The 144,179-nt window shown below is 40.1% G+C and overlaps 5 protein-coding genes across 8 annotated transcripts in view; 1 reads left to right on the top strand and 4 right to left on the bottom strand.

Moving 5' to 3' along the window:
- Positions 1-38,456: 38,456 nt before the first annotated feature.
- rce1a (Ras converting CAAX endopeptidase 1a) lies at positions 38,457-49,833 on the bottom strand. Its single transcript, XM_034130863.1, has 8 exons — positions 49,386-49,833; positions 47,196-47,298; positions 46,983-47,066; positions 46,033-46,111; positions 44,844-45,011; positions 42,950-43,021; positions 42,056-42,118; positions 38,457-40,578 (listed from the first exon to the last, which is right to left on the bottom strand). The coding sequence occupies exons 1-8, from the start codon at positions 49,553-49,555 to the stop codon at positions 40,349-40,351; spliced, it is 969 nt and encodes a 322-aa protein (XP_033986754.1). The 5' UTR covers positions 49,556-49,833; the 3' UTR covers positions 38,457-40,348.
- A 14,206-nt stretch (positions 49,834-64,039) lies between these two features.
- On the top strand, positions 64,040-99,809 carry peli3 (pellino E3 ubiquitin protein ligase family member 3). 2 transcript variants are annotated; one of them, XM_034130862.1, is made up of 7 exons: positions 64,040-64,255; positions 79,885-80,082; positions 83,885-84,014; positions 86,714-86,815; positions 94,115-94,339; positions 97,792-97,980; positions 99,014-99,809. In XM_034130862.1, the coding sequence occupies exons 2-7, from the start codon at positions 79,910-79,912 to the stop codon at positions 99,611-99,613; spliced, it is 1,419 nt and encodes a 472-aa protein (XP_033986753.1). In that variant the 5' UTR covers positions 64,040-64,255; positions 79,885-79,909; the 3' UTR covers positions 99,614-99,809. The 2 variants fall into 2 exon arrangements, with proteins under 2 accessions (XP_033986753.1, XP_033986752.1); XM_034130861.1 differs by having other exon boundaries at positions 79,882-80,082.
- A 7,487-nt stretch (positions 99,810-107,296) lies between these two features.
- rab1ba (zRAB1B, member RAS oncogene family a) lies at positions 107,297-119,179 on the bottom strand. Its single transcript, XM_034130846.1, has 6 exons — positions 118,870-119,179; positions 113,544-113,616; positions 113,338-113,433; positions 111,472-111,567; positions 110,802-110,933; positions 107,297-110,122 (listed from the first exon to the last, which is right to left on the bottom strand). Exons 1-6 carry the CDS (start codon positions 118,881-118,883, stop codon positions 109,928-109,930), a joined length of 606 nt encoding a protein of 201 aa, XP_033986737.1. The 5' UTR covers positions 118,884-119,179; the 3' UTR covers positions 107,297-109,927.
- A 664-nt stretch (positions 119,180-119,843) lies between these two features.
- si:ch73-40a2.1 (tyrosine-protein kinase receptor TYRO3) lies at positions 119,844-141,876 on the bottom strand. 3 transcript variants are annotated; one of them, XR_004555915.1, is made up of 10 exons: positions 141,692-141,876; positions 140,348-140,409; positions 139,062-139,674; positions 138,190-138,345; positions 134,514-134,846; positions 127,951-128,146; positions 126,968-127,059; positions 126,208-126,328; positions 125,169-125,249; positions 124,990-125,082 (listed from the first exon to the last, which is right to left on the bottom strand). XR_004555915.1 is itself a non-coding variant. In XM_034130907.1 (9 exons), the coding sequence occupies exons 2-9, from the start codon at positions 126,299-126,301 to the stop codon at positions 120,297-120,299; spliced, it is 1,131 nt and encodes a 376-aa protein (XP_033986798.1). In that variant the 5' UTR covers positions 126,302-126,328; positions 126,968-127,059; the 3' UTR covers positions 119,844-120,296. The 3 variants fall into 3 exon arrangements, 1 of the variants encoding a protein (XP_033986798.1); XR_004555916.1 differs by having other exon boundaries at positions 139,062-139,634; positions 141,692-141,804; XM_034130907.1 differs by lacking the exons at positions 127,951-128,146; positions 134,514-134,846; positions 138,190-138,345; ... (1 more) ...; positions 140,348-140,409; positions 141,692-141,876 and adding exons at positions 119,844-120,630; positions 122,336-122,472; positions 122,810-122,969; positions 123,398-123,507; positions 124,536-124,657.
- Positions 141,877-143,576: 1,700 nt separating this feature from the next.
- ehbp1l1a (EH domain binding protein 1-like 1a) overlaps positions 143,577-144,179 on the bottom strand; it is a 50,537-nt gene continuing 49,934 nt past the window's right edge. The window contains exon 26 of the mRNA XM_034130833.1: positions 143,577-144,179. This exon is cut by the window's right edge and continues 1,442 nt beyond it. The gene's annotated coding sequence lies outside the window, so the exon portion shown is untranslated.

Raw genomic sequence — 144,179 nt, 5'->3', positions numbered from 1 at the left:
TATTTGTCAGTGTATATAATATATTTTATATATAAAATAATACATATTATTTGTATAGCGTTTTAAGATACTCAACACTTTAAAGAGTCAAAATTCACAAGACATAATTAAAACAACCCACTTTAAATGCATAAAACACAACATTATTGACAATAAAGCAATTATGAAGAGGGGAGTTTTGATATGTGATTTGAGATGGAGCAGTCATTTATTTTGGTGAGTTAGTTCCACATTATATATTTAAGCAATAGCTCACGACAGGCCGTGGTATATGCTCATTATATCACAGCTAAGGGGCGTGGTTCATTTCGCAGGCTGCTTGGTCCAGCCTACGTCGGCCGCATCCTTCGTCGACCGCATAGGCTGGGTCCTCCGAAGGATGCAGCCCCTGGGTGTTTCTCAATGTTGTTGGAGTTGAACACTTATCTGGTGGCTGATAGCCCCCTCTCCGCGCCGTTCGTTGAATGAGGCTGGTCTCTATTAAATCAGAAAGGAATTGAAAACACCGGAATCAAAAGTTATAACAATTATCTGAGTTTACTGGTAGGAAATAGAACAAGTATACAAGTTATACAGAGTACTCCGGACTTCAGGCTTGTGATGCGATGCGGATAAAGGTGTCAGGACCAAACCAACTCATCAAACAAAAATAAATTTACTTCAGGTTTGTGATGCGATGCGGACACAGATATCAGGACCAACCAACTCACCAAACCAAAAATCATTTTTACATACATAAAACATCAGTATTCATATCCTTATTTTGGGGCGGAGATGTGTTGACTTCTCCCCTCCCCTTTTATTTCAAAGCAAATGAGAGAGTCTGTGAGGAGGAGCTGTGTGAGCTGGTCACATCCCCCAAATGTTTTTACTGGTTGGATTTACTCCTGGTCGGGTTCAATACAGCGAATCAGAGTTCCGACCAGAACGTGAGATCCTAAGTTTCACAAGGTCAAAAGTCAACCCTTATCTCCCCCAATCTTAACTCCATTCCTTTTCCATGAGAGTTTTTCACATAAACTATCCTTTTTCAGACATTTTAACATTTCTCCACATATTTAAGGAGGTCTTTAACGACTTTAAAAACAACATCTGTGTGTGAAGGGGACAGTGTGTGTGTATGACACAGGATCTCTGGGTCAGTGAGTTTAAAAGTGAGAATAACATTCCTATTATAAAGTGATTACCCAAACCCGTTGTGATTACCTAAAACAGTTCAAACAATACATGTTCACTAAAATACAATTCAAAATAATACATGTTTACTTCAATACAGTGTAGAATCATATCTTTTTACTTCAATCCCTCTTTTGATCTCACCTCACGAGATCAACATATAGCATTAGAAACATTACCACTGTCATTCTTTTCTACTGTGTCCCAACATTTATATAAACCCATCAGAAGCTGGGATGTAGAGCACTTTAAACTTTTAGGAACAGTCCACAACAACAACTTCTTATGACAGTGGAGGGAGAATAAAATATGTCTAAAAAAGTTCGTCCTTGTCAGCTGAGTCATCGTACGCTTCCCCCTCCGACGCATAGGCCAACAAGGGCATCTGGTACGAAGGGGAAGGGGCAGCTTTTCCCTCAATGGTGGAACTGATGAGTCTAACACACAATGAGCGGATACAAGGCACACAACAACAACCACATGTCACTAAAATGGCAATAAAAGTAGCCACAGAAATTAGAAAAGACATTATTAAACTTTTCCCTCTTTTGGTAACACATAGTTCTGTGGGGTAAAAATTACAAATCCCTTAAATTATGGGATATAAAAATAAAGTTGAAAGTTCCTCCAAAAAATGGATTGTTCAGACAAAGTTCCACACCGGCTATATCAACCTGTTTCAGCGGGAAATGGAGTTCCCTGTGCCGTCTTGGTTTGCCATGTCTTCGTCCCCCCAGCCCGCTGACGGCGGCTTCTGGGGTGCCTGCTAGAGAGATGTGGCCTGATTGTCCTCCCCCGGCCCGCTGATGGCGGCCTCCGGGTCGATGCTGGAGAGATGTCCCGATCCTCCTCCTCCGGCCCGCTGATGGCGGCTTCCGGGTCGACTGCTGGAGAGATGTCCTCCCGATCCTCCTCCTCTGGTCCGCTGATGGCGCCTCCTGGGTCGACTGCCTTGACGAGAGCCAGATCTGTCCTGATGTCGTCTAGGGTCCTCACGACGAGGGCCAAATCTGTCCTGATGTCGTCTAGGGTCCTCGCAGCTGTTTTTCCCGACCGCACACTGGCTCCAGTGGTACCAGTTGTCTCCCTTTCCATCTAGGCGGACGGCATGGGAGGTCCCCTTCAACCAGACGTAATCTGCTGTGTTGGCCTTGTGTTTCTCGGGTCCCCCTTTGGCGTCAGCAACCTGTGTGGAGAAGTCTCATACCAAGCCCTTAAGTTGCTGGAAATATGGTTTTGAAATCATCTCTTCTACTTCTTTAGTGTTTATTGGCGGCACCAACTAGACTGGAGTGTGGACAAGAGACTATGCACAAAATAATAAACAAAAAATAAAATAAAAAATAAAAGATAAAAAAAAAAAAAAAAAATATATAACAAAAATAAAACAAAAAAGAACAAAAAATAACCAAAGCTAGATTATTTTAAATGTATCAATTTCTCTTAAAAGCAACAAACAAAACAAAACAAAAAATAGCCAAAGCTAGTATTTTAAATTGATAAATTTCTCCTAAAAACGTAATAATCTCACATACATATTATCTGATGTATATCCTATCCTTCTTCCATGATTGACCTCGTCTATATTATCTGACTTATGTTGATACGTGTTCGTTCGTATTTATTTAATATACTGGGCAATTATTGCTTTACTCTTAATGTCCTGTGTCAAATTTTTCAGAATATTGTAGCACTCCCTGTTCGCCACCAGAGGACAGCAGCTGACCATGAATGAAGTTGTCCCCGCTCACTGGTGCAACAACTTTGTCTCCACTGGGAGTGCGGGTCGGAAAAGGACCTGCTATGTCAGCACTAAAACTGATTAGTGGTTAATGTTCAGGATGAACTTTCTTGAACCCATCCACCTCTGCAAATTGAAGACATGTTGACCGTGTGTGTTGTAAGTGCAATCACAGCTTTGGTATGAGGATTTTATTGTTGAGACAATATTTTCTCATCCAAACTAGGCCCACATGGCCTAAACTGCCGTGTAATTCGAGCACAACCTGAGGAGCTTCTTCAGGAGGTACATGAATGCTTCCACCCTTTTTCCATATACTAGGAAATATGTCAGTCAGGTGGTTAACTCGTCTCCTGCTTTGAGCAAGCGCATCAACTTCTCTATTTCCCTGATAGTCGAAATAGATCTTATCTGTATGGCTACGAACATGATTCCACTCTAGGTACATGCCGCCCTTAACTCTGCAATAAGACTCCATTGATGGGCATGTGTCAGCGCTTCACCTTTCACATTGGTAAACTGCCTTTGTTCCCAATAATCAAGCTCTTCTTTACCTGCTTTGTAACAATAATCACTATCAGTAACAAAACGGATATGTGTTATTTTACGGTTTTTAGCAAAAAGAAGTCCCTCAACAATGGCATTTGCCTCAGCAGTTTGTGCTGTTCCTGGAATTACACCCTTTTGCTTGCAAAGTACTTCACCTGAATTAGTTTTCATTATACAGGCCCAAGTGGCTGCTTGGTCACCTTTTCGCAGACTCCCATCTGTAAACAGAGTTATTTTGGGAGCAGCGGTTTTCTGTAAGGGTTTCATTGTTTCCCTTTGTAATAAAAGGATAACTTTTTGAATCTCCCTCTTTTCTTAACAACTGGAGCTATGGCTATTTGAATTCTGACTTGGTTAAGAGATGATTTGTTTATTGGTGAGAGGAACACTCTTCCCCTTGTGATGGGGTGGGGGTGGGTAGTTTGGGAGAGTTCCTTACAATCTCCAGATCTTCCTCTCTGTGTTGAGGCCATAAAACCTTTTAATGGGCTCTGTGGTCTGTTCAGATTTAGATTTTCTTCCTCTCCAGAGGTCATGCCTGTCTTTGACCCTGTGTGCTGCTGTGAGTCTGCAGCACCTCAGGAGCAGAGAAAGGGGGAGATCTCTGCCCCTTGTGTCAATTATGCTTTTATTTAAATTATTACACAGATTTGACGTAAAAAAATCACACAGAGTTTTTCATATATTCATACGTACAGTCAGGCAAATTTTTATTGTGCGATGTATATTTCAACAGATAGCGTGACTTCCTGAAGCAAGCTTCTACAACCTCCTCACGGTGATTGCGGCTTCAGGCAAGGAGTCAAAACTCAGTCAACAAAATCTCTTTATCGTCACGTTTAATGAGCCTGATTATCCCCACAGCAGTTTTTGTGATGAGATTCGGTCGTTCCAAATAATTAGTTGGAGGTCGCATCTCTCTCCTCCTCTATCACCCACCATATAACAATTACAGACATTTTATACATTTAAAGCACCACGAAAGGTAACCGCATTAATCAATCTTATCATGATCTGCGGGGAATTTAACCCATCTGTTTTTTACACCTTTTGCAGCCTTTAATAGAAGCACTGCAAGCAAACCGTATTAATCAATGTTATTTTGACTTACGGGGAATTTAACCCATACATCTTTTACAGCGTTGCAGCGTTCGTACTTAGTGAGTGAAGGGCCGGGACTGACCTACCCGCCTCTCTCAAACACTATTTTTGCTCTAGGTCCAGGACTGAATACCCTTCTCTAAGCACTTCCCCAATATCCCCAACTTGGAATATGTATTGTATTTCCCACCGTGACTAAGAACACTGAGAACGCTGCTGACAACTCTAAATCTTTTAGTATAATCAATCACAGATTTTTGATAGTCAAAACAGGTGTCTGCTCACCTTTTGTATATTGCCATGGTCTTAGTTGTCACCAGTATCTCTGTGTCCTCCCCCTGGACTAGATTCCGTCCCCTGGCTATCGGTGTCCCTTTCTAGAGATCAGCACTCATCACGTCGGGGTCACCACTTGTTGGAGTTGAACACTTATCTGGTGGCTGATAGCCCCCTCTCCGCGCCGTTCGTTGAATGAGGCTGGTCTCTATTAAATCAGAAAGGAATTGAAAACACCGGAATCAAAAGTTATAACAATTATCTGAGTTTACTGGTAGGAAATAGAACAAGTATACAAGTTATACAGAGTACTCCGGACTTCAGGTTTGTGATGCGATGCGGATAAAGGTGTCAGGACCAAACCAACTCATCAAACAAAAATAAATTGACTTCAGGTTTGTGATGCGATGCGGACACAGATATCAGGACCAACCAACTCACCAAACCAAAAAGCATTTTTACATACATAAAACATCAGTATTCATATCCTTATTTTGGGGCGGAGATGTGTTAACTTCTCCCCTCCCCTTTTATTCCAAAGCGAATGAGAGAGTCTGTGAGGAGGAGCTGTGTGAGCTGGTCACATCCCCCAAATGTTTTTACTGGTTGGATTTACTCCTGGTCGGGTTCAATACAGCGAATCAGAGTTCCGACCAGAACGTGAGATCCTAAGTTTCACAAGGTCAAAAGTCAACCCTTATCTCCCCCAATCTTAACTCCATTCCTTTTCCATGAGAGTTTTTCACATAAACTATCCTTTTTCAGACATTTTAACATTTCTCCACATATTTAAGGAGGTCTTTAACGACTTTAAAAACAACATCTGTGTGTGGAGGTGAAGGGGACAGTGTGTGTGTATGACACAGGATCTCTGGGTCAGTGAGTTTAAAAGTGAGAATAACATTCCTATTATAAAGTGATTACCCAAACCCGTTGTGATTACCTAAAACAGTTCAAACAATACATGTTCACTAAAATACAATTCAAAATAATACATGTTTACTTCAATACAGTGTAGAATCATATCTTTTTACTTCAATGTCGAGGACGCTTCCTTGGTAGGACATGTCTTCCGAGTCACGTCCCTGGTGCAGCCAGGCGATTGGTTTACAACCATCGACCTGAGGGACGCTTACTTTCATGTTGAGATTGCTCCGAAACACAGAAAGTATTTGCGTTTTGCCTGGGGAAAGCTATAGGTGGGCGCTGGTCTCTAACAGAGACACGGCACAGCGACCTCCTAGAGCTGCGGGCAGTAGTGTTGGTCCTCCAGCATTTCAAACCCTTAATTCAGGGGAGACATGGTCAGGAGCGACAACGGCACCACAGTGGCATATATCAACAGGCAGGGCGGAGTCCGCTCCGCCGCTTTGTTGACCACAGCGGAGAAATTGTGGTTATGGGCTGCAGAGGTGGTGTTATCCCTGGTGTCTGCGGTCTACGGAGGCCTACTCCCACCTGTCGAGTACGGCTGTGCTGAGGTGGTTTTCCCCCGGAGAAGTTGCGAAGAGACGGAGCGGCTCCACCGGCTGCTGCCTGCTTTCCACCTGTCAGGTGTCTACGATCTGCGGAGGCCTGCTCCCAACTGTAGAGTACAGCTGTGCTGAGGAGGATTTTTACCCCGGAGACATCGCGGAGAGACGGAGTGGCTCCACGCTTCGGGCTGGGGCCTGCTTCCACCGGGCGTGTGCTGCTGTGCGGAGGAAGATTTTACCACGGCTGGGGCCTGCTTTCCACCTGTCCTGGTTCTGCTGTTGCGGAGGCCTGCTCCCACCTGTCGTGTGCTGCGGTGTCGTGTGCTGCTTTGCTGAGGAGACCTTTTACCCCGGGGATACCACGGAGAGACCGGAGCGCTTCCACACTGCTGCTTTCGCCTGTCCTTTGCTGCTGTGAGGAGGAGGATTTTTGCCCCAGGAACATCGCGGATACTGTGTGCTGGTCTGGGAAAATGGCCCCTATCGTGATTCTGCTATGCCTGTTAGCTATTTTGGACAATGAGAAGTTCTCTCGTCATCCTGAGAAGTCGACTGGGTTCAGGTCTGTTCTACCGCCCGCAGTGGACATCCCCTGTAAAGGTTCGGATGTGTTACACAAACAATTACTGGTTGCCTTGTCACAGACATTCAGTTCGACAAATGTTTGTCTTTCTCACTTGCCTGCTATGATGGTTCTTCAGGACTGCTTCTTGAGCTCTAATCTCACTTTCGCGGAGTTTGCTGGTGACTTTAAAGCAGATGACAATGTATGTGTGTCGGTTAAGAGGAAAAGGTGCTTGTTTTTTTGCTATTATTACTATCATGGAATGTACAACTAAACCCTGGACCGCCCAGTAGCAGTAGTAGTCAGATAGCTACTCCTGCTGATTTTATTTCTAGATCTGGGTTGGGATTCATTCACTTAAATGTGCGCAATCTGTTACCTAACTTAGATTTTGTCCGCATTTGGGCGAGCTCGACTGATGCTGATATCATTGTCTTATCAGAAACGTGGCTAGATAAATCTATTTTGGCCTCTGACATCTACTTAAATGGTTATAGTGTATATCGTACCGACCGTCCTAAAAAAGGTGGTGGCGTTGCCATTTATGTGAAAAATAAGTTTTGTGTAACCAAGATGGTTTCCAAATCTATTAGTAAACAACTAGAAATGTTAGCCTTAAATATTGAAGTAGCAAAGGGTCAACAGCTCATGGTGGTGGGCTGCTACAGACCCCCCTCAGCTGTCAAGGACTCTTTATCTTCATTGGCAAAACTTTTATCTCAACTTGACTACAAGGAAATAGTGCTGCTTGGTGATTTTAATTGGGACTGGTTAACTTCTGTGTCAGAGGATTTTAAAAACCTTTGTATCTCTCTGAATGTTACTCAGATTATAGACAGTCCTACTCGCCCTAACATTAAGTCCCCAAATAAATCCTCCTTAATTGATCTCATTTTAACTAATGTTCCCCATAAATACTTATCTGTGGGAGTATTTGCAAATGATCTGAGTGATCACTGTGTTGTAGCCACAATTAGGGACACAAAAGTCCAAAAGGTTAAACTTCGCATTATCAGTAAGAGAGACAAAAAACATTTTGTGGAGCAGGGTTTTGTACATGATCTGTTTGATTTTGATTGGGGTAAAATCGATCTGTGTGCTGATGTAGAAACTGCATGGTCTTATTTTTATCTTGGTTTTATGGAAATTATAGATAGACATGCACCCCTGCGTAAATTTAGAGTGAAGGGACGAGACAACCCTTGGTTTTCTGCTGACTTATCTAGTCTCCTAAATGAGAGAAACAAGGCCTGGGCAAAGGCTAGGAAATCAGGCTCAGAGGTAGAATGGCTACGCTTTAGGCAGCTAAGAAATAGCTTCACATCACAAATAAAAAGTGCTAAGTCTAAGTATTATCTGTCAGTTACCACAAAGAACCTGAATAATCCTGGAAAATGTTGGAAAGCGATAAAATCGATATCCACCGGTGATATCCGTAATGAGCTACCTCCGTGCATTACCACAGCATCTGGCACTATATCGGACAGGGCCACTATGTTAAATTGTTTTAATGAGCATTTTGTGTCCTGTGGCTCTCTGTTTGATTCTGTGACTAACTCTGCTTCTGTGAACACCACAGTCTGTGACTCAGAAAAACGTGTTTTGGAAAACCCTTTTAGTTTTACTCCTTTTACTGTTGATGTTGTTCGTGAAGCTTTAACCAAGTTAGATCCTAAGAAACCGGCTGGCCCGGACAACGTAGAACCTTTCTTTTTAAAGATAGCTGCAGATTTTATTGCTCCACCTCTCACTACTCTTTTTAACCTCTCCCTCAGCACAAACACAATTCCAAAATTGTGGAAGTCAGCGTATGTCCTGCCTCTACTAAAAGGTAGGGAGGCCACTTTATTAAATAATTATAGGCCCATCTCTAAATTATCAGTTCTGGCTAAGGTTCTTGAACGCCTAGTGAGTGAACAGGTAAAGGTGTTTTTATGTGCAAATGACATCCTGTCTAAACATCAGTCAGGCTTCAGAAAGCAACATAGCACCATCACTGCCACAATGAAAGTGGTGAATGATGTGGCGAGTATTTTAGATAATAAGCAGAGTTGTGCAGCTCTGTTTATTGACCTTTCCAAAGCGTTTGATACCGTCGATCATCGCATCTTAAAGCAGAGGCTACTCAGTATTGGCATATCCAGCCATGCAGTGGGGTGGTTTGTGAACTACCTCTCTGAAAGGTCCCAATGTGTTCATTTTGATGGGCTGTCTTCTGAGTGGTTAAACATTACTAATGGTGTTCCTCAAGGTTCTGTTTTAGGTCCACTTTTATTCTCCATCTACATCAATAGTTTAGGTGAAAATGTCGATGGAGCAACCTTACATTTTTATGCGGACGATACCGTTATGTACTGTGCAGGTCCCTCCATTAAGGAGGCTGTTGTTGAATTGCAAGCTGCTTTTAACATTATTCAGACTCAGCTCTCTGAACTAAAGCTTCTTTTAAATGTTGATAAAACCAAGGTAATGCTCTTTTCAAAAGCTAAAAAGACACCAGAGCCTGTTTTAGATATTGTAACTACGCAAGGAATAAAACTTGAAGTGGTTGCCTGTTACAAATACCTTGGTATCTGGCTTGATGACTGTCTCTCTTTTAAACGTCATGTCAATAACCTGCTTAAAAAACTGAGGGTTAGGCTAGGTTTCTTCTACAGGAACAAGTCCTGTTTCTCGCTCGAGGCCAGAAAAAGGCTAGTCTCTGTGACCTTTTTACCTGTACTGGACTATGGTGATTTGATTTATATGAATGCACCTGCCAATTGCCTGGTCAAGTTAGATGCTGCGTATCACAGTGCACTGAGATTTGTGACAAACTGTAAAGCATTAACCCATCACTGTACCCTGTATGCAAGGGCTGGTTTGCCTTCGCTAACTGTACGGAGGCTCAGTCACTGGTACATTTTTATATATAAAGCCATGTTAGGGAAACTTCCATCCTACATCTGCTCCCTGATCTCACGGCGAATTGTAAGTGGCTACTGCCTGAGATCGCATGCTGTGGTTTTATTAAATGTGCCAACTGCTAGGACTGTCTTAGGGAAGATAGCATTTAGATGCGCAGCTCCACTGTCCTGGAATAGTCTGCAATTGAAATGGAAACTGAGCAATCTGGTGCCACTAAATGTTTTTAAAGCTCGGTTGGATGCTACTCAATCGGAAGCTGTTGGTACCTGTTCATGTGGATAGTTATGTAAATTGTAATCCCTGTAATGATACTGTATGATGTCCTTTTGTTGTTCTGTTTATGTTTTTAATGTTTCATGTGGAACCTACTTGAGCAGGTCTCCCTTGAAAAAGAGATCAATGATCTCAATGGGATACAAACCTGGATAAATAAAGGTTTGAAATTAAATGAAATCTCTGAGAGCCCTCCACATTCCGGGTCTGGAGAACAGGGGGGCCGACCTCATGCCGAGGGGCGGACCCCTGCCAGGCGAGTGGGCGCTTCACCCGGAGGTGGTGAAGCGGATCTGGGCCCGGTTCGGGACAGCAGAGGTGGATCTGTTCGCCAGCCGGCGCAACACCCACTGCGCACTGTGGTTCTCCATGGCTCTGAGCGACGACCCGCCTTTGGGGGTAGACGCGTTTGCACCAGAGTCCTGCACGGGTCTGATTTTCAAGACCCGCACCCACGACGTGCAATACCGAACCCGCCCCGCTACCCGCACATATTGCCAATTAGTTCAGCAACCCGACCCGACCCGTCGGCACAAGATCCGCAACCCGACCCGAACCCGCATATATATGAGCAGTGAAAACGTGCAAATATTAACACACGCAGTTGCATATTTGTCTCAAAAAGCGTGGGATGTTGGTTATTTTCTCCATCTAGGATGACACCAAATGCCTCCCAGACGTTGGATTTCGCTCTTGAGGAAGAGTTATTGACAATGCTGTATTCTCCGCTAGAGAGCTTCACCTCAGCCATACCCGAACTAGGGATGCATATCGTTGACTTTTTTACGATACCGATACCGATACCGATACCACTGAACGATACCGATACTCAACCGATACATATCGTGATACTTTTATGTTGCATAAGGGAAACATTTTATCATCCCGCAATTACTCCCATGAAGCGCTTTATTATATAGTTAACATGTCAAATGAATATTAAATTCAATTGTGGGACTTGGACCTTTTAGTACTGAACAAACAATGAAAAACACGTTATCTATGAAGAAAACTGATTCTGCAATATCATTTATAACAACCATCAGGCGGGAATAGTACATCTTGTCAATGGAAAAATAAAATAGCACCAGTATAATCAATATTTAACCTGAGATTCAACTGACCAGAGAACACATAAAGGATCATGAGATCTCGGCATTGCACATAAAACAAATAGCATCCTTAAAATCAACATTTGCCTGATGAAAGAAAACAAATCCCATCACAGTTCAGTTTTGTGCATTCATCTTCAAGAAGATGAGCATATCTGCTCTCTCTGGATCCAAACGGGCCCTTTCACAGCGTAGGATATCACCTGCTAAACTGAACACTCTCTCGCTTGGCACGCTGCTTCCCTGAACACAAAGGTACTTGGTTGCCATACGAGACAGCATTGGTTGGAGATTGGATGTGTTGCCACCTTTCCTAGAAATAAACTTCTTGCAGTGGTTACAGACCCCACCATTCAGACTGGCAGTGGTTACAGACCCCACCATTCAGACTGGCAGTGGTTACAGACCTCACCATTCAGACTGGCAGTCATATGCAGCCACACTTTAGATTTTCAAAAGTGACTTGGTTGCGGAGTTTCTCTGCGAAATTGACATCGTAATTCCGACGGTTTGGGCACAAGTTTAAGGATATTATGCCTCACTTAAAAATAATTAAAAAAAGTTAATACATTTTTTTTTAAAAAAGTATCGAAAACCGGATCTGATTTCGGTACGGTATACCGTAGCCACCAGTAACCGGTATTTCGGTAATACCGGGAACCGGTATGCACCCCTAACCCGAACAGGTACCCGACCCGATGCAGGACTCTGGTTTGCACACGAGCCATGGCCAAAGAAGCTGCTTTACGCCTTTCCACCGTTGCGTCTCATTCTCCCACTCCTGGGGAGAGTGAGGCGAGAACGTCTGTCAGTCATCCTGGTAGCACCGGATCGCGTGGGGGCGCCGTGGTACTCAGAGATGACACAGATGAAGGTGGGCCAGCCCTGGGCGCTCCCCCAAGTTGGGGGGCGATCTTTCAGGAGGCAGGTGCAATCGGGGCGTTACCCACTCTGGACCACCCTCTCCAGGCTTGGCTCCTGAGAGGGATATAGGCAGGATGGATTGTCTGATAGTGTTATTCAGTCTATCCAGGCAGCTAGAGCGGGATCCACCACAGCCTGTTACAGGCCAAAGTGGCTGGGATTCCTGCGATGGTGTGAGGAGCGAAAAATAGAGCCCCTATCTTGTGAATTGGGATCTATTTCGTACTTAGTTGTTGGTGGACAGATCATTCCACAGTGAAAGTATATGCAGCAGCCATCTCGTCCTGCCATGAGGGATTTAGCGGCAGGTCAGTTTTTTGCTCAGCCGCTAATGTCGCGGTTTTTGCGGGGGGTCTGGAGGCTGCACCCAGTGGTGCGCGCCTCCGCCCCGCAGTGGGACCTGCCGCTGGTGCTCGAGGCTCTGGTCACAGGACCATTTGAGCCTCTGGAGCTCTCTTCCCTGAAAGCACTGTCATGGAAGACAGCATTGCTACTTGCCTTAACGTCAGCCAAAAGAGTGTCTGAGTTAACCGCTTTATCGGTGCACCCGAGTTGTTTAATAATCCGGGGTGACCAGAGCGGGGCGACACTCAGACCGAACCCCTCCTTTGTGCCCAAGAGCCTAAGGAGTGCGTTCAGGTCGAGGGCTATTCAGTTGGGGGGTTTTGGTCTTCCCCCCCATAGTGGGGCGAGGGAGGCTAAATTACACCTCCTCTGCCCGGTGCGTGCGCTGGCATATTATGTGGAGCGCACGGCTGCCCTTAGACACACAGAACAGCTGTTTGTGTGTTTCGGGAGTGGGGTAACTGGAAAAGCTCTCTCCAAGAAACGCCTGGCAAACTGGCTCTGCGAGTGCATTGCACATGCCTACGGACAGGTGGGGAGAACCTTCCCCATGGGGGTCCGTGCACACTCTACACGAGCCATGGCTGTGTCAACAGCCTTATTTAACGGCGTGAGTGTGGAGGACATATGCATGGCGGCATCTTGGTCAACGCCAAGCCCCTTCATTAAGTTTTATCTCTTGGACATGTCTGGCTCCTTTTCATCGTCTGTGCTTGCTGGGGCAACACAGGACTGGTGAGGAGGGAGACGGGGGCTGTGGGTCAGTGGGCATCTGACCCCCTCCCCGGACGTAATGTGCTTACGTTCCCCGGGCCCCCGGTCCCGGGGGACGTGACGCGCACATGGGCCCATAGGGGCTGTGTTACGACTGCTGTTTCTGTCTGCTCGTTAACCTGTCTGAGATTGTTTGCAGCTGTGTGTAATATGTAAATGAGCTGTGTGGTTGCCCCAATGTCGTTGGCTGTCATCTCCTGGTCCTCCTCCGAAGACACTGATTGGAGCACACCGGGCCCGACGCTCTCCAATCCCTGTGCGATCCCAGAGCACACCTTCCGGAGATGACTACAAAGCCTGGGGACAATTATCACTCGGGAGGCTCTGCTGCGATCAGACGCCTCACACATTTTGCTCGTGTGTCGTGGACACTTCAGTCTTGAGCTATATACTGTGTTTGACTATTGTGATCCGTGTTTAGTGTTGTGTGTTTAGCGTGTTTATATGTGTGCTTAGAGTAGCGTGTTGATTTATGTGTTTAGAGTAGCGTGTGTTTAGTTTATCTTGTTAGCTGCGTTTTCCTGCAGCCTCCTTCCAATAGAGTTAATTGGAAGAGATCTCAGGTGTGTTAATTATTATCCTTTTCAAGAGTCCTCCTTCTGTTACTAGCAGTAGAACTGCGCCCTTTTGGCTTCTTTGTTTGGTTTAGGCTACTTTTGATCTCATTTTGTTGTGCACCTTTGTTGTTGCTCATTAAATCCTATTATAATTACTTACCAAATCCATCTGGTGTGTGTTACCTTACTCATCCCTAGTGGGTTCGTAACAGGCTGGAGGACTCTTTTTTTCCCTCTGCTTTAACCTGTTCCACTCTGAGCCTGTTTTTCAGGTCTCAGGCTCGAAAATGACATTCCCAGAACAAATGACCATATCTTCCCTTCTAAAAGGGTTAAATTAATAATCTTTGGTCTCAAAGTAATGATAAACCTGTGAGTTGGATGTAGAAGTGTCAGAATCAATATAAATGTTTTTTATTTTAAAGAAAATTCAGATTTTACATAGTAAAAAACTGTAAATTATAGTGTCCGTCCAAAAGTTATTTTTTATAGATAGTGAAAACTACCCTTGGATGATGGGTTAGTAGACTAAAAGCTTTAGGAATCCAAAATACAACATATAATAAGTACCCTGTATCAAGATTGATGCAAAACAAGTGAAATTTGACCTTTTTAGAGAGATTTAGCCAAAAACCCCCACTTCTGGAGTCATTTGGGTGGATTTTACCTATCTCTGGCCCCCCTTACTCGATTGGGATCGTTGACACACCTTTCTGACCGTTAGAGCCAATAGAATCGAAGGGGGAGGCCCACATACACACTCGTTGTAAAGAGAAAAGGTGCGGGCTACGCGTCTAGAACTGAAACTGGATTTGCAGATTTTCTCCTTCTGGAGTTTGGAAACTAAAAATCCGTTTTATTGCTTATGGATTATCAGAAATAATTTCAAAGAAGGCACAGATACATAGGATGAACCTATGGATTAACTGCAGTATCGTTTTTTATCGTTTGAATGCCATTGAAGACCAGTTTTGACCAAGGTAAGCCATATTAGCGTTTTTAGCTACTTAGCTCCACATGTTGTGATGTACGCTTTCGTTTATAGCGTCGCGAATGTTTATCACTGAGTATTGAGGAGGGCACCAATAGATTCAGTGTCTCCAGGACACCAAAAACGAGTGGTTGGTTTTGCATCTAGGATAAGTAATAAGGGAGTTGTGAGTGAGTTTAAGTGCCTTTGTAGGTTACGTTTTTTCGTCGAGGCTAATTCAGAGGCTGAGTGCTAGCATTGTGGGTTTTTTTTGAAAAAAAAAATTAAAAAGATCAGTTAGCTGAGTTTCTTCCCGTTACATGGATATAACACATTCCTAGTTTTATTCAATATTAAGATTCCTTAGACGTTGTTTCCTGCAAATGACGCGTTTATCCGCCCGGTACCGGGCGGAAGGTGCGTAACAGGTTAAGACAGGAGGAGGGAATCCTCCACGTTATGGCACACCTCCGCGGGGTAAGCGCGTCAGGGTGTGCTCGGCCAGCCGCAGCCTCTTTCTCTCCACGGATACGACCGAGGGAGAGGTGTGTGAGGCACAGCGGCTGCTAACCAGAAAGCCGGTCCGAAACAGGGAGATGGAGCGGTGTTGTTGCGGGACGACAGTGCGTGTATACATCGTGCTCCGCCCCTGTACCCATAGAGTCCAGTAGAGGGCGGAGCCTGTGAGAGATATAACGTTGGGTTACGTATGGTAACCCTTGTTATATAAGCACAGGTGAGCCCTCTACCTGTGGAGGCACTGTCTGTCCTATGCTGCTTGCTGAAGAGAAGTAAAGGATGGCAGTGAGGAGGCGAGGCCGCCTTTTATGCGGTGAGATGCGCGCGCATTCAGGTAGGTCCGCCCAGGGGCCGGCTACGTCTAGGAAAGTCTCAGTGAAGGAATGCTTGCATGAATAGGATACATGGGAGTACCCATAGAGTCCAGTAGAGGGCTCACCTGTGCTTATATAACAATGGTTACCATACGTAACCCGACATTATCACATGTTTTCATCTGAAAGTGAAGATTGCTTGTTCTTTAGATAGCATAAGTTTCATGTGCCATACAAAATACTTCTACTCCCAAATAGGGTGACCAGGTCCCAACAAACCAAATGTGGGACAAGGAGTATGTTTGTGTGGGACAATGTGGGACAATGTGGGACACCCTCTCAACACCCCCCCCCCCCGTTGAAAATGTACTAGCGGTGATTATTTGCGGTACCGAGGTGGGCCGGTCGAGAGTCCCGGGCTGATTTGTAGTCCCAGTCCGCCGCTGCCCACGGGTAAATGTCTTCCCAGTCTTTGTTGTATGTGCATCTTCTTCTTTTCTTAGCTGTAATTTCAGTTTCCTCCATTTTCCATAACCTGCTGCGTCGCCTGCGTTATTGACTTTTATTGTTGTTGTTTGGCGGGGCCGCGGCGGTGTGTGTGTGAGTGAGTTACTCTCATTGGTTAACACCCGCCGTGTCTTACAGTTTGATTGACAGCAAACACAGCTCCGTGATGATAGCCTTCCCTGCTTTCTCAACAGCCATTGGATACATCTGATTTTAGAAAAGCGTTTTAGCCAATCAAAATGAAATATGCGGGACATCGTCTCAATTTGCGGGACGCACCAAAAGTCGTGAAAATGCTGTGCAGTCCCGCGCAAAGCGGGACATCTGGTCACCCTACTCCCAAAAGACAAACTGAATCACATCCATGAACAGCACACAATTTATTTGTTGACAAGTTTTTCAAACAGGTCACGGAATCTTTTTTTCAATGCTTCATTCGCCTGTTGAGAGGCCTTGAACCTCTCTTCTTCCCTGGCAGCCTCCGCCTTAATAAAATCAAGGAGTGGATTTTCCTTCTGTTTCTTTCTGGGGGGTGGAGTGGCAGAGGTTGATGGCTCAACGTCATCTAGGCTGCTTGAGCCAGGCTGGGCCTCCTCCTCCTCCCATGCCTGGATAGCTGCAGCCGCAGAGGTTGATCCATCAGAGGCCACAGGTGCCGGGTTCTCCCCATCACATGAGTCTAAGAGGATAGGAGGCTCAATAGATGGCCTCCCCCCGATAGCCTCATGCATGGCTGAAAACCACGGCCATGTGGCTGCTGTGGCCTCTCCCTGGTCCGTCCCCGTCCCAATGGCTGGGGTCCTGAGCTCCTAAAATAAATTAAGTGTTAACCTGTTAAGCCCGAGAGACCCCGGTACCGGGGCCCTCCCGCAACATCTTGCAGGAAACAGTGTCTGAGGGCATCTTAATATGTAATAAACTATGAATGTTTTATATCCATGTAACGGGAAGAAACTCATCTAACTGATCATTTTTATTTATTTAAAAAAAAAAAAAAAACACAATGCTAACGCTGAGCCTCTGAATTAGCAACGAGCGAAAAATGCTAACAGATTACTGCACCGAAAACTCACTCATAAAACCTTATTATTTATCCTTTCTGCACATCCAACCCATCGATCTGATCGTGAGATGACACAGAATCGATGGGTACATACATTATCACTCTATGATAAGAACTTGCGACTTTATAAACAAAAACAGACATCAAAACATGTGGCGCTAGGTAGCTAAAAATGCTAACATGGCTTACCTGTGTCGTTGTCTGGTCAAAAGTGGTCTTCAATGGCATTAAAACGATAAAAACGCTGCTGAAGTTAATTCATAGGTTAATCCAATGTGTCTGTGTCCCTTTGAAATGATTTATGATAATCCATAAGCAATAAACCTGCTTTTCCGTTTCCAGATGTCAGAGCTAGAGATAGGTTCGCTCTGATGCAAAACTGCATGCGCAAAGCCCCCACCTTTTCTTTACCATGTGTGTGTTTGGAGAAATTCCCCTTCGATTCTATTGGCTCTAACGGTCAGAAAGAGATGTCAATCACCAAAATCGACCAATGGGATCCAGAGAAACGGTAAAACCCCCATTTCCACCCAAATCACCTCAGAGGTGGAGTTTATTTGCTAAACCTCTCTAAAAAGGTCAAATGTCACTTGTTTTGCATCAATCTTGATACAGGGTACTTATATGTTGTACTTTGGATTCCTAAAGCTTTTAGTCTACCTTACCATCATCCAAGGGTAGTTTTCACTATAAGTAAAAAATTATTTTTGGACGGACACTATAATTTACAGTTTTTTACTATGTAAAATCTGAATTTTCTTTAAAATAAAAAACATCTTTAAAGGAATATTATCATGCAGCACAACTACGTCCTCTCATTTACTGGTGCAACTCCGATTATATAGCCCGCTGGAAAGACATTGAAATACTTACATATGAGTCCCCAATTCAACCACTCATAGGGCAAAGAGAAATGCCTCCCCATATTAAAGAAAAGGGAGACCTAGACCCAATAACAACATTTACACTAGAAAAATGGTATTCTATTATTAAACAATTGAAATTGGGAAGGGAACTTGGACTATTAGACTGGATAGCCTATGACAAAGGATTCAAACCAGGAAGCTATGACTGTAGATTCAAGCAATGGACAGAAAAGGGTTTAATTATCCAGAAGGGAGAAATGAGAAGCGTTCAAGACCTGAAAAACCTCTTTGACCTAGAGAACAAAGACTTATTCAGATATATGCAAATGAGGGACTACTATACAAAAAGGTTAAGAAAAATGAAGATGACATACAATCTATTGTAAAGATTATTGCACAAGCTTACCATGATGATGTTCCCAAAGTTGTGTCAACCCTGTATTCGTGCTTGATGGAAGCCAAAAAAGATTCAACACTCTATGTAAAAACTAAATGGGAAAAAGAACTAAACGAAAGGATCTCAGATGAGATGTGGTATGATATGTGGAAAATGCACCAAACCACTACACAGTCACACGGATGGAGAGAATTTCTGTGGAAAAACCAAATTCGTTTCTTTTACACACCCAAAATCACTTGTAAACAAACAAACAAACACTCAACAATCATGCTGGAGACTTTGTAACCATCAGGAACCTCACCATACACATGTGTTTTGGAGCTGCAGTAAAATTCAACCTTTCTGGGAGTGTGTACACACTGTTATATGCAAGGTATTAGGCTATAGAATCCCTCAAACCTGTTTGATATTATACCTGGGACATATGGAAGGATCTGTACATGTCGGAGATCAATACCTGATCAAGATCCTCCTAGCTGCTGGAAAGAAGGCTATCACAAAAAACTGGCTAAAGGCGGAAACACCAAGCTACAGACAATGGGTTAATATTATTGGTGATATCCTAATAATGGAGAAAATCACATACAAGTTGAAAGTAATGGAAGACAAATTTCTTAAGGGCTGGGAAAAATGGTTAAGGTACATAACAAATGAGTCATAAAAAAACAAGCAATATTTGATAACTACAGATGTAGCAGCTCATTTAGGACAGTTTGAAACGCGAGGGCCGTGGTCGGCACGGGGTCTGCCCGTGATCTGCTCGCAATCAAGAGACAACCTTCAGTCTCACTTGAGACCGCCCCGTGATAAATACATTTAATTATTGTGAAGCCAGCTGCAATGGATCATTGATCAACCAGGGGGTGCAGTGGGGTTCCACACTGGAGCTCATGTGAAATCAACTTCGATACAGTACGCTGGATGTACAGTATGTCTGGTACTACTGTATAGCGGATCTTTGTTAAGATCCATATGTCACGGATAGGATCATAGTCTGTGCTAAATAAGAGACATGTAATCATTTACAAAACATCCCCATGTTGTTATTTAACAAAATAATGTTGTTTAGTCGAAAAAAACGAACGAGAGGAAATGCAGCCGGCTCTCGATTTTTAATCCTAATTTAATCATCATCTTCACCACGATCATTTATGTTTATGTTCGCGGAATTGACATGAAATCACTGACAAATATGAATATACTGTATTCAACTTCATTAAAACGTGCCTAAACTCAGTAATTCACTAAAAATATTTATATTTTAATGGAGCCTTGTCAGGCAGATTTAGAAAATGTTTTTATTGATTTAAAAAATAGTTGTATTGATTTAAATTGACATGCATCCGCTAAGAAAATAGTCCGTTGTTACCGTTTTTTAAACAGTCAGAATGAAACGGCAGCTCTCAGCTGTGTGTTTACACACCTAATGGCCCATCAGCCACAGCTCTCTCCCCCCCCCCCCCCCCCTGATCTTTCTTCTCCAGCAGTTAAGTTAACTGTAGGTTACAAGCTTACAGTTAGTGAAGTAACACTTTTTTTTTGTGAGTCACGACCTGGCTGTTTCATTCTAACATAACGCTCCAAATATTACTGTTTCCACTCGGACTTCAATACAGCTACACCAGCGCGCACTCCTTTCCTGTAAATTACAGGTCCAGCCAGGCAAAACAGTGCACTTCTCTTTCCCGCACTACTGTGACATACCATGGGGCTGGGTCAGCCACTAACATATTCATATTTCTCTTCTCAAAAAGAGAAATATGAACGTTAGTTTTTAACTGAAATGATCAAATAAAGTCAAAATGTCACAGTGTTTACAAACATTGACCATACCGTTCACCAGCCCCCACCCCCCTATGTTGAGTATACTCTTTGTTTAAAACTAATTGGCCATCGGAATGTGTGTGTCCCAACCCCCCCCTGTGATATCTCTTCTCCAGCAGTCTGTAGGTTTGTGTTCGCATATTTATGCTGTCGCAGTTCCTGTTGTTTCTATCGCGCATTGCCGGTATGAAAGGGTCTGTGCCGGAAATATCAAACATTTAATAAAAGTGAAAAACAATGAACAAGACTTAACAGTTCTGTTTCATATGACTGTTGAGAGCTGTATCCATAAATCTCTTAATTTTGCCCTCAAAGTGCACCAGATTGATGCATTTAACTTCAATATAAAGAAAAACATCTTCTGTTGTAACAACAATAACATTATAAATAGTAACATAGCTGAACATGGTATTGCACATTTAGCTTTGAGTGTTACTGACCTGAGATATTTTCATTACATGAATAAAGGTGACTGAGGCTTTTTAACATAGACTTTTCAGTGTCCCACATTTTGCACAGAACTGTCCCACATTAGGAAATGCAGATTGTCTGAGACAACTTGGCACTAAGAGTACTGATATGTCTACCATTTCTTTTCTGAGTGTAATATCTGCATTTTGTCTTTTGGTTTGATTAGGACACATCCTGGGGATTGTGTTTACAAACATTGACCATACCGTTCACCATCCCCCACCCCCCTACTGTATGTTGATTTTTGACTTTGTTTAGAGCAGTGAATTCTCTTTCAACTTGGCACTAAGAGTACTGATATGTCTACCATTTCTTTTCTGAGTGTAATATCTGCATTTTCTCTTTTGAAAAAATAAGTCTTAGTTTGGCCACTCATTTTTAATCACACACGTCTCCCCATCCCATTCAAATTCAAATTCTTGACTGAAAGAGCAGTGTTGCCTACATGTAAATGGGTGGCATTGCCTACATGCATTTGAAAATAAATAGTACCCCCCTCTGAGTGACTACCTGTTGACTTCACATCTTGTACTGTATCTGCATGCACTCATCAAAACATTTAATTAAAGAATGGTGATATACACAGTATATGCTGTGATGCAGCGGGAGGAGGAAAACACACACTTCAAGTCAGATCATCACCCTTAGCTATTTTAATTACCTCTCAAACTACCTAAACTAGTTATAAATGTTTATGTTTACTGTCGGCCGGGTCACTCATTACTGGATCAGCTGCTGCATGAGACAGACACTGAAAAGTATTATCATCTGAAATTAATCATTTTGTTATTAGTATTAAATACATATAAGTATTTTTACAACTTGTATTTAGAAATACTCTGTAATTATTGATGCATAAATGTGGCATCTGCTATAATGGGGTTAATGCATGATATTACTTAATAATACAATACACTATATGATATATGATATGATAATTACATTTTAATTTGATTCATTTCTTATTTCATAGTTTCTCATCATTATTATGAAAGCACCTATTGTTTTAAATAATGGTCGGAATGTGACCTGTGAGCCTTCTGAATTACCGTGGGATAGCACATTCTAAACTAAAATGTTCAATCAATAAAGTAACATCTTATCTTATCTTATCTTAATAATATCTTCATATTAATAATAATAATAAATCATACAGTATGTGTCCGAAAGGGAGCAGGAGGAAGCAAACACAAAAATATACAAAAAATATACTGCATATTAAAGCAAACGATTGTAAAGGTAAAAGTATGAGCATCAAATCAAATCAAATCAAGTTTTATTTATATAGCACATTTTTAAACGATTTTTGGTCGAGCCAAAGTGCTGTACATATAATAAAAATACCCTACAGTAAAGACACTTTACAGCAAATACAACAGCACAGTTTGTTCAGAATATCAGTATGAGAAAACGACACCCTCTGTCCTTAGACCCTCACATCGTACAAGGAAAAACTTCCAGAGAAAAACCCACATTTCAAAGGGAAAAATGGGAGAAACCTCGGGGAGAGCAACAGAGGAGGGATCCCTCTCCCAGGATGGACAGAAGTGCAATAGATGCCGTGTGTAAATCGAAGAGATAATACATTTTACAGTGTAGGTAGACCGCATGACAAATAAAGAAGTGTAATGTAAACATTTACATTATTATTATGATTATTTAATATATAAAGACTATATATTATTGAATTACAAGATTAGATATACTTTATTTGATCTAAAATATTGATGTGTTCAAATAGAGTGGCGAAGTCACGCCCACTTACTTCCGGGTAATGGGACCTTATTTCGGAAAAATTATGCATTGAAGTCAATGGGGAGAGAAAACTTATCTTTCGATCCCGTTTGAATTGTGCCATGAATTACACATATGATGTTTGTCAATCTTAAAAAATCATTTCCATGTCAAAAAAGTCACAGTTTGTCGTAAAACTGTTGAAATATAAGACTACAAATCCCAGAGTCGCGTAAGTGATGTCACAATTGAGACACTACGATATACGTATAATACCGTATATATACGATCAGCGCCATATAGATAGAATCTATCTATATGGCGCTGGCTAAGATAAGATAACTTTCACAAGATGCCTGTGTGCTTAGTACCAGGTTGTTATTATACCAGCAATGGGTCTTGCTCGTTCTTTCGCTTCCCGTCTGATGAAAGAGCAGTGTGTGGATCAAGTTAGCTACCTAGCTAGTAGCTAGCACGTTAGTTAGCATTACAGCCTTGTCATTTTTATTAGCCTTAACATGAAGTAACATTAAGTAACCCAAAATGTTAAACAGTAAGAGTAGTAGTCATATTTCGTGAACCCTTTGAATAGTACTGTCACCGGTGTGATCATTCTATAATACACCATTTAAGCCCGGGGGAGAAATGCTAACGCTAACGTTAGCATCGGCGATCTTCTCTACTTCATGCTATCTGCACAAATGGTTGACATTAAACATTAAAACGACCAGGCAGTTCAGAGAGAATCAAAGGAAGGCAGGCAGGCAGCTTTGCATGACATTCTTCAGGACGTGTTTCATTGTGGTGATAGTGAGGGTCGTTGTGTTGACAAGACAGTAGTGACGGCCATCTTGGTGACGTGTGTTGTTCACCAGAGATGTAGTTCATTGAGCGTTTCACACAAACAAATGTGTTACTTCACAGTTTTACGACAAATTATTTTTTTTTTTACTTGCAAAATTATCTTTTAAATTGACAAACAACATATGTGTAATTCGTGGCACAATTCAAACGGGATCGAAAGATAATCTTTCTCTCTCCATTGACTTCAATACATAATTTTTCCGAAATAAGGTCCCATGGAGGTCCACCGGAAGGGGAGGGACTTCGCCACTCTATGCTCTTCTAAACAAAACTGAAAGTCCATGAAAAGTTGTCTTTCTGTATTTGTGAATGAAGCGCCATCTCCTGGTTAAATCCTGAAATTGAAAATCTGGCAACGCCCTCTTGGAAAATAGTGGGAGGGCTTAACATTCCCAGATGCTGGTCTTAGGCAGGTCTTAGGCAGGAAGCTGTAAGCTGGAGTCCTATCTGGAGTGCTACATCTGTATGTAGATCGTCTCCGTACAGGCACTGTTCTCTCTGAAATGTAATATTTGTTTGTGTGTAATTTTACCTTGTGAAAAAATCAATAAAAGAAAGTTTAAAAAAAATAAAAATAAAAAACATCTATATTGATTCTGACTTTTCTACATCCAACTCACAGGTTTATCATTACTTTGAGAAAACATATTATTAATTTAACCCTTTTAGAAGGGAAGATATGGTCATTTGTTCTGGGAATGTCATTTTCGAGCCTGAGACCTGAAAAACAGGCTCAGGGGCCTCATTTATAAAGGGATATACGCTCAAAAAATGTCGTACGCCAGGTTCTACGCAATGTTTGCGATTTATAAAATACTAACTTGACGGGAAAATGTGCTGTCCTCCACGCAAACTCTAACCCATGCGTACGCACTAAGCACACAAACGGGAGAGACGAGAAACTGCGACACCGTTGGCAGAAGGAAGAATGGAGAGAAATATGTGGAAATAATACCATAAATAAAATGTTACCTCTCATTTATCAAATATGAAGAATTCATTTTCAAACATTGATTAAAGCCAATCTTTAAATGATTAAACAAACGCCTGTTTGAGACTCCTCAGTGCACACAAAAACATAACTTGGAGAAATAAATAAATACGGATATGCTATTTAAAACCACCTCGAATATGTTGTGTTAATGTTATGAAATGTTTTCTCATAAATGATGCGGTAAGCAGGAGGACAGAATTACGTCTAAACTGACGCCGTTTTGCATTTCTATAGGTTGTAGATACGAGCATGGTTTTATATACTATCACGTTTAATCGTGTTTTATGTCGTTTGCCAAGACTTGATAAGTCGCTCGTAAAACACAGGAGGGATGGAAACTAAGAACACCATATGTGGTAAATTGTACAGCTAATATAACACAATCTATTAGTTGTATTTCGTTTAACTGGTGGATTATGTATATATAGTTGCTGATCGACAGCTGGAACACAAACCACCAAATACAACAAAAATAATTCAGATCCAGTCGTCATGACTCCACTCCGGAGGGATTCCCCGATCATTTCTTACAGTTTCTCATCAAGGGGGTGTCTCCTGTCCCCGGGACAAACACACTGCCTGAGGAAGGTTATGTGTATTTGTTTTGTCATTAACTTTTTTCGGACCACTTATTTATTTATTTTGGTGACGATCCGACCTCCATGCTGCTACTCTGGTTCAAACTGCATCCACCAAACAATATGATTTATCTCGACCTCCCCACAATAACCAAAATCTGACACGGTGTGAGATGTCTTTTTTAGCTGTTCTATCGTAATTTCCTGCGATCTTCTTCATGCAGTCAGTCAAAATGAATGAATGAATGGGCGTTTCTTTGACTATGAAACTATACGCAAATATGGGCGTTACGAGTCGATTGTGATTTATCAAGGGAAACAGGCGTAGGGAGTGCCGTACGCACTTCCCTCGCCGGTACGCAATGTTTTGTGAATCGGAAAATGGCGGAAAATGTATGTACCTATTTTTGTGCTTTGTACTACATAAGCAACCTTCCTACGTCAATCCTACGCAAGGCGTTATAAATGAGGCCCCAGAGCTTAACAGGTTAACAGGCTTTGAAATTATATTACACAAGCATAGGCTATATTGTGTTCAGTGATTAAGCGTACACAAATCATGCATCTAAAGAGCAGAAAACATCTCATGGTGCTAAACAACATTTTTACCACACCTTATACTTCCGTTTTAAATTGTCCCATTTCTTGGACACCTGGGAAGGGCCGACAAGTCCCTGCAGTCCCATTTTCTTAAGTATTTCCCTGAGCAAAGAAATGTATACATCCATAAAAATGATTAGGTGAAAACAGTTACACTTTTAACTTACAACTTCAGAGAACTTACTCCCATGCTTTTTGGGCACTATGCTTTCTCCCTGTGAACAGGTGGTCATGTTCAGACCGCAGCTGTATGAGGTTAAGCGTCTCACCATCGGTCCCAATAAAAATAAAAAAAAGTCCTCCAACTAATACGACTAAATAGGTTGATTGTTCCGACCCATAATACGACCCACAGGAGCGTTTTCAATCAACGGGAGCGTCAGCCTGTCAACCCTGTCTCCTAAAAATTACGTTCCCACAGAACTAAACTGCATTCTCAATTACGTTTAATTAGAAACGTATTTTCTCCCACGTTACGTTTGTTATCAACGTATCTTAAATACGGTTATTTTTTACATATCTTTGCCATTTATTGTCTTGCTTATAATAATGATAATAGTAATTTAACAAATATCATTTTCAAGCACACATTTGAAATCGACAATCGGGCTCGATATATGGTTAAATTAAAATCAGTAGGCGAGGCTGTAATTCGCCAGCTGTTACTCTCATGAGCGAGGCAGAAAATAATAGTTGTATCATGCCAAAAAGCTGCTGTGTCGTTTATTGCACCTCAAACATTAAAACAAATCCAGAGTTACGTTTTTCTGTACTTCCTCTAAGAAGAAAGGACATTAAAAGAAGAGCTCTGTGGCTTCAGGCTTGATCGCCGTTCAAATGACAACGTTGGTTTCCCCAAAAGTGGGCGGGGCCGTAAAGTGACGTAGATTTTACTCTCATCTATTATTCAAAACCATTCTCTTTATTCTAACATAAATTACATGCCAGTGTTTTATCTTTTTATTTGGCGATTTGTTTTTGCATGTTTAACTGGGAATGTTTTCATGTTGAACCGGAAGTACGTCACTTCACTTCGTCTTCTTCGTCCCTTTTACGTTCCAGACAATGCATGGCTCAGCGTAACAGACTGAACAGCGACCCCAGGTGTGTCTACATTGGAATTACATCTTCATTACTGAAGGAAAATACTTTACCTAGTGTTTGTTAACTGGGTTTTTAATGCAGTTGGCATTTCTTAATGGTTACAATCAGAGATGGGGTCGTTACTAAAAAAAAGTAATATATTACATATTACATATTACTTAAAAAGTAATATATTACACTACTTCGTTACTCTCTACATAAAGTAACTCGTTACTTTACTCGTTACTTTACTCGCAGGGCCGGCCCGCCCCTCCCAGATCACGCAGACTGCTAAAGTTTCAAATGTTCTCTTTAGTTCAGTTTCCATTGTCGCATAAGACTGATCCAGATAGCTCTGACCATGGCTGTCCTCTGTCTCCTGCTATCTGTATTTTGCGCAGTATATCTCTGAACGATGCGATGGTGATTCCACTGTGCAAATGGGCAACATTTTCTCTACTATGAAGGATGCTACAAGCCTGTCCATCTCTGCTTTGGTTACCGGTAATTTTTGCTGCTTCGGAGTCGGCGGTGGCGCACTCACAACATCCTCACTCTGGGTTCGGGGGTCCTTAGCTATTAGCTTCACCTTAGCATGTGTTCTTTGAGGTTTGACGTGGTGTTTACAGCAGTGGATAACAGCTTCTGGCCTGGACACAGTTTGCACCTCACCGTCACATTCCTGTCTATTCTTCGGACGAACTCAAAATAATGGGCATACCTCCACCCCTCGAAAGTTATCGCTGACTCAGCCATGTTTATCCTGTTAAGCCCTAGAGCCCCCTGTACAGGGGGCAGTGGGGTGTTTTTTCACGAAACTGTGTCTCAGGGCTCACAAGAAGCGTCTAAATGAGCCCTGAGCGAAAACATGCTAACACACTTACCACAGAACTCAAGGTAAAAATACCCTTATTACTTATCGTAACTGCAAAAACAAGATCTCAAATTAAAGCTGAGATTCCACAGATTCTATAGGTATAAGTATAATCACTAAGCGATCAGAACTCGTGACAGGGGAAGCAAACACAGACGTCACAACACGTGAATTACGGAACATTCACGGGAAATCGTCTCAAATTAGCTGTTATTCTGATCAATAGTCGTGTTCAATGGCATTAAAATGATAAAAAACGCCGCTGAAGGTTAATCCATAGGTTAATCCAATGTGTCTGTGTCACTTTGAAAGGATTACTGATAATCCATCATTGCATTTTTATGTAAAAACCGGAGATTTCATATTATTTGTATTTGTCTAAATCTCTCTAAAGAGGTCAAATGTCACTTGTTTTGCATCAATCTTGATACAGGGTACTTATTATATGTTGTAGTTTGGATTCCTAAAGCTTTTAGTCTACTTTACCATCATCCAAGGGTGGTTTTCACTATAAGTAATGGGTTTTTTGTAGGCGGAGGTAAGAATGTACCTTTTTTTACAATGTTCCATCTGAATTTACTCTGACACAGAAACATCTATATTGATTCTGACACTTCTACATCCAACTCACAGATGTAACCTTGCTTTGAGAAAAAAGATGATTAATTTAACCCTTTTAGAAGTGAAGTTATAGTCATTTGTTCTGGGCATGTCATTTTCGAGCCTGAAACCTGAAAAACAGGCTCAGGGCTTAACTGGATTTATGCAGCACTGCACGTGGAGATGTGGACGCGCAAGTCGCGCAGATTGCGTACATATAAACCTGCGGCGGAAACCCCTCATGTATGTCAGTGTGATTATGACTGATTTTATAAAAGTAACGAAGTAACGCGTGTCGGGGCAATGTTAGTAACTAGTGTGATTACTGAATGAGTTATATCTGAAGCAAATTATGTTTCTGAAGATGTGTAGTTAATTCCACCCTTCAATGTAGCATAAATGTGAACTCTCATTACAGGAACAATACCGGAAACAGACGTAGGAAAGATCCTCAGCTCGGTGATTGGATTGTTTAATGCATGTTGGGATATGCTGTTTATGCAATGTGAAATCCGAAAACATTTTTAAAAAATAAAATAATACTTTATTCCGAGTGTTCTTGCTTTTCTCTTTGGAAGTCATCACATAACTGCATTGTAATACACGGTTCGGCTGCATTAAATATTACACATCTGCCGTAGTTCTTTATTTATAGAGCCCTGATTAGAAGACTTCTGGACAAACTTGAAGAACTGCCGCCGAAACTGAATATGTGACGTGAATCATAAATATATCAGCAATTAAACAACATCTTACATTTATATTCACAAAATACGTCTCCTTGCAGTATCAACATTAATTCGGCTGACTTTTATATTTTATACAATTGGTAGATAGGTTATATTTACACCATAACGGTGCACAGCTGATAGAAAGGGACACCTAGTGGTTAAAAAACGTTATTGAATTTTTTGGTTGAAATTATGTTATATTTGATGAAAAAAATATTAAGAGTACATACTTTCATAGGGCGAAAGTAGAAGGTCAATGACAGAAATATAGAATAGAAAATATCAAGAAGATACTGTAGTGATGTCTACAATAAAACAGTTTAGTGCAGGACGTCCAAAGATATTAATAGGAGGATGTGCAAAACAGACAAACTAATAAGGCTTTATTTAAACATGAAAGAATACTTTAAGTTAAGGTCTTCTTTTGAATAAGAAAAAGACGTTGGGGGTATCCACAGATAAATATTAAGTCTGACAAAGTACAATCACCTTCCCTGAATTTGGCTCAGGTGTAACTAAACTCTGATTTAAGGGTTGTTTATATTTCACATCATTAATCAGAATCTGCAAAGTAACTAAAATAAATGTAGTGGAGTAAAAATAACCTCTGAATTGTAGTAGAACAAAGTAGTACATGCTGCTGTAACAAAAACATTTCCCAACTTGGGATCAATAAAGTATATCTTATCTTATCTTAAGATGATCGATGGCTACTGCCATATTTGCAAAATTGGCCTCTGAACCTTGACAAGTGCATGTTTCAGGCTTATCAATGAACAACAGGAGGGGTCACAGACATAAGACCAGCTGTTAAATAAAGCTCGTCTGACCTTAGCTGTCATGTGGGTATATTAACCTGTTAAGCCCTGAGCCTGTTTTTCAGGTCTCAGGCTCGAAAAAGACATTTCCAGAACAAATGACCATAACTACACTTCTAAAAGGGTTAAATTAATAATATTTTTTCTCAAAGTAATGATAAACCTGTGAGTTGGATGTAGAAAAGTCAGAATCAATATAGATGTTTTTTATTTTAAAGAAAATTCAGATTGAACATAGTAAAAAAACTGTAAATTATTGTGTCCGTCCAAAAATTATTTTTTACTTATAGTGAAAACTACCCTTGGATGATGGTAAGGTAGACTAAAAGCCAAATCCAAGGAATCCAAAGTACAACATATAATAAGTACCCTGTATCGAGATTGATGCAAAACAAGTGACATTTGACCTTTTTAGAGAGGTTTAGCAAAAAGAAATCCACCTCTGGGGTGATTTGGGTGGAAATGGGCGTTTTTTCCGTTTCTCTGGAACCCATTGGTTGATTTTGGTGATTGACATCACTTTCTGACCGTTAGAGCCAATAGAATCGAAGGGGGGTTTTCACATTGTCATGGCCTGGCTCTTGGCCATAACAAAAAGCGTGGGAAGGACAAGAACATATATGAAAAATATATTTATTAACAAAAGTTTAACGTAAACCACAAAAAACTAGCACAAAGGGAAAACAAAAAGGCTAAGCGACGTGGCTGCTCCACGGTCAGGTCCTCTGCGGGAGAGCGAGATCGAGAGTCTGGCCCAGGCCTCTTAATCCTCCGCCAGCCGTCAGGTGTCCTCAATCAGGGCGTCAGGTGTCCTCAATCAGACGGACACAAGCAGAGGAGGAACATTAAAGGGCCCTACACACACACACCACAGGAGACCTTAAAGCAGGGGTCGTCACACACATAGACTCCAACGTTAACACAAAAAGGTGGGGGCTTTGCGCATGTAGTTTTGCATGAGAGTGAAGCTATCTCTCGCTCTGACATCTGGAAACGGAAAAGCAGGGTTTATTGCTTATGGATTATCATAAATCATTTCAAAGGGACACAGACACATTGGATTAACCTATGGATTAACTTCAGCAGCGTTTTTATCGTTTTAATGCCATGGAAGACCAGTTTTGACCAGACAACGACACAGCTAAGCCATGTTAGTGATTTTAGCTACCTAGCGCCACATGTTTTGATGTCTGTTTTTGTTTATAAAGTCGCGAGTTCTTATCATAGAGTGATAATGTATGTACCCATCGATTCTGTGTCATCTCACGATGCGAATCGATGGGTTGGATGTGCAGAAAAGATAAATAATAAGGTTTTATGAGTGAGTTTCTGTGCAGTAATGTGTTAGCATTTTCAGAGGCTCTGAAGATGCTCCCCCGAATTTTTTTTTGATGAATGACCCCTTAAATTATTACTTCTGGTGATGTTAGAGGGGGGGGGGGGGGGAAGGACAAATTGAGGCTTACAAATATGAGAAGACTGATCAATACCTCCATAATCTTCAGTGTGGAAAATATTATTTATCAACCTGAACATCTTCCACTGTACCAGGAATTTGTATTCTCAGAACTGGTCTTTGTTTTTTTCTTTCTTAAAACTGTTCATGTTTTATGAACCAACACCTCCACCAAGTGGCTTTACAGTGAACTGCATGTGGGATATAAAAACTGTAGATATTGTGTTTCTGGTCATTAATAGCATCTTTTCAGTAGCATTAATTATATGCTATTAAATGCTTCATATAATTTACCCCCGTCACAGTCCACGGGCACATCGTGTCTGTCCCCGGCTGTTTGAAGAGCAAGCATGGGAAACAAAAGACAGCATTCACCTGTTTGCATCCAGCTAGCCAAGCCTTTTTGGTGTACCAGCTACGTGAGAAGCCTCGTTGATACGTTTTGTTTTTTTCACGAGCTTGCTGTGATATATACAAATTGGGTTGGTCCGGTCCAAGGTCTTTAAGCAACAATTTATCTCCCAAACTTCTCCTTTCGAAAGAATTGGAGATTAGCTCTTGAACGGAATTGGGCGGGGACCGAGGTCCGGAGACTCCACCTGCACACAAAGCCATCCTCATCAACTACTGCGTCACCCGGATACGAGTCACTGTCCAAACTACTCACAGACTGCACTGGGCGCTGACCAGTGGCGCCCTATGACTATCAGATTTGACGACGCTGATTGGCTGAAATTATGTTTCGGTGGCATAGTTTACAGATAGCAACAGTCAACAATGTGTTGGCTGCTGGCTGCACTGGCTCAGGGCTCCTCTCTTAGCGCCCAGACGAGAGAGGGTAATGATACACGGGCAAGGCCAGGCAGGAAACATGTGATTTATCAGTAACTTTAGACATCGTAACACAATTTTAAACGAGATTTTATTGTAGATTATACATTTTACTGATACCAATTATATAATATTTACCTTGTTCATTCAAAATAAAAATAAAAAATATATTTTTTAAAAAATATATATATATATTATTTATTTTGTAATGTGGGAAGAGGGGGGGCGGCGCCCCTATGGGCCGGCCGCCACTGATTGTAAGTATAACCTTAACAAATGAATTGCACATATTAATTCCCACGTAGCGAGTGAGCACTTACATTTATGTGATGCTTTTCCACTCATTTTCCTCTGTTGAAATCGACCAGCTGTGAAGGTGGGGGCTTTTATACGCGAGTAGTGAAAACACTTCCACGTAGTCTGCTCTCGTGTATCCTCCCTTTCGTCTCCTCCCTCGCCCCTCCTTGTTCACCCCTCCTCGACTCCTCCGTGTGCATTACAGCTATTGGGACGTCCTTCAACATGGCGTGTCTTGATCGATTTCCGGGTCAAGTCCCGGAGGAGGGGAAGAGAGGAGTCGAGGAGGGGTATTGAGATGAACCTAAGGACTGCAGTGGGATGGAACCAGTGATCCTCAACACACTAATCCACTGAGCCACAGCCATCTCACATAATGGGGCATATAAATCAATGAATCATCAGTTAATGTCAAATTTACTTTAGTGGATTAGGGCCACATTAGAAAAAGAAATGTGGGATGTGACAATATGATATACAAAAAAAAAAGACAAAAAAAAGGAATATCAAATTATTTCCCCTTATAATCTTCCGTATAATTGAGATAAAACACAATGTCAAATTAAATACTGCACAGTAGAACTAAATCCTGTGTATTGTAATGCTATATTTATCTAGTCTAATTACAAGGCTGCTTCCTGCCTTTAGTACAAAAATAAATCATTTGTATACGCCCTTTGATTCCAAACCGCATCAGATTGTAATGGTGTTTCATTGAGGCTTGCCACACATCCCACCAAGCTCTGTGAAATTAGTCGGTTTTCTTTGTGCAGATTGGTCCATTTCAGAATAATATATATGATATGTTTTATAATGATTGATCATGAAAGTGTTCTCAAAGCTGGTAAAGTTACAGCTAGTTTGAATGACTTTGTATACTACAGGGTAGCTTGTGAATTTACTCCAGGTGGAACTAAAGTCTGATTTAACACTTGATTATATTTCACATCATTCATCCACATCTGTAAAGTAACTAAAGGTATTAAATACTTGTAGTGGAGTAGAATAGGAGCTAAACATTTAAATGTTCAAGTAAAGTACAAGCACCTCAAAATTGTACTTGAGTCAATATACTTGGTTACTTTACACCATTGCATTTGGCGGTGTCGCTCAGTAGAATTAAAGTTCTTTGTGTTCCATTAGATTGGAGAGAATGCAGAAATCTCTACAGCTTATAGTTCTACTACTTAAAAACTCACATCTTGGGAATAGCACTACAGCTTGCCAAATTGGAATTGGAAAGTACCATGTCAATCGTGGCATATACAAATGGAGCGTGAGATTGGCAGGAGAACCGAGCAGTGGGAGCGGTATTGCAGTCCACCGTTGTGATGAAGAGAGAGCTGAGCCATAAGGCAAAGCTCTCAGTCTACCGTCCATATTTGTTCCTACCCTCACCTGTGGTCATGAAGGGGGGGTCATCACCCAAAGAGAGAGACTGCAGATACAATCAGCTGAAATAGGTTTTCTCTGGAGGATGGCTGGCATCTCCCTTAGGGATGAGGGAGAGATCACTAGCAAAACTTGAAATCTTGCCAAGTATATTTGTCTTATTTCTAATCAGAATATCTTTACACTGGATATAAGACATACTAACTTAAGAAGTAACAATGCAGTGAGATATAGGGTCTTGTTTTAAACAATGCCTCTGAAATATCTTAAGTCAAAGACATCTTATTTTCAGTTGGATCTCAGGTGAAACAAGTGTTCTGTTTTCTGACTAACATCAGAAAACAGAACACTTTTGAGCATTTCTGGCTTATTTTGTAACACATTTCCTGATCTTTGAAAACATAGTTCAAAATAGGTTTCCCCAGCTAATTACCCCATCTTATTTCAAGAAATCTTACCAAGCACATTTCACCTTGTTCAATTGGCAGGTTTTTCTATTACTATTACAAGCGAGAACACATTGTTTTCATAATTTTTTTACCTGTTTTTGGAGCAGCATTTTCCCAGTGCTGAGTAGAACCGCTGCTACTTGGCGTGGAAAGGAGCCAGTTAAGGTGTGGTGGGTAGTAAGGATGCTGCCTAGCTGCCTCCCTAGGAGACCGAGGGACTGAGCCAGGACCAGGTGAAGGGATGACATCTCCACGCTGGCTGGGGAGCACCTTGGAACCCCCCAGTCAGAGGTGTTGATGTGGGGAAAGGGAAGTTTGGGGTCCTCTGAGACCCTTCTCCGGATAAGCGGTAGAAGATGGATGGATGGACAGCGTCAAATATTTCCCAGGATAAAGCCACCACACACTGCTAGCTAAACAAACCACAATGAACTGTAACAGATGAAGATCATACACATGTTCTAACGATAGAAAATTGAACAAGAGTGATTGTATTAGATATTAGATGTTGGCGAATGTATTATCTCCTAAAACTCATTAAAATGTGATAAAAGATATGAATCATTGTGAAATCCAGAAAAACATCACAGCAACATGTGGTCATTCATTTCACAAAGCATCAATAACAGCACGGACACAAAAGCATTTATAAAAGAACATTATTTATTTACAAATAGATATTTCGCAGTGATTCCAAAGTTCATGTAAAAGATTGTCATACTGAAACACGGTTCTGTCGTGACGGACTTGAATTGTACAACGTGTGACACAGTGAGCATAAAATACATGCACACATCTGTACACTCTGTTCCTGTCACCAAAATAGATCTGAGTACAAAAGATAGTGCTCAATATAAACATCTGTTTTCACCAGCGGACTCACTTTTTATTTTTCACAAGTTCTGAAAATGCACTGTTTGAAATATTCCTCCTCTGGGTGTTAAAATAACGGAGCTGCTAAAGCTTAGCAAAAATAGACTGTCTGTCGGAGCGGCTCTCTGCATATTAACACAGGTTCATCTGAAACAGCACACACTGATCCGTGTTGTTGTTGATCGAGGACAGGTTTGAAGAGAAAACATGTATTGTTATTAGAGCAGTAAAGGCAGAACAAGATCTTCCCCTGCTTGTGTCTGAGTTGAAGTCGGGGACAGGAAACTACAGATCAGACAGACAGAACAACAATTCAGAGTGACTGCAAATCATATCCGGAGAGTTTCCGGGCTGTGTGGAGAAAACAACGCATGAGCTTAGATTGGGTTAGAAACCAAATCAAAAAAGGGACAACATGACCTGTTTCTCTTTTAAAGGAAACTAAATATAAATTAGTTAGAATGCCTTTTTTAACAGCAAAGAATGTGCTTTTGAAAATTCTAATATGGCTCTTGACACTAAATAGCTAAAATGTATTAATCTACAATTTGTCATTATGTTCAGCAGTATTGGAGGTACGAGTCTTTTCTTCTGCATGAAGTGATCGTTTGCCTTTAGAAAATAGTGTTGCAAAGAGTAATAACAGTACAGTCATGCCTTAAGTGTGGCATGTGGTCAAAATATTTCTTAGTTCATTAAAAAACACTGTGTGTTGTATTTGAAATATGTTCGAATTTCGTGCCTACTAGTGGCTGCTGCAATAAAAAAATGAAATAAACAGTGACAGACAGTAAGCACATCGCTTCACCCACAGAAATACTGCAGGAATATCCATTCAAACTGAGAATGAAAGGCAGAAAGCAAAACATTACCACTGGCCAAAATCTGAAATCAATTTCACTAGAATCGACTAAATGATCTCAAAGAAAAGGCAGAATTAGAAAAATGCCATAATTAGATCTACAAATAGTGGCTTTACAAAGGTTAGATACATATTTTTGTAAAGTCCAATTGCATTTTACCCACAACCCGACCCTAAATTTGAAAAACACTAATTAAAATATACCTAGATTCATGTGACTTATCGGCATGTATGGTAGAGGATGAGCGCCACATGAGAAAAATAAATTGGGATATGTCAAGTTTTAAAAAAAATGTGAGTTCTGACTTTAATCAGAATCGCAGAATTGCGAGATTTAAGTCTGACTCAAAACGTTTTTTTTACCTTACGTCACATCCCAAAAATGTCTCATTTGGCACTTATCGTCTTCCGTAGACATGCAATGGGGTTCTGGGATTAATATGAAAACCAGACAACCGTAGTTTAGTCCCAAAACCTCTCATCAATGACTGGAGCTCCTCCAGTTGATCAATAAGGGTTGTATAGTCTATTGTTTAAAGCTTCATTGTAAAGCATGGCATGGTATTAGACAACAAATCCATAGTGGAGTAATGAAACACGCGATGGGGGGGGGCAGAAGACACTAACAGGATGTAGCATCACCGCAGGGGTCTCCTCTCCCCATCAGTCTCCTCTATTGGGCTGTAATTGTGTTGGAGCCTAAGTTAAAATAAGTTAAGAGTGGATTGGTTTCGCAGTGAGTAATGGCTGATGTCATGCAGGCTGAGAAACAGGAAGGAGAGCTCCCTTCAGCGAGGTAACAGCGCTCTGTCGCCCTCTGCTGGCCTCTTCAGGTAGGTGAGGTAAAACTCAAGTTATTCAAAAATATTTGATGGCCATGTTCAGTCGAGATAATCCACTGCTTTACTCGCTCAGTCACTTTATCTAGAAACATTCCCCACATATAGGATCTATTGCTGCAGCTCTACTCTTCACAGTATAGCTAATAGTGTTTATGACATTTTAAATTCTGCCAGATCAGAAGCATCTCAAAACATCACCAACAGTGAGCTATAAATAACTTCAAGTGGAGTGAGTCAATCAGTCTGAAATGGTATTCTAGGTTTACAGTTATTTCACAGCTGGTTGGACACTGGCTTGTAGTGCCGATCTCTCTGAAAGGATACATTAAACAAGGTTTTAAAGAAAAAAGCCAGTGATGCACCTTTATATCCCCTCTCAGGAATGGGAATATTACAAGACGTGGCAGAAGAATAGCTAATGTAACTGTTAGAAATCAAATGGTGGTCATAAACAAAAGTCAAATAAGTTTGTCTGTTAGATTAGCTTATTACCCCTAGCTGTTTTTAATGGCATTTAGGGACACACTATTTATATGATTTGGTGATGCAGAGCTGCACAATGCAAACAGAAATTAAACTGAGTTTTGAACAAAAGTTATTTAAAATGTTGGATGTCTTTGATGCTGAACAAAGTGTTCAAATAAAACGTCTTTCCTAAATTACATTTGGAATTTTAAATCCTGTTTTTTTTACATTCATATTTCTAGCTAGCAATATTCTTTCTCACTGCCCATGTAAGGGCATTGCTGTGTTTCTTGGCAACTGGAAAGAGTTACCATGTTCAAAAACATGAAATGGTTACCTTATAATAAACCCGTTGCTGCTCTAATGGACTCAGTTTGAACGCTTTGTGGATGTGTGAACAAAAGAACCTTTCTAGCTTTGTATTGTGAACAAGCAGCATGCAGTGTCTCACATTTAAAGATGTAAGCTCCGATGGGCAAGCCGTCCAGAATAGAAAGAACAATAATCAAATGAAAACAAGACATTCAGGCTAATGGACCTAAAAGTACAGATCCTTTCAAATAAAAAGCAGGGGTTTGACGAGCTTTCAGACGGAAACACACTCTGTGAGGACACAGACACACACCTCTCAGGCTGCACTGAGTACTTCAGAGATGGAAAATCTGTTTGGTAAAATCCTGAAGCTTTGGATTATACTACACAATATGGACTTGGCCAACAAACGTTCTAAAACAAAGGTTGTCTGTTTTTTTTGGATTTGACTGAACAAGAGAAAGTTGAATTTTTGTTGGTTTGTGCGACCAAAAAAAGACCAAGGATGGGAATAAAGTGAATGTACTGCACACCAAAAAGCAGCTAGTTTGCTTTTTTAGTGTCGATAGTCTGCTGGGTAACACATTTTACATTTTCAAAACTTTCTGGCCACACAGATCTAAGAACTAGCATTTAAAGCACAGTTGCATCAGAACATCATCTTTTAAACTGTTTCTGTTCCATTGCATTGTTATTTTGATGCGATAGAACACAACTTTCTAAAGTGTTTTCAAACATGTCCAGACAGAAACGACTTTCTAACAGCATACGGGGAGTTGAACTGCTTTATGATTAATATGGAAAAGGGAAGTCCTTCTGGGTGTTACATCTGCCCCAGAGTTTGACTGACAGGTTTCAGAAGCCAAAAAAAACTGCATTAAAGAGTTGAACTCAACAAGGCAAAAGCAAACTCTACCCAGCATCCCCCACTTGAGGAATGTCTCACCTCCCAGAGGACATAAGTACAACTTACTGGTATTTAAAACCAGTCTTGTGTTTGTGGCTCACACAGAGTATGTTTCGGTCAATATGGACAGTGAATCCATCACCATCACCCCCCCTTCACCAACAGAACAACAACTACCAGCACTGAAACATGCATATAAATAACATTTATAGCAAACACTGACCCATCCAGCCTCTCTACAGCAGCAGAGAGCCGCTGTCTGATTTGTCTGGACAAGTAAGAAATGACACGGTTAAGAACGAGTGTGTAAAATTAAAACAACTAACGGTGATCTCCGACATTCCTGAACTCCAGTGCAGCTACAACAGGCTCTTTAACAATCATTCAGAGAGGAATCCAACCAGGAGAGGATCCAACATGTCTATGAGCCTCTTTGGACCACAATGCAGTGCAGCAAGAACGATTTTGTAAGGGCTGTGACTCGGGAAAAAAAAAATGATATATCCATGTCTCGCTCAAGAGATGCTCAAAGAATTTAAGGATAATTCAGGTTTATCAAACCTTGATAAGAGTTCTGTACGGGCTAAACAAGCCCAATCTTTCAGATTCAACTAAACCCAACTAGTACTGCCCAATTTAAAACCTAAACCTTAGGCACCGAAATGATCCAAACCCGTCTAAAAACCCTAAACCTTTTCAAAACTCAACGGGCAGCAGAACTCTACAACCAAGGTCTTATTTTCATTGTTTTTGCCATCATTTATCTATTTGAACTATGAACAGTCAGATTATCTGATGGGTCAGGAACAAACCAGAAGAATATCTGGATAAATATAATAAAAATGCTTTTTCCCAGCAGTTTAGATGTGCATCCATGCTGAATCCTTAAATAGCATACTGAAAAAGACTCAGCAGCTGAAGCCCTCATGTATTCAGAAATCTACCAGAAGTACAGTAGCTCAAAGGTTAACCAGGAAGTGGATTGATTATGGGTGATCATTTTACGGTTCCCATCCTAATTCCCTCACATTCAATCAAGGTTCATCACTGTCCCAACTGAGATTTTAAAAAGTGAGAACTAGCAAGCCTCTTAAAGCTCAAACAAGTAAATATGGATATGAATATACCTCAACTTTCCCCTTTACATGTTTTACTGTTCCCTTGGAATTTTCTATACACCTGCCCTTCGTTGTTATGTACCTTTGTTTCTAAATCTCTGCATTAACTTGGTCAATTTATAAGTGATGGAAATGGATTGTGAAAATAAGACCACGTTGTAATAAACAAGAATTATCCTTTAAAAAGACGGGCTCAGGCTGATAAGCTAGTCAGCCGTGTGAACCCGGGAATGTGAAGTATACCAAATAGTTATGATAGAAATAGTATGGGGCTCCACCACATAGAAACTGACGGATGCTAACCTGCATGTTGGGACATTTGCACAATTAGCATAAGTTGCATTCATTTGCATGAATTAGCATTATAGCCTATGTGGACAATAGTGAAAAATGGCTTGGATCATTTTCAGGATCAAAAATGGCAGTTTCAACCAGAAATTGTCCCAAAATATCTCAAAATCAGTCCACAGAATACACATATTGGCATTTTCTGGTTAAAACTGCCATTTTGTGCAAATTGCCCAACATATGCAAGTTACCATCCTGCAGTTTCTATGTACTGGAGACCCCTACTATACATTTTAACATAGGAGTTTGGGGTACTCATCATTTCTGGTTTCACTCGGATTCTATGAGCTGGCAAACGGACTACGAGTGGAAGATTAATATTCAAAAAGGAATATTATGATCGTCAGTACGAGAGGATCTGAGGAGGAAGTGTCCTTCAGTGTTAGCGCTACATTAAGATCAGGGACAGAGACTACAGTCACACACATTTCCAGGGTCCCAGCAACATGAACCCCCCCCCTTCTCAGAAGAGCTTCAGCTGACTCATTTAATGAATATGCACCGACATATCAGGAGGCCATAGACCACATATTTCCCGACTCTCCATGGCAACTTAACCCTCAGTCTCACCTGAACTGTAACTTGGCCACAAAGTTGGGGGGGGGGGGGGATCAGGAGAGACAGAGGGAGCTGGGGGAGGAGGTGAGGGTGCACACGGGGGTGGGCAGGCCGTAGTAGGCGGGGTCAGTGAAGGGGAAGAGGAAGAGGAAGAAGAGGAGCACCCCCATCAGGTAGGAGGAGAGGACGGTGAGGCGGTGGGGGTGCTCCATCGCCGTGCTGATGGCGGGGAAACCCATGTAGTTACAGAAGGAGTGGCAGAGCACCGGGCCAATCAGGTGACCTGCAACAGGAAGAGGAAATATCAATGTGGAGATTCACTTCCTGCAGCGGGGAGGGGGATGGGGGGGAAGTAAGTGAACACTTTGGAATAATGTGTTCTAAAATATGGTCTGATCTTCACCTAAGTTACGTTAATCAACAAACACCATCTGTTTTTACTAATAGCACACAAAGTATGGTTTGCTCTTGTCCATACTGAATTTCAAAGAAGATTGGAAAAAGTATGTAAACCCTTAGACTTCAACAAAAGCTAATCAAGTTAGGAGTTAGCAAACATGTTAGCTTTAGCACATTGTGTTTGTCTGTCATTGTGACTTAAATGAAGACCAGATCACATTTTAGGACAAATTCATGCATAAAACCAGGAAATCCCAAATGTCCGGTTCTGCACCAAGTGTCCATACAGGGAATTCAATTCATGAATCAATTCATGTAGAATTAGTTTAAAGGAATACTTCACAATTCATATTTGTATATGAATTACTCCCACCATTCATCCACAGTGAGCAGAGAATATAAAAACACACTGGAAGAATTAAAGTAAATCGAGGCCAACTGCAAAACTCTCACTCATATTTCAAAGTATGATCCAAGTAAAAAAGCCTTAACAGTAGCAAAAACAGTGTCACCCGCATATCATGCCACTATTCCATGTGAGTATCCTCAAATTCAAGGACTCTTCAAGGACCTTCCTGGCCCAAATCCCTCTAGTTCAAGGACCCAACACGGCATCGTTTGATACATGGAGACCTCTCACAGAACAATTATTTTAAAAAGGGAAGGTTCTATCCTTGCAAAGAATGTTTAATTAAAATAACTTTCAATGACCCATGTCTATTTATAAAAACGTTAAGGCTCTATTTTTTTCCATGTCAATATTAAGGTGACAAGAATTCAACTTATTAAACCGAATGTTTAATAAGTTGAATTCTTCTTTCAGTTTATAGATCCTTGTTTCACGTGGAGGCATGCTAGGAATGTGTTTTCTTGATAAATTCAAGGTATCACAGTAGGAGTTATGAATATACAAATGATCAGTATGGAGGTGAAGTAACCTTTTAATTCAGACTAACTGTAACCATAGCTTTGGACTACTACTGGAGACCATTTTTTTTATTTGTATCTATTATTTACATTTCATAATGCAGAGCACTTATTGTCTGCTTATAAAAGTACCATCAACCCAATATACCTAAAAGATATTTTTAAAAACTAATTTGAAACAAATGTTGATCGATACTCAATGCCATTCCTAATGATATATGTCATGTCCCAAAGCGGTCTTCATGCTTTTGCAGAATATTATCTTCCCTTTTATTAACAAGTGACTTGGTAATCCACGGGCCTGGGTGTGAAAAAGTTAAATATGAAGATCTGTATTGCCGTCCAAAAGTGTTATAAAGCCAGTAGGGTATAAATAAAGAAACTTAAGAATATGGAGAATGTTGTTCTTAGGAAAGGATGTGAAGGCTCCTGACCTGTTCTGATGAAGATGAAGGCGGTGTAGGCCCCGAACACGGCTGTGTAGGAGAACTGGAACACTGCAGAGGAACAGAAGCTAGGTCAGCATCAGTCATAGTATCATACACTCTGACAGGACATTACAGCAGAGGTGGAAGAAGTAAGACATAGTACTTAAGTAAAAGGAGAATCACTACAGTGTAAAAGTACAAAAGTATAAGTATCAAAATATACTTAAGTTAATACTTAAGTACTTATTGTACGTAATGTCTTCTTTCAGAATCGTATACATTAAATGACTGGATTATTATTATTCATGCATTAATGTGTTCATCACAGCTGGTAAAGGTACAGCTAATTTAATAACTTGATATACTGCTGCTGGATATCTTAACCTTTAATTATATGTCATAGTTGATATATTACTTTATTTATATATTTTGTCTTGGTTTATAATCTGAATATGTAAAGTAACTAAATAAACGTAGTGGAGTAAAAAGTACAATGTTGGCTTCTAAAATGTAGTGGAGTAGAAGTATAAAGTAGCATAAAATAGAAATACTCAAGAAAGGTACCTCAAAATTGTTCTTAAGTACATTACTTTAGTAAATATATAGATAGACAGATAGATCATTTATTGATCCCAAATTGGGAAATTATTTAGTTACAGCAGCAGTGTGTTCAGGCATTAAAATCTTAACATCTTTAAAGGTGAAAAAAACAGCTGCAAGTATATACACATATCTACAGTTGAAAGAACATGAACCACAAAGAATGCAATATATAAAATATATAGATAAGTTAAGACATTTCTATAAAAGACCCATGTACAGTATTAAAGTAACAGTAACGTAGATGTAAATGTACTAGACAGTAATACAGTCCACCAGTGATTAAACCCTAGAGCCCACCTGCAGAGAGGAAGATCCCGGACAGCGTCCCCTGTCTGAACCTCAGCAGCTCGATCACATGGTGGAAGTGAGCTGAGGAGAGACCGTAAAGATATAGGAAAGCAGCAACATGAGCATCAAATGGTTGGGTTTGTATCAGCCATGAATCTGCTGCGTTCATGTCCTTATTGGATTCAAAACTATACGTCAAAACAAATAAAGACATCACATTCAGCTAAACTCAAGTATTTGTATTCTTTAGATCTCAGTACCCCTGCTTCTATTTGAAAGTATTTTTAACCATCAAAGTAACCGCACCTGTCTGACAGCACCTTAAAGGGAGCACAGCAGTGGAGTTTAGGGCTGTATCCGAATATCCGTTCGTTGGAGTACTATTCAGGTTTCAATTTCGTTATTCGTTTTCTTTTTTTTAATTGATTGAAATCTCCAATATCAACGTAAGAGCTTGTGCCTCTTCGGGGGGTGCTAACAATTAACCATACACTTTATCGATTACTTTCTCCTTCTTTATATGTAGATATGACTTTTTCTCCGTTAATCTCCGTTACGTTGTTTCCATAGCAACAACAACTTCCTGTCAACAGCACTAACTCTCCTTCAAAATAAAAGCATGTCCATAACAAATAGGAAGCCAAGCCAAATTACACTTAAGATGTATACAACTGTAACGAAAGTAACAAACACAATGCAATATCCTTTTCAATTTAAAAGAACACAAATTGGGTTGTATACATTAACAAATAACTATAAAACAACAATACTGTAGAAGAATGTAGAATAACAAAATGAATGCTGTGAATAAACCGAAATAAACGTGTTGAAGCGGTTCGCTGCCGATTACTATATTCGAATATTCGCTGCTGATTACTACCGAATATCCGGAGCCAGAAAAATGGTATTCGGGACAGCCCTAGTGGAGTTTATGCTATTTATTATTCAAGACTGTCCACAGACCTTCTTTAGATGCCCATGATTTTTGCATTTGTTGCAGTAAGTTTTTTAATAAAGTCAAGCTAGTTTCAGTATTTTGATACATTTTCATAAAGTAGTATATCAAAGTAAAAGAAGTCTTGGAATTTCTGGGAAAAAATACATCTGTAGATCTAAACTGTACAGCAAGGATATCCTCCCAATATTTTTGCACATTTGTTTACAAAGCCACCTCTTTTAAACCACTTTTTGTAACGATTCTGAATTGAATTTGAATTTTTTTGTCATATGATACTGTTCATAGTTTTTGGTATATCTATATTTCATGTAAATATTTATCTATATTAAAAATGTTTAATAGCTTTTTTTAATAGTTTTTTATAATAGATTTTTGGTCGTTTTTTCTTAGAATTTGAACTGTCTTTATGTATGCACCAAATACACCAAGTCATATTCCTCTATGTTAACCTACTTGGCAATACACCTGATTCTAATGGAGGAAAATACATGTACATTTCACTTCCAGCCATTCACTCAAGCACAGCTGTTGGAGCCACTTCCTGAGTTTGTATTTATGCATAATTTTTGATTAAATATACAGCATTTACAGCCTTAGATTGTGTGGTGTGTATTCTTTTATGAATTGGAGTGTGTTGCTCCTGCAGCATAAAGGAGGTTCTGCAGCCTAGCGGCAGATTGAAGCGATACAGTATTTAGACCTTGCTTTGTTAGCAGCGTGTGACAAGCTTGGTTCTGTATTTAGTTTTTAGAAAATAAATTCATATAGGAAATGGTTTGTTTGAAAGGGTTCATTTTTGCATTAACTGTTGGAATTAATAAGAATATTTTTTTTTCTCGCCTCTGGACATTCCTTTTCTCTTCACCACAGCGTCAGTTCATCAGTCAGTATCATAATCAGTGCACTTCACTCCCTCCTAGCTTCTCTCAGACTGGCAGGACTCACCCACTCCGAAGAACAGGGGGCAGGTGAAGATGGCGGTGAGGGGCCCGGCGCAGGGCACCAGCATGGGCAGCATGCAGGCCCTGAACACCAGCTCCTCTGTGAGGGGGGCCACCACCTGGTTCCTCAGCCAGCGCATGTCACTGAAACACAGCGACCAGAACCAGGGGTCTGCAGGGGGGGGGGACACAGGGGGGGTTATCACCTCTGAGGAGGACGAGCACTTCATTATAGAACACTGTCATATTGTACACTGAAACAAAGTCCTGTCCTGCACCTAAGGGTTATTTATTTATTTGAAAACTGACAACAATGACAAAGTGCTGTCATTGTTGTCAACCCACACGGTTGTGGGTGACCATGTCATACAACATACCATACGGAAAACATAATAACCTCTCCCCTTCAGGTCAGAATAAAATAAATAACATACAAATAAATGAGTAAATAAGTGAGTACACTAGATAAATAAATATAAAATGCGGTCCTATTCTGGGATATATGGAAAAGTCTTTCTGTATTTCATTCTAATTGTATTCCTTTTTATCATTTGTATTTATTTACTCTATTATTGAAGTCTTGTTTTATTCAGTCCTGCGCTGGTATTAAGTGTTCTTTTGAATCACAAAGCTGTGTTACCTTTTTTTTGTAAATTGTCTTTGTGCTTGGATTGTGAAGCGCTTTGAGTTACCTTTGTGTATGAAAAGTGCTATATAAATAAAGTTTGATTTGATTAGAATGTTTTATTTCTCTTTGCATAGCCATAGAAAGATATTTCTAAATGTTTACAATGTGTAACTGATTTTTCAAGCTCTAAATATAAATGATTATATGTCCTTTATCCACAGAGTGTGGGAAGGTGGTGCTGATTGTTTCCATCTTGCCAATAGAGTTATAAAAGCCATAGGACCGCTCTGAGCCGAGGCCAGGGGTCAGCAACCTTTCAATCAAAAGAGACATTTTGCCCGTTTGTCACCAAGTATAATATGTCTGGAGCCACAAAAAGAAATTTGATAAATAAAACGAGTCTGTTGCATCTGTAAACTTAAAGATTTCTAAAATGTTAAAAAGGTAAAAATGTTGAAAGTCTATTTCAATCTATTTCAATTGTTTTGAAGATAACATTTGTGATATCAAGCGTAAAGGTAATCCAGCATTGATGGAAGTGAAAAGCAAAGGAATCACGTCTCACCTATGGCCACCCGGAACCCATCCATGAAGCTCCAGGGACAGTCCATCGCCAGCTGCATGAGCGGGCCCAGGAACAGCACCTGCAGCCGGACACATGCACACACAGGTCTGATTTAGGAGGGGGAATCTTTTATTTTATTTTACCGGGACCCTATTTCCTGATGATTTTTGTGGAATTTCCCCCAGCGATTATTAGGGTAGGCCTTTATAGAGAGCACCGATCACACTATTGAGAGTGAATATCGGCCGATCGATTGGAGCATCCCTAATTATTAATGTGAGTCTTTTATTTAGCCACACTGATTAAACTTAAACAGGACATGTGCTGCACCCATGGATGAAGGGAAAATGAAACTCACAGAAGCATAAATTACGATTACTATATTGCGTGTATTTAAGAGCCATTTGAAATGTTACCACCTTGGTTTAAGCTAACGTTAATAGCCATATTAGTTCATGCAGCTGTCAATGAGCAAGACCTGACGTGGTTAATTCACGACACCCTTGCCAGCGTAAAAAGTAGGCTATGGCAAATAAAACTATATGACTTTGCTCCATGTTGGACAGCGATCCTCCAGACTATTGTTCTGCACCAGCACGGGCTACTATTAACGTAGCTATTATAAGGTGCTGGTATATATACTCCCGCCCTCCACGGCTTTATCACATGTACTTCACTTGTTTCATTTACAACTTTTGGGGGGGAAAAGCACAGTTAATAATATATATATATATATATATATATATATATATATATATATATATATATATATATATATATATATGTTTTCAGTTGCACCATATTAATAAATAAATATGTATATAAACAAACATGATAGTAAAAATGTGAAACATAAGTCCTAGCAGCCACAGGGACACAGCATCTTACGCTCAGCTTGCTTAGAACTCGAGCAACGTCAAACCACTATCCAGTTGAGATCTGCTTCTTACCATGGTGAGCATCAGAGGGAGAATGATGGCAGGAATGAGGCCTTCGAAGCGGATCCCCATCAGAGAGAGCAGCGCTGGGCCGGTCTGACACACAAACACATTCAGAAGAGTCAAAAGCAGAAGAATTCAATGATAATTCAACAGCTAATGTGCCCGACAGCAACACGACAACACATACAGTATTTCATGGTGATGTTATGGTGGGACACTCACCCTGACTCCTGTGAACTGTCTCCATGTCCACACAAAGAGAGGAGACAGGCCGGAGACGATGAGCACGCTGGTGAAGCGTCTCTTTATCACAACGGGGTGATCCCTGAGAACAGGAACAAGATCACACGTCACATGATCTGATTCAGCACACAGGACGGAGACACAGCTGCTCAGAAGTCCCTCACAGCACTGTAGTACCACCAAATGGTGGTTTTTGTTTACACACTTTGCATTTATATATTGGATTAATCTTCTAAAAGACATTCAAAATATAATTAAAAGTTCAATCCTAAAAATCTAAAATAAACATATATATCATTAAAAACACAACTACCAACGCTGAATGAAGTTCATACATCGTTCATGCCTGCTGTCTATTCATTGTACATTACAAAATGAATGAACTGCAAAATGTTTTTTATGGCTAAAGTATATATAAAAGTTTAACTTGGTATTATTAGCTAGTATTGTGGACTTATTTTGAATATGATTTCTGACAATCACATCCTAGGTTCACTAATATTTCAATGGTTTTAAAGAAAATAAATGATTGTGTATTATACAAAAGAGTTGAGACAACCAGGTGATGATGTGTGGGATAAAGAGGGGTTACTATCTCTGCTTACCAATGTCCTAAGAGAAACTATAATGACATTTGTAATTTAAATTCATATAAATATATATATATATATATATATATATAACCTTTTCACATATCTGTATATGTACATTCACCTGATCAGAGTTTAACTCATGTTATTTTTGATACTTCTATTCATACTGTAACTACGTGTTTATTCTTCTTCCTTTTTTTTGGAATTCTTATTGTGTATATTCCCATGTGTACTAGCTGTGAGTCTGTCTTGTTTCTGCTATGACACCTGCATTTCCCTACAGGGATCCATACAGGTCCATCTTATCTTATCTTAAATGCACCCTATTTACTGTACTCTTTTAGTGTACATACAGTTGTGCTTACTACTTTGACCCTTTAGCTAATGTAGTGTTATTTCAGCAACGTAGCAAAGGTTAACTTGTGGATCTCTGGATAAACATTGAGACATAGTGTGTGCTCTATGGGAAATGACATACACAAAATACACACAGGGCAGAATGTATGAGTAGGGGCCTCGAGCAGTTTGCTTTGGGCCCCCTAACAGGTTTGTTCAGTTATGGTTGAGCCACAATGAGGAATGTTCAGATTATTGCATCCTAAAGTCCACATAGAGGCTGTCAAATACAGTATGAAGACCACATGCTAAGAGAAAACATGAATATCAGATGGAACATAGTGTTGCAAAATCCCCTTGAGCCTTCGGCAGTTTTGAAAGAAGCACTTAGATTGTATGCTTAAGTAAAAGTTATAATACCACAGAGTCCTGCATTAAAAAGTATACTTAAGTAAAAGTACAAAGGTATTAGCAGTAACATGCAACCAAAAGTTCTCCTCATCCAAAGTGGCCATCTTTGAATAATAAATATTATATTACTGGTTTATAATTAGTGATGCATTGTGTTCATTTTGCAGCTGGATAAGGATAATATAACTTTAATAACTTGTTATACTGCCAGGTACTTCCATCAATAATAGTACATCATAATGTATTTAATTTTTGTATTAATAATATGAACCTGAAGTAACTGGTAACTCATCTTTAAAAATAAATTTAGTGGAGTAAAAAGTACAATATTTGTTTCCAAAATGTAGTGGAGTAGAAGTATAAAGTAGCATAAAATTATAATACTCAAGTAAAGTACAAGTATCTCAAAAATGTACTCAAGCACAGTACTTGAATAAAAAAAGAGTGGGGATGCAATAATATTTGATGACAACCATTCTTCATCAACTTTGTTGTTCTTTAATTCATATATTTTTTTCCATATATATCTGTATGTATGTTCATTTTTTTAAATTATTATTATTATTATTATATATTGGGGGAAGTTAAATGATGTGTCATGTTGAAATGTTGAATGTATTGTTTAAAAATCCCTACTAATTTAGTAAAAAAAAAAAAAAAAACATACAAAAAAAAGTACAGTACAGTACTTGAGTATTATGTACTTAGTTACTTTCCCCCACTGGCCTTATGCAACGGTAACTATGACAGAGTGGACAGAGCACGAGCCAACCAGGTAGAAGAGAGTAATTAAACCCTATTAGTTATCCCTCCGCAGTGTGGGGCTCACCTGGGCAGATCACTCCTCCACACGTACAGACTGCCCACATAGGAGCACGCCAGCAGCAGACAGGACAGCACGGACACCCAGCACAGCCCGTCCGGGGGAACGAAGTCCCCGCTGCTGTGTTTCACCTCCTCTGTCAGAAGGTCTGCTGGTAGATCCCCCTCCGCTGCCATAACGACTGCCGGTTGAGACTGGAGCAAACTACTACTCGGCACCGGGCTGGTTGGTGGACCATCTAAGACGATAAAACACCCAACAAGAAGCGCGAACTTATCAATAGTCTCATTTCACAGGGGAGCTAACCATAATACATCCATGGAGCTAACGTCGCTAACCGGACTGATAGCTTCTTCGGCGCGCTCTAACTACGTCATCACATGTCGCTGCTTTTTCTTCTTCTTTGAGGTTAGGGCAGCTAGCGTTCTTTATTGCCGGGGCCTTTCTCATTTCGCTAATTTCCCCTCCTCGACTCCTATCCTCGTGTCTTAGTCCCGCCCACAGGAGATGCGAGCGGAGGAGCCGAGGAGGGGAACCGAGGAGAGAGGAGGGGAAGCAGCAGGCGGTTAGAGAAATTAGAAATCCTCCCCTCTGAGCGGTCATTTTAAGGAGACGTCCATTAATGATGACAGGAGGCACAGTTGATGGACAGAGCTGTGTTCATGATGACTTATATATTTACTTTGAATTCATTCACAGTGCGGTATAATGAGACAATAACAGGCTACAGATGCGGATATACACACACATATATATATATATATAAATATATACAATTTCAGAATCAAACAAGTATGAGAGCATTCACAGCATAATAAAGTAACACTAACAGAGACTGGATATACCCCCCCCCCCCCCCCCCATTCTCTGGTCGCTACAATGAGGAAATGAAATTACGGGCAAGTTTTATTTACAAGTAGCCTATTACAAGTAAGCATAGGACACTAACCAACCAACTGAGACCTGTCTGTCCGCCGCATCTACACACACACACACACACACACACACACACACACACTGTACCACACGCACCTATACAGCTCCTAAAGCATATAATATCAGGCTACAGCCATTGTGTATTTTATTATGTGAAGCACTAAATGGTTTTAGACAAATATCGACTCTTTGTTTGTAGACTAAACTAAAGCATACAAATAAAGAGAGTAATGTAGGCCTGTTATACTGAGTGATATATATTATACACACTGCTCTGCTTTCTGCACGGAACTCACAGAGTTGAGTAAAGTTAGAACGATATTGGCAGATTCGGATTTCACGGATCAATAACTCATGAACAAGACGTTGTTCAAACACAAATTACGTCTCCTAAGTACCGTGGTAAGGTTGAAAACGAACTACAATCACATTTTGATAAAAAAAAGCCAATACATGTCCTCCAAACTGGGCACATTACATTGGTCTCTATCTGCAGCCGGAGAACAAACGAGTGCTCAGGGACCGTCTGCAAAGTGCAACTCCGAAAAAAGAGAATACAATAATATTCAATCACTTCACTATTGTACAGTATATTTCTACCAAACTCACTACACACATCAATAGTCTCCTGGTGGTCATACTACAGCAGAGAGTTTGGAAGAATAATGGTTTTGAATAATTTTGGTGAATATTTATAATGTAAAATCATCAATAAATATGGCATCATCTTCAATAATGTTACTATTATACAGTATATTTCTACCAAACTCACTACACACATCAATAGTGTCCTGTTGGTCATACTACAGCAGAGAGTTTGGAAGAATATGGTTTTGAATAATTTTGGTGAATATTTATAATGTAAAATCATCAATAAATATGGCATCATCTTCAATAATGTTACTATTATACAGTATATTTCTACCAAACTCACTACACACATCAATAGTGTCCTGTTGGTCATACTACAGCAGAGAGTTTGGAAGAATATGGTTTTGAATAATTTTGGTGAATATTTATAATGTAAAATCATCAATAAATATGGCATCATCTTCAATAATGTTACTATTATACAGTATATTTCTACCAAACTCACTACACACATCAATAGTCTCCTGTTGCTCATACTACAGCAGAGAGTTTGGAAGAATAATGGTTTTGAATAATTTTGGTGAATATTTATAATGTAAAATCATCAATAAATATGGCATCATCTTCAATAACTGTAGTAGTGTACAGTATATTTCTACCAAACTCACTACACACATCAATAGTGTCCTGTTGGTCATACTACAGCAGAGAGTTTGGAAGAATAATGGTTTTGAATAATTTTGGTGAATATTTATAATGTAAAATCATCAATAAATATGGCATCATCTTCAATAACTGTAGTAGTGTACAGTATATTTCTACCAAACTCACTACACACATCAATAGTGTCCTGTTGGTCATACTACAGCAGAGAGTTTGGAAGAATATGGTTTTGAATAATTTTGGTGAATATTTATAATGTAAAATCATCAATAAATATGGCATCATCTTCAATAATGTTACTATTATACAGTATATTTCTACCAAACTCACTACACACATCAATAGTGTCCTGTTGGTCATACTACAGCAGAGAGTTTGGAAGAATATGGTTTTGAATAATTTTGGTGAATATTTATAATGTAAAATCATCAATAAATATGGCATCATCTTCAATAATGTTACTATTATACAGTATATTTCTACCAAACTCACTACACACATCAATAGTCTCCTGTTGCTCATACTACAGCAGAGAGTTTGGAAGAATAATGGTTTTGAATAATTTTGGTGAATATTTATAATGTAAAATCATCAATAAATATGGCATCATCTTCAATAACTGTAGTAGTGTACAGTATATTTCTACCAAACTCACTACACACATCAATAGTGTCCTGTTGGTCATACTACAGCAGAGAGTTTGGAAGAATATGGTTTAGAATAATTTTGGTGAATATTTATAATGTAAAATCATCAATAAATATGGCATCATCTTCAATAACTGTAGTAGTGTACAGTATATTTCTACCAAACTCACTACACACATCAATAGTGTCCTGTTGGTCATACTACAGCAGAGAGTTTGGAAGAATATGGTTTAGAATAATTTTGGTGAATATTTATAATGTAAAATCATCAATAAATATGGCATCATCTTCAATAACGTTACTATTATACAGTTTATTAATACGAAACTCACTACACATTAATATTACATTTAGCTGACGTTTTCATCCAAAGCGACTTACAATCGGTATAGTCTCCTGTTTGTTATACTCCACCGATACATTTGTATAAATATTTTTGTGAACAAAACTAAATATTACAGATTTAGCCAAAGTTGAAGTTAAAGTCAACTTTAGTGTCAAATTTTCCACATGTGTTATACAGAAACATTGAAATGCCGTTTCTTACAGTCCCACAGCGTGAACAAAAACAACATATATATATAAACAACTTAAGAAAGTTCTAGCTAAACAAGGGTATAAAAGTAAGTAATACATATAAAAAACACAATCAACAAGAAACATGAGTTGGACATTAGTGCAAGTACTTCTTAGTGCAATAAATTAGGACTAGGATTTAGGACTAGAAATGAAGCCGAATCGTGAAAACATCTTCAGGTGCAGATGATGTACACGATAATATACTTTACTTTTTATTTCCCCTCTAAAGATCAGCTGCCACACCTTAAAAGAAAAAAAATTGGTCCATGGCAAAAGGGTGAAGAGTTTAAACCAATCAAATGAAGTATTTAGAGCAATCAAGCCTCCAGCCAATCACTTGCCTTCAATAAAGCATACATGGATCATGCCGTTTTTCAGTGCTTACAGCAAACTATGAGGATAGACATTTTTTAAAATGTATGCTACTGACACAGAGGACACATTTTGCCTAAATATAACACTTTCAGTACTTAATGCGCTGGGACTTCTTTGAAAACATGCCTCCACTCCTGTTCCAAGGTTATATGTAAGTATTATTTTATTTTATTGTCTTTTCATTGAAGTTACTAACAGTCATTTAAGCTATGCTTATATACCTGTTTAGACAATTACGTTTGAGCTCATCTTGTTAGTATTTGATCAACTGAAATGTTACTGAATTTAAACTACAAACAAATGTTATTTGTTCCTGTTATGTAATATTACACATATTAAAATGACAAATGACTAGTTTTGCAAACCAAAACAAAAACCCAACTTAGTGTTACATATTTGGCCACAGTTTTTTTCTTATATGTACTTCTAAAAAGTTTACTTCAAACTCTTTTTATATTGAAAACAAATATTTAGCTTTGCCTGTCCTCCTTTTCCTAGGTTAGATGCAATTTGAAAATAATGGGAAGAGTTAAAAAAGGAAACAGGGCCCAGAGGAAGGACTTATGGGCAATGGCTGGTGGAATGGAAGCTTTGGTCCGAGCAATGAAGAGTGTTCACATTACCAAAAGAGATACAGGACATTCTTCATATATTTGGTCGGAACTCGCTCTAATCCTTTTTGGTCATGATGATAAGAAAAACCGTCATTGGCTGTGGGTTGTATGGACCAACAATCGAAAAGGATTGAGGGATTTGATCTATAAACGCCAAAAATCATTAGAGAAGAAGGAAGTTCAGGTAATGGAGGAAAATCAAAACGAGAGAGATGTTGGAGGGGCATGTTCTGAAGACTGTCTTACAAAGGACTTACCTCTGAGCATGATTCAGAATAAGGTATCAGATGAGGACACAGAAAATAAAGAAGGAGAAGACAAACAAGAAAGGATGTCTTCTCAGAGTGGACGAGAAGTAGATGACCAGTTATCAGATGAGGACATAGAAATCAATGAGGCAGAAGACAAACAAGAAAGGATGTCTTCTCAGAGTGGACGAGAAGTAGATGACCAGTTATCAGATGAGGACATAGAAATCAATGAGGCAGAAACTGAAGAACAGAATTTGCAAAGAGGAGCACAAGATGACAATAAAAACACAGGCCCCAAAACACATTGGCGGAAGTTGCCAGTAGTATCTAAAAGGTTCAGAATAACAGTAAATCGAAAGAAATGGCAAAAGATTGTTCCATTGACGGGTTCAAACAAACTGAGGCAACCGTGGACCGACGTGTTGTACAAGAGTTTTCGAGATAAAAATCCCTGTTGTACACTTGCCTTCAAGAGTCACCACATAAAAACTCCTAACAGCAGGAAAATTAAAAGTCCGTACTTAAACATCTGTGCAGTTTGTACATTCCCTTCCTGCAGGGCCAAATTCTTCTTTAAAATCCAAAATGAGCCAGTGGGAGACACCCTTGTTAAAATATCTGTGCTGCAAAGAGGGAAAATGGCACACAAAGCAAATGAGAAAAAATTCTGACCAGCAGCAAACAGAAGAAGAGGCAGAATTGCAAGAGCCCTGCATAAAGGAGTGAGTCAAGTATTTTACAGTAAACTTAAAAAAACACCTGTTGCTGAACTGATTTCAGGAAACATAACCCGCAGTCTGAACAAAAATGTTCTCAAAGTGATACGTTCAGAAGGAAGAAGAGGTAAAAGAATCCATGAGGATGTTTTCATGGAGATGTACCTCACACAAATGATCATTAAGGAATGTGACTCAAATTATCGCAGGATGCCTGGGTACATACAGCATTTTCAAGTTGACCCATTTGGAGTACATATGTATTCTGAAACCGGAGTAAACATAGTTGTGCAACACCTGAGAAAGAAGACACCGCTGACCCTATATCTAGATGCTACAGGTAATGTTGCATCCAAAGTTCCAGGTCAGACCAAAAGAGTGCTTTATTACTGCCTCACTCTTCCTGGAGGTGGTCAGCAAGTACCTCCCCTCCCAGTCTGTGAAATGCTGACAAATGAACACTCCATACCACCAATCACATTCTGGCTAATGCAGTTCCTCCGCAAACTGTCACAGTACACTAAAATGAAAGTACATCAGGTAGAAACAGACTACAGCTGGGCCCTGCTCCAAAGTGTTCTCCTTTCTTTTAACAAGGAGAGCATTGTCAGTTACTTGGACAGGGCTTTTGCTATCTGTTCAACGCTGAAGTCATGGAAGGAAATCCGAATGTTGACAGTGCTACACATTTGCTCTGCACACGTGCTGAAAGCTGTAGCACAGTCAATTGGGAGAAGAACTGCAGACAAGGGTTTGAAGGAATTTGCAACATTTGCATTTGCCAGGTTGCAAAATGCTACTTCAATGACCACAGCACTAAAAATCTTCCGCTCGCTGTGCACTGTGTTAATTGGAAAGCACAATTCCAATACTGTCCTGATCCATCTGAAGGCCGTGAAGGACTTCATAAAAGAATGCAGGATTCCCGACATGGAAGAGGGGGACAAGTTAGGAGACAGCCCCTTAACTCAGGAGGAAGATGATGAAGAAAGAAGAAATGCCCACACAATTGTTGGCAGATCTCCCTTCACATATGAGTTTAGGAAGGTCATGGAGGAGGTACAGGGAGAGCTTGAAAAAGAGGAGGTCGAAACCCCACAGGATGAAAATCCATACTTTTGCCCTGGCATTGTTGATGTCCTTTTTGACAACTATCTAGGGATTTTTCCCCTTTGGAGTGGGCTGCTGTTGGGGAATTTGAAAAGATATGCAACTGACACAGAGGAAGACACATTTGGCCAAAGTAAAACAAGGGACACAAACTGCCATGTGGAGAGATGGTTTGGAATAGTCAAACATTCTATTCTAAAAAAGCAGAGACGACTGAGGCCAGCGGCATTCATCAGAACAATGTATGGCTCTCTACAGGGGAGGTACAGAGAACACATAATGGCACATCACTTATCTGAGCAGTTACTCCTCAAAACATTGCTACCAAAAGACATCAGTCAATCTAAGGAAGGTTGGGCAAAGAGAGATGGAGCAAAGCCTCGCACTGCCAGCTCCAAATATTACACCACTCCAGACATTCTTCCAGTTCCAAAAAGAGCAAAGTTAACTCTGAACACTGGCGAAGATATTCAGAGCAGCACAGATGTGAAGAACAGTAGCAATGACCCCACAAGTAAAGGGTCCAAGCCTGCAACAGAGGTATTGTTTTGCTATATTAAAATGTATGCTTTAAACAGAGTAACAAAGTAAGCAATTCTTCGAGCTATAAAAACAATGTTAAGAAAGCATTAAAAACGTTTTAGCATGAGCCAATCTTTCATAGAAAACGTACAAAATGTATAGTGCATTAAAAGTATTTAAAATTGAATTAATGGCAAATGCTGTATGAAGTTATTATGATACCATTGTTCATTTCATTTTAGGTTGATGCCCTTTGGACATGCAAACCAACTGAAGTTGTTGTGGCTGTTGTAAGACATGCTGAAGAGAAGCATCATTTCACCCTGAGGCACAGAGAATTTCAGAGTTTGAGACCTGATGAACTCATCATAGGCGAGGCAAGTATTTATTAAAACTTATGCTGTACCGGTCTGCTCATCTCACATAAGTCATATGTTAATGATTCAATTGTTGACAAAAAGTATGTAATTTGTGCTACACAAAATGATATCCAAGTAAATTGTTAGGCCAGTCTATCTGGAGTGTGACTTTAGATAGACCAGTTTTAGCAAAGGTTTTGCATAATTGATCCATTCTAAAATGATCTGACAATGATGTGATTAAAACCGACTTTGGCCTCTATATTAGCTGGCATTTTGTATGATTATTTCCCCTACAATTTATCCAAAAGGTAATAGAATGTTACATTAGAGGCATCCTCAACCTGAAGGATAATGCTGGCTGTCTATACCTCCTGGATCACTACACCATGGGTGTAATCCTACACGGCACACGAGAGCAGATGGCCAGGCAAGAGCTAAAAAAGGTGAGTAAAACTGATTATTCAAAGTATTTTCATCCCTTTTAGTATTGTAGGCTTGAGAAAGGAGACTGAACTGTGTCTACAGGCAACTTCCAGCAATATTATAATCATGTATGTAGTTTTTGGAGACATTTGTGTTGTTTTTAACCAATACATTTAGAATATAAGCTTCCCTTTTTTTCTTGTTCCTGTTGAGAAAAATAAATAATGAATACTGTGTAAATTCAATTATTGTTTTGCACCTGTATATTATAGAAAATAACACTTATGTTTACATATTCCCTAATTTTTTCAGGTCACATTTGATCTATATGATGGAGCCATTGGATTTGTCAATATAAGAAATGTGCACTGGAAGTTTGTGGTGAGTATACAGCTACTCGTGTAGTAATACTGTAGCTGCTTTTACAGCATGTTTTGCTCAGGGTTTGCACATTTCAAGTTAATCAAATATTACTTTGAAGATGTATGATTACATTTATTCAAATGCATACAACTAAATATACATTGCTATTAAAAAATATTGTAATACATTACTCATATACTGTGACAGAGTTAAGACTAAAATGTGTATCTCATGCAGCCCCATTTTGTAAATGCATCTTTGCCTCAGGATTGGTTTAAAAATGCTTCTTTCATGTTCTTCATCTATATCATAGGGAAACAATATAAAATGTAGTCCAAAATAAGTACTCATTCAACCATTTCTCATTGGTGGTCACTACTGCTCCACTAAAGATTTGAGTCTTCTGACCCCAAATTGTGCAACTTTCTTTCATCTGATCTGACATCTTTAATTATTTCAATACTTTTAAGTCTTAAATATACCCATTTAAAATGGGTAGTTATTATTTTAGTATTACTTTTAATAGCTTTTGTGAATCTATTAGTTAACTGTGGTTTTCATTTTTGAAGAAAAGCTGATACATTATTGTTGCTGCTGACATATTGAAAAAGGTTTGGTTTAATTATACGGTATGCTACTTTTTAAAACAGTACCTCCATGCCCTTTCAAACCACATTTATGTGGTTGATCCTCTGCAAGGGTCAAATGAAGTTGAGGACTCCAGAAAGGCTGGTTACAAATTTGGGTAATATAAAATATATTACAGGAAAATACATTGGTTAAACGCACATTTGGTAAAGGCAAAGAGTAAGCGCACATTTAAAAAATGTTCCGATTGTTCTATAGAGAGTATTTCAAGATGCGCCGGAACAGACTGGGAAAAGAGGACTGGGTTAACATTAAATGGCAGCCAGGAAAGATAACCCACACCTTCCAGAAAGATGCCACCAGTTGTGGAGCCTTTGTCATGCAGGTGATTCAATGCAACATGTTGTGTTCATTAATAATAAAGCATTTTATTTTAAAGGGAAATTCAAAAACACGTCATAACGTCATGTTATTTTACCATCTGTCCAGATGGCCAAGATGACAGTGAAGGAATTTCCGAAAATACCACAGACGTTTCACATCAACTCATCAAAACAATCTCTTCAAAATCTACGAAGAGACATGGCAGAAGAAATTCTCAAAGGATCAGGTATTAGCCAAAAATATGAAATGAATATATGGATCGCTTCCTGTAAATTGAACAGTAATACACCTGTTATTTTTTCAGTTTCAAAGGATGACTTCTGTTCCTTCTGTGGAATTGAGGACCTGCCCACAACTGCTGTTGATGCTGTTTGGGTGAGACTAAATGATGAGTTGTTTTGAAACTCCAGAAGATAATCTGAATAATACATACTATATAGATCATCTGGAGTTAGATTTCAGTAATAACATAAAAGTAATGACATTTTGTATATTTTTATGCATGACAGGTTTCCTTTTGTTTTTCTTATAATTTGTTAAAGTTTTAGCACAGTACAGATAAACCTGAATAACAACAAGTATTTATATAAAAAAAAAAAGTATAATCTCTATAAAATATAAATGAATATGCCTGCTTTACAAATGTCCTACACTTGACATTTTCTTAATATCTTTGTTGTATTTATCCCCATGTAGATTCAGTGTGAAACTTGTGGAAGATGGTTTCACACGCAGTGCCTCGGAATGACTGCTGCACTAATACCAACAAAAGATACCCTGTGGTATTGTGTGTTGTGTATCATCCCTAACTAAAGAGGCTATGTAAGAGTTTGTGTAACTTTTACCAGAGGTACCAGGATTTGGGGAGGTAAGGCTTGTTAGAACTACTACCACAATAGAACTAGTGCGCTTATAAACGGCATGTGGGGGAAAATCCAGCCCAGCCAGTGATTTGAAATCGGCAAAATGAAAGCTGAATTTTGTACAAAACAAACAAAAATCCAGAAAAAAGCTTTGCTAAAGATTTTGGGCAACTGAAGTAATGATTAATAATCACCTGTCCATAGTTTTAAATTATTATAAAACTTAATTAAGATGTTAAATATATTTTCCCTTACAGATTAAATTAGTCACAGATGTTCATGATGTTTTCCATGTCAGACATTACATTGTAGATTTGTTCATTAATATTGTACAGTAAGATAGGTGAAAAGCCTGAAATGTTTTATTTTTCAATTTTAACTTTATTTTACTGTTTCATAGCTAATGAAAAAGTTGTTTAATGTCTTAATGTATATATAACATACTGTATATACAATGTGTAACATATATATGTATATATCAATGTGTGTGATGTCTAGTTTATTGATGATTAAAAGACTGTTCTACTTTTGATGGATCTTGCTTTGATGTAGGTGATACCATGTCTATATTCAGTCTGTAAGTTAATTAATGAAAGAACAATAAAACAGTGTTATGGTTTATGAATAAATAGGAGATCTTCTTTTGAGTTAAATTTCAATCGCTTCTGGTTAAAATTAAGGGGTCTCCTGTTTGACAGTAACTTATACTTACCAATACACTTTATTTTAAAATAACATAACGATCATTAAAATAAGTTTTCAAATACACTTTTGTAGTGTAGCAAGTTAGAGGACCATTAATGTCTGAGGTGAGTTTGGTAGCACTCCACTGTATAATAGTGAAGATATTGAAGATTATATTATATTTATTGAAGATTTTACATTATAAATATTCACCAAAATTATTTAAAACCATATTCTTCCAAATTCTCTGCTGTAGTATGACCACCAGAAGACTATTGATGTGTTTAGTGAGTTTGGTAGAAATATACTGTATAATAGTAACATTATTGAAGATGATGCCATATTTATTGATGATTTTACATTATAAATATTCACCAAAATTATTCAAAACCATATTCTTCCAAACTCTCTGCTGTAGTATGAGCAACAGGAGACTATTGATGTGTTTATTGAGTTTGGTAGAAATATACTGTGTAATAGTACAGTTATTGAAGATGATGCCATATTTATTGAAGATTTTTACAAATATTCACCAAAATTATTCAAAACCATATTCTTCCAAACTCTCTGCTGTAGTATGACCAACAGGACACTATTGATGTGTGTAGTGAGTTTGGTAGAAATATACTGTACACTACTACAGTTATTGAAGATGATGCCATATTTATTGATGATTTTACATTATAAATATTCACCAAAATTATTTAAAACCATATTCTTACAAATTCTCTGCTGTAGTATGACCAACAGGAGACTATTGATGTGTTTAGTGAGTTTGGTAGAAATATACTGTATAATAGTACAGTTATTGAATATTATTGTATTCTCTTTTTTCGGAGTTGCACTTTGCAGACGGTCCCTGAGCACTCGTTTCTTCTCCGGCTGCGGAAAGAGACCAATTTAATGTGTCCAGCTCGGAGGACGGCGCATATTGGCTTTTTTTGATCAACATGTGATTGTAGTTCGTTGTCAACCTTACCACGGTACTTAGGAGACGTAATTTGTGTTTGAACAACGTCTTGTTCATGCGTTATTGATCCGTGAAATCCGAATCTGCCAATATCGTTCTAACTTTACTCAACTACCTCACAGCTGTTCTCACTGTAAACATCGCGTCGAGATGAAAGCAGTGAGATTGTCTGGCTTGACTTCCTTCAATACTCTCAAAATCTTAATAACATTGGAAGGCCCCTTTGTTTTACCTACATTTCAGACTAGGAACAATTTAAAGTATTGCGTTACATCTCCAATTTGATTTTTAATGCGGCCATTTGCAGCCACTTTGTTATTCATTTCCTATTTATTTAAATATGTCTAATATCATTAATATTTTCATTTTATTTTTGTCGGAATGGTTTGAAAAAAATATATATTTATTTATATTTAACCCTAGCACACTAACAAGCAGTAGTCATTAAAAACAGAAATATGGAGCTACTTATGGGAAGGATACACTGATGAACAAAGAAATACAAATGACACGATTTACTTAAACATATTGGAGGCTCACATTTTGGAGCAATAAACCATACTACACATAGTGTAGATAGAGTAATACTGTGCATAAGTTAATTGTTAAAATAACCAGAATGATTTACCAGTAAACCCTGTTTTTATAAACACATGTAGAATTGAAAGCACTTCATTTTGTTATTTTTTTATGATTACAGTGTCCTTATATATGCATACATTAATAACAGCTAACAATGTTTTCAAACAGTGTTCAACCTTTGAAAGGGCAGACCGTTGGTGTGACTTTGTCTAACACCAGATGGCGCCAAAATAATGAATGTGTACATCTCGACACATTCATTGTGACTTGACTTGAGGTACATCATTAAAGAGGACAATTTGAATGTTCTAATGATTCTTTTATGAAATATTTGAAAATCCATCCTGTCAGCTCTGTGGTGTTTTGTTTTGAAGCAAACATTAGCATGGTAACATACTAACAATGCTAACATGCTGATGCTAGCCAGGTATACGTTCTAACATGATAGCATCCCATTTGCTAATTAGCATTTGACAGAAAATAAGTTTACATATGGTTAAGGATTGGACACATTTTGACCAGATGAAATGAGCTGATCTTAAAACTGTTAGAATTCATCCTCTGGGGAGAATGATGTCTTGACAAAATGACTGCTAATTATTCAATAGGGGGGCAGTACTTGTTCAGGTGAAGCCAACATGTGTCAAGGCTGAGCAACTTTTTTCAGAGCACATCTCCTTGTTTACATTTCTATTAGAACTTTGAGACGCTAGGATGGAGTTGAAGTTGAGAGACAACGTCTTTAAATCAACGTACAGTAAAGCGATAATCTGGGATTGCATTAGAGCCAATGCGTCCTGCCTCTGTTGCTCTGTTGACCTGCATTAAACCAAAGACTGCTCAAACGTTATTGGACAATACTACTTGGACCACAAACTGGCTACAAACAGAAAGAAAAAGTATTTTTGTACCACAAATGATATCCCATTTCCAACAGATTTTACATTCATATGACATATGTTTCTAGAGTTTACCAAAGTAGTGGACCCTAGATCGTAGCATGGCTACAAAACATCTGGTCTCCCATTGGTTTAAGGTCCCTGAGTTCAATATTCTGAGGCTTAAACGATATCATTAACATTGATAAGGTGGTAAAGCACAAACCCTAACCTGGCAACCCAAAAGTTGTTCCTGTGGCTTATAAATGCCACGTTTAGCATTGATAGGCCTTATGCAAGTTAGAGCCTACAGACCATTAGTTATATAAAACATGTATAAAGAGTGTTTTATTAGAAAGTGGTCCTTTTTGTCAAGAAAAGTTATCCCATCATCCGGCCAAGTAAATGTTGAGGGTGGATTTGGACTGGAGAATATGCCTTGGAACTCAAAGTGAATTATAAACTGGCTGCCCTGGTAACGTGTGTTCTTGAAGGCACCAGATTTGGAACCCTGAAACTGATAGATGATAAGAGTCAGGCTCATGCCGGTTGCATATGTAATGCCCATTTATAAAAGCAGATGGTACGGTGTCATTTACCTCAGAATTAATGGATATGATGCAGGTTATTAATTCATAATTAATGCAGAGATGATATATGTGGATGTCTGTATTTAAGGCAGCTGTTAACTCTAATTTATTCTGACAAGTTTGGATAAAATGATATTTACTTAAAAAATGAAGCAGTAGAGGTGTCAAATTTGAATGTTTGAGTCTAAAATAACACATTTAATAACAAATGTTCAGATGAGGTGGGAGAAGTACTTAGATCTTATACTTAAGTTAAAGTAGAAGTAAAACATTGTAGGAATAAAAAGTCCTGCATTCAAAATGTTACTCAAGTAAAAGTAGACAAGTATTAGCATCAAAATATACTTAAAGTACCACAAGTTAAAGTAGTCATTGTGCAGATTGCTCCATTTCAGAATAATATATATGATATGTGTTATAATGATTGATCATTAAAGTGTTATCAAAGCTGGTAAAGGTGCTGCTAGTTTTAATGACTTTGTATACTGCAGGGTAGCTTGTGAATTTACTCCAGGTGGAACTAAAGTCTGATTTATATATATAAGATTATATTTCACATCATTCATCCAAATGTGTAAAGTAACTAAAGTATTAAATACATGTAGTGGAGTAAAAGTACACCCTTTATCTCTGAATTGTAGTGGGGTAGAAGTACAAAGTAGCATAATATTAAATTACTCAAGTAAAGTACTAGTAACTCAAAATCATACTTAAGTACACTGTACTTAGCCTAGTTACTTTACACCACTGTACATTTGGATTTGGAACCCCGAATTTACCAGGACCACGTAAAGGCAACACAATATTCGTGTGGCAAGATTTATTTCTCGAGCCATAGAGGAGAGAGAGGGAGAGAGAGAGCGAGGAGGACAGAGAGAGAGAGAGAGATAGAGAGAGGGAGAGAGAGCGAGGGAGGCGTAGGCGTGCCATCCGGCTGCCGTAATATCCGACAGCAGTGAACGCGTCTCAGTGTCGGTGTATCTGAACGATGCTGCCGCTGCTGATCTGCGCTGCTCCTTCTTCCTCTTCTTCTTCTTCACCTTCTTCTTCTTCTTCTCTGCTATTCTCCGTCTTCACACTCCCCAGGCCTTACGGGGACTGACAGAGCCCGCACACACACACCCAGAGGAGGGATTACACACAGACCCGAGTCGGTCCCGGACCTCCATCGGCAAACATCAGCGGGTACGGGCCTGTTTATGAAATTTCGTGCATCACCTGTCTTTATTACAGGAGCTCCATCCTCACAGGGGCAGATGGAAGGAGACGCCAGCTGGCCTGGGGTCTGCTATACTGCTCTTTATAGGGAAATGATGGAGGGTAAAGTCACCTTATGTTGACTTTCTTAATCTGTATTAGGTCAATTAATTGGTAAATGATGTCAAACTTGTGTAATTGATTCGAAAATAGATAGATTTTTCTACCTGATTCTGCTGTTACTAGAGGCGTTTTGATTATTTACATCACTGCAGCTGTGTGTGTGTATGACAGGCAAATGTGCGTAAGGAGGGTGTGTGTGCGTCTATATGTAGCGTGTGTTGTCTGCGGAATCCCCTGTGTACAAGCCCAGCCTTTAAAAACACAATAGCACTTTGTGAGAAAGAGGAGGAAATATTACAGATGTTGCGTGGATCCTGATTTCTCCTTTTCCCATTGCAGCCTGTTATGGCCCAATATGATCAGATTACTACATCATCATGTGTTAATAGAGTAGAAGAAGTCCATCCACAGCATGGCCCTGCAATCCGCTGCAATCCGCACACACAGCAATAATAAAAGAGGCCATGATTGAATAATCTGGAATAGGAATCTAGTTTTCTGTCGCATTAACACTTTAATGCAATATGTCCAGGCTGCTTCTGGATGCTTCTATGATGCTTAAAGGATTTGGTGGGATGGTCAGGGGAAATTAGCTCCAAATGGCTCACGACACCAAAAGTAGTTGATGGTATTCATGAATCAACAATATAATAGTTTGCTGAGTAATGACTCATATGTATAGGGAGAGGGTTGTAGACACATTGGCTTACATAGATCTTTGGATATGATGCTGTTTCTGTGAGAAGAGTTGCATAATGCCCATTTATAAAAGCAGACGGTACGGTGTCATTTGCCTCTGAATTAATGGATATGATGCACGTTATTAATTCATAATTAATGCAGAGATGAGCTATGTGGATGTATGTCTAAAGGCAGCTGTTAACCTGAAGAGATTTATTCTGACAAGTTTGGAGAAAATTATATTTACTTAAAAAAAATAAGCAGTAGAGTTGTCTAATGTTAATGTTTGGGCCTAAAATAACACGTTTAATACACTGAAACTATGACTTTAATTCAATATTATGTCAACAGATTACACTAATATCATGTTGAATCTAATATGTTTGCCTTCAACTAACCTTATACAATTATGATTATGATGCATTTAATTAAAATCAACGTTTCAGTTAATCGGTGTAACACATGTTGGATTTGGACCCCCGAATTTAAGCAGTAGAGTTGTCCAATTTTAATGTTTGAGCCTAAAATAACACTTATTACAAATGCTGGATTGAAGAGCCTTTGTACATTTTGAAAGAATGACAAATCATCCCTTTATAAAGTAGAGTTGTATTATTTCACAATAAACCACACCTATGTTTAATTGTAGCCTAGGGTGGCTAATGTTAGCTGTAGTGACCTTTAGATAGATAGATATTGCTGTTTAACTGAAAGTACCGACACAGCTTGAGGTCCAATAAGCACATTGAATGCATCCTTTCCTTACAAAACATCTGTAATGGATATGTTTGATTTTTTAAATCCTACATTTTTTTATTCCATAGATTGCTAGCTCGCAATCTTCTTTATATCCTCAGCAACAACTATCTATTTTATAGTAAAGGACATAGTGGCAATATTAAGGAGTTTCAGCAATACATAAGGGATAATTTAAAACGTACTTCTGCTGATTTCTCTGACGTGCAGTGCTCTGTCTTTTAACCTCTTTCTCTGCCTTATTCCTCCTTAGCAACGGTCATTATTTTGCTTAGCAGCGGTATTAACAACCTTTGAAATGTCCAAGTTGACCAATCGGAGTCGAGTATTCAACTAAGCTGTGTAATAAATAGTGTTAACAGTAACATCAAAGTAGAAGTAGTTAGTTAGCAATAGTTTATTGTGGTATTACTTTAGTACCATAAAAATCAGTGAAAGTGACAGTGGTGCTAGAACTTGTAGCCGTTAATAACTATAGCTGCTGATAAATAAACGAACACTACTCGTAGTATAAGCAACAGCAGAATAGACCCAGTGTCAATCTTATTAACAGTATCATTGAAAGAAAGCTCTTTTTAGAAGGTCTTGAACAAGAAAAAACTCAAAAAAAGCAATAGGATGCAGTTTGATTAAAAGAAAAACTCGAAGTGGCGCAGCGATGTCATGTCTTTTCTAAAATTGGAGAAAATTAAGTATTCATTAAGAGGCGGAACCTCTATGTTTTACACTAAGTGGCAACCCTTCTTAACCTTCTTCCAATCTCTCGCATTTTTGGCTACTGATTGATGGACACCCCCCCCCCCCTTCCTCTTTATTATGTATTTATGTACATTTTTTGTCTTTGTATTGTTTTAGTATTATTATTTTGATTTTATTATTATTATTGCTATTATTATCTTGTTTAGTTCTGTTAGTCGGTACACTACTCCCTTATATTTTGGCTATCTGGTCTGTTTGAGTTATGAAGGTGGCTTAAATACTGTATGCCTTCAAGTGAAAATTAACCATGTATGGCTTGTTAATTGATGCACAATAGTAGAGACTAAATGGTTACTAGTAACTTTGAACTGTGGTCCCTGTCAATGTACCAAATGTCTTTTATAAAATATATATATAAAAAAAAAAAAAAAAACTCGAGCTACAAGCGTACTGTATGACCGCTGTGAATAACTAGCTTAAGACATGTAGCCTACATACATGTAGCCTACATACAAAATAACTAACTGCCCGGCATGGAAATATATGAATGTTTGTTAGACAAATATATCATAATCACAGTGTCCAAACCCACAAGATCACTTCAAACAAGAAATGTGTGTGTAGGCGTGTCTGTTTGTGTGTGACTGAGAGATTAGCTAACACAGCAGCAGCCCACCTGTGAAGCTCCTACGTAGCCCGAGGGATCACACTGAGAGGAGGTGACCCTGAAAAACAAGAAGGGGAGATTTTAAATTACATAAAAATAGTTTGCTAGTAAACTCTTCTGACATGGTTCATTGAGTTCAGTTTAAACTAGGGCTGTCAAGTTAACGCCACTAATTATTTTAACATGCGATTAACGCATGTGTATTTGTCCTCGGCCCGCCCCGTAGTTTCAGAGCCCAAAGGCTTGACGTTGTTGTTGTTGTTAGTTGGATGGTGGGAGATTCTAGCGAGAGATATGGATCCAAAAAAAGGTGTTTTAAACAGCAAGCCAAGCACACAGCTGATGCTGACAGCCCCGCTCCTGCCGCTCGCTTGCGGCAGACCATGCTTGAAAGTTTGCCTGGGAGACGCCTGGACACGGCGTCTACGAGCAGCAAGCTTTCAAGAGCGATAGCTAAATGGGTGGCGGTGGCTACAGCTTGCAGGACAATTAACATTGTGGAGGACGAGGGACTGTGTGAGATAATTCGGATCGCATCCAACGTGTCGACTGCACATCACAGCGCATTATTTTGACCCTAGGTGGGAACTTCAGTCTCATGCTTTGACTGTTATGAAATAGAGGAGCGGCATTTCGCCGACATCTGTAAACAGGCTTGTCTGTTTGAGCAACTGGCTCAGTGCAGAGAAGTAGACAGGGTTGGGAGAGAGTGTAATGGCGCATTTCCACTACAGCGTGGTTTAAGCGTGCCGTGCCGTGCCGGCCCGTTTTTGGTTGCGTTTCCACTTGGCGTAGTTCCGGCTAGCGGGTACTTTTTCACAGTTTTTCTGGCTCTCCAAAATCGAGGTTCTTTCCGGGCCAACAACCAGGCTGAGTATGCTAAACTAGTGAGAGAATCGCTGGCAACTACAACAAAATGAACATATTTGACCGTGATTTAATTGTAATACACATTTCAAAATGATGCCGAAGTAACAACATACTGATACCGGTTAGTAAAAACCATGAATTAATGCTTTGACAAGTCTGCAGACAGACGGCAGGCGAAGAACCTTTTAAAATGCGTGTTGTCTGAATGGAGATCGGCTAAGCTAACGCAGTATATGCTCCGACCGTCCACACTCACAACAACGGCCTACAGACATAAATAAACCAGCGACTGTACTCACCATGACACAGGCAGTCTGTGGTTTGTACTTGTTTAACTTTTGTCTAGTTTCTGAACAGATATGAGGAGCTGTGAGCTCTGAGGGCTAACAGCTAACGGCTGATGTTGGTTTTGTGTTTCGCATTGAAGATGACGCCACGGCTCCGCCTACACTGCGTTACTATAGTTACTACCCCAGTTCCTAAACTGTAATGGAAACGCAGCATAAAGTGAGCCTGGCCTACCAAGGCCTAACTATACCGTACTAAGCCGCGCGAGGCCCTGCAGTGGAAATGCGCCATAAGAGAGAGAGAGAGGTTCCAGGTTGTTGTATTGAAAATATTCAGGAGAATATTTGTCATTGTTCCAATGATAATAAAGAAACATTTGCATAAAGCATATGCAAATGTGAAATATTCCTCTAAGGTACATTTAGAACATACAAAATGTGCGATTAATTTGCGATGAATCGCGATTAACTATGGACATCATGCGATTAATCGCGATTAAATATTTGAATCGACTGACAGCCCTAGTTTAAACCCATTTTAATCTAAAGCCAATTCTCTGGTGAGGTTCTTCTAATCGTGTTTGTTGAGAGTGAGACGGCTCCATTAAGGATTGTCTAATTCCTCATATCCACAGAGCTCTATGTATATGCAAGTCAAACAGAGGTTTAATCATTCCTATAACTAGATTATAGATATGTCACGATTTCAAACATACCATATGCATTTCTCTGCAGTAAGCATTTATGTAAAATTCCTGTGGAATTAAAAAGAAACAAGTTCAGCTAGTTAAAAAACGGGATCATTTAAGGGTCAGTTGATGTTACGATACTTATACTGCAAGATGAAACCGTCATCAGTTTCCCAAAGGGCTCTACTAATGTTTCCATTGCATCAGAGCCACTTGTTTTTAGATTTGTGATAGACAGCTTGTGGCACCGGAAAGAGGCTGATTAAGGTGATGGTATGCTAGAGCAGTGATTTTCAACCACGGTGCTGTGAGAGATGGTCAGGTGTGGCGTGGGACATTTTAACATTTCACTTAATTGGTACAACAATATGATTTAGTTGCTGCAAATAAAATCCGAAGGTGCCATGGTCCTGAGCAAGCTTAAACGTCATCTCCAAACGAAACATCCGTCACTTACAAACAAAAACATCCTATTTTGTATGCCTGAGTAATCAAACTGAGAAACGGGTCACTGATATGAGAAAAACCACAAAGAGAGATCTCTCAAAGCTAGCTACTTAGCAGCTGAACTCTTAGCCACATTTAGAGACTTGTCATTAAATGATCAATATCAACACATTCTTACTCCCAACTCGTACTATAGTGACGTTATGTCAGGATCCCTTGGCGTCACTATCAAACGCAGTGGGGGCCCCTTTAGCGTCGATTTTCAACTATCAGGGAGTCCCATTGACTTGCATAGAGCTCCCTGAACGTTGGTAATAGATCGCGGAGAAATGCTCTCCGCCAACCCATTCTCACAGCGTTTATCAACCTTTTTCTAACTCAATATCAAGCCACACTTATTGTTTTTACCTCTTTATTTTAATTGTATAATGTCGGACTTTTGTTGCCGTCAGTTATGGGGAGAGTAGGGACTCAGAATACTGAAATCTGTATTGTTTCATTGTTTTTTCCTTCTAATTTTGTATTCTTTTCTAAACCACACACTGTTATTTACTCAACAATAAGACACAAGTATCCTTGTGTTTATTTATTTGTTTGATTGTATAATGTCGGACTTTTGGAGTCAGTCAGGACCGAGGGTCGGAGCAGCTCATTCGAACACAGGAAGCTGTATTTTAAAAATAAGAGTTCATTTTAATATTATGTTTAATAATGTAGTAACTAGACCACTGGGTCATGTTAAGACCATCTTTTCTGTCGGTTTGGTGTCACAAATATCAAAACAATATATGTGTGGATAACAAAATACATCCATCATAAACTAAACTGGAAACAGCAGTATATTTTATTGTGTTAACACTGTAAACCTGAGTGCTTTAACCGCCTAGTGGTTAAAGCACGTTATTGCATTTTTTGTTGTTGAATATGTTATATTTGATGAAAACATAAAAATATTAGAAGGTCAATGATAGAAATATAGAATAGAACATATCAAGAAGATACTGTATGTGATCTCTACAATAAAACAGTTTAGTGCAGGATGTCCAAAGATATTAATAGGAGGATGTGCAAAACAGACAAACTAATTAGGCTTTATTTAAACATTAAAGAATACTTTAAGTTAAGGTCTTCTTTTGAATAAGAAAAAAGCATTCGGGGTATCAACAGATAAATATTAAGCCTGACAAAGTACTTAAAGTCTAATATTTCCCTTTTGGAAATGCATGTGACTATAATAAGAAGATGAATCCACGAGGATGTCAACAATCCTGTGGGAGCCATCAGGGAAGTAGTATGATGAGAGTCAGGCAGGACCGCAGAGACAGGTTCAGCCACGACTCGAACCCAGAACTCAGGACAGAGGATCCAGGACTCAGGACCACAGCAACAGGATCAGCCTCGACTCAGGATCCCGGCGTAGATATAGACACCAAAAAGAAATTTGGGGGAAGCTGGGTTATTGGAAACATGAGAGTACACAGGTACAGACAGACAGAAGGAGGAAGTAAGGTGTCCCCCGACAGTCTAAGCCTATAGCAGCTAAACTAACGTGTCTACGTACATGCACTCCCTTAGGATAGGTTGAGGGAAAGGGGTAGCAAGTAAGAAGTAAGGAACAGAGGTGGAGAGGCACAACGTGTCTATGTACATGCACTCCCTTAGGATAGGGTGAGGGAAAAGAGTAGGAATAAGATGTATGCCCCACATCTATACCATGAGCGCATTGCTCCTAAAAAGTTTTTTGGCACTGACACCAATCAACAGTTGTGCGTCGACTCTGCAGGGATCAAGGCACGTATATGCCTCTCCCTGCTTCCACCGTCTACACACACAACCAAATTACATCTATACCATCAGTGAGGGAAAAGAGTAAGAACTAAAATGTATAGGTGAAGAGGCACAACGTGTCTACGTCAATGCACTCTTATTAGATTATTTGATCAACTATAAGCTTTATCAAAAAGGAAGGTCTTAAGCGTACTCTTAAAAACGGATAGGCTGTCTGCCGCCCGAACACAAACTGGAAGCTGTGTTCATGTCACACATGGAGACATGTCACAGTAGAGACACTACATACTGATATGAACCTGAAAATGAGCAGAATAGGGCCCCTTTAAAGTTTTAACTCAAATAATTGTTGAGTCATCCGTATCATTTAAATTGAGCAAACGGATTGTCCCTCTATAGATATTAGATATCAGCGTAAAACCTGGTGACCTTCAGAGAGGGCTGTGGCTGCTATACGTCTGTCAGCTGTTTGCATCTCTATTTGACTGCTTTCTGAATTGCAGCGAAGAGTGTTTAATGATGAGGGGAGGGAAGAGAGGTGAGAGTCTTAAACATTCCCTTTCTCTATCATCCCCACTCACTTGGTCATGTGACTTCTTGAAATTCAAATAACCCTGATGAGTGCTACAGGTGCGTCCTCTCTGTCTCTTTGCAGGAGCAATAACCCATTCTCCAGCTTTCTTGCTCTTTCTCTCATTTTAAATAAAATAAAAAATGTTATCGCCTTACTGCATCCTAGACAGCAGGACTATTTAGGAGCAGACAGAGCTGCAGGACACACACTCTATCACAGTATAGGAGCAGCCTCACACACACACATTTTCCCATTTCATACAAAACACTCAAGAGTGACTACATTGTGCGTACAATTCAATAATTCAATTCAAATCAACTGGCTAACGTTACGTAGATTCTTGAACTCTCACAATTGAAACTATTTCCCTTTTGTCTATTACTTTATGACCAAATACCTTCAAAACAAATAACAACAGACTTATTGGTGTATGTGCAAATTAGCCAATGTTGGGATTGTACCAAATTTAGCTTACAGTTTTTTGAGCATTTTAGCATGCTGACGTTAGCATTTTGATCAAAGTGCTACTGTGCCTTTATACAGATTTGCAGAGCTGTGAGCAGGACTTTAGAGAGAGTTGTATATTCATGTGTTTATTGGTTTGTTTGTCTCCAGGATTACCAAAAAAGTACTGACCTGATGTCCATTAAACTTTATTGAAGGGAGATACATTTTGGATTTAGCTACATACAGTATTTTTCATGGAGGTCTGCTTCTATGTCATACAGTAAATGTATAGAGACAAGTCCCCTATCGGCACAGCCACATTATCTCCCTCAAATTATGCAATTTCTTTGCATCATTTGTCATAGCTAGGTGGAAAAACACATTTTATCCAGCCAAGTAAGTTCTGATTGGTCGACACCAGCCCTTGAATTTCCAATAATCGAATGATATTGTGGGTTATTCAGAGGTCCGAAACAGAGTTGAATTAGTACCAAATGATAAACCTTAGTTAAACCCTTTAAAGTGTTGAATTAAAGAAAACAACAACCAAAAATTGAATGGAACCAAATCCAAGCAGAAAGAGAAAGTGAAAGAGTTGGAAGGATGGAGGCTGGATTTAGAAGTGGGGGAGGGTAACAGAACCGTTCATAACACTGGCTTTTAGGATTTGTAAAGTATAAAGTGTTACATAATGTGAATCAGACATGCTCTCTGCCTCCGTCATGATTAAAATATGAAAACATACACAACACAACTCTGTATTACTGATGTTTCACATTATTATATGTATACAGTATATACAAAAATACATCTTTCCTTATTGCTACCTTTTACTTATATTTAATCAGACAATAAACCCTCTCTTTATACCATCCAAGAGCACTGTCTCATTTCCAGTAACTAAGAATACATGAAATCTTTATTTAAACAGGTTGAATAGGAGTAATGGTGTGATGAGTTTTGTCATGAGGCCATAATTCACTGCAGAGTTCATTTGTCAGTTGGAGTATATTTAGCTCCCTGTTCATTTGTTACTGGAAGAGACACATTTGACTCTTCCTTTCTTTCTCTTTTTCATCCTTCTTTCTCTCCTACACACTCCAAACACTCTCGCCCTTCCCCTGCAGTGGGTGGTTAGAGAGAGTGAATGCTGGGGGGGAAGGAGAGGGAGGCCAGAAAAAGAAAAGAGGACAACAAATGTTCAAACAAAAACAGTATGGAGGAGGGAGTGTTATGCTGAAATATCAAAACCTATGATAACATAATAATTTACACACTTAGCATGTACTATATACTGTACATATATGGTATACTATAGTACATACATAAATGGTTGTCCCACAAAGAAAATGTGGAATTGACATCCTTATGAATGAATCCTTACGCTAAATAAAAGGTATCGGATAGTTACGGAGTGTACTGTATTTCAGAAGCTAGTAAACTGAAGCTAGCCAATAAGGAAAACTACTAAAGCTATGGTGAAAGTGTTAGCAAACACCTTCCTATATCCACATCCATCAGTTACAGAGTAAAACATCCTGTTTGTGTCCACCTGATGAATGAAAGACCAATACTGACTCTCCTTTTAGCTTTGGTTTGGTCTCCACCACCTACTGAGACACATATCTGTTTCTTTAGCTGCTAAATGCTTCACTTTGTTCAGTACCTAGTCTTTATCTGTCCCTGGGTACTATTTGGTGCTGAGCACGTAGTGTACAGTGGATTTATCAGAGCTTTCTTACTGAAAACGGCTACATGCTGTTGCTACAAAAAACAAGGCTTATGTTTGCTGGCTGTAAACTAAGGAAAAAGCATAACACTGAAGACAAAAGCTCAGTTGATAACCTGTAAGCTACCGACAACGTTATCTTTACTTCACTTGTTCTGTGACAAGGCCCCTAAAAGTTTCAAAAACATACGCTCCACTGTCCTTCTGTTATTACCTCAGACTGTATTATTACTGACTTGAACTAACCACTTTTCTCATTCCTTGAGAAACATTGCTTTAGTCAGTAAGTTAAATTAAGTTAGTTAGCTAGTTAACGTTGTCAGAAAACTGTGCAGTAATTTATGTAATCACTCACATTAATCACGTTTAACATCAGTAAAACCCAGAACTAAATTCTTAGAGTGTTGGTCGACCCCCCTTATGTTAATTAGTTATTTTTGAATTGCTACGTGTGGCATTATAGCTCTCAAGGCCCACTGTTGCTTTGCTAGCGCTGTATTTACTGTGATCAGAACGCTGCTTCGTCCCACCAGCGCTCTGATTACAAACACAAATCACTCCTATAGCCTACAGCTAACAGTCTACAGCCATGGTGGCGCTTTGAGGAAGCTACGTTAGCATGTTAGCATGGTAATGATTGCACTAAACAGCTTATTCTGTTAGGGATGTACTCCCTTTTGCAAGTACTTGGACATAATCCACCACTTTTAACAGTAAATACATAGTGTATGTAACAATGTATCCAATAGATATGTGTATGCTTTAGTCTGAACCAAAACAACGGAACAACAAACTGACAGACATTTAGCCTTTAGCGCCATGCTGTTAGCATAAGTGTGCTATTTATGACCATATTTAAGGAATACATTATTTATTGTTATCTTAAATTACTATATAGCTTTTGGTATAAGACAGAGTGATGTGTCGTGTGTGTGCAGGGTTGTGTTACATTACCCTGTATAGAAGTGAATACACAACCCTGTATAGTCTGGTACTATCTTTGAATGCAGTGATACTGTGTGTTATGTTGCATTTTCTGGCAGTGCGTGGTTTGCAGTGTGCTGTGTTGTTTAACACTGTGTGTGTGTGTGAGTGTGTTCAGCCTCAGCACCATCAGCAGCCGTTCCTACCACAGACCCTCCAGCCACTCTGCTCATATGGACTGCATTCCCTTTATCTATGTCTCTTTATTATTCTCTCCTTCCTTTGTCTTCCTTTGTCAGACAGCTTTTTCTTTGTTTCACCCCTCCCTCCCTCTCTCTCTCTCTCCACCCCCAGGATGTGGCTGTGGGTTGATTAGAAAATGCGTGGCACAGAACAGGCAATCCATCACCCTGCCAAAGCCCGACTCTTCCACGCATGCGCTCCTACCACATACACCGCCTCGCACACCTCTTCCTCATTTCCCTCCTCTCTTCATCATCCACACACATCGTTCAAGCTTTAGTGCGTGTGTATTTCTTTTCTCCAGGATACCAGCAGCATCACAAATCTGCCCCTCCTTTTCATTTCTTTCCTTCACCTCTCCTTGCCCTTCAAACCCACTCCTCCTCCTCCTCCTCCTCCCACCTCACTCATCCTCCTCCTTCTCGTCCACATCCACTCATCCACCCATGGCAGTCATGCCTCTTTTGCTTTTATAGATGTTCCTTATGGTAATTCTGCTCAGTTAGATCATTTACAGTGAAAAGACTGGGGAAATGAAGAGGGGACATATTTGCAGTGAATTCTGATTTAGCTCTCAGAAAATCAGACAGGAGGTTAATCTGCTTTTTTTAAACTGACAAAATAAAATAATATTCAAAACCATCGTCAAACATTGACCGTTGGACTATGACCTATGACCAAAGACATTTTCAGGGCTGTTTGTTCTATACCTGAACACAATATGCTGTGTAACAGCTACTTCATAGTGTTGTTGTTATTTGTCTCAAATCCCCCTCCTGGTTGTTATACTACGAAGCGAGTTCAACAGAGCCAGGGTTTCTTTGACTTAGCTGGATCGATAAAACTAAAACTCCTTATCATAGATAACGGGTACCGCAAACCTGGATTTCAATTGTCTTTGTGAACTTGCGCTAAAATAAAAGGGGCCGCTTGATGCGTCATTTGACTCATTAAGAGCATGAAAGTGATCGATCGCCACCTATTTCCATTTGATAAGGATATTTAAAAAAAATCCTCCCGTTTATTTCTAATTTGACAACTGCCTTATCACCTGAATCTCTGCCTAGAGCACCATTGTGTTTTTTTAACCAATCATCTCTCAGAGGGGCGTGGCCAGCAGCAGCTCATTAGCATTTAAAGCTACAGACACAGAATCAGCACTTTTTTAATAGGCTGAAACAGAGGGGTTTATGGGATGCTGCAATGATCTGTTTGGTATTTCAGCCAGCAACACGTCAGAGACAGGTTTTATATATATCTGAGACCTGTACTATATTGTTGAAAAATAGTATAATAGGGGACCTTTAAGATTTAAACTAGTTGCTGCATAGATATAACCATAGATATTTAAAATTGCATTTAGGTCGGACACTGTATACGTTAGGACATGGGATACATTTTTGGTCAAATGAAAGGAAATGTATTCATTGTTTTTTATCTGTGATTCATACTAATAGACTAATCAATTTCTAATTGCCTTTGTATTAGCTGCAATACAAAGTGTTAAACGGACCTGAAATGATGGTACCGCATTCCATCTGGGGCCCAATCAGAAGGCCAAAACTTCATACAGAAGACTAATATCTTGTTTGGTGTTATGCATAACTGATAGTTTGCCACGTTGTACAGTATGTGCTGCTGTAACTGCACGGCTTTGTTTGGTGGTATACATGTAACGTCACAAGTTAACATTCATAACTCATTCCCTCAGCCAAGAATATTTACCTCTCATAGATTAACTATTAAGTCTATATATCACTTGGTCCGGAGCAGGCTATCTCTGCAGCACAAGTTGCCATGGCAATTAAGACAGGTTAAAAGAGAGCCACCTTCATGTAATGGTTTCCCAATGTTAGTCCATGGAACAAAGTACTTCTGTGCCCAATGGCATCATGTGACTGACATGGAAGTTGTAGTTTAACGGTTTGGTAACAAAACATGTACTTCACCGTTTGACGCCTGGGGGCTCAGCCAATATTGACCTTGTATCCGAACGAGAATTAGCATTAGGAGGAAAAAGTTGAAACAGTGACTCCTGTGTGAGTTTCCCAAATCATCAAATTGCAATGATTTTGGGAAGATGAATATGACTTTTCGATTTTTAGGATATATCATTTATATACATATAGATAAATACATATACATGTTTAAATACATATACAAGTCTTTTTTCAGCGCCCTTGAAGTTCCCTACAATCAATACTGCCACCCAGAGGAAGCCCCTTTTTCAATTTCTTATCTCTTTCTATTTCTCCTCAGGCTTTATTGTTTTCCCTCTCCTCTCATTTGCTTGTGTCCACCCAGCCTCCCATGTGTCCAGCTCTGCTCTCACCGCTCAATATCCAGGGCCACAGAGAGGGCGGGTAATGAAATGGCCACTGGCTGCCTGAATCTGCTTTCTGCCATCCTTCATCTGATTATGAGGAGGTATTCTCCTCCTCGGGGCCCAATCAGAAGGCCAAAATCCAATCACGTCTAATAACGACCACACACTCACTCACTGGCAGAGTGGAGTACATGGGTTTGTTTTGTGTGTATGATGATCTGAAAGGGCTAATACAGACAAATCAAGCAGGAAAGGAAGAGTCCAAACATGGCATCGTATTTTCGATATCGTCATTCCCAGTTTGATTATCTAATCTGCTCAAAGGGAGAACAATGCTTGTAGGGCTTTTCTCATGCTTTTGCAACACTCGCTTTCCACTGTGTAGGTGTTTTCGCCCACTTTTGATTAATAATAGGCTTGAGCATTAAGAACGGGCTTAGAACCTGTGTGTAGAGACAGGGATTTAGCTTTGTTTGACTTGTATAAAGAAATAACATCAAAATATCCACATAGTGACTCATACTGTGTGTGGTGAAATGATCCTACTCTTTAAGGGTAATATTCATATTCCCTACTATCCCTTGCCAGTTTATTAAATGCTTGTCACAGACATTCTTCTGGTGTGTTATGGATTTCCTTTATCAGAACATTCAATTTTGAGTCAAAGATGTTTAAGTGACAAGCCCTTAGTGTGATTTGACAGGACTACTATGAAATGCCACCGTAATAAAACTATAGTAGAAATGAAAGTAAGTTATCACAAACCCCCTCACCTCTCTGTTAATACGACAGTTTGTCAGTTGATGGTTATCTGGTTGTTAAATGTAAGAGCGTGTGAAGGGGACACAGCACTCCTCTCCGTATAACTCTCTAGAAGTCACAAAGTGTAAGTCATCACCACGGATAAAACGGCACAACAGATGCATCATAAAGTAATAACAGGGTTCATAGATGAACGTATCTGCCTTCATCGAAAAAGCTGGATCGCCTGTGCCTATCCAATCATATTAGACGGACCGGCTGTTCTGTTGAGGCCCTGGCTCAGCAAACTGAAAGCACTTCAGTGGCATAAAGAGGATGACAATTACCAGAAGAGCCAACGTCACAAAGACTGAGGCTGTCCCATCCTATAACACACATTCTATCGATTATTCCTGAACTACATTTGTAATATTTTGTTTTTTGCCTTGGGTGCAAAGTGAAAGGTGGAAATGAATGGCTTTGCATTGAACTATATATATCTGCGGCCAATATCAGCATTTGGGTACATGCCCCGACCTCTATGATCTTATAGAGTGGTGAGACAATGCCCTGCTGGAGTGGAACGCCGCCAAGACTAAAGCAAGGGATATTGATTTCAGCAGGAATCCCCCCAGGACAGACCCAGCGGTTCTTCACCACAAGTAGCTGGATGTTGTGCACGGCTATAAATATCTCTTTTTGAAGGAAACTGCACCATCAGCTAAACTCAGTAACCTACAGCTCTTCTACTTGTTATTGTCTGTGAATACATCTTAATCCTGTATGTTGCTTTGTGAGTTGTAATGAATTTAAATGGATACATGACACTGTGAGCCCCACCATTGCTTCCAATTGGCAAATAAAAGTGTTACATCTTTGCTGTTCACATGCTTCTATTAATGTATCTCTCTCAGGTGATAAAGATGCCTAAAAAGTCGAAAATGTGGATGATGCCTAAAGCTCTCTGGTCACATGATCGATGATAATGACCACATACCAAAAATTATTTGAGATATAATCCAGTGTTTTATTACAAGTTATTGCACGGCTTAATCAAATACTCTATTCTGATTGGTCAATTTGGATATTTCAGAGGTTGCTAATACTCGATAAGACACTGCTGCTAAGCAAAACAATGACTGATGCTAAGGAGGATCAAGGGAGAGAAGGAAAGAGGCAAAAAGACGGAGCGTTGGATGTCAGATAAATCCACAGAAGAAGGCAGACAGGAAGTAAAGACTTACTGTTAGTGGAACAGAAACTGTGAACTGATTAGACAGTTACAGAACACCTCGATCAGTGCTGCCCTCATTTTAAGTAACGTTGTTGTTGTTGTTGTTGTTGTTGCAGTTCCAGCCGTTGGTGCGAACAAAGTGTTTCTTCTTAGCAGAAGCAATACAATAATATTTAAGTAGATAAAATCATTTTCAATTAATATTTGGAGTCAAGTCGTTCGTTTATTTAGTATGTGGCCGTGTAATAAGCGGGATAATGGGCAGATTTATCCCTATTCTGACTCTCATCAGCAAATCAAGTGTTCTAACCCTCTCTCTCTCTTTCTCTCTCTTTCTCTCTCTCTCTCTCTCTCTCTCTCTCTCTCTGGACCCCATCCTCCCCCCCCAGCAGCGAGCCCCAGTTGTGGCCGGTGGGCATGGTTTTGGAGGGTAGCTCAGAGGCGCTGTGTCCCCCCCCATCTCTGGAGCTGCGCCCATCCTGCAACAAGAGCCAGCCCTCGCCCCCCCTGGGCTCCAGCTCCACCCCCCACGACGGAGTCTTCCCCGAGGACAAGGAGCCCGTCAAGTACGGCGAGCTCATCGTCTTAGGGTGAGTCCATCGAGAGACATTTCTGCTGATGTACAACGTCTATATGTAGGGTTGGGAGGGTTACTTTATAAATGTAATATCTTACAATTATTACCTTTAAAACGATTTATCAGTAACTTAAAGGTGGGGTAGGTAAGTTTGAAAAACCGGCTCGAGATACACTTTTTGTTATATTCCATGGAATGCTCTGAACATCCCGATAGCAATGAATATCTTAAGTGCTTTGACAAAAAATCCATAAAAAAAAGTCATCTGTGGAAGCCGTAATACTGTAAAAAGTACGACCAATCATTTTAGCCGGCCCGGCTAAAATAACTGGATGGCCTACCTGCCTGTCAGCCTTCCATCTGCGCACAAACTTATCTCGTGCCCTCATTGGTCATGTGCGCATTCGTGTGTGTTGGAGGAGGGGCTCTGTAAGGAAGTGGCAGATTTTCTCCGGTTGTGTATTTTCAAATTCTAGCGATCTCGAGCCGGTTTCTCAAACTTGTCAAAAAAAGTATTGTAAGCATACAGTATGTATGTATTGTATGTAAACAGTATATGTATGTATTTTTTACAGGGGGCGGTTAATGCAGTGGTGTTTTTTAAATCTCAAAAGTGAGATTGCTACGCTATGCTGCTGCAAAGCGGGAGCAACAATTGCTATTTTATTCTCTACTCAATTATTACTAATATTAAACGTGTCGCAGGTCCAAACTGCACCACAGGGGTTACCAGAAATACACCCAGAAAGTGTGAACAGTCCTCCAGATTTTACATGTTCTCTTGTGCAAATAAACCTTTCCCAAAGTGTACAATTATTTGTGCACGGCATTTTCCGAAGATTTATAAAAGTGGTGGGGACAAAATTGTCCATTTCCAAAAGAGGTGGGTGTGGGGGAAACTTCTGTGTAGCAATGCTGGAGGAGTCACAGACTCAAAGGAGACACGGGGAGAGCTGGAGCTTTGATGGCAAACACTGATGGTTTATTTGGAGCTTCGGCCGGAGAATTCACAAAACAAGTCAAAGAGTCAGAGGTTCTGACTTCACGGTAGAGTTGCCACGTCAATTCTGAAGAACTCTACCCCAGACCCATGTATTTAGCTAGTTCAGAGAGAAAATATTTCCCCAACAGTGGGGACATGTTCCGAGCGTCCCCAGTGTAAATGACGCCTATGGAGACAGTTACTAAAAGGAAAAATAGCTTATTTGACTTCACAGAAAGATGCCATCCACAAACTGAGCCACAATGCCAACCTCCATGAAAAACACCAAACAGAGAGGTTCTACATTGCTTGTGAAAAAGAGAAAAGGACATCTTTACCACAGAGACACATATGCTTCCACTCCTCACCTATTGATCCATGCACTGGAGGATGAACACTTGATGGATGATGAGGGGGGGGGGGGGTTAACCTGCCTGTGACATTTTACAACATCCATCCAATCATGGCTTCTCTGCCGTCAGCAGAACTGGAGAGTGGTGTCATTATGAATGCAGCATGATGTGGCTTACTCATGGACGGTAATACTGGATAGTTCACCCAGTCTAAAAATAAATCCAAGGATATCATATTTTAGTATCCACTACATAAATATGGCTCTTCCAGTTTAGACACAGCAATCAGTTGTTGGGAACAAAAAGTAAAAACGAGTTAGTTATCAATCTAACTTAACCATAATGAAAGTAAGCAGAGGTGGAATTACATTTACACAAGTACTGTATAAGTACAATTTTACTTACTCGAGTATTTCTATTTTATTCTACTCTATACTCATCTCTTTCGACTCCACTTCGAGTGATAGAATTACTAACAAAGAATTACTAACAAAGCACTTATATACTAACATATACTATATATATATACATATACTATATATATATACATATACTAAAGCCAGTTGAGTAGCACTTGAAATGTTTTGGCTCTATGAAACCTGATGTACTTATATGATTCTGGTTTCTTCTAGTTTGTATCTTCTTGGTCGAATGCACTTATTGTAAGTCGCTTTGGATAAAAGCGTCAGCTAAATGCAATGTAATGTAATGTAATACTCTACTCCACTACATTTAAAAGGGAAATAATATAACTTTACTCCACTACATTTATTAAACAGCTTTAGCTACTTTTAACAAATGCATCTCTCAACATTAACCTAGTGGACTAACTCTTTAAGTCACAAAAGAGTCAAATTATTTAAATATTTTACAAAAAGTCAATCAGAACTTTGTTTGTAAAAAATATTATCTAGAAATGTCACATATATTAATATGATATACACGCATTAGGCCATTTTACTGCACAATGATTACTTTTTATATTTGTAAGTACATTTTGCTGATAATACTTTTACTTAAAGTGGACCTATCATGCTATATTTAAATGATATATTGTAGGGCCATACCTATATAAGGTATATTTATACGTTTCTGTTTTCAAAATACCAAACAGATCATGCATTTTAGCCATGCCTCATTTCACTCTATGTGCTGTTTGCTGTCTACGGGTCTGATTCTGCTGACCACGCCCCCCTGCAGGAGAGGGGAGACGTGCTCTGATCAGCTGCTGGGCTGTCAGAAGAGGGGGAGAAAAAGAGATCTCCGTCCTCCGTGTTTTATTATATAGAGTCGTTATTCATTTGTTTTAAAGCTCAATAAATAACAAAGAAGACCTTTGACCGGCACTTTTCTAATTTTGTCCGGAAGATTTAAACTTTAACGGACATCTTGACCGGCGAAAGTAACTGAAACTGAAACTCTGCCGCACGGTCCCCTCGTTCCTTGGAAGAGGCGGAGAGGTGGGTGTTTGTCATCTGCTGGTGGACTAACCGGAGAGAATTACAGTGCTTGCCTCGACGCAAGCGCAAGCGTTTGCAGCGGGAGCAAACGCTTGCCTCAGGGAGGGAGAAAAAAAGCCACAGCGGAGAATAAACAGAAAGACCTTTGACCGGCACTTTTCTAATTTTGTCCGGAAGATTTAAACTTTAACGGACATCTAAGTAACTGAAACTGAAACTCTGCCGCACGGTCCCCTCGTTCCTTGGAAGAGATTGCATTGAGCAATCCCTCCCCGTCGAGGCAAGCACTGTAATTCTCTCCGGTTAGTCCACCAGCAGATGACAAACACCCACCTCTCTGCCTCTTCCAAGGAACGAGGGGAACGAGGCAAGCGTTTGCAGCGGGAGCAAACGCTTGCCTCGGGGAGGGAGAAAAAAAGCCACAGCGGAGAATAAACAGAAGGGTAACCATGGTAACTATGGGCGGGAAGTCTTCTTCGCTGCTTTTGTGGCAGACTACAGCGCCACTTACAGGCCTGGCATATGTACTACAGCGTCTCCAGCGCTTTCGAGCGGCAATGGCCGGCCGTGGCCCAACCCCACATTCCCCTGATAGGTGGAGAGTTGGCCCAATAGCTGTAGCGCCACCGTCCTGACGTCAGGACAGTGTTCAAATCTGGATCAGTTTTTATCAGATGGGTATGGAGGAAAATAGAGAGGGTTGTGTTTTCTGACACTTGGTGAGTTCCCTGGAACACCGGGGACACATATTCATGTATAAAAGACGTACAAAAGTGCATTTTGCATGATAGGTCCCCTTTAAGTAAGATTTTGAATGCAGGACTTTTACTTGTAATTAAGTATTTTGACAATAATGTATTGGTACTTTTACTAAAGTAAACATCTGAATACTTCTCCCACCACTGATTCTCTGTCCATGGGATCAATGCGAGGACATAAAAAGGGGATCATTAAATCCTATGTTTTTTGATTAGATAACATCTAGAGGAAAGTACGTAACATTTCTTCTATGTTTCACAGGCACAATGGGTCCCTGGCCAACGGGGACAAGGGCCGCAGAAGAAGTCGCCTGGCCCTCTATAAGAGGCCCAAAGCTAACGGGGTCAAACCTGACGTCATCCACAATGTCTCCACCCCACTGGTGTCCAAGGTGAGGGGTCACAGCTTTATCATTAAAGTTAAGGTGCTCATTCAAACTGAGGAGGAGGTTTCCCTGGGCCAGGATGAAAGAAAACGGATGCTATTTTCAGGGACGGAAGAATTTCTGCTTTTACTAAAGTACCGTAGAGCTGTTTCTTTTTCATTCCTGCTGGATGCCGGCCCTCGATTTTAGTCAAGTGCCTATTCCCTCTGTAATAGCAACATATTAATGTAAAAACATTATTTAGAGCTCCTCTTGGGTCACATGGTAGAAAAAAAGCCTTGATTTGTTCATCCATGGTATGGGATTGTATATGGCACTCAAGGATTGTGAATCAAACTGCATAGTTTACAAATCCATGCGCGCGGAATACTTACATTAGTTGACTTATGGAGTAATTATTCAAATATTTTGGTATTGGTACTTCTACCAAAAGAACTTCTTCTGAGAACTGATCAATTCTGGGACATCAACCAATGTTATTGAACTAAAGCAATAAACATATACATTAATAAATAAATGAATATAACAGCACTTTGACTAAAACGATTGACTCCTAAATCAATAGATGAGAGCAGCGCTACGTCACCCCGCCCTTTTTACGGTGAAAACAAAGAATCTGCACCAAGCAGAAATATTGTTTTTTATCATGCCTCAAAGATGTTGTGTATTACACGTCAAACAACAAAAAGATCCAAAGTTACGACTTTCTTTAATGTAACTTAGACAAAAGGAAGGTAAAAGTAAAGATCCATAAAGAATGGTCTCTCAAGTATTACATGTAGAATGCTGCATTCAAATATGAAACACTGACAAGCCAAGGAAATCCCGGTGTTAGCCTGCTGCCCCCTCCCCAGACTAAGAGGACATTGATTGAATATTGATTGTAATTTCACCATAATGATGCTGACCATTGTATTTGGGCTCCTTGTGGGAAAAAAATGCACTGTTCTATACACTTTTTGATCTGACTGGGAAAACCTCAGAATCTGTATTTACCGGCAGTCCAATGACAGCAAACGTCTCACCCAAAAAGAAACACGGCCATGACGCAGAGGGAAAGTACCCAGATGGGTTGCTCTCATGTATATACTGTACAACATAGAATACAAATGTACTATATAGTAATAATATGGACACTATACACTTAAAAATCACTACACTGCATGATTGGATAAAACTCCCAGTAGGCATATTACAGGGCATAAAACAGCCTCTATTCAGCACCACAGGCCCATTATAGGTTCCCCTAAGAAATGTTATAGTGATACAACAGCAGGTAAAAGGATACAAAGTGCAGTGTGTTCATATCAGATTTACAGAGTACCACAAATAGACAATGGGCTGTCATAAAATATAATAAAGACTCTGTAGCGGGACATCTCAGCACAATGCAGAAGAAAACTATACACCAATAGAAAGAGAACAAAGTGACTGAAAAGCTTTCAAAAGCCCCCCCCCCCACTACATGTAATTCAGCACTAACTGTCTTTGTGGGAGAACATAAAGTCCACTATGCAGCTGACGGTATTCCGGATGGGAGATTATCTGCGCACGGTTTTAAACTTAACAATTTTTTCTACAATGAGACCCCAGGGGGACATAACAAACATGTCTGAAGGATAAATATAAATTTAAAAAATCATAGTGAGGATGGTGAATTAAAGGTGGGGTAGGTAAGTTTGAGAAACCGGCTCGAGATCGCTAGAATTTGAAAATACACAACCGGAGAAAATCTGCCACTTCCTTACAGAGCCCCTCCTCCAACACACACGAACGCGCACATGACCAATGAGGGCACGAGATAAGTTTGTGCACAGATGGAAGGCTGACAGGCAGGTAGGCCATCCAGTTATTTTAGCCGGGCCGGCTAAAATGATTGGTCGTACTTTTTACAGTACCACGGCTTCCACAGATGACTTTTTTTTATGGATTTTTTGTCAAAGCACTTAAGATATTCATTGCTATCGGGATGTTAAGAGCATTCCATGGAATATAACAAAAAGTGTATCTCGAGCTGGTTTCTCAAACTTACCTACCCTACCTTTAACAAGTAGCTAAACACATTCAGTCATGTTCTTCCTCCTATTGTGTGCATTTCAGGTGCTGGCAAATAGGAGGGATAAAATAATAAATGAATATTGGTTTTTGTTTTACTTATCAAGGGAAACATTTAAATATTGTCTCTGCTGAATTATAAAGCCTTGTAATATTAGCTTTGGATGGATTCAATTTACAAATGGTACGTTAGCATTGTCATTGTAAATGTTAGCATGCTGACGTTAGCGCCTCTGTGCTGAACTGTAATTAATTGACATTACATTTAGCTCACGCTTTTATCCAAAGTGCACTAAACCATGGAGATACAAACTAAAGAAAACAGGAATCCTGCAGGTGCATCAACTTTCAATGAGCCAAACCATAACAAGTGCTGCTGCAGAGGCTTCAAATAGGAAAACTTTTCCAGGTAATGTGTGTATAATGTATGTGTATATTGTAAATATGTGTTCTTAATGATCACTTACTGTACATATTGATCTCTCTCCATCATGACAATAAATCAGTTATAAAACGATATGAGTCATTTTAATTAGATCTGGGGCTGTCCCTGGGGAACAGGAAGCGTCCTCTGGGTAGATTCTGCGGGGGGGGGCAGACCTTCAGCTCTCCTTGTCATGTGACCAGGATGATGTGTTTTCCATTGGCAGGCGCTCAGCAACAAAAGCCAGCACAGCATCTCCTACACACTGTCCCGGAGCCACTCTGTCATCGTGGAGTACACACATGACACCAACACAGACATGTTCCAGGTGAGTGACACACACACACACACACACACACACACACACACACACACACACACACACACACACACACACACACACACACACACACACACACACACACACACACACACACACACACACACACACACACACACACACACACACACACACACACACACACACACACACACGTATGGGCTCAGAACAGTCTCATAATACACACATGCATACAGAAGGATTCACACTTGTATTTCCGGATGTGTTTTTCAATGCACACACAAATGTGTTCCGTTTCATATTCATGTAAATAAAATCCAAATACAGAAAAAAGTTTTACATATGTATTTTTGATCCTCACATATTTGTTTTCCGTTTAAAACCTCTGAACCTGCAAACACAAACCGCTTTCTGTGCATGGATCGCTGTGCATTAGTGTGTGGGTTTTTTGAGACTCCCCTGATGGTCACCCGATTCGTACTTGTAATCTTTTCTATCTATAGCCAATCAGATGTCTCCTCAATTCTAAGCCAATCACATGAGTGCGCCCCCACGAGGGTATGGTTTCTTGCGTTCATGACGTAGCGCTTCATGTACGCATTTTGCGCTGTCCGGAGCTGACAGGTCCTTGGAGCCTGCCTGCAGGCGCTAATCTCAGGACACCTCCACTCTCAGTACATTGCCACTTTCCGAACAGGAAATGCACGCAAATACAAGCTTTTATATTATTAAGGTACAGCGCCACTTTCCGTGGGTGCTAGACAGTGAACTGTCAACGGGGGGAGCCTTGCTGCGGGGAAACGGTGGACCTCTGTCGCCTGTCAAAGCAACTTCAGATGGCCAGTCCGCCCCTGCCGGTACCGAAGTGGGCCGATCGGAGTGGCCCAACCGGCCCACTTCGGTACGTCCCGATGGCCAGTCCACCACTGCTTCGGCATACAGTTTAATAGCGCATTTCCACTACAGCGCGGAGCTCGCTTTAAGCGTGCCGTGCCGTGCCCGGCCCGTTTTTGGTTGCGTTTCCACTTGGCGTAGTACCGGCTAGCGGGTACTATTTCACAGTTTTTCTGGCCCCATAAAATCGAGGTTCTTTCCGGGCCAACAACCAGGCTGAGTCGGGCTGAGTATGCTAAACTAGAGAGAGAATCGCTGGCAAGGGGGCTACAACTACAACAAGATGGACATATTTGACCGTGATTTAATTGTAATACACGTTTCAAAATGATGCCGAAGTAACAACATACTGATACCGGTTAGTAAAAACCATGAATGAATGCTTTGTCAAGTCTGCAGACAGACGGCAGGCGAAAAACCTTTTAAAATGCGTGTTTTCTAAATGGAGATCGGCTAAGCTAACGCAGTATATGCTCCGACCGTCCACACTCACAACAACGGCCTATACAGACATAAATAAAGCAGCGACTGTATTCACCATGACACAGACAGTCTGTGGTTTGTACTTGTTTAACTTTTGTCTAGTTTCTGAACAGATATGAGGAGCTGTGAGCTCTGAGTGCTAACAGCTAACGGCTGATGTTGTTTTTCTGTGGTTCTCATTGAAGATGACGTCACGGCTCCGCCTACACTGCGTTACTATAGTTACTGCCCCAGCTACTAAACTGTAATGGAAACGCAGCATAAAGTGAGCCAGACCTAACAAGGCCTAACGAGGCCTAGCCATACCGAGCGAGGCCGAGCGAGGCCGTGTAGTGGAAATGCGCCATAAGTGTTGCACGGCCAGATACGGCTCGAGAAGCTGACTCAGATGAATGAGGCGAGTAAACACAGCTGACAGCCGGCATGAAACTCGAGCGATTATTCACATCGCGTCCGGTGTGAACGCAACATTATTACAAGTACTATATATAAATATAATTACAAAATAAAATCGCCACTCTCAGTACAGCGCCACTTTCCGAACAGGTAATGCACGCAAATAAAATATTTTATATTATTATTATTATTAATAATAATATATAAATAAAAACATGTTGTATTTTAGTTACACCCGCTATTGATTAATGTTGTCAACATTGGACCTTGATACCGTCCACATAGCTATAGTGAAATAATATAATCGAAAACATTAAGCCTCTTTGATTTAATAATCGGAGCTGAAACCTCTCTGCTATCTCATATAACACACACTTCCTTATTTATCTTTGAATAATAATACTGTAAAAATAAAGACGACTATACTACAGTCCTTCGGTTCTGAGATTAGCGCCTGCAGGCTCCATGGACCTGTCAGCTCCGGACAGCGCAAAATGCGTATATGAAGTGCTACGTCATGAACGCAAGAAATCATACCCTCGTGGGGGCGCGCTCATGTGATTGCCTTAGAATGAAGGAGACATCTGATTGGCTATAGATAGAAAACATTACAAGTACGAATCGGGTGACCGTCAGGGGAGTCTCAAAAAACCCACACACGAATGCACAGCGATCCATGCACAGAAAGCGGGTTGTGTTTGCAGGTGCAGGGGATTTAAACGGAAAACAAATATGTGAGGATCAAAAATACATATGTAAAACTTTTTTCTGTATTTAGATTTTATTTACATGAATATGAAACGGAACACATTTGTGTGTGCATTGAAAAACACAAGTGTGGATCCGGAAATACAAGTGTGAATCCTTCTGCGTGCATGTGTGTATTATGAGACTGTTCTGAGCCCACACACACACACACACACACACACACACACACACACACACACACACACACACACACACACACACACACACACACACACACACACACACACACACACACACACACCCCCCCACACACCCCCCACACACACACACACACACACACACACACACACACACACACACACACACACACACACACACACACACACACACACACACACACACACACATTTGGGTATCTAGATGCCTACCAACCCACACACTGTGAAATAAGACTACCAAGTCACATCCCACGTATTAAATACGACATTTGCAATGGTGCGACATATTCTTTTCACAAGCCAATCAGAGCATGGGCTTTTCAGGAGGGCCTTAAAGAGACAGGTGCTAAAACAGAGTGTTTTAGACAGAGGGGGAATTCAGGTGCAGTCAGACAGACAGTATCAGAAATGTAATGTGTTTTTGAACGTTAAAGCATGTACACATGTTCTAGTAGACCCCTTAAATACAAATATGAACCTGAGAAAGAGCATGATGTGTCCCCTTTAATGTAAGTGGACTGTGCTACAGGTGTGGTTTAAGAAGCTCTGTGGACATGTGTAACCAGAGGTGGTGGGTAAAGTAATGTTTAATATAGGGAAAGCTAATTGTGGCCAATTTACACATTTAACTTAGCACTATTGGAAATGTGAAAAAAAGGGAAAGAGCAAAATTAAAACAAATGGTAGTCAGGTGATATCAATCATTTTTTGTATTTCAGTATTGTTTTATTTGATTTTTTTTCTGCTCAGATCAGCCCAGATTTTTATTTTGGTGGCAGGATGTGGCAGATACACAAATTATATTTTCCTTTTGCTTATATTGCCAGATGGGGCATTCGGCCTTGGCGGCGTTCTGCCCTTCTAGCTTCATTTCATTAAAAAAATCAATGTGCTGCTTAACGTAGGAATAGCCAAAACTCCTTAACCTGACATTGAATGCAGCAATAATCTGTGCTGCACTTTTTATATGAAGCAGGTTTAACGGCCCATCCACACGGCGCCGCGCGTTGAAGCTTCAACGCTTCTGCCCATTCACTTTGAATGGGGTGACGTCACGTTTCGCCGAACTGCATTGTGGGAGCGAAGCTTCAACGCACGCCGCCGTGTGGACGGGCCGTAAGGATGATGTTCATCCACAGACATTTGATGAATTCATTTATTTGTATAATTAGCTTTTAGAGAGCATGTAACAGGTGAGCTGTGTTTACCCGTCTGATAGGCTAGCAGTATTATTACCCCAGATCTGATCCTAACACACTGCCATGAGATTAATATCCATATCTCTGTGTTTGAAAAAGAGGGTATAAGGTCTATATTGACCTATTCTTTTATAGCGGCCTTATAATGCATTTTTTCTTAAATTGTATCTTTGTGTTTTATAGGTTTTTGTGGAGTTTCTCTCAAACACACTTTACTTTGTTTAGTTCCATTACATAATGACATCACCATGTAACACTCAAACTACTATATATATATATACCAACTCATTGTACGTGATAGGCTAAGGGTCTGGACATCTATAAGCAGGTTGACCAATCACAACAGAGCCGTCCAGCTAACCAATCAGAGCAGACTGGGCTCTGGTTTCAGACAGAGGGTGAAAAGAGGTGCTGCAGCACAAGCAGTATGAGAAAAATAAAGAGCTTTTTGAACCTTAAAGCATGGAGACATGTCACAGTAGACTGTAGAGACACTACATACTGATATACACCTGAATGAGCATAAAGGGGCACTTTTTAAGGTGTCAGATTGTAATATGAAGTTGTGTAGTACGCTGTCAGTCCTGTAGACTCATACAACAGTAGAGCATTGAGGGCATAAGGAATGAAGAGGAAGCGTGAGAACAGGCAGAAGGAGTCTGAGGAGATAAAACCTGCAGGAGGAGATAAGTCAGACCCGTCACAGTTGTTTCCAAAAACCTTCTCTCTTCATCGAGGAGATCCATACAGACTTCAGCAGACAGAATCAACAGGCTCCACTTCAATCCATACCGTCTCACTTTCACTCTCTTTCTGCTGCGGTTCACCTAGTGTGCTTTGTCCAAGTTTATAGATATATGTAAGATATTGGCCACCAACCCATTATGATTAAGGCGAAGGAAATGCATATTGTGCTCCTCAAAGCATTGAAAAATGACATTTAACCCTTGAATGGTTTCTGTATCCTGGAGTCATTGGACAGGTGGTAAAGCATTAAATGGATGCACGTTATTTCATGAGAAACACTAAAGGGGGAATTGGTCAAGCACTCAGGTCATGTGACTAGATCCCGACAATAAGAAATATACTCATCGTTCATATCAAAATCCAAAATGGCAGCATACGTTGACTAAGACTCTTGCCTACATGGTGGATGTAACAGGGTGTAACATGGGTGTAATATGCATGTATAATGAGTTTAATATGGTGGTGATTTGGGTGATATATTTGGGTAATATAGTTGTGGCATGGGTGTAATATGGTTGTCACATAGGTGAAATATGTGTTCATCATTGGTGTAACATGTAATGTGTAATAATCACATTTTTAAAAGATTGTGAAATTGTGTCATTCTTGACTAGATACATATCAAAATAGCAATTAATAAATACATTACACAAAAATAGAAATTACCTAAAAACCGCCGCTGCGTCTTATTTTCTTTAATCCAGCACGAAGGTCTGTTTGATCCGCATGATACTGTAGCATTGCACTCAGTGTAGCTATTAATGGGATCTTGGGAGGCGGCGACATCGCTGAAGGTGCTTTCAGGCGGCGTGCGGAGGATGCAGCTTTCGGCGTGTATGACTGTTTTTGGGGCCGCTGACCCACACAGCTGCTGAGGGCTGAAAACAATGGGGGCGGGAGCAGCACCCACTCACTGTCTGGAGGCACCTTAAAGGACACAACAAATGCAAATCAGATTGATAAACATCCAATACAGTTTACAGAGCAACTTCCTGCTTCAGATTTAAGCCACTGTACTTACGGTCATTGGGGTTTTCTTGTGCAGCTGTTTTGGCTAAACTGTTGTTTGTCCAACTCAGCTGACCGAACTAATTGCCAGTGCAATGAAACCGAGACGCTTTTCAGTCTAGGTTTAATGAAGTGAAATAAGTTGAGGTTTTAGGTGTACCTGTTAATACCTGTCATACTTTACAACTCATTGGAGGAGTTGAGGGGCCAATTTATTGCATCACAGTCAACTTTTGAATCACTAACCCTTTAAGCCAAAACCACATTTTTAATCCACTTCAACAGAAAGCCAAATGAGTTTAGGTCGGAAACACTGTGACACAATGGCGCATGAAAGAAGCTCAAGTACTGTACTTGAGAAAAAACTGAGGTACTTGTACTTTACTAGTACTTTGCAGTTTTAGGTTAATACAAAATATAAATCAACACATACATTATCATACATTATAGCAGTGACCATCAACTGGTGGCCCGCCAGACATTCTGATCTGGCCCGCACAATGGGGGTGACTGTGGCGTTGGCGGAGTGGTTAGTGCGATCGCCCCCCACTCATGTCACCTGGAGTTACACGGGTTTAAGCCCCACGCTCGTCCAAAAACGTAGTTGTGTCCTTTTGCAACAGCGACCGTTTTATTGCAGATAAGAGATAAGGCAAACAGGTGTAGCCTTATTGAACGATGGCATGATGAATGCGTATTTATCCATCCATTCCTCATTAAAACTGCGGTTTTCCACGTCAACTTTACGCTTGAGGCTCTTTGACGGTGACATTTTTGCGTGCCTGGCAAACAATTTTCTTATATCCTGCAACCGTTTCCCACCAATCAGGACACGGTATTAATAAAAAAGTTGATTCCTTTCCCTGCTTTCAGTTTTATTACCCCGGATACAGGCTTATAAAAAAAAAGATAATTTTTTCAATAAAGTGAACATATTCAATCAATATATAAATATACATATATAATTTATTATGATTTATATATAAATACATATATATATAAAAATCTCTGGCCCCCGAAAGTGTCTCTTGGATTAATTTTGGCCCTTGGACAAATGTAGTGGGTGACCTCTGCATTATAGGCTTACCTACCCAGTAGTGTATGAAGTAATTCAAATAAACCCCATCTTCACCAAGCATATCATTGAAGTGATGAACACATGAATGCAACAATAATTATAATCAAATAATGACAAAATATATCTGGTGTTTAAATGTGCAATTGTACAAAGTACTTTTACTTTTGGTACTTAAATATATTTTGACACTAACACGCTTTTACTTTTACCTAAGTACAAATGTGAATTCAGGACTTTTAATTGCAACAGAGTATGTTTACACTGTAGTATTGCTACTTTTACTTAAAGGGGACTATTTAAATCTGGCCAGTTGGTGTTATTGCTGCCAGATTTGGCACCCCCCCTCACCAAAATCACACTGATTTTAGTAATTCCCCTCGAGTTTACGCAAACAAAAGCACTTCACTCTGAGCCTATCAGGTAACATTTTAAGTAAATCATCTGATTCCAGCTCTTGTGGGTAAAGTGTTTAATGTAGGAAAATCTAATTGTGGCCAATTAAAGAGAGGAACTCCTGAATATAAGTGAAAACAATGACTTTGTGTGAAGTAACCCTTTACTGTCCTGACAATGACCCCTCTCTCTGGCCCCTCAGATCGGCCGGTCCACAGAGAGCATGATCGACTTCGTGGTGACGGACACGGCGGGGAGCAGCAGCGGTCAGGGCGGGGGTGCAGCGGGGGAGGGGGGGGGGGGAGGCCAGTCGGCGCAGAGCACCATCTCCCGCTACGCCTGCCGCATCATGTGTGAGCGTAGCGCCCCCTACACCGCCCGCATCTACGCCGCCGGCTTCGACTCCTCCAAGAACATCTTCCTGGGGGTGAGTGTTCTCCCTACACAGGGACCGGTTACTACGGCAACTAGTGTACAGTGTGAGCGACTTCAGGGACAGGGCTTTGCCTCCCACGGGTGACATCATAGCTGTAAAGATGGGTGTCAGTGCATGTGACCTGGAGAGGAGGGAGCAGAGTGTGTGTTTGTGTGTGGCTCTAATGCAACTGCTTCTTGTCCTAAATATCAGTGAATGCAGCATATGAGCACACGCAGTACACTGTTTGTATGCTACTGTATTTCATTATTTCAAAGACCCAATAATTCAGGTTTTTTTGTGTTTTTTATAACTTCCCTAATCAGTTCGAAATCAGAATCTGATGTATTTATTTTTTAACAGTATGTTTTCACATACAAGTTATTTGTTTAGGTGTTTGACATCAACACAGTAAGGGGAAATGCAATGCATAATAAAAGCATGTACAGAAATTAAGAAACATAAAATAGCAGAACTTCTAAAACACATACACTAGAACATGTACAATATTTCTGATTCAAAACGGGAGCTTTGAAAAAAGCATACAGAGATATAATCCCAAAGATGTGCATTAATGTAACATATATAAACGGTCATGATGTTAATAGGGGGTGTAAGTGTCCATGTCAGTGGGGCCCGGGTCTAATCGGATATGATAATAATGTACTGATATATTATTAGATATTAGATATTGAGATCTGGAAATGATTACAACCTGCTCTATTTTGACTGATATAGCTGTGCTCAGCTCTTACTTTAGAAAGTAATATCATCATAACCAGTTAGCAAATCTATGAAAATACAACGCCATAATGTGAAAAGCCATAATGTTCATAATTTCTGTGATAACAGTTGTGCCATTACGAGTAAGACTTACTGTCAGAACTACAAAGAAAGATCCAAATAGCTTTACCCTAAAATAGAAAGCAGGGCACTGGTGAGTTTCATTAATGCAGCACAGTCATGCTCCATCAAGCCGACTCAGCAGTTTCCCCTCCATCTTGCTGATCTCAGTTCAGTGGAGCTGTCTGGAGCCTGAGGCCGCCTGGGGAAGATTTGTAATTGTTTTCCATCAGAGAGAAGGGTATGCTCGCTGCTAATGCCGTGCTAAGCTTGTTAGTAAAAACATGAAGTACCAGGGTAGGATCCCCTGAAGCCCCCTAACAGAGGTCCATGCTAAATCTATTTAGCTCCTCTACTGTCACATGTCTCCATGCTTTAATGTTCCAAAAGCTCTTTATTGTTCTCATACTGCCTGTGCTGCAGCACCTCTTTTCACCCTCTGTCTGAAACCAGAGCCCAGTCTGCTCTGATTGGTTAGTTGGCCGGCTCTGTTGTGACTGGTCAACTGCTTAGATATGACCCGCCCCTTAGCCTATCACATACAATGTGTTGGAGCACTAGCCAATAGAAGCACGAGTGTTACGTAGTGATGTCACTATGTTGCAGAAGTAAACAAAGGAGTACAATAGAGACGTTTCTGGCGTAGCTTTTGCAGACCATTTACATGCACAAAAACTATAGAACACAGGAGAGGGAAAACCTCCAAAAGCATAAATTGAATGTTACCCCAAGCTTTAAAGGTCTCCTGTCATACAAATGCACTTGTTGATGTCTTTTATACATACATATGTGTCCCCGGTGTGTCAGGAGTGTCAGAAAATACAACCCTTTCTCTTTTCCTCCGTACCCACATCTCTAAAAACGGGGGAACAACGGAGCTGATCCAGATTTGCGTCCGATATGACGTAACATCGAAAATGTGGGCTGGCTTTAGACCGATGGCCCTATCAGAAACGTTGCTATCAGAAACAATGCCTGACGTGTTTTGGAAGTAATACGGTCTTTGTTTACATTAGCAAGCATCGCTAACACTCAGAGCTAACCTGTACTGGAGAGAGTATGTGTAAAGAAGCCATAAAAAGGAACTCACCTTGTGGTAAACCTGAGAGAGAAAAAGCATTTGAGCTCCATACTGTTTCAGAAATAATCCTTGAAGTGGTTTTGAACATGATATGGCGTTTCATCACGGCAGCATTTAGCTGAGTTTCTGCTTCTCTCTGTGCAGCTCTGCTGCATGTGTGCTCCAAAGGGGGCGTGGCCCCGTAGCTACTGACACAGAATAAGCACTTCTCTAACAGGGCTGAAATAGAGGGGTATGAGGCATGGCTAGAATGGGTGATCTGTTTAGTATTTTGAGCAAAACACTTCATAGACATATTTTTTATATATCTGAGACCTATAATATATGCCTAAAAATAGTTTAATAGGAGAGCTTTAATATTTGTTTACTAGCTGACACCTGGCCATCATTTTACAAAAGTGGCCCCCGGTCAAAACAATGCCTGAGCTACAGGCTTATCATGAAAGCAATAATAGCCCTTTCTCATGACAGCATGACATCATTCCATGAAAGATTTATCAGGACCCCCAACAACTAGGCCAGTGAGCGGAGAGATAACGTCAGCAGCCAGCGCTCCACACACACACGTCACCACGCAGGCTGGTGTAACTCCGGCAGCCATCAGGACTACAATCACACCGACATGATAAACAATGATTCTCTTTTTGTTACAACCAGGCTCTGTGGTTCATCTCTGTAGTGTTGATGGATGTGATGCAGATAAAACTGTTGATACTGTAAATAATGTATGAATAAGTATGAGAAGACCTTATCACAATGTCATTGTATTATAGCGGGCATGTTTTCAGGATTAGCCACTAAATATATTTACAAAATTTGATAAATAGTTGCTTTATATTTCTGATAGTCAAAGCTCCTGAGTGCCATGGTGTCTGACATAGTGTCTTCTTTAGTATTATTATGAAAGACAAATCTCATCGCAGTTTGAGTTTCCTGCACTGAAAACTGTAACATTGACTTTAATTAAATATATTATGTCAACAGATTACACATAACTGTATCAGGGTAATTGAAAGCAGTAATATTAAGTTGAATCTAATATGTTTTATTTAAAATACAAAATGTTGCTTTCAACTTAGCTAATACAGTTATCTGAAATTTGTTGACTTTATACATTTTTTAAAGTCAACGTTTCAGTTTTCTCAGTGTGCGTGGGATCTTTTGCCCTTCCCCTAATGTCTCACTATATTTCAGTGAAATCCTTTTTTCCTCCAGAGCAGCCTAAAATAAATGTTTGCAGAGCTGAGTCGCTGCTTTTTATAACTGCCTTGGCCCTTCTTTTTTTTAATGCAGCTACACACGGCAGAAATGTGCTGTATCATTCCATCTGAGCTCATTTGTGTTCATAATACAGCCTTCCTCTCTCCCAGGGTTCATCCTGAGCGTGGGTGCATTAGTCAGTACAGTAGTCATTCTGTACCGAGCTAAATATAGCAGCAGAGAAAAGCAACGCTAGCTGTTCCTCCAGCCGGCCACCTCTGACACCCCCCTCCTCCATCCTTCCTCCGCCTCATATTCCTCTCTTTGACTTGTCTCTCAGGAACGGGCGGCCAAATGGAGGACGTCGGACGGCTTGATGGACGGCCTGACCACCAACGGGGTTCTGGTGATGCACCCGGCGGGGGAGTTTGTGTCTGAGCCGGCTCCGGGCGTCTGGAGGGAAATCTCAGTCTGTGGAAACGTCTTCGCCCTGAGGGAGACTCGCTCAGCGCAGCAGAGGGGGAAACTGGTGAGATGAAGGGCATGATGGGAAAATGATACGTTTGCTTTGATACGGGTTACTGAACGGGTTGATTCATCACCATGGTGTTGCAGAACGTGGCTGATCTTTATACATTTCAGTATTTTTAAAGAAGGAAATAAATGAAATATTGTGTTATTGTAGGATCATGTCCATTTTCATTATTGGGATAAAAAATGTACCGGTACATTTACCTGAGGGTAAGAGCCCATGTCCACATAGCGCCTTCTTCTGAGCGCTGGCGTCTTTTTTAGCTCAGAGCATTCAGAGTTGAAAATAATTCAACTTTCCCGAATAACGCCGGTGACACACTGTGTCAATTGAATGAAAAGCTTATATTTGGCCGTGTTTGTCAGATGAAAACTATCATAACAAAAACCTTAAAGCCCGTTTCTTGGATGTAGGACCGGATGTAGCTCCCGGTGGGTGTGACACTGTGTTATCGTCCACCCCCCTCAACATATGGCTGTCAGACAGAGGGGTGAAGCTCATTCAATCAAAGTGTGAGAGTAAGACTCTGATGTTTGGTGCTTATAGTAAAACAATATATAGTAGCATCAACAGATGATAAGATCCATGCTAGTCAGTCTTACAACAGCGGTGATACGTTGTTGACATATTGTTGTCATAGAAACATTAAAAAAGCGAAAATAAAAGGCACTGTGGACACGAGCCCTTACTCTGGGGTTTTGATTTTCGTACACGCATTTCCTGTCTTGACCTTAAGGGGTGTGAACCAAACAGTTAGCGAACCAGTGGAAGCTGCTGTTCAAATTACATCTCTAAAATGTTTTGGGATTTTCGATTTTTGGCAAACTGTCCCTTTAAACATCTTAACAGCCCAGTGTACAGCCCAGTGAAGAGTTGTTTTAGTGAAACTGGTGGCATGATCAACTTTCTGGGTCATATCCCCTCGACAACGGGTCTAACGAATCCCCATTTCCTCCTTCCAGCCAGTGATAGAAACTGTTCTTCTCTTCTCTTCCTCTGCTACATTGCCATCATCTGTTCTCCTCTTCAGGTGGAAAATGAGTCCAACACCCTCCAGGATGGATCTCTGATTGATCTATGTGGAGCTACCCTGCTGTGGAGGACCCCCGCCGGACTGCGCCACACCCCCACCCTCAAACAGCTGGAGTCCCTTCGCCAGGAGTTGAACGCCGCCCGGCCCCAGTGTCCGGTGGGCTTCAACACGCTGGCCTTCCCGAGTCTGGCCCAGCGCGAGATCGTGGACAAGAAGCAGCCCTGGGTCTACGTCAACTGTGGCCACGTGCACGGCTACCACAACTGGGGCTACCGCAAGGAGAAGGGCCCTGCTGGACCCGGGGGCACCGCACCCGCCAGCACCGGGGAGAGGGAGTGCCCCATGTGCCGGAGAGTGGGCCCCTATGTTCCCCTGTGGCTGGGCTGTGAGGGAGGATTGTACCTGGACGCCGGACCCCCCACTCACGCTTTCTGCCCCTGCGGCCATGTATGCTCAGAAAAGACTGTGGTGGGGTGGAGCCAGATCCCGTTGCCCCACGGCACCCATGCCTTCCATGCTGCCTGCCCCTTCTGTGGTACCTGGTTGACAGGGGAGCAGGGCCACATCAAACTCATCTTCCAGGGCCCTGTCGACTGAAGCCCACCCCTGGGTAGAGGTGTTGAGGAAAGACTGTGTGCTAGAACAAAAATCTGAACACTCAAGTGTGGGATGAAAGAAAAGCACTGATGAAGTACAAAAGGAGTGATGAACTGAAGGTGCCATGCAATAGTAAATTGCCATGGCTTCAAACTGAGTTGTATGAAGATGTGTAAATAAATTGTGTTGAAATGAGCACACGTTTAGTGATCCTTTGTCCTCTTTTTTCAGGCTTTTCACACTGCACTTAGTGTGGGGCTAAGTGAGCCGTTAGCCTAGGGCTAGCTGGCCGTGTTCCAGAGCAGGATTAGCACCAAGTTTAGCCCTGGGCTAATGCTGCGTTCCTTTTACATTGGAAGTCAGAGGTGGGACCTGGGAGTGACGTCACATCGAATTGACTGCATTCCAGTGGCACAAGTCATAAAAAGAAGGCCACTGTAAGCAATACCGGTTGATAACTACGCTTTATTTTGTATTTTGTGAATACAAACATCGTAGCAACATATCCACAGATGGAAGATGAACAATACCTTATGTACAGTTGATTTAATGGGACACAAATAATACAGGAGAGTTAAACGTCTTATATTTTTAAAGGGTTCTCTTATTGTTCATATGCGGAGAGTGGGACTCTGTTTTTGAATGATGTGGCGAGTTATCGCCAAGTTTCCAAGTAGGAAGTCTGACTTCAGGGGCGTTCCAGTTACAAATGTCCAGCTTTGAACTTGGATACTCCCACTTCCCAGTACAACTGGAACGCACCATAAGTGAGCCGATGTTGGCCCTGTTCCAGAGCAGCTTTAGCCTTGTGCTAAGAATTTGAAGTGCCAAAAGCCCATGGAAGTACCTTTAAAATCTCAGACCATAACATTGTACTCACCAAGTGAATTTATGATACCTGGAAGCATGAAGGCATCACTAAAAAGAAAGGGACCGATGAAATGACATTGAAACGTAGAAACCCAACTCTGAGGTTAGCTTAAACAAAGGTAAAAACATTTTATTATCAAAACAGTTTCACCACAGTTTAAAGGTTTATTACAATCAGTTTTGAATCACCATATCACATTTTGTGTTTTCTTAAAGGTGGGGTAGGTAAGTTTGAGAAACCGGCTCGAGATACACTTTTTGTTATATTCCATGGAATGCTCTTAACATCCCGATAGCAATGAATATCTTAAGTGCTTTGACAAAAAATCCATAAAAAAATGTCATCTGTGGAAGCTGTAGTACTGTAAAAAGCACGACCAATCATTTTAGCCGGCCCGGCTAAAATAACTGGATGGCCTACCTGCCTGTCAGCCTTCCATCTGTGCACAAACTTATCTCGTGCCCTCATTGGTCATGTGCGCGTTCGTGTGTGTTGGAGGAGGGGCTCTGTAAGGAAGTGGCAGATTTCTTCCGGGTGTGTATTTTCAAATTCTAGCGATCTCGAGCCGGTTTCTCCAAAATTACCTACCCCACCTTTAAGTCTAACATAAAGAACATTTTGTTTTTTTACAACACAATCTTGCCTTGTTCACACCCATGACTTCTTCTTCAGTTTATTTGTTGCAGCTAGCAGTTTATCTTGGCGTGCTACTACCACCTGTTGGTCAGTGGAACAGTATGGTAGGACTGTGTGTGTGTGCATACCAGACATACAAAATGGGGACCCTTAAAAATACAGCTTAATACTGGGACTAGAGGTCTAAAACTTTTTCGACCAGTCAGACTTTTTTGTAGCAATGTAGCCGTGTTCTAATGTCTTGGCAAGCACGATGTTTTTATAACTACTGAAAGATTTTCCGAAAATTAGAACCAAGTTGTTAAAAATGTAACTAATCCTAACAAAGGCGCAACATTCAGCTAGCAATGCTACATGTTTCCATTAACTGCATGTTAGCATGTAACTGACTGGACAGATGCTACAGTGCTCCCTATGAGATGACCTCAATCCACAGTAGCATCCAGCATGTAGACTCCACAGTGTCTCTGAGCCTTGCTCCCAGTTTGCAGTGCCCCCATTGTGCTAAAAATAACTCAAGGTCACCAAGCTCCCCCTGCCCCCCCCCCCCCCACCAGGGAAAGGAGGGAGAAAGAGAGAGAGAACACAACAGGGCATTAGGAGGGTTGCATATAACCTTCCAGCACCTACTGTACAGAATGATTGGATAAACAGTGACAAACCCTATCATTTGTCCCAATTCAAGAACTGTTCCACAAGCTGCACCATGACATTATCCTCAATTCAACGGTATTTCGGAGTGTTTATGAGCAGATTGCTTGGATCTTATCATGTGAAATCTGCTGAAAAAGGTGTCACTCCAGAGAGCATGCAGCTGAAATCCCACCCAGAGCTGCCGCAGGGTTTTCAGATCAGAGCAAGAGCCAGATTCTGAACAACATCGGACCATATTCAGTGGCAGGCGTGTCTTTAATCGCCCTTCCAACATGTCCGTGTGACAGTGATGTACAACAGCGGAGCGCCTGCACCTGCAGATGATCCGCTCGGTGTGTGTGGTTATTTAAAGGCCCACAGGGAGGGGCAGGGGTACAAATCAAGGGCGCCCGCCATGTGGATGACAGGCATCAGCAGAGATCTACAGTACGGTGGTCCAGGTAATGGATGCTGGGGAGGGACCTGCACTGAACAAACTGAAACGTTTACTTTAATGAATTGTATTATGTCAACAGGTTAGTTAGGTCAGGTTAGTTGAAAGCAATAATCTTAAATGAAACCTAATATTTTGTATTTAAACTTAATAGTGTTGCTTTCAACTAACCTAATACAGTTATGTCATTTGTTGACATAATACATTTCATCAAAGTCAACGTTTCAGTTTTTCAGTGTGTTTCCTGTGGTGCCTTCAGGAGACTTTACTGTGTGTGTACTTTATGTGTAAAACCAGGTTTAGGGAGTAACAGATTACTTGTAATTGATAATGGATTACATAATCAGGATACAAAGAAAAGGTAGATGTATTCCCTTACAGTTACATTTAAAAAATGACAGATTACTGTTACATTTTCCAAAATGGGGATTACTAGCAGGATTAAAACGTTAAAATACATTTTAAAATAAATATGAATAAATTATCGGTATGCTTTTCTTAATTTAATATATATATATATATTTATTTATTTATATTTAAATGCAGTAGGTGGATACCTGATTTATTAAACCAAAAATATGTGTTTGGTTTTAATAAATGTTTTAAACCAATATATTTGTAAACTATCTGATTTAAGATGACACATTTTGGATACAAAATATCCTGTTCTTTTCTAAGATCATATTGTTTTGTTGCTTTACATAATACACTTAAGTTTCTTCTTCTTTTTCCTCGTATATATTTGCATTGCATTTGATTTTAAGGTAATCCAAAAGTAGCATATAGTAATCAGGGTACATTACTTTTATACTGTTATACTTAGATGACGTAACTGATTGCATTTTTTTTAAACTGTAACTTTGAATTGATTACATTTGTATAGAGCTCTCTGAACCCCGTGTAAAACCTCCCTTATGACTATAAAGAAGATTACTGTTGAATGTGTCGAATACATGAATTCAGCTCTCAGCATATCTAGTGCCAGACTGAACTCTGAAGAGTGTATTTAATAAAGGGACCTTGATCCTAAATGTGTTGGTGACCCTCCTGGTCTTTCCTCTAGCCCCCCCATCAGGTCAAACATTTCACTCACTCACAAAAAATATTGAAATGTAGGGGGATAATATTCAAGTTGCTACATTAAAGTGAGGCGTCCCCTGCTGTCGGCTTGTTTCCGTGCTACCTCTTGGAGATGTCAGGGAAAACAAAACATAGGATTTACCGATCCCATTTTCAGGAATTAAAGAAGATTTTTTTAAAGAAGATTATTAAAGTAAAAGTAGGAATTCTAAATTGTAACAGTACTTTGTTACAAGTAAAAGTCCTGCATTCAAAATCTAATTCAAGTAAAAGTACAAAAGTATCGGCAACAAGTTATACTTAAGCATTAGCAGTAAAAGTACTCGTAATGGCCCATTTCAGAATCATGAGTTGCTGGATTATATTTATGATTATTGATGTGTTTTTATCAGAGCTCATTTAAATACTTCATATACTGCTACCGGATGTCTTAACCTATATAAATATATCAAAGTGTATTTAATAATTCATTTATATTCTGTATTAGCTAATAATCTATATCTAAAAAAACTGTCAAATAAATGTAGTTTATGTTTTAGTGTATTCATATTTGGCTTTAGCTAATAATCTGAATATGAAAAAGTAACTGATAACAAATGTTGTCAAATAAATGTAGTCGAGTAAAAAATGCAATATTGGATTCTGAAGTATAAAGTAGCATTAACTGAGAATACTGATGTGAAGTACTAGTACCTCAAAAATGTCACTCACCCAAACAAGAGAGAGGCGAGTCAGCTGCAGTTCAGCCTGTCAGGAGAATACAGGCTGTGACTGACTGGAAATCATCTGCAAGCAAATATTCAGCATGAAGGATTACAATTCATTTTCCTTTAGTTTAAATCTCAGTCAAGACGGAGAATATAATCTTGATGTTGTCATAGTGATGTCATCAGTGAGGATATAGGCTTGTGATTTAGACTTGAGTGTTCACCAGGCACTGTGAGGGAGTGTCTGATACAAATACGTTATTTACTTTCATTTTGGGAAATGTAGAATCCAGTGTTTTTTGGAGCTCATCTGGGACTAAAAGTCACGATATGTCTGAGTTGGCTCTATTTGTATCCTTTTTCTTTTTAATCTGTTACTTGTCTTACTCAATGTAATTGGAATTTGAAATATTTCTGCTTTATAGGACCCAAATAAACACAATACTCAAACTAGAATGTATTTAAACAGTTTCACATGTTTATCATATTAGACTGTAGAAAATGACGTTTGTTATTCCTGAGGAACTCTTACTAAATAAGCTGCATGAGAGAGAGAACTTTGACAGTTGCTAAATTGCACATTTGAACACAGTAGTACTTCTTACACCACTGCTTAAAGGTTACTTGTAATACATACTAGAGCCTTTCTCCAAGTGTTGCATTGGACGTAAACATGTATCTCTCCTGGGTGATGCAACCTCTGCTGTCGGGAGGCAAGTGTCGTTGACTTACCGCTGTGCCACCAATGTGCCGAAAACAGCTGACGAGGGGTGGGGTAAGGGGGGGTGAGGTGGGGTCCTCTCCTCAGCATCCCTCTGATGCAGATCAGTCAGTCCAGTCAGCCACCCAGTCCTCAGGGTTGTTCAGGAGTTAAAACGTGCTCCAAAAGTCCACCACCATGTGACAACAGCTGCCAGTGATAGCCCACCCCCCACCCCCCACAGTGTGATGCCACTGTTTAATCCACTATTCCAAAAAATATGGTCTCGTAACCAGCATAGGGATGTACCTTAATGCACCTTATGGTAATTGTGCAAATTGCCCAACATATGCAGGTTAGCATCCGTCAGTTTCTATTTGATGGGGACCCTACTATACATTTCTAACATAGCACTTTGGGGTACTCAACATTTCCGGGTTCACTAAAGGACTCTATGAGCGGCAAACAGACAATAAGGCATTATCATAATCATACAATTACATTGAACTATTTTGTTAAAGGCTGCACAAAAACAGTTTAACGGGGATCCGCAAAGAAAAGAAGGGGACAAACTAAAACATCCTGATTAGTCATAAGGATTACATTGGGTTACATCAGCCTGAATTAGAGTTATCAACAGTGACACATACAGTACTGTATCAACTGTACTCCCCCCCCCCCCCCCCCCCCCCCCCCTCCACCCACCCAATAATAATGTCTGTTCAGTCCGTCAGTGTTCAGGAAGCCGTTATGTGGATGCTGTTTAGTAACAATACCAGACCAGCTCTCTTTTTGACGTTGATCTTTTTCATCATTTTATTATATATATATTTATAATATGTACAGAAAAAAAACATGATCAAACTCAGCAGGGAGACAGCACCAAAGTGAACAAGCCGAACAGAAAACAGACAGAAGGTGAGTGACAGGCAGCTCCTGCCCGGTGCTTTTTATTAACAACAACACCTAGTGAGTGCCTTTAATAAGCCATTGAACAGCCATGGACACGTGTGCAAAGGACATGGACACGTGTGCAAAGGACATGGACACGTGTGCAAAGGACATGGACACAAATACCCCCTTTCACCCTAAATCAATACAAAAACCTAAGAAAGAAAAGTGTATTTGCATCAGAATCACATTCATAAGCGAAAGCCCCCCCCGCAAGTGTTAACCCCCCCCCCCCCCCAATTCAGATTCCCCTTCTCATTCTTCCATCGACTAGACAACACAGTATTCAATGAATACATTAAAATCAGTAGAATAACAAGACTTGTTGAAAGTAAGATTTAAAAAAGGACAACATCCAGGGTGTGTGTGTGTGTGTGTCTCAAGTGTTAGGTTTCAAACGATTGCTTGTTCTGCATCTACTCAAGTGTGATACCAGGATGCCAACATGTGTCCATAAAGCTTCAGGAATGTTACACGCAACCCTGACCCAGATCTACACACACACCCAGAGACTGCTGTTTCCTTCCCTTCCTCTTAATGTGAGATTAAAGTACACACACACACACACACACACACACACACACACACACACACACACACACACACACACACACACACACACACACACACACACACACACACACACACACACACACACACACACACACACACACACACCACACACACACACACACACACACACACACACACACACAACACACACACACACACACACACACACACACACACACACACACCAACACACACACACACACACACACACACACACACACACACACACACACACACACACACACACACACACACACACACACACACACACACACACGTAATGTGGACTCCGCTAGATTCAGGTGTTGTGTCTCTGTTGTGCCTGAATTCAGATTTATCAAGTGTATCAAGTTGCAGTAAAGGGTTGCCTTGAATTGGGAGTTCATATCCGGTCTGCAAACCAAGACCAGTCAGTCCCGGAATCTCCAGACGCCCCCGAACACAACGAGACTAAATTCCTTTAGTTCAGCATGGATCTCCCTGCTGTGTAGGAACCACAGATAACCGAGTAAAGTAAAAACAAAGTGAGTTCTTAGAAGGCCCTAATGCTAGTTTCCAGTTCTTTGTGAGGGGGGGTGAAGGGTTAGGGCTCAGATTGCTGAGGTCTCAGAGTTCTACGTCAGTGTGGAGGCCCCTCTACAGAAGCTCTTTTCCTCACATTCCTCATAGTTTCCCTGGAAATAGACCTAACACAGTTACGAGAAGCGCTCCAGGCATGTAAACACTCTCATACCTTTGCCATTTCAACGTTACTATGCCAACAGGGGGCATTTAATGACAAACGGCTAGCAAGATCCTAACAGAACATCAAATCTGTTCACATATATGTCTTGCAAGACGGATTGAATATGTTCCTCTCATGTAAATATGACATATAGAATGAAATGTCACGCTGAAGTACACGTTTACTCTGAAACACTGCTTCTTTAAGATGACTTTAGGATTTTTAATTGATATGGGAATTCTTCCTGTGTCCGTGTCCATGATTATTAACATTTCTTTAAAAATGTAGAAAGGTCTTTTGCTTTGTTGAACATGAAAGCTTCAGTATACTTCAAATAAAGTGCCTCCTTTATCCTGATCTTGAACATATAGCCTTGTTTATTAAAAGTATACCGAGTAATGATTGTAAGAGACTCAAATGTGAAAAAATAATCACAACTGGCAAACTAAAGCATCTGATCAGAAACACAAAATGCACAGGGACAAATAAGAAATCGCTAACCGTTTGTCCGAATGTGACACGATTACAACAGATCGTTCTCAGGGAAGGAACAGCAGCCCCCCCCCCCCCCCCCCCAGCAAACAGACACACCCACAGCACATCTCCACCTCAGCTCCATCTGCAAACAAGCAAGAAATGAAATGCCACCCTAAAAGCTATCCGTCACCCGCTGAGCATGAGAATTTAAGCAAATTGTACACGTCTCCTTCAGAAGTATCGATGAGTAAATAAAAAACAAACAATAAAACCACAACAACAATAAATTGTAAGATCAATGCAGAATGTTGCCAATCGCTTTCATTTAAGTTAAATCTTCGCCCCCTCTATGCATCTGCTCTGTAATATTTAGTGTATCCAGGAAGCCCCCGTGCCAAATGTTACAGCATGTTGTCACGTCGCTTGCTTTTAATGTATGAGATGAAAACTAAAAAAGTCAAATGAAGCCTATATACTGCTGTTCTCACAGCCGCCTCCACCCCAGCTCTGACGTCTATATGTGGAATTAAGTGACCTGCCAGTACTCCTCTTCTCCCCCAAGTGTTGAGCAGTTAATGCTTCCTTCAGAACCAAGTACGATCCGTCTTTGCATCTAGATCTTTCTCCTGTATGTAGCCGAGCCAAAGTAGCAAAATAATTCATTTCAGAGGACATTTGTGCCCCTGACCAATCACGTTCTGGCTTTTAAGAGAACATAGATCCAAAAAGAAGCAGGCTATGGTATTAGCCGTGTGGTACCATACACACTATGGTACAGAGTGGCCTCTTGAGTAAACTGTGTTAACTGGCTGTTAGCGACCAAGCTAGCTGGCTTGCTAAATGCAACTGGTTGGCTTGCAAATTAGCCCCACAAGTAGCCACTATGCTACCTAGCTTGCTGCGCTAGAAGGTGCATTTTATTTTGCTCTGCCACTTCAGAATGCTTCAAATTAAATCATTGTCGGGTTCCAAAGACCTCTTTTCCGTGGTGCACATGTGGGACTGCATCCAACAATGTTTGGAACTTCAACCCGACAATGATGATCAGTTTAGGGCAAGGTCACACATGAGCTAATGAAGACCCCTGATGGATTTGACCAAAGTTCAACTCTATGCCAAGCAAAGATTCGTCATCACTCGTGTCGAATGGAAGTCACGGTGAGTTGAATATTAATTTAGCAAAAGTGTGACCACGGCCTTATTCAGCATGAGCTGCATGTGAGGAGTTTTCATTCTTCACATGACTACTGCAGTCACCTGTTTCCAGTTCCCTCAAAGGTGTGTTCAGACAGAAACCGAGGTCCATTCTTAATGCTAGCGAGATTGCATACAAACGCTATGGAAAGGCATAAACAGATGCAGGTTCACCCGGGGGGTCTGGGATCAGACGTTTGTCCCCTGCTGCCCTACCAGCTGGTAGTGTGGTTGTAGTGGAGTTAAAGAGAAATGAATAATAATATAACTCCTTGGTTGATGCAGAATTGAAAACAACAATCCACAGTTTAAGAACAGCAGTTGGATATAATAGTTTGTGGGGAAACTACATAATGCTTGTCCAAAGCCTTTGGCAATCAAAGGGGATAGCACACATCTGATGCCAAGTGTAGGTGGTTGGGCCTGTTGACCCGCTGCAATATGATTGGCTGTTTGCCAAGTACTGTCTTAGCTCGTAGTTGGCAGAGGCAAATGTTTCCTTTCAACTGACAGCGCATAAAAAGGGCGAGTCAAGCATTAGAACAGCAAGTTGTGGAGAGCACGTGAATGATAAACCACAAGAGTCTCATTGCTTCCTGTCTGAACACACCTTAAGAAACAGAGTGGCTTCAGGGAGAGGACCGAAGGAGGGAGAGGCTTTCCCCTGGATCTCCATCAATACATTTAAAACAATGAGTCACTGTTCAGGAAAAGAGCATCTACAGTGTGTGTGTGTGTGTGTGTGTGTGTGTGTGTAGGTAAATAATTCCAGGGATGAAAGTAGGGCTGAGGCGAGAGATGAGATCAGCAAAGACAGACACAGCCTGAGGAGGAAAGAGTTTTGCCAAAAGGCTCAAATCTTTTTAACCTCTGCCCCCCCACTACAGTATGTGTGTGTGTGTGTGTGTGTGTGTGTGTGTGTGTGTGTGTGTGTGTGTAGCAATAAGCTCACTTGTATCTAAACCTAATCTTCCACTGCCTCACTTTCATCCTAAATCAATAGCAATCTTCCCCCGTTTCTGTTTCCTCTCTGTCCTCTTGGCAGAAAGTAAAAGTGGCCTCAGCGTCCCTCCCTTTCCTCTCTCCGTTGTTTGACGGGTGTAGGGGCCCAAATGTTTCAATCTGTTTTCTAATCTTAACAATCTTACAGTTTACTCCTCTGATCAACCGCCCCCGGATCTCCAGAAGGGCGGATAGAGGGGGGTGTGATGGAGGAGTGGTGGGGTGAGGGAACACAGACGGAGAAGAGAGGGAGATTTCAGTGGGAATGGTGGAGGTGATGGTCAGGGTGGGCGGGTGTGGAGCGAGGGGTCTTTAACAGCAGCCCCCTCCGGACTGCCTGACAGGAGTGCTATCGATCTTGAGGTTGGGCTTGTCTCCGCCGGCTGTGGCCCCGGGGCCCATGCGCTTCTTGATCTCTGCCGCCATGGTCATGAAGGCCTGCTCTACGTTGGTGGCGTTCTTGGCGCTGGTCTCCAGGAATGGGATGGCCAGGGAGTCGGCAAACTCCTGATGGAGAAGATGGAGGACACTTATAGTGGGACAGTGAACTCATCACACACAGACATGGAGTAACGGATGCTGTATTCAAGTTTTGCCATTTTTTTGTCAAAGAAAAACAGATCAATCAATAATGAATAATCATAAAGATGCCCAATGATGCTCCTTGGTGTTTCCCCTCTCCTGTAGTGTGTTCTATAGGTTTCAGTGCATGTAAATGGTCTGCAAAGGCTAACATCCCTGTGTTCCCTCCAGAGGGAGTTTCTCTCACACACACCAGTTGTCATGGTAGATTGGTGTTAGGTAGCATAATGTGACATCCGGAGCATCTTATGTTTCTTGGATGGCTGCAAAGGCGTGTTCACATTCAAAGAAATAATCCTTACGTTTCCTTAAAGGCTATTGATTTGAAAAATCTGCAGTAAGTGTGAGTTTCTAACAGCTATCAAAAAAATGCCAGAGTACAATTGATTGTTTAATAAAAGCTATGTATCCGTTAGAAAGGGAAGGTGTTTTCAGCAGTGATAGGTATGCCATGACTGTTGTCATGGTGTATTATGTGGAAATGGTGCTGAACCATTATAGTACAGGCGTTATCATTAATTAGTCAAAAGAATAGTATGTAATGTGCATCCCTCCCTCACAGATGAGAATAATAATCATGTTGTGACTGAATGCACAGCCTCACCTTGGCTGTTGTGTAGTCCACTACTTTCTTAGTGGTCAGGTCACACTTGTTGCCCACCAGAAGCTTGTTGACATTTTCACTGGCGTAGCGGTCGATTTCCTGCAGCCACTGCTTGACGTTGTTATAGGACTCCTGCACAGAGACAAGGATGTGAGCTTTAGAGCCAACTGCAGCACTCTACATGCTTCCAACACCACTGGGAGGACATGCATACAGCTAAAGGTCATTGTAGTACATCATTAACACCTGAACAATCTAATGAAATCACACACCAGAGCCCTGCAGTAAAAACCTATTTTGTAGTTCTAGTAATAGGGGTTCTCTACTTGTTGAGATTGGGTCATGATAGTGATGCAACTGTTTTTTAGGCTGTGTTTAGCAATGAATTATAGTGTGATCTTTTTATATGCGTCACAATTATGTATTCATACAATCATAGAATACAAATAAATAGCTATATATGTCATGCTAGGACAAGACACAACTGTCCATGTAATTCACATCAGATGGATCAGATGAACTATGTTGTGCTTTAAAAGATGTGCCCATTACTCACAAGTTTGAACTGGAACAGGGTTGGGTAATGAACAATATTTGGTACACAGAATGTATATTTATCAAAGTAACAAGACAAACTATAACATCCTAAAGTATAGGAGTGATTACCCACCTGATCCGTCACATCATATACAACAATGATGCCGTGAGCTCCGCGGTAGTAACTGGAGGTGATGGTACGAAACCTCTCCTGACCTGCAGTGTCCCACTGCAGACACAGGCAGAGAAAGAACATTAATAAACACAAATCCATAAAGAATGTGAACAAATGGATTAATACCTTAACTTATAACCACCTTGAGGCAATCAAAGATCTCATGTGTTGTTTGACTTTACGGAGCAGTATTAAGGCATAAGAAATGGAGAATTGAGGAGTAGGATGTACCATAAACAAATGGAGTGTAGCAACATCAATTCTATTGAGCTTATTCCTGGATAGCAGTCAAAATAGCAGCGCTTGGAAATACTTAGTGGATGAAGACACAAATAACACAGAGCAGCAGAGTGGTGTGACAGGACTGTGATGTTGTAATGATGCAATTAGTGATGTGTAAATGCTCATTATTCAGAGTTTACCATATTAACTGACAGGCTAATAGAGTACAGCTCACACCCCCCCCCACCACACTTCATTTTAGCAGCCTCTTTTTGTTTTTGGTGGCTGTAGCACTTTATGAGTTTATTTGACAAGTAACAGTATTTCTGGAAAAAGGAAAAAACAATGCTTTGAAGTAGTTGGCAGTTGGCTGAGAGGCTGCCCAGGTGTACGCCAGCTCTGTTCCTGGGTCTGTGAAGAACACAGTGGAATCTTTTGTAGTTTTCCCTAAAGTCGATGATGTGATGTGAGCATTCCTCTATCTCTGCTTTGAACTCACGTCACCTGACAGAACGAACCAGACCTGGTTATCTAAACTTAGTTTTATGTGCTGTTCTCTGAAGCACGTTGTTACTGTTCTGTTATTGCATTTAGTAACCCTGTTGTGTCCTCAACCATTGTAATCAGAATCATCACCAATCAGAATACTTGATTTATCCCGGGGGAAATTGGGTTTCGTGGCCGTGGCTCCATTTTGGAATGAGATAGAAATTGAATAAAAACCTGTTAAAGTAAGAATGTGCAATAAAAACATAAAATAAAGACAATTAAGATATCAATCTAAACATACGTTGAAATATAATCTTCATAAAAAAAGACAGAAAATGGAATAAAAGTGTTTATATAAACACAAGGAGTCAAAGTTACAGCAACATAATTAGAGGGTTTCACTGCAGTACACAACAAAACACAAAGTGAACAATATTATCTTGAATTGTCGAATGAATTCATTTGCTTACCAAACTGCTTATATGACATCATGTATGTTACTCCTACTGTTGTTTTTGATCTACACTGGGAATGTATAACTTTGTAAACACAAAGAAGAATCTCGTACCAAGGTTCATAAAAGTTCAAGTAATGTGAAGCTTCAGGTTACTGGTTCATTTGTACTGTGAGAATCAGCTAAAGGACGGGAACACGAACAGTTCATTCATTATTAGGTGTGTTTCAATCTACAAAAGCAAGTCAATAAAGAGCACTGTGAAGTGGGCTTGTAGTTGTTTGTGTATATCTACAGCATTAGCAGAGCTGCTGTGTGTATGCTTAACAAACTGGATGTTTTCAGGTGGTGTCGCCTGTTCCTTTAAATAAAACAGGATCCTCTTACAGCTTGGACCAAGTGTAAAATGTACACGCACACACAGAAGGCCTCTTGTGTGTTTGGATAACAATGGTTGGCTCTAAGCCCTAGCTCAGGTGAGGGTTACAGATGGTGTTCTCTGTGTGTGTGTGTGTGTGTGTGTGTGTGTGTGTGTGTGTGTGTGTGTGTGTGTGTGTGTGTGTGTGTGTGTGTGTGTGTGTGTGTGTGTGTGTGTGTGTGTGTGTGTGTGTGTGTGTGTGTGTGTGTGTGTGTGTGTGTGTGTGTGTGTGTGCGCTCACAATCTGCAGTTTGATGGTCTTGCCATCCAACTCGATGGTGCGGATCTTGAAGTCCACACCGATGGTGCTGATGTAGCTCTCCGTGTAGGTGTCATCCTGCAGAGATAAAGTGAGTGAGAATTAGACCAAAGGTTGTGTAAGGAGGACAACGATTTTAAGAGACCAAAAGTAATGGGAAGAACATGTTTTAGAGGGTGAAAACTTACCGCAAAACGCAGCAGGAGACAGGACTTTCCTACTCCAGAGTCTCCAATGAGGAGGAGCTTGAACAGATAGTCACTGAAAGAAAACATTCCAGGTCAGAACAGGGGCCACATCTTTAAGCTCAGTGCATGCATCACGTCTCAATGCTAGTGTGTAGTGTGACTGACACACAGCTTTCTCACCCATCAGGCTGGTTTTTCAATATCATCATCACCAAGGAAGATAGATGAACAATATTTTATACCTAGCTTTCCTGAGTATAAACCTTTGTTTTCTTATGGCGCGTTTCCACTACAGCGCGGAGCACGGTTTAAGAGGGCTGTGACGTCAGCGGCCCGTCTTTGGTTGCGTTTCCACTTGGCCTAGTACCGGCCGGCGGGTCCTAATTCACAGTTTTTCTGGCCTTATAAAATCGCGGGTCTAGGGCCAGAGACAACGAGGCTGAGTCGGGCTGAGTATGCTAAACTAGAGAGAGCATCTCTGGCAAGGGGGCTACAACTACAACAAGATGGACATATTTGACCGTGATTTAATTGTAATATACGTTTCAAAATGATGCCGAAGTAACAACATACTGAAACCGGTTAGTAAAAACCATGAATTAATGCTTTGTCAAGTCTGCAGACAGACGGCAGGCGAAAAACCTTTTAAAATGCTTGTTTTCTAAATGGAGATTGGCTAAGCTAACGCAGTATATGCTCCGACCGTCCACACTCACAACAACGGCCTATACAGACATAAATAAAGCAGCGACTGTATTCGCCATGACACAGGCAGTCTGTGGTTTGTACTTGTTTAACTTTTGTCTAGTTTCTGAACATATATGAGGAGCTGTGAGCTCTGAGTGCTAACAGCTAACGGCTGTGTTGTTTTTCTGGGGTTTTCTGAAGATCACGTCACGGCTCCGCCTACACTGCGTTACTATAGATACTGCCCCAGTTCCTAAACTGTAATGGAAATGCGCCATAAAGTGAGCCAGTCCTAACGAGGCCCAGCCATACCGAGCAGGGCCGAGCGAGGCCGTGTAGTGGAAACGCGCCATAATGGCGCGTTTCCACTACTAGTGTCCACAAAGCAGATGTTCAAACCAACAACATGTTGTCTGTCCTACAATCATTCCTGAATTGCTCTACTATCACCTGGGTGTCTCTCAGCTCCAGGACCATTGGAAAGACTGAAGAGATGCTTTAAGAGCGCTCCCAAAGATGTTTCCTTTTTGTTGACGGCTCAGTAGTTTGCTAAAAGAGTTGGTTACTGTCGTTTTAAGCAAAAATAACTGAAACAGTAAGAAAAGGTACTGCGTTTGTGGGGGGCTATTTTCAGCGGCGGATAAATCTTGGGGATTATTTTGGGATACAGTTCAGTCTGTGATTGAGTAAAACAAACTACAATGTGTGTTTATGGTAATATTTTATAGGGTCATGTAACCCAGTTCAACAATGTGGCTCATGATGTTTTTTTATTAGTATTTAGACAAAAATAAATGGCACAAAGGACAAATATATAAGCGGTTTTGGGTACACACACACAATACTTGTTAGTTGATACATTCTTTTTGATTTGAGCCTTGAATTTGCATGATTTGTTGATAAATAGTTTGACCTTAGCATAGCTTGTGCTAATTTGTTTGTGCCAATTCAAATGATTTCCTATGTTGGATATTATGTATCAAAACAATCCCTCAGACATGATGAAGGCCCTATTGAAAGTCCCGCATCATTATTACATCTTGAAGCTCTGTCGTGAAAAAGGTGCTTGTGACAAATAAGGGTGTCTGCCAATATGAATTACCAATCAGATATCACATCCTCTTTATTTTGCCCATTTTTCTATCTGCATAATTACAGTGTGGAATTCACTGGAATGATTTTTTAAGGTTATACAATACCAATCCAGCAGATGCAACATGACCAAATTGTTTGTGCTTTTATTACAGAGAGGGTCTAGAAAGTGTTTTTTTTTGCCTGACTCTCATCCAAGTCCTATAATATTTAGTGTTTGCCAGAGGAGTCTGATCCAATACAAGCAGCAGCTTATTTGTTTACAAGCTACTTACTTTAAAAACCTAATCATGGTTCAAAACAAATACATTTAGAATCTTACATGCGATGGTTGATACGCGGTGAAATTAACAACGGTTTTATTGAGAGAATATGATTGACGATCAACGGATCATTTGAAGAGAGGGAAGGTATGGCTTTGTTTAAATGTTGATTTTTATCATTTAAATCATAAGAGTACAGTTAAGAAAGGATTTAAATATATTCTGCTTTATTTAGCTGATGGATCAGCCAATATATTAACCCTTAGGATGTTGGGACAATGCTACTTTTTATGTTCCTTATTCCAAATATTTTTTGTTTTGACCAAAATAATTGCTTTACTTGAGGTTAATTAAATAGCTTGTAATGAAGTTTGCAACTGCAACTCTGTTGCTGTTGTCTTTGTTGTCCAACTACTGTTTGCTGTTCAATAATAAAGTCAAAGGTAAAACTATTCTAGGGCTTGGCCGTACTCCAGCACAAACATACAGAATGCACACACAGTGGGATGAATGAAATGTTTACTATAGGCCATCACACACTTGTGCCGGGCACTACAGCAGGTTGATCCGGCCCTAGAATTAGAGCTCGGTATTACTTAAAACTTTACGGTTGTGGTGCCCATTCCACATCCAACACTGATGCTTTAACAATACTTATTTTAATGTCATTTGAAGGATTTTAACTGTTATGCTGGTACTGGCAGGTTCTCTTAAAAGGATGGAACAACAGCTCCCACCCTCCATCCTCCCAATCCCTGAGAGGAAAACAACATCACATGAATTTGACACACAGCAAAGACAGCTGGAGAGAATTGCCCAATGCCCCTGCTATTCTTGTGTCATAGGAAACTGAGACCTGTCGTGCATCACAGCCACTTGACACTTGATCAACTGGCAATATCTCACAAACACTGGATGCAACAGCACTGTCGCAATCAGCCCATTTCACATGTCTGTATGGCTGGGGGTTCTGTTGATGTGGACTGATGTTGAGGGCAAACAACAAATCCAAAGACCATCTTAAGTACATAGCCTTATATACACTTAAACTGAGGGAAGCTGCCAGCTAACAATAGTTATTGTGGCAACATTCATAGCTTTACTGCCATAAGAAGGGCAGTGTATCTTTTGAAACCGTATTAATACTAGTGCCAGAACAAAAATGAAGCTTTGGTTTTGATAAAACTAATTTCAACGGACACATTTTAGTCGGCACCTGATAGTAAATAAGCAGATTCTTATGTAAAACACATTGTTTCAAAGATTTATCATTGGGTAGGTTGGTAACCTCACTCCTTGTTAAGTACTACATCGCTGATACACTCGTTGATCATATATATCATATTTGTATTCGTTTTAAGTTGTGTTTTATTTAACTAAAACCTAATACATAGAAGTAGAAACGTTTATAATGAGTAATATAAGATGTTTTTGCAAAAGGGTCAGCAGTTATAACCATTAATGAATCATTAATAAACATTTTATTTTATAACGACCCATCAGATCTGGTCCGCCATTAATAATAAACACTGTTAACTTGGTAATCATTTCATTGTTGTCAAGATAAGGCAAGCGATCTATTGGGGAGGGCTTTCCTAAATCACTTTAGTGTCATGCTTTATTTTTGTTAACAACCTGACAACCTTCAATATGGTATTATTATATGGTTATACCTGTGATATAAATCATTACAAAAGTATCTGTTAATCATTAATAAACTTAGTAGATACACGTTTTACATAGGGTCGTTTATATTAGAAAGATAACCAGCCCAATCAATTCAATGACAGTATAATGGTAGCCAATATTGAGTAATATCCAACTAGAGGCAATGTTGCACAGTTCGTTTAAACACACAGGGAAATCCAGAATGTCTGCTAAGGGTGTGGAGGTATTAGCAAAGCTAGTTAGACAGGGTTCAATAGGGATTGAAAAGCTTCTCCTGTGGACTCCCGGACAGTCGATAGTTTCCGCACCGGCAGACAGATTCGGTGACACCGGGTGTCCTCTCGTTTCATGGCTGCAGGTCAGCCGTCAAACATCTGCTCCCTGCCGTATCACCTGGCGTTAGCACCAGCATGCAAGTAATAGAAGCCAGTTTGGGCCTTTTAACTGCAAAATTAACACATTGCAAGTATTCAACATTATGACCTGGTAACCTGTTTTAGGTTGGCACCAACCAAATAGTTATGATTATTAATATTTGCTAAATATCAGAGGTGGGAGAAGTACTCAGATCTTCTACTTGAGTCAAAGTAGAAGTACCAGAGTGTAGGAATACTAGTAAAGTAAAGTCCTGCATTCAAAATGTTACTCAAGTAAAAGTACAGAAGTATTAGCATCAAATTATACTTAATGAACCAAAAGTAAAAGCAGTCATTATGCAGATTGGACCATTTCACAATCATATAGTATATGTTTCTAATATATTATTGATGTGTTTTGAAAGCTGGTAAAGGTGGAACTCATTTCAATTACCTTATTGACTTCAATCCAGGTGCAAATAAAGTCTTATTTAAGTCTTATTTATCATATTGTTTATCATTTATATGATATGATTATCTATACCTGCAAAGTAACTAAAGGTACTACATAAACGTAGTGGAGTAACAGTACAAAATATACCTCTGAATTGAAGTAGAGTACAAAGTACCAACACATTTAAATACTCAAGTAAAGTTCAAGTACCTCAAACACAAGTACAGTACTTGATTAAATGTACTTATTTACTTAACACCACTGCTAAATATCAGTTTGCTTGTAAGCCTTGAATTAAAGGGGAAGCCATTTTTAAATAATTTGAGTACCCGGCGTCTTAAATAGGTACAGTATGCACCTGTGCGTATGAAAGATACGTCCATATGGAAACAACAACAGGCTCTACCGAGACCACTGCTCAACAAACTGTATTCCATTACTACATGAAACGACGTTACTGTCAAGCTAAAGCTATCCGTGTTAGTTCTAGTTTCTAGGTTGAGCTATGACCGCGTTCCATCTTGTTTTTCCTCTAGTTTTTCACAGCGGACTGGTGGTTTATTTGTCCCGTGAAGAGGTCGCTTGACACGGCCGACACGGTGAGGCACGAGCCCTGTCAGCTGACGTTAAGGAGCCCGACACATTAAAGGAGCTGTCCGCGCCCTGTTCACAGCCAGCTAGCGAATATCTGACTATACATGTATCGACAGAACAATTAGCATTAATTATTTATACACCATATTAAAACAGTATTCTTTCCAATACAGGGTCTGCCTTAACATGTAGCGTGTTAAATGTAAACTCACTATTCGGGATTCATGGTTTCTCTCTGGATGTGTTTTTCTGTCGGCGAATCTTCCTTCCTACTCCGGCGAAAAAGATGACTTGTAGGTCCGGGTATCCTAGGCACTTGGATGGCTGTTTTACCGTCTCCGTTATCGTCCCGAGGTCGTTCCACTGTATTCGACCTTTATCGTTTCATATACCCTCGATACTAGCGGACATATCCTTGTTTCTTCGGGTCAGGCTGCCGTAATTTACTCCTATTTTCTGCCTTCTGTGTCCGTTGCTTGCTAGGAGCTCAAGATGGCTGCGCAGGTGCGGTAGTGACGTGAGGTGACGTGTCACTACTCGGTTCAGAAAGCAGGGACGAATCGAGAACAACAGTGGCGCTGGGATTTGTAGTTTATCAGGAAAAGTAGGTTTAAAAAACAACTGTACTCGCTGAGGTAAACATGAAGGCAGCTGCTAGGGTTGGGTGATGTAAACACAATTATTATTGCTATAACTCTCATATATCAACTCCCAATACAAAAATATATATAGATGTTTAAAAACACAAGTAAAGACATACAATTGTTAAAATAGTTGTGTTTTGCTGAATCAGATTCTATTATTATTTTAAAAATATGTGTACTTTTAATATAAATTATTCAACTTTATTAGTTAACTTTTATAAAAGGAAATACAATCATTAGGTTTGTCTGTACCAGATCAGAATAAGAATCAGAACTGAATGAATGAATAGGGAGGGATGAAACCCTCTTTAATGGTCACACATGCAGAGCACACAGCACACACAGTGAAATTTGGCCTCTGCTTTTAACCCATCCTAGTACAAGGAGTCTAGTACTAGGAGCAGTGGGCAGCTATTGTACAGCGCCCGGGGAGCAATGGGAGTGGGGGGGAAGGGGGGTGTCCGGTGCCTTGCTCAAGGGCACCACGGCAGGGCAGGAGGTGAACTGGGACCTCTCCAAGTAGAAGTCCACACTCCATATTTAGGTCTGGTCGGGGACTTGAACCAGCGACCCTACGGCTCCCAGTCCAAGCCCCTACTGACTGAGCCACTGCCGGACTATAAACTGAGTTTATTAGGAGTTTATAGGAATTTTCTATGGTGTGAAAACATAAACAACACAAGCAAATAAGTTGTAATTAAAGATAAAAAATAGAACGATTTAAAAAGAAAATATATACAAATACAAAAGAAACTAAACAACTTAGCACAATGAATATAGGACGAACTACAGTATAATACATTTTATATTTACAATACAATTATACAAAACATATAAAAAGTGCAAAATAGATTTTCTTTTCTGTCGCTCTCTCTCTCAGTCTAGGGGGAAATGCCCCTGAGCATTTTATACAAATACAATACATGTCTGTCTCTTTTCCACAAACAGTTAATGAGAGTTTCAGTTATAATGTTGTATCTTAAACATTGTCTTTTTTAGTCGTAATCATCCCCCTTAACTCCAGAGCCAGTAATATACTTAAGGTAGCCATCCACTACTTCCTCATCCTCCTCTCTGGCTGCAGCAGCACCCAGAGGAGTAGGCAGGTACACATTCTCCAATCTCCCCCCACATTCAGTGTGTGTCTCCTGAGAGGAGGCAGCAGCAGCAGCAGCAGCCACCTCCAGGCCGTGGTTGATGTAGCTCTCCTCTTGGCTGGCCTCCAGCTCCGGCAGCTCTGACAGGAGAGCTCTCAGTGTCTCACACAGCTCCCCAAAGCCAGGCCTGAGGCTCGGGTCCTCGTGCCAGCAGCTCTGCATCACCTCGTAACTGTGATGGTGGGAAGGAGGAGGCAGGGTATATATAACTATGCATATTGTTGATTCACACAAATATGTTCTATTGCAATTATATAAAGGTCCCCTATTATACTCTTCTTCAACAATATATTATAGGTCTCAGATATATACAGAACATGTCTCTGAAGTGTTTGGCTGTAATAACAGACAGATCATTGTATCATCCCATAATCCCCTCTGTTTCAGCCCTGTTCCAAAAGTGCTGATTCTGTATCTGTAGCTTTAAATGCTAATGAGCTGCTGCTGGCCACGTCCCTCTGAGAAGTGATTGGTTTGAAAAAACACAATGGTGCTCTAGGAGGAGATTCAGGTGATAAGGTTATTGGCTAATGGTTGCACAACCCAAAAAAACATTGTGACATCACAAAGTGGCCAAAATCTGATCAGCTCATTTTCGGACAGATTTTTATATAAATGGATCAGGAATAAAAGAGAGAAAATCTTTTTTTCTGAAACTTTCAGAATCTCTTAACACACTGGGCTACACATATGTATGTACAAAAGACATGAAAAAGTGGATTTTGCATAATAGGGGACCTTTAACTTAAGAAATGTCTAAGTGGGACCAATCGTTACAGGTTCATGGGTTAAGCAGTTGAATCAAATTTATATTTTCTTGTTTTATCATAGAAAAGTCGGGAAAAAAACCATAATTTTGTCTTGAATGCTAATATCCTAGATGTTTTGACTGTTAGGGATCCCAACCCAAGGATTTATATTTGCAAATTATCAGTATAACTTTTAAAAATAAAAGAAAGTACACTCATTGACACATAATTAGATATAAAAGTTGTTGCCCATTCGATTGGGCAAATTATGTCTCAGCAAATTTGGGGGAAAAAACGAATTATATGTGTTATTTTGGCTTGTATTCAATAGAACGAGAATACTTTTCTCTAAACTGAATTATTGTTGTAATTGTTTATAGTATCTATTATATCAAATTAGATAATGAGAATGTGCCTCATAGGACAATTTAGAGTATGCAGATGATATAATTGTTAGTAGGCTCCAGGATAATGAGACCAGCCACGGCCCTGCCATCGACGACTTTGTCAGGTGGTGTGAGGAGTCCTATCTACAACTGAACAAAAGCAAAACCAAGGACATGATCATTGACATCCCCCACCTACATGAAGTCTATCCATCGCGAATCAGAGAGTGGGATTTGTGCAATCATACAAATATCTCAGGACAATCATTGACAACAAATTGAGCTCTGAATCAAATTGTGAAGCTGTGTGCAAAAGGTGTCACCTGCTTTTGTATTGTCTTAGGAAACTGTCCTATTTTAACATTAACAAAACCATGATGATCATGTTTACTCTGCACTCAGAGTTTAAGCTTCTTCCTTTAGGAGGTTAGTTGTCCCAAAGTGTAGTACAAAGCGGTATAAAAACACCTTTATTCCAGCAGCACAGAGGAATAAGTGGTAGCAGTGTCACACAGATACCTATTTATTGATTCATCAACTACAAATGCCCATAGTTTTACTAGTGTTTTTTAAATGTTTTAAGTTGTGACGGAGCAGGGTGTACTTTTATTAGAGATGTGTCTGTTGTATGTGTTGTTTTCAGAATGTGTGTCAGGGTAAATCCCTTGTCTTTTTATCTGCAACCTAAATCTAACTACGGGTACCAATAAATAACCTGAAGCTGAACCAGCGATGAACTCACAGTTTTTGGTCACAGTCCTGGGGGGGTTTGAGCCTGTGTCCGGACAGCAGCAGCTCCAGCAGCTCGTGGTTGCTCACTCCAGGATAGGGAGTCCTTCCCCGGGACACAATCTCCCACATGGTCACCCCGAAGGACCACTGAGAGGGTAGGGACGACAAATACAGGTTAAGACATTGAGAAAATATCACATTGAATGAGAGTCCAATCTCTACTTTCTCACAGCAACTCATTATTGATACGTATATATTCACTGTTTTGCTTATTTTGTTTATATTCTACTTCTAATATGTATATCTTTATTGTTTTGTTTTTTTCATTTGATTTACTTGTAATTCCTGTGCCATGTCTTCTCTTGGTGCTGTGACGAAAATAAATCACAAATTGGGATCAATATCTAATCGAATCTTTTATCTTTCTTTCGCAGCTGTTAATCATGTGTCTAATGAAGCGATGTCCCGTGAAGCCTGAACTCACCACGTCACTCTTGGTGGTATACATGGACTCAGACAGGCTCTCCATCGCCATCCACTTGATCGGCACACGGATCGCCACTTTTTGACGGTAATAATTGTCGCTGTAGATTTTTTTGGACAGGCCGAAGTCAGCCACACACACCCGCAGGTCATCGCCCAGCCTATGGATACAAAAAATAAATAAGGAATAATAGGGAAGAGGATTAGTGCCAGTAAAAAAAAATGGGGGGAAATTTTTTTTTAAAAAGACTCGGAAGTTCTGAATTTCAGAACTCCATTTTTTCTTTTTTCTTTTTTGGGCCCATCCCAAAAAAATGTTTTCATATGGCCCTAATCCTCTTCTGAACAATGCTTTCTGGAGTATAGGATAAAATAACAACAAATAGAGTTCTGATAAACAGTTTTTTACTAATACACTTTCTCCTCTAAAGCCTCAGTCTACTTTCTTGATATTTTGATCAGCTTCCCCCCGAGAAACAAGCCATGGTTGAATACCAATGGCTAAAGGACAGAGTCACAGTCATATGTGAACAAGGAGTCATTCATTTGACCCCCCCCCCCCCTCAATGTCTCCCTCTGATGGACTCACATGCAGTTGCGTGCAGCCAGGTCTCTGTGCAGGAAGCCCCGAGAGCTCAGATACTGCATCCCCGCCGCGATGTCCACCATGAAGCGCAGCAGACTCTGGTGGGGCACAAACTGAGGGGGTGGGGGGGGTTTGTTTGTTTTTAACATTTCTGAGTGTTGGAATACTCTGTTACAAGTAAAAGTCCTGTATTCAAAATATTACTCAAGTAAAAGTCCTGTATTCAAAATGTTACTCAAGTAAAAGTAGACAAGGATCAGCATCAAAATCTAGTAAAAGTACAAAAGTATTATCATCAAAGTATATTTAAAGTACCAAAAGTAAAAGTATTTATTGTGCAGATTGGTCCATTTCAGAATAATATATATGATATGTTTTATAATGATTGATCATGAAAGTGTTCTCAAAGCTGGTAAAGGTGCAGCTAGTTTGAATGACTTTGTATACTGCAGGGTAGCTTGTGAATTTACTCCAGGTAGAACTAAAGTCTGATTTAAGACTTGATTATATTTCACATCATTCATCCAGATCTGTAAAGTAACTGAAGGGATTAAATACATGCAGTGGAGTAAAAGTACACCATTTACCTCTGAACTTTAGTGGGGTAGAAAAACAATTTCTATGTTTACTTGAGTAAATTGAAATACTCAAGTAAAGTACAAGTCTCTCAAAATTGTACTTGCAGACTAATTAAGCTTTTAAATATTTTATTTTTATAATGCTTATGTGTCCATTTGAGTGTCTTCCCTTGTATTGCTTAATTTATATGGGTTTAATCAAAGTGTTTTGTTTGTCAAAGGCTTATTTTTATTAAGTTATAATATTGTTATTCTCCCTGAAGATGTTCTTTTTGACTTAGTGACAGGTCACTGTAAAACATCATTTGAAAGAAAAAAAATATTGTTAGGGTGATGTCTCATTGAACCCTTTTTCTAGTCTCAGAGTTTAACTATTGGTGTGTGTTATGAACAGGTAAGAACCAATGTTAACATGTTGTATTTCGGCAATTACTTAATTACAATGTTATTGTATATAAAACCAATTCAAAGGATGGCAAACTCTACAAAAATACTGTCTATTTTCGCATGTGCTGGTGTTGCAATCTCCTCCTTGATGTGCATACATGAGCTGCCAGCCTCACCATAGGAATGTCTCCATATCGTGTAGCGATGAGGAAGCGGCGCATGTCTCCATGTTTCATGTACGGCAGGATGACCAGGGGCACCGGCAGAGGAGAGTCCTGCTCTCTCTGTAGAGTCACCCCTGCAGGAAACACACACACACACACACACACACACACACAATCACACACACATATTTCACAAGGTCGCTGCTGCTGCAGAGGAGAGAAGAAAACTGTCTCTTGGTACAATAGATGAACCTTTACCAGGGTTGGGAGGGCTACTTTGAAAATGCCATACAGTGAGAAACACAGAGGGCTAGTTAAATGAACCTGCCTTTCAATGCAAATACCAACAACCAGCATGACCAGCTTGCAATGGTTTGTGGGACGGGAGAGGAAGTGGATGTGTCCTAATCATTTCTGAAGAAACACAGTATCACAGTCCGATAGAAAACATTAGGTGGTTTCTTACCCAGGAGTCTGACCACATTCTCGTGATCAAAGGTCTTCATGATCTCTGCCTCTCTCAGAAAGTCATACAAGTCCTCCTGGCTGTGGATTCCAACTGGATTTGTAGGACAGAGAATACAAACACAAAATAAGTAGAAACACAGTTGAGTTTTGATAAAGAGTTTTCATTTCAGTCCCCACCTCTCATGGTCTTCACAGCCACCTTCATGTCCCCTCCTTCCTCTGGTGAGAAGACCCCTTCATAGACTGATCCATACTCTCCTGGAGAACGCACAGGAAGTCATGATTTTAACACACAGTTTTACTCCCAAGTAAAATACTTATTTTCTTTTTTCAAAACGGAAGATTCAACAGCATTTGGATGGATCACCATAACATCACTTCACTTCTAGTGCAATTAGAAGGTCAAAGTGTTCAGTCATTCACTGAAATACTTCTAAATCTACTAAATGGATTAGGAACACATTTGGTTCAGACTTTTGGGGTTGCTAGATTATGTATCTTCATGACTTTGGTAATGTTCTGACTTCTCTTCTACCATGAATTGAAATCAGTTTTTCATCTGTAGTGTCAGATTATGTTTTAGACTCTATCTGCAACATGTATCACCATGTTCTTTACAATCAAAAATCATTTTAATTAACTTTCCACAGTACATAACCAAGGTTTTACACTACAACTTAAAGTAGTGGACATAATGACAATATGCTTAGCAATAAAAAGCAACGTTTAATAAAATGTGGTGATGATTAATGGTTTATGTATTTAATATATGTATATATGAATATACCATCACCATATCACCATGATCTTCAAATCAGAATTAATCTTATTTTACTTGGCCTACTGAACCCTTCAAATTATAGTGGATCGATTTATTTATTACACTAAACTTATTTTCATTGCAGCCTTTCTAAGTTTACAATATCTGTGCTGCAGGTTAGGAAACAATCATACTGATGACTTAAAAAAAGCAACTAAAACCCTTTTCTAACATTTTGGAAAAAGATGGTGGTTAAGGTTTTGTTTTTCAAAGGAAGAACTCACTGCTGGATGTGGGACTCTGCTCTCCTGTGTGAAAGTGAACTAGGCTGCTTTAACACTGAACGGTAGGAAGTGTTCGACACATCCACAGTATTATTCACCCTGTTTCCAGTTTGCAAATGGTGGCCCTGCATTCAAAGTCTCGATAATTGTTGCCGAGTCATCATGAACTGACCTTTGCCGAGCTCCTTCCCCAGGGTGAGTGTTTCCCTCTCCACCAGGACTTCCTTCAGACTGTCCAGCATGCTGCCGCCGAGCGCCTCCAACATCTGGACCACCCCCCCCCACCACAGAAACTAAAGGGAAGACAAAGGAGTAAACTCAAAGTAACTGCACATTGAAATCTGAAATCCCTTAAAACAGGAAGTACAATAGAGACTGTATTTTTATCAAATACCAGTATAAAGGAAATTCTTTGCCTAAGTTTACATGTGTACAATTTGACACAATGAATTAAATGAATTACAGTTAGTAAAAGTTCAGACTTTAGTCATTAGCGTTAATTCATAAACGAAGTAGGTTGTTTACATTGGGGGGGCTACAAGACCTTATACACACCCATATACATATACTTGAAATAATTGACATCTAAAATAGGCTAAATGTCGTGAAGGAATTCTGTACATTTGTTATTTTACCGTGTTTGTGTAAATGACTCAAACATAGAGGAATTTTGGAAATTGCTCAAGTCTTTGCTAATGCTAATGCTAATGCTGTGCCGGGCTATCAAGTTTATCCATTAAAAGAAATAGAACATTTTATGGGATAAATAACATGTGTCGGCAGCACAAACAACATTATATATATGTTTATTCATGCTTTGTCCTTTGTGTGGATGGTTATTGGAATGCTATTTGTTTGGGATTAGATTTGTGTCCTAAGTATTGTGCGATACCCTTCATGTAATAAACATAACATTTGAACATGACACTCACTGCTGGCCGGCTGAGGTACAGCTTCCTCCTCCTGTTGAAGTCTGTAGGAAACTCCAGCGTTCAATGGCAGAAGCTCCACACCCTGGTCAGACCTGCAGCAAAATTATAACTTTCTCTTAATTGTCAATACATTTTTCTTGACAGTTTAGTCATCATAACTCAGAAAAATCCTTGCTAAGAAAAACTGGCATCCTAAGTACTAATCTTATCTCATTAGTAGTAAAACAATGTTGATGTATTCATTTGAGTATTACTAGAATAAATTGAGATTTTCAGACAATATTATAATATACTTGAATTAGGTAGTAATTTGCCACAGTACCTTTTTAGATATATTTTCTAATCTAAGGTCCACCAAGCCACAATGTTTACTAAACAAAACCCTCTCATTGTGTAACTTTTGTTGTCTTTTGTCCTTTACAGCAAAGTCACTTTTTAAGCCCTTCCATGTTTTCCCAGCATGCTGCTGTGCAGTCCAGTTAGTGGAGCTCCCTCTGGTGCACACTGACAGTTATTGCAAAAACTGACTATGGTCAGCTTTCATATTACACATTTTCAAGATGAATGCACATTAAACTACTGACTGGTGTGTAGTTAAAATACTTCTTGGAGATCATTTTGATATTTGATACATGCCTGATGGGATACCAAATGCAAAGGCATTTATTCATACTCTTAGATGATTCAATGTGTTGTATACTGGCTGAGATTACTTTAATAAACTTTCAGAATGCTTTCTTATTAATATGCTACATGGGATTTATAAACAAATATATTTGTTATACCTTTTTGGGATTTTTTTCTTTCTTTTTCATGATACATTTTACAGGCCAAGTCATCAGCCTGTATTGTAGCTCTAGCTGTAACCGAGTCAAAGTCATCTCTAAATGCAATTTAAACTGCTTGAATAACATCTCAACTCAGCAATGACCACACACTTTAAAGTAGTACTCAAAAGAATAAAACGTGTTAGGTCCCATTACCTGAGTTTAGTGTAGTTGCTGCGCAGGACACACACAACAATGGGGATTAGAGCCATGAGCAGCAGGATGGCAAATAAAATACCAATTGTCAGCCACATGGAGGTGCGACTCTGGGACTTAGAAGCTGTTGGAACTACTGCCAGCTCTGAGAAGTTTAAGCCCGGCGTCTGTGTGCTCACCACAGGAGGAACCTTCCCTGGAACAGAACAGAATGATTCAGGTGGCTCAAATTAACAGCACTTTTGACTTTTATTTACTTCAAAGATGCACTTTTTGTTAAGTAGTTATTTAAAGCTAGCCTGTGTACAGAACCCAGAGTAACCCAAAGTATAACAAGAGAGTGCTAAACAGACAACAACATCCAGCTAAAGTATGCTAATATTAGCTAACTTCAGCCATCGTTAGCTAACCCATCCTCTAATTGTGTTGAGCAAAAGTGTTACTGCGTATAGCTTCAGTTTTCTTGTGTAGGAGGCAGAATGTGTTATATCCTGCTTTAATCGAGCTAGCTAAGTCATTAATGGGTCATTCCAGAATAGGAGGACATTTTCTGTCCCACCTATAATGTCAATTCATCTTCTCGCTTTCATTTTCATATGTGTCTGATCCTTTCACTGTAGAACGAGTGTGCTACTCTTACCCACTCAACCCTGTTACTCATATTATCAGAATAAGACAAATTAAAATCATAGTTATCTTTCTTTAGTTTAATAATGTTGTTCTTGCCTTGAAGGTAGCCTTATATTCTGCATCTAGGATCAATTCCTGAGGTAAAAACTAACATTAGCATTGATCTGCAACCCTGTTACTATAGTTAAAGTAATTACAGTTACAGAGTTGCATTTACTGCAGTACCATTTATTATCTAAAGTTAAATGAAATGTTTACATTTTGCATAATCCAAAAGTTTTACTGTATATTCCCAGAATAATAATTGCCTTCTTTGTTAATGGCAACAATTAACCCTTTTGTTAAAAATAAATTCAAAATGAACACATCTGTGTTTAAATTATAGTTAGATCAAGAGGTTAATAAAACATTTTAAACTGATTCTATTGATTTCAAAGTTCTAGCCAACTGTTGAGCACAGTTAAAAAGCAACAGATAAAACATCTTATAGTGTGCAAATCGATTTAAGATAGGATACAACTGCTGACTTCTAGAACCTGGGATACGTACCATTTTGTTTTTAGACTTCTCTGATTCAGTGTGCTCTGTATAAATGTTCTGTAGTTCATCTGATTTAAAATGGTGCTTTTAATCTCAAAACAGCTAAAGTATCTGACCTTCAGGCAGAAATTTGGGAAACTTATTTTTACAAAAACCTTAAAACTGAACTAACTGGTTCTTAGGGTTAACTTTGATTTAAACATTTGTAGAATACTAAGGGCTTTATTGACTATGGGTAACTGTGTTAGGGTTAACCTCATAACTTTATTACCTAGGGTTAATGTAATTGAAAAAATGGTCACTAAAAAGTTCATTAAGAAAGGCATGGAGACTCCAGCTCGTGTGAAGTGAGCCAGATCCTATTGCTGCCCATCAGCTGCAGAGAGTTAACTAATGGCGCTTTTCCACTGCAGCGCGGAGCACGGTTTAAGAGGGCTGTGACGTCAGCGGCCCGTTTTTGGTTGCGTTTCCACTTGGCCTAGTACCGGCCGGCGGGTCCTAATTCACAGTTTTTCTGGCCTCATAAAATCGTGGGTCTAGGGCCAGAGACAACGAGGCTAAGTCGGGCTGAGTATGCTAAACTAGAGAGAGAATCGCTGGCAAGGGGGCTACAACTACAACAAGATGGACATATTTGACGTGATTTAATTGTAATATACGTTTCAAAATGATGCCGAAGTAACAACATACTGATACCGGTTAGTAAAAACCATGAATTAATGCTTTGACAAGTCTGCAGACAGACGGCAGGCGAAAAACCTTTTAAAATGCGTGTGTTCTAAATGGAGATTGGCTAAGCTAACGCAGTATATGCTCCGACAGTCCACACTCACAACAACGGCCTATACAGACATAAATAAAGCAGCGACTGTATTTGCCATGACACAGGCAGTCTGTGGTTTGTACTTGTTTAACTTTTGTCTAGTTTCTGAACAGATATGAGGAGCTGTGAGCTCTGAGTGCTAACAGCTAACGGCTGTGTTGTTTTTCTGGGGTTCTCATTGAAGATCACGTCACGGCTCCGCCTACACTGCGTTACTATAGATACTACCCCAGTTCCTAAACTGTAATGGAAATGCGCCATAAAGTGAGCCAGTCCTAACGAGGCCTAGCCATACCGAGCGAGGCCGAGCGAGGCCGTGTAGTGGAAATGCGCCATAATTAACGGGGCGTGGCCCCACAGCTCTGACAACTCAGCAATCAGGACTGGTGTCCATTTTAGGCAGCACTTTCCTGGAGCGTCAGTCAGACTGACAAAGACTGACAAAGACAAAGGAGTCCTGTTGGAGTCCAAGACTGACAAAGACAAAGGAGTCCTGTTGGAATCACGAGGGAGGCAAAGAGGAGGCAAATCCTACTTTAACTGTGCTAAGTATCTCTGGTGTTTTTGGTCCCCTCTTGCTAAGACATGTGTATATTCTCCATTCCTGTTCATGTGTCCCTCTCGCCATTTTTACTGGCCCTGTGCATCTCGTAATCGTTGTAACCAGCCTGCTCTCGTCTATCCCACATGCTCCACTGAGATCCAACATCTAGTTACAGGTGGCCTGTGGAACTGCCAGTCAGCTGTTCCTAAGGCTGACTTCATCTCTGGCTACGCTTCCCTGCAGTCTCTGGATTTCCTTGCTCTCACTGAGACCTGGATTACTCCATCCAACACATCCACCCCAGCAGCTCTCTCCACAGCATATTCCTTCACCCATATACCCAGACCCACAGGCAGAGGAGGTGGCACTGGTCTCCTGCTCTCTCCCAAATGGAGCTTTTCCCTCTACCAACTATCCAACTTCTCTCCTTCCTCCTTTGAATTCCATGCCGTCACAGTAACCCATCCTATACAATTAACCATTGTTGTTCTCTACCGTCCACCAGGCACCTTGGGGGACTTCTTGGAGGAATTAGATCATCTCCTCTCACACATCCCTGAAACTGGCCCTCCCGCTGTACTTCTCGGAGACTTCAACCTCCAGACAGAGAAGATATCTGAACTAACATCTCTTTTAACCGCCTTTGCTTTCTCACTGTCTCCGTCCCCACCAACTCATAAAGCTGGCAATGTCCTCAATCTCATATTCTCAAGGAACTGCACTACTTCTAACCTCTCTGTAAACCCGCTCCACACCTCGGATCACTTCTTCATTTCATTCTCTCTACCCCTTTCCAAACATAACAAACTAATCTCTTCTCATGCTGTACCTGTCCGTCGTAACCTTCGTTCCCTCTCCCCCTCTACTCTTACCTCATCGGTGCTCTCAGCCCTCCCTTCGTCTGACTCGTTCCAACTCCTGCCTCCAAACTCTGCTGCAGAAACTCTCCTCTCTACTCTTTCATCCTCTCTGGACTCTCTCTGTCCTCTCACATCTCGGCAGGCTCGTCAGTCCCCTCCTGCTCCCTGGCTAAATGACGCACTGCATGCCAATAGAACCATCCTTCGGGCAGCAGAGCGGAAACGGTGGAAATCCAAACACCATGACGACCTCCTAACCTATCAGGCTCTCCTCTTTCTCTGCTTCGATCTCTCAGGCAAAAAGCACTTTCTTTCAAGATAAGATCCATTCTTCCTATTCCAATCCCAAAAAACTATTCTCTATCTTCTCCACCCTCCTTGCTGCATTCGACACGGTGAACCATCAGATCCTCCTTCGCACTCTCCAAGAACTTGGAGTTTCAGGCTCTGTTCCCTACCTCAAAGACCGCACCTACAGGGTAACTTGGAGAGGGTCCGAGTCCGACCCTTGTCAATTATCTACAGGGGTCCCTCAGGGCTCTGTCCTTGGTCCCCTCCTCTTCTCTCTGTACACAAACTCGCTCGGATCTGTCATTAGCCCGCATGGTTTTTCATACCACTGCTACGCTGACGACACCCAATTAATTCTGTCCTTTCCCCGCTCAGAGACCCAGGTCGTCGCACGCATCTCTGCTTGTCTAGCAGACATCTCTCAGTGGATGTCTGCTCACCACCTCAAGCTCAACCTTGACAAGACTGAACTGCTTTTCCTTCCGGGAAAAAATTGTCCCACTCTTGACCTAACAATCAACATCGGCCCCTCTGTTGTTTCCCCGACTCAGACTGCAAGGAATCTGGGTGTGACCCTAGATAACAACCTGTCCTTCACTGCAAACATCGCTGCTACAACCCGCTGCTGCAGATACACGCTTTACAACAGGGCTTCTCAAACTCCGGACTAAGGTCCGGATCCGGACCGAACTGCAAATCAATCCGGACCGAACCCTGTGTTCCATTATAAAAATTATACAAGATAAAAAAAATAAAAAAAATTCGGATTCTGATGTAAATTAATGTATATTTTCTTGTGTCTGACGCGTTGTGAGAATGAACGTGCATATATATTTACTTGTGTGCGTGACACGCATTGCAGACTGCAAGTTAACCGCAAGTTTACCTTGACTTTCTAATGCTTCTAATGTCTTTTTTGCCGAGGTTCAAGGCATTGGCTACAGATAAACAGTGCCATTTCTCCCACTAGTTCAAACCACCATACTGTATGTATGTATTGAATGTGTGTGTATACAGGGGCGCCGTTTGCCGACAGGCAAGGCAGGCAAGTGCTTGGACCAGAAGGGGGCCCCCAAAGAAGGTAGATTAAGAAGGTCCACAGCAACGACAACATGAAACACCCTTTAATTTACTGCAACGACATGTCGGGAAACCCCCTCAAGGGGGCCCCATGCATAGCGCGCCGTAAGAAACTGCTTCTTAATTTCATTTTCGTTGCTCCGCTCCGCTCCGGGGGGGGGGGGGGGTCCATTGATCCGGACCAGTGACCTTGTATAAAATTCACAAGTGGACCTTTAATAAAAAAAGTTTGAGTACCCCTGCGTCAGGAGGATACGTCCCCTCCTGACCCAGAAAGCGACGCAGCTTCTGGTCCAGGCTCTGAAGTAAAAAGATATGATTCTACACTGTATTGAAGTAAACATGTATTATTTTGAATTGTATTTTAGTGAACATGTATGGTTTGAACTGTTTTAAGTAATCACAACGGTTTTGGGTAATCATATATATAGAAATGATATTCTTACTTTCAAACTCACTGATCCAGAGATTCTGTTTCACACACCAACTTGGCCTTTTCACCCCTAAAAGCCAGATGTTGTTTTTTAAGTCGTTAAAGACATCGTTAAATAGGTGCAGAAAAGTTTAAATGTCTGAAAAGGGATGGTTTATGTGAAGAACTCATGGGAAAGGAATGGAGTTAAGATTCGAATCGGAGATAGAGGTTGACTTTTGACCTTAGGGAACTTTGGAATTTCAAGTTCTGGTGAAGAACTATTGAACTCGACCAGAAGTGAATCCAGCCAGTCAGGACACTTGGGGGAGGTGATCAGCTTACACAGCTCCTCCTCACGGAACTCTGATTCGCTTGGGAGGAAAATGGGAAGGAAGAGTCGACACATCTCCGCCCCAAAAATAGATATGAATACTGATGTTTTGTATGTAAAAATGCTTCTGGTTTTGTTGAAAGCTGGTGCTAGAAGACGGTAAACCGCATCACAAACCTGGAGTCCATACTTCTCGTTTTCTGAAAGCTGGTCTGTCTACCTGTAAAACCGCATCACAAGCCTGAAGTCCAGAGTACTCGAGTACTCTGTATAACTTGTATATGTGTTTGGTTTCCTACCAGAGGTAAACTCAGATAATTTGTTATAACTTTGATTCCGGTGTTTTCAATTCCTTTCTTAATTTAATAAAGATCCAGCCTCATCCAACGAACGGCGCGTAGCAGAGGTGTTCTGCTCCAACAGCTCTCGTCATGTCACGCCTAGACTACTGCAACCCCCTCCTGGCTGGTCCACCTGCATGTGCCATCCGACCTCTGCAGCTCATCCAGAATGCAGCAGCTCGTCTGGTCTTCAACCTTCCTAATTCTCCCACACCACGCCGCTCCTCCGCTCCCTTCACTGGCTTCCAGTAACTGCTAGAATCCACTTCAAGACACTGGCCCTTCCTACATCCAGGACATGTTTAAACCATACACCCCAGCACGTGCACTCCGCTCTGCATCAGCCAAACGGCTCGCTGCACCCGCACTGCGAGGGGGACCCAAGTTCCCGTCAGCAAAAACACGTCGGTTTGCTATCCTGGCTCCAAAATGGTGGAATGAGCTCCCCATTGACATCAGGACAGCAGAAAGCTTACACACCTTCTGGCGCAGACTGAAAACTAGAAAATAAAGGGTTAATTTTTCATTTTTTACATCTAAACGTCAGCCAATTCTGGAATGACCCACATAGGAAAAAATGTAAAAGTTAGGAACTGAAACCAGAACTGAACCCTAACACTGTTATTTCCTAACACATGTCTGTCTCATTATTTCCCTCGCCTTTCTTGGACTTTCTAATGTGTCGAAATCTTAGTTGGGTTTACATACATCTGTGGATTGTGACGGTGGCAGTGGATGAAGGTGGAGCCCTCCCCAGGGTGGATGCATCGTTCCAGGCCTGCACTGAGAGCCTGTATCCGTGCTGGGGGCTCAGCTCGGTGACAGTGACTGATGTGTTGGTCAGCCCTGCTGAGTCAGGCAGGAAAACCACAGTATCGCCACACGCCTGCCACTGACGGCTGGACTCCACTTCCTTCTCACACTTGATGCCATACATCACTTCCTGTCTGCCTCCACGGTCATGAGGAGGATCCCACGTCACCATCAGCACGGAGTCATTATGGTGACGGGCTGTGAGATTCACCGGAGCAGAGGGCGGCTCTGTGGGGGACAAAGGGAAGTAAAACATGAGGAGAGTTTGCAAAATCGTATGAAATAAGTGTCCTTAGCATCACATTAGATGAAGGTGTACAGGCAGAACAAGGGAGACAACCTGTGTCCATTCGTTTTACAAGTAATAATAAAATAAACTGCATCAATGACAATTGAGGGGAAATGTGCCATGTTGCACTGAAACAGCTGAAATGTTGACTTTTATTAAATGTATTATGACAGCAGATTTCACACTATTGAATTAGGTTAGTTGAAAGCAATAATATTAAGTTGAACCTTATTTCAACTTAATATTATTGCTTTGAACCAACCTAATACAATTATTTGTAATCTGTTGATATAATACATTTAATAAAAGTCAATGTTTAATTTCTTTCAGTGTATTTTGTAATGCTACAATTAGGGTCCAACAAATTTGACAATTCTAAATTGACAAAGGGGCTTTAATGACAAATCCCATTCATAAGTTTAATAGTATATTGATTGACACCAGTTTATTTGCATAATAGACACTGAGTGTGCACTGTAAAAACTGTTCCGATGGTGAAGTCAACAAAACTCAATTTTTTTATGTAATTTACTTGCCCTAAATTAGTTTTTTTTCAATGTGCGTTTAAATAAGTAACACGTAAGCAACAATGAGAACATGTTTTAAGAACTCATTAATTTGTAAATTAATATCACATTTTCTGAACTTTCTTTAAAAAGACGTTTTGGAAAACGTAATAAAAATGCTTTTTTCAACGCCACGGTCATGCCACGCCGTCAAACGAGAATAATAATTTTGAATAATAATCAAAAAAGTGTGAGACTTCCTGTTCCTCTTTGCAGCGGTTCTTCAGCAGTTGGACACGTGTTTGCGTTGGATCCTCCTCAAACCATCGTAAAACAAGTAAGCATGCCACCTGAGTTATTAATTACTGCTTTTTAACTAGAAAGTGTTATTTACTTTTCTTGTATTCACTGTTTTGAACGAAACATCGACATTTTAATGCATGCCAGCGCCATTACTGCTGTTAAAGTTAGACTCAGCCCTGTCGTGCTCATGTAGTCTATTTCTTCACGCAAAGTTGTTGGGCAAAGTTTGCATCAAGTGCTTACCGACGCAATTCTGTTAAAAGTGGTTAAGTTAAGAGTATGTATTAAGAATCAACTCCGCAAACTGTTCCCCTATGCCGCTCTAAGCGTTGGCCCGGGCACCGTGATGCGGCCGCGGGGCTCAGAGGCTCTCCTGCCGTGCATGTTGTGCGGTAAAATACCTCCGTTAAAACTATTCCCTACTACTTTATAACCCAGCGGTTATGTAAGAGTAAGTTACTAATGCGCCTATTTGATATTAATTCCTCTATATGTATTTCGCCGTTTGTTTTACTGTGAGCAATGAATTATCTTTCAACAATCTTAGTGTACCCAATTTAAACTCATAGTCTGCAGTTACAGCATCGAGTTCTTATTATACAAAATTAAGTGCAAACTATATTTTTCATGCTTTTGCAACGCTATCCATGTTGGAATCTGCAGGAGAGTTAACGTTAGCTCTCAGTAGAAAGTGACGGAGGTGATTTCAGTTAAGGTGCATTCAGGCGCAATTCAGTAAAAGTGTGTATTGGGCGAGGAGGCATGTATAACGTCAGCAAGATGTGTTCAATGTAGTCCAGTAAAATGCAGTCTTTAGCGAGAAATATCAATAAATACAGTTTTATTAAGGAGATGTTTTACTACAACATAAAGTAGATATTAGACAGTATGCAAACGAGATAAAGGAGTGTATATTGAAGTAATTAGGATCTGCTGTGTAGAGAATCATGGAATTGTACTGGTATCTAACAATGCCATCCTTATAAATGTATATAAATACAATACCGTTTTAAATGATAATTGTGTTTTAATGTTTGATTCCATTAATTGAATTAAATATGTTTTAATGAATTCTACTGAAATGATTGTTACATTGTCATCATGTAACTATTTTGTTCTTTCATTTGCCTCACCAGAAAACACACCTCCTCTTGAAGACATTTTGCCTCCTGCTATGGACTTCAGGTTCACATTAGGTAAGCCCTTGAGTGTGTCAGAGTTGTTGTTTCAGAGGTTAATTCAAGACGTGTTATGTTTACATACTAATATAATGAGCATCAGGTAAACGTACCCATTTCTATTTTTTGAATCACAGATGGGATGGAGATGTAAACTATGCAGCACTAGTGTCACCACTCAAAGTGATATTTTAAAACATTATCGACTCCATCATGGAACCTTTGGACAGAAACGTGCCTTGCCCTGCATTCATGTAGACTGGCCTGCGCTCTCACTTATCAAGATAAAAGTTGAAATAATCGTCTGTTCTTTTTATTCTAGGACCCATGTGCCACTTTATATACATCTCTGAGCATGAGGTGGGGTTAAAAAGAAGTAGTTGGACATTTTATGAACTATATCAATATCATGACTATTTGGTTCATTTTCTTGCAAACCAGCCTTTTTGGTGGCTTAAACCCCTTGTAATGCATGTGAATAGCACCTCTGTTACCGTCTGTTAACAGCTAATGTAAACTGGCTCGTTATGTTTTCAAGACGGATTTGATTTTTGTTTTGAGGAAAACACATGGTGTGTCCTGATTTGTACTCAATTTAGTGTTTTATTTGTATTTACAGGGAACAGCAGAGGTCGAAGTGCACCAGGCTCGTGATGCACAGCATGAAGTGATACGTTGCCCAAGAGCCAGATGCAGTTATAACCATCAAGTAATAACCATGTGTCTCCATGTATGTTAATGTGTTGTGCTTTTAAACAAACTTGTTACTCTTTTATGACCACTGTTTTGAAATAATCACATTTTAATAAAATGTATTAACATGTCCATAACGTTCCCTTTTTTAATTTATTTGTTTAATCTGCAATGTTTCAATGCTATCAAATATTTAAAGGGTTGGATTGAAATCAGGAAGAGTTTGTCGTATATAGGTTCCGGCAACTCAATTGTGTTTTATAATTTACTTTATTCTCGTGTGGTTCTTAGCAGATTGTTATTTGCATTGGTTACACTTAATATCTGGGCTTTTAATTGTAAGCTCATCTCATCTTTTCATATGCAGAAAAAATCACATTAGTGAGTTTACCCAACTCCTATAATTGCTTGGAATCGCTTGACACATATTTTTTAAGTTTTAGCAAAGTAACACATTCTTGAGTAGAGGAAAACAAAAAAAAGTACATTTCACCAACTCAAAAATTGCAAAAGTTGACTAAACTCTTAAAATTGCTTGGAATCGCTTGACACATATTTTTTAAGTTTTACCAAAGCAACAGTTTTTACAGTGCATGTCTTACTAGTGCAGCCGAGGTCTTCAGGGTCCGTTGGTAGGCGGGTGTAACCCTGCAGACAAACACACCTCTCAGATCCCTTCCCATATGTTTTGCTATTCTGTGGGCATGGCCGGCATACTCCACTCTCATTGGCTGGTTTGTAGTAGCCCATATCACAAGCTGGTGGGAAAAGATAGAGTGAGTCCCTTTCCTACAACTTTTATTTAAAAAAAAAAAGTTATCTTCTACTGTGGTAATAATGTTATTTTCAGAATACAATGACATTTTGCTGTGCATGTTCACCGTCCCCAGATGTTGAATCCTTGTGTATTAGGGCTACCTAAAGACGCTTCCTTTAGCACCATAATCAGTCAGGTTATGTTATAATGTATACATATATATATATATATATATATGTGTGTGTGTGTGTGTTGTTGTATGTATGCATGTTGGGCATCTAAAAAAATAACTGATGCATGCCCAGGAACTTCATTCCAGAGTGGTTGGGTTCTTGAATGACCCTGGTTTTATATATCAGTTCATTTTTTATGTAAACATTGCGAACAAAGATTATTTCTGACAAGGATCTTTTAATTTTCCTTTTTAGATTTATTTTTATATAGTGAACAGAACATTTTGTGTAAAAGTAAAAAAATCACATTTATCTTTGACATGTCTTGTTATATATAGTTATATATATATATATATATATATATATATATATAATTCTAAGTAAATAAATCCATCAAGCAGATCTGTGGAGCTTTTAGGAAGCGTACAGTCAGGAAACATAACTCCTCCTCTGACTTGTCTGTCTTCTATCTAATTGTATTCTCTAGTCATCAGTAAAGCAGCATATTTTAAAGTAATGTAATTGAAAAAGTTAATCTCCATACTTTGACATGTGTCATCCATGACTTGATGGCCGGGATTACAGGTACATCCTCCATGCTCTGGACCCCATTCTCCATCCGCCTCACACTCTCTAACAGGAGGAGAAACCTCCACAGCTCCGTTCACACAGGAGCCCCTCAGGGCACCCGACGCGGCCCCCGTCCCTTCAAACAAGGCCAGGTTACTAACGATGTCAGGGCACCTCCTGTAGTACAGTCTGATGGATGTCAGCAGCACACATGTTCCAGAGTAGGAGAAGGCCAGCTGGAAGCCTGTCTGTCTGACGGGGCCCAGGCCCAGAGCCAGTCTGCGCTCAAAGTGCCCGGACGTCAGGACTGCTTCGACAGGGAAAGGCCTGGAGGTGTTAAGATTCAGGACGGTCAAACTATTTTGAAACATTGTCATTGGTGTGTTTTTGTCAAAAAAGTGAACTTGTAGTGGGCTCAGCTGTTCAGACGGCTGTTGTTCTTGGGCTAAGGAAACATCCATCAGTATGTAGTGGGCATCTTTCCGCTTCATCCACGGGCTTAAAACAGTTCTTGTCATGCGCCTTGCACAAGCTTGAAGCACAGGGACTGGATTGGAAGAATCCAATCTAAGGTTAATTGAAGTCCACTGGGATGTTAGGGAAGATAAGATAACATATTGATACCAGTTTGGGAAAACATTTTGTCATAGCAGCAATGTAGACCAACATTGCATATGTATCAAAAAGTATACAAAACAGAACAGTACCTATGTATGTATCTACGTATACCTAGAGTATCTCTATTGAATATATGATATTAATATACAGATTAACAAATATAATTGAATTCAGTATACTTTGATAGGCCGGCCAGGCCTAAACTAACAAAATGTAAACAATGTATACTTGCTGAAAAGCTGCAGGGTAGAACTACAGGTTCACAAAATCCTGATGGGACTCAACAAAGTGGAATAAGCAAATAAATAATAAGGTATGCATACTAATCATTCGACCTAATATGATGTCTGAACAGTGATTATTCATTAACTGGGAGTTCTTGTTGAATGACATCTTGGTCAAATTCCCAAATTCATACCCTATGATTTAAGTTATATTTCGTTATGTAAAACACAAGCAACAGGCAGGTTTCACACCATGATTGGTAACACAGCTAGAGTAAATACAGTGACGTGTTTAGTTAGCATTTAACATTGGGTCCAATCTTGTATCGTCATTATTTAGTGATGGATTAAACCTTTTACTGTGCATGAAACAAGCATTAGAATGATCAAAAATGTGTCATTTCGCATCCCGTCTTACCTCTTCGTTTGGCTCAGATTTCCATTCCAATGATTTCTGTTTATCAGAATGGAAAATCTCCACTAAACAGGAAGAGAGAAAGCCAACACTATGTTTAATTATGCTGGACATTTTCAAAACGACAACAGGCGTTTCATAAGAAAAAAAAACATCTATAAAGAATAAAAAATCTTAACATTTGAGCTGGATCATTACTTGGGGTCACATATTTCCTTTAGTACTGGGCTTCTTTTGATTTAGTACAACAATAACAATTTCCTAAATGCTTTCAGCTTTTCCTTATGAGGGTGCTTCCTCTTTCTACAGTTGCAATACAATTAATTTTAGTTGCATAACATTTGCACAAACAAAACAAAATGGAAATCTTACCAGAATGTTTCCGTTAAAGGAAAGATATTAAGTGTTAAGTCCAAATTGACATATGAATGAGTTAGGTCTGTCGCTATTAGAAGACATAATATAGTTTAATTTACTGTGCTGTAAAAAAATGAGGTCAAGAAAGAAGACCTATCATTAATTTTAACCAATTTATTGGTTAAACATATTAAGAAAATATGAAAACACTTCCTAACAATGATCAAATACAATTATTGAATATTTTGTAAAGTTAAGAAAGATGGTTGTTATGTATCTTACATTTATAGTAATGTATATACTGTATATACCCTTTTGAAGTCACATGATCAATTGATGGATTGTAAATACAAATACAACAACCTGTATAAATAAAATCATGTTTTTGTCAGGTAAAAATCCTTGGTACTTTCCCATCAGCTCAGACTGTAAACATGATGGGGTTGAACCACAGACTGCAGATAAGAAATGGCAACATGTTGGAAAGTACATCTGCTAAATACTGTACTTAGTGGGGATTATATACAAAACATGATTGGTTTACAGATTGTTATCGTAACCAACAGTATAAACAGTATTAAATTGCCTCTACAGCTCCAACATTAAAATGCTGCTTAAAAAGCTTAAACTAACCTTTTGCTGATGATGTAATTTCAATACGTTTGCAAGCATTCTTGTTATATAACCTTCCGTGCTTTATTGCTCATAAGATCTTCTTCTATCACTGCCTTTACACTAAATAATATAACACGCTCAATATACTATATCATCTTTGAAAAACACAATACTGTGTGTAATTTAACATCAATAATACATTTGTCTAAGGGAAGTTAACTCTATTTTTACTTGTGCACTAACTCTTTGGTTTAGGGTGTGCAGAGAGGCAACAGTTAGAAAATGATCCACTTTCTGACAACCAGTGTAATGTCCCACAGAGATTAAATATACAATTATACATTTGTATAAAATAATTAAATGTGAAACACTCACCCTCCTCTGCTTGGTATTGAGTGTCACAGCCGGCTTCCCACAGCAGGATCCACAATAGGATTAAAGTAGGCCAAACACACCGGGGTGTAAACAGTGTAGTGTTACTAACAGCCATGTTTACAGCGTGTTAGAAATGAGTATCATAATCTACGCCTGCCAGATCTCACATCCAGCCTGTCAGTCTGCACGGAAGGAGTCACTGAAACAATGTTTACATCTCCTTATAATGATTGGACTCAGAGGAATGTCGCCTCCCACACTAGAGTTCCTCTATTATTGCTTTTGAGGATACAATAAGACAGTATACTTCAGAACACACTGATATCCTCACTATATATATATACATTACATCTGAATCGTTTTTTTCTCCAAATACAGACACTTTTGGATAACGACGATTATTTAAAAAATTCTAATTGTACAAAAATTCACAAACAGGTTTTAATTCTCAATGTATAAAGACAATTGTAATAAACTGTAATTTATTTGAATTAAGCTCTAGTATACAAGTATTTAGTACTTGTATACTAGTACTAAACCCTAACCCTAACCCTAAACCCTAATAAACATCTGTATTTAGTTTTAGTTCCCAAAGCCAAAATCCTTCATGGGCAGTATTGGGCAAGACTTTCTCACTTCCTATTTCTATTTTCTATTTCTTTGGAAATGCTGACTTTAAAGAATTTTTGCTTTCTGTCATATATTTTTAAAGAGTATTATTCACCCTCAAATAAACTGAGAGGACTGAAAAGAGTACACCATGTTAACTTACTGAAGTTTGAACCTGATTGTAAGACATTGTAAGACATGTTTTGTTCTGTCTACATTGCAGCGCTGGCACATCAACCTACAGATATAAGATCTCTCATTTCTTTGTCTGCAACTGAAAACACACTCACAGCCATTAACACCTAAAGAGTGTCATCACATCATTCAATGGAATGAGAAACTGGCATTTTCATTACAAAACATTTCTAAATATTTCTCATTAAATCAAATAGACATTTGTTGAGGGTTGACCACTTTTAAAAGCTTTCTTTTGTTTTGAGCCCACTTATCAGGTAGTTGATTAGTAAGTACTCTTATGAAACTTGTTTCCAGCAGCAGGAGGAAGCTGTTCTCAGCGGTAATAGTTGAACAGAGAAAAGGTCGGGAAATAGCTGATTTGAACAGTAGATGGAAAGAAGAACTTAAAAAGAACATTTGACTTGGATGGCCAGAAACCTGATTCCAAATAAATGCTAATGCCATTTTCAATGCCAAGCTACGTGATATAAGTGTGATGACAATTTAGCCTCTGAGGGAAGATTAGCAATTCAAACACAAGAATGGAGTTGGAGAAACATGTCCAGCTAATTTACACTCAGTTAACAGTTATTTCTTTGACTAATAAGAAGCTAAATCAAAGTCAGCCAATACCTGATGAGTCCCCAGAACACTTTAAGCTCTGTCAGTTGTTCACATAGTTTGTGCTGTTAGCGCCGTTAGCTGCTAGCTAGCTGATTAGCCTCAATTACAGATATGCTCTGAATTACAACCTTTAAAAAACACACGGAAAAAACTAAAACGTTGACTTTAATGACAACTTGTAACACATAATTGTATTAGGTTAGTTGAATCCAATAATGTTAGATTGAGCCTAATGTTTTTTATTTAAACTTAATAATATTTCTTTCAACTCACCTAATACAATTATGTGTAATTTGTTGACATAATACATTTCATTAAAGTCATAAATGTTTCCGTGCAGCTAAAAGACCAACATTAGCACTTCCCCACGCTGAACAAACCCTTTATCAATTCATGATATCAATATAATGCGATTGATTGAAATAATTCCTACATTCTTCAAAGTATACATTCTATTAAATAAAAATCCATGAGATGAAATAAGGCATTCAATCATTTGTATTTTCCAGACTTTACATATAGTGCAAGTGTAACATTAAAACCACAAATAAAACAGCAATCCTTTAAACAGGTTGTAACCACTTCACACACGAGGTGCACGGAGCTGCTCGCACCAGAGATTATGGCAACATGAGAACTGCAAACTTTAAAAAGTAAAACAAAACCTCAGGCCTAAAACATCACAGAACATCCTCGTACTGAAGTCAAAGTGCAACAACACTTTAAGCTAATGTTGATATTGCGCTAACATGAGAGACATTCACATCTTCTGCTTTCAATTACAAAAACACATTTGCATAATGTAAAAGTATTTCGAATTTCTTGAATAGGAAAAATAAATGGCAGGACTCATTGGATGTGTTGAAACAAACACGTATGAGAAAATGTTCCTAATAGTCGGCAAAAGAAACATCCTAAATGTACAAGTCTATAGAAATATTACTGTCATGATATGAATCAGTTTACAGAGAGGACACATGCTCCTGTATGAACATTCTCTACACATGTCATTTAAATGCTACACTAAGCGATGGCTTTGGTTACAACAATTACCATTTTACAGTTGTATTGAATAAAT

Source organism: Trematomus bernacchii, unplaced genomic scaffold (assembly GCF_902827165.1).
Source record: "Trematomus bernacchii unplaced genomic scaffold, fTreBer1.1, whole genome shotgun sequence".
In the NCBI taxonomy this organism is placed as follows: Eukaryota; Metazoa; Chordata; class Actinopteri; order Perciformes; family Nototheniidae; genus Trematomus; species Trematomus bernacchii.
This window is presented reverse-complemented; position numbering and strand designations above follow the sequence as displayed.

Coding starts and splice junctions, on each gene's coding strand:
- rce1a (XM_034130863.1), bottom strand. CDS start 49,555: ATGGCAGCGGAGGGGGATCTACCAGCAGACCTTCTGACAGAGGAGGTG. Junction 42,119..42,949: donor CGGGATCTTCCTCTCTGCAG/GTGGGCTCTAGG, acceptor GTTCCTCTGCAG/TGTTCCAGTTCTCCTACACA. Junction 40,579..42,055: donor CTTCATCTTCATCAGAACAG/GTCAGGAGCCTT, acceptor TTCCTGTTGCAG/GTCACCTGATTGGCCCGGTG.
- peli3 (XM_034130862.1), top strand. CDS start 79,910: ATGGTTTTGGAGGGTAGCTCAGAGGCGCTGTGTCCCCCCCCATCTCTG. Junction 94,340..97,791: donor CCAAGAACATCTTCCTGGGG/GTGAGTGTTCTC, acceptor CTTGTCTCTCAG/GAACGGGCGGCCAAATGGAG. Junction 97,981..99,013: donor CGCAGCAGAGGGGGAAACTG/GTGAGATGAAGG, acceptor TCTCCTCTTCAG/GTGGAAAATGAGTCCAACAC.
- rab1ba (XM_034130846.1), bottom strand. Junction 111,568..113,337: donor AGACCATCAAACTGCAGATT/GTGAGCGCACAC, acceptor CTGTGTCTGCAG/TGGGACACTGCAGGTCAGGA. Junction 110,123..110,801: donor TGGACTACACAACAGCCAAG/GTGAGGCTGTGC, acceptor CTTCTCCATCAG/GAGTTTGCCGACTCCCTGGC.
- si:ch73-40a2.1 (XM_034130907.1), bottom strand. CDS start 126,301: ATGTTGGAGGCGCTCGGCGGCAGCATGCTGGACAGTCTGAAGGAAGTC. Junction 123,508..124,535: donor GATATGGAGACATTCCTATG/GTGAGGCTGGCA, acceptor CCACCCCCTCAG/TTTGTGCCCCACCAGAGTCT. Junction 122,970..123,397: donor CTGGCTGCACGCAACTGCAT/GTGAGTCCATCA, acceptor TTGTATCCATAG/GCTGGGCGATGACCTGCGGG.